At 45.0% G+C, this 144179-nt stretch overlaps 1 protein-coding gene across 2 annotated transcripts; it reads left to right on the forward strand.

Annotated features, from left to right (window-relative positions):
• The first annotated feature begins 39600 nt into the window (after positions 1 to 39600).
• On the forward strand, positions 39601 to 100708 carry LOC141271826 (gastrula zinc finger protein XlCGF66.1-like). Of its 2 annotated transcripts, XM_073681997.1 has the most exons (8): positions 39601 to 39682; positions 85513 to 85663; positions 85793 to 85969; positions 86052 to 86175; positions 86259 to 86356; positions 87497 to 87587; positions 97635 to 97720; positions 97817 to 100708. In XM_073681997.1, exons 2-8 carry the CDS (start codon positions 85592 to 85594, stop codon positions 98462 to 98464), a joined length of 1296 nt encoding a protein of 431 aa, XP_073538098.1. In that variant the 5' UTR covers positions 39601 to 39682; positions 85513 to 85591; the 3' UTR covers positions 98465 to 100708. The 2 variants fall into 2 exon arrangements, with proteins under 2 accessions (XP_073538098.1, XP_073538097.1); XM_073681996.1 differs by having other exon boundaries at positions 97635 to 100706.
• Positions 100709 to 144179: the final 43471 nt, after the last annotated feature.

Genomic DNA, 144179 nt, shown 5'->3' on the forward strand with positions numbered 1-144179 from the left:
TTTAGAAATGCTTTGGAACTCTCCCATTGTTCTCGGAACGTTATTGTTTTTTATATCAGTCTGTAGAACTCTCCCATTGTTCTCGGAATTCTACTGAACTTTTAAAATGCTTTGGAACTCATCCATTGTTCTCGCAATTCTGCTGAAATTTAAAAATGCTTTGGAACTCTCCCATTGTTCACGGAATGTTATTGTTTTTTTAAATCTGTCTGTAGAACTCTCCCATTGTTCTTGGAATTCTGTTGAAGTTTAAAAATGCTTTGGAACTCTTCCATTGTTCTCGCAATTCTGCTGAAATTTAAAAATGCTTTGGAACTCTTCCATTGTTCTCGGAATGTTTTTGTTTTTTTAAATCAGTCTGTAGAACTCTCCTATTGTTCTCGTAATTCTGCTGAAGATTAAAAATGGTTTGGAACTCTCCCATTGTTCTCGGAATGTTTTTGTTTTTTTAAATCAGTCTGTAGAACTCTCCTATTGTTCTCGGAATTCTACTGAAGTTTAAAAATGCTTTGGAACTCTTCCATTGTTCTCAGAATTCTGCTGAAGTTTAAAAATGCTTTGGAATTCTCCCATTGCTCTCGAAATGTTATTGTTTTTTAAAATCAGTCTGTAGAACTCTCCCATTGTTCTTGGAATTCTACTGAAATTTAAAAATGCTTTGGAACTCTTCCATTGTTCTCGGAATTCTGCTGAAGTTTAAAAATGCTTTGGAACTCTCCCATTGTTCTTGGAATGTTATTGTTTTTTCAAATCAGTCTGTAGAACTCTCACATTGTTCCTGGAATTCTACTGAAGTTTAAAAATGCTTTGGAACTCTTCCATTGTTCTCGCAATTCTGCTGAAGTTTAAAAATGCTTTGGAACTCTTCCATTGTTCTCGTAATTGTGCTGAAGTTTAAAAATGCTTTGGAACTCTCCCATTGTTCTCGGAATGTTATTGTTTTTTTAAATCAGTCTGAAGAACTCTCTCATTGTTATCGGAATTCTACTGAACTTTATAAATGCTTTGGAACTCATTCATTGTTCTCAGAATTCTGCTGAATTTTAAAAATGCTTTGGAACTCTCCCATTGCTCTCGGAATGTTATTGTTTTTTAAATCAGTCTGTAGAACTCTCGCATTGTTCTTGGAATTCTACTGAAGTTTAAAAATGCTTTGGAACTCTTCCATTTTTGTCAGTGTTACAGGGCGGTATTCCGTGTATTAATTATTAGTGTCAGGCTTGACTATCAATAATCAATATCCGGCTAATACCTTGCCTGTTACTATTCCGATTCCTTTACTATACACTATACTAAATGGCGACTAACTGAGACAAAAACCGTGTTATCAATAAAATATATTTATTACACAAGTCTACAGTTAATTCTACTATTTAATACCACACTGACACTGAATATAACAATAATAATACGGATATACAATTAACCCCACAATAACCTAGTTACACTTCCCGCCCACTTACCTAAAAACATACATACCTTAATTACAGCCCACCCGCCTATCACTATACTATCCCTATGGAGGAAAAGAGGTTACAAGCAGTGATACTTAGCCACTTGAAGATGCCTTGGCTGCAGATGTGCTGCTGAATAAGGAGAGGCAGAAAAGGGGACTCAAAGGGTTAAGGCTGGGGCTGAGAGGTAGGGAGATGAAGGGGAGTAGAAGCAGAGCAGCAGAGTGTAATGCTGTGAGAGGTCAGTTGCAAGCTGCTGCACACAGGCTCAGATGCTGCTGGCTGGTCTGCCAAGGAGAGGGCAGAGGGACAGTGGCTGGGAGGACACAGAGGGGCAGACAGGACACGTGGGGCAGGAGAGGGGACACAGAGGGGAGCAAGCACAGAGGGCAGGAGTCAGCTAAAGAAGAAGAGAGCGAGCACTGCTGCTGCCGGGTATTTAAATCCAGCGGGGCGCGCTCCCGTTAGGCCACACCCCCCGCTCCCGTTTGGCCACACCCCCACCTGCCTCCTGAAGGTGTGCATGCAGGGTGCAAGAGCCTAGCAAATCTCTGGGCACACGCATCCCTGCAGGTATCTGACCGCGACCTGTCGGCAGGGCACTTTGAAGTGCAGAGCATCCACACTGATATGATTATATCAGTGCTGCTGCTCAGACCCCTGCAGGCAGTTTCTGCTCCAGGACAAAGGATCTCATTCATCCTTTTTGTCCTAGCAGTGTGGTGACTATCTACTGACATGGTAATTGACCATGTCAGCACATAGCCACAGACAATAAGATGGACAGATGTCCACCTCTTTTGATATGCCCAGACTTTCTTGTCCTGGGCATATTATATCAGGGGCATATGCATGGGGACATTATTATAAGGGGGACGTTCATATGAGGGAAACATGGGGCGACGTGAGGGCATTATATGTAAGTATAACCTGGGACACTTCCTTTTACAATCCCCCTGTTGTCGAGAACACGACAATGAAATTTGAGGGAAGTGTTGTACTGGGATTTATTTGCCTACTCAAACTCAAAATAACTGGTAACAGTTCAGGATGGAATAGTCTAATTCTGCACTTAGGTATTTAGACATCACCCACGTGGCCATCAGTTCTTCCCTGCCGTTCACCGTAATCTAACGTCTCCATCCATAGAAAACACCTGGCTTCTTTCTTGGTCTTTAATCAAAGTTTTTTTGTCATCAAAGTCTTTTTTTTTTTTTTTTCGTCTCAGTCTTTCCTTGGTTCTGGCAATCTTCAGGTAATCGCCTATCCCAGAGCCATCATTTTACTGGTCAGACTCTGGACTGGCTTTCACCCTCTCAGTCCATAGGTCAGCCAACATCATCTCGTGTGCACCCCTCACCTTGCCAGACTTTCCGTTACTCTCCGACAGCTTGTTTCCGCTGGGTTTTGAGTATGTCTGGCGTGATGAGACTGCTGGGTGTCACAGTCTGTAGTTGGGCCTCACAGCATTCTGTCAGCGGAGGCACGACTCCCTTCAGGGACGACTTTGCCTTTGCTCAGGGACGACTTTGCCTTTGCTCCGGAACGACTTTGCCTTTGCTCTTCCCCTGTAGTGTTGATTAAAGAAGATCGTCGAGGCGGTTCCTCCATGAACAGATACGCAGATCTTTACTAGGCAGGACAGAATTTCTCGAGTAGGGAGTGATGTCACAATACCTAAGTAGACTGCGGGAAGAAACACCGTCTGATTCTAACAGACATTCAATCCATCCCTTACGAACTTCACAATAGCAAGGGTTGAAGTGGCAAATACCTTAAAGTGAGGGGACCTGTCCCTAGAGAACCTTACTCTTTTTCCCCATTCACACAAAACAGATCTGTACCCCTCCCACACCTGTATCATTAAAAAAAACATAGAAACAAACAAAAAAAAAAAAAAAAAAACAATATGTATGAAACCATATATATACAAAATTACAAAGATTCAGGACTTTTAGAGTTAGGTCCTGAACCTTCTTCGGCGGTTATATTCGTGCAGCTCTGTCTGGTTCTCCTGTATCTGGTCGGCCAGTCTCTTTACTCTCCGATAAACTAAGCCCAATCCCAGGTACATAATGATAACCAGAATCAGAAGGACAATCACTGGATGAATAAGGAGGTTGAAAAAGGAGGTGGCCTTTGGGCTGTAGCCAAACACACTTTCCCACCAGGACACCTCAGAGTCTTTGTTTAAATCATTGGTAATCCCCGTAATCTTGGTTCTGTCATGCTCAAGCTGGATAGTGGCTCGGTCCTCAGTCTCTTGAAGATTTTTGAGTATCTCGTCTTCTTTACCAAAATCCAACAACAGACGCTTGAGCTCGCCGCCAAAACCAAGAGGAACCTTCTTTAATCTCACAGGGGTGTCAGGGCGGATGTCGAGTCTCTTCTCCGGTGTTATTGGAGTTCTTCCCTGCTGTTCTGCGACATCCAGACCTAGTACAGGACTAAGGGTGCAATATACTCCTGGGAGGAGATTTCCTCTTTCGGTGCAATTAGTTGAATATATGATGTGGGTCATATTTTTCCCTTGGTACCAACACCAATACCCCTGACCCATGTATTTCAGTCGGAAGGAGGGTATTGGATTGGCCTTCATCTCACAGGACCCCTCGGCGTCCCAACACTGGTGTCTAAACACCCGCTCCTGACTACCTTGGCAGAGGATGACATCCTCTTTCCTCCAACATCCCTCTGTATCAAACAGATAAGGATGGCCTCCCTCATAAGTTAGGATATCTGAGGGGAGCTGTGGATGAAGTACCGTCCTATTGTTAATTACAATTCCCAGATTAATGGCACTGTACCCCTGTCTGAGATTACCGGATACAGGGGCTAATGAAGATGCAGTGCAGGTGAGGTTTTGACACCCATGCCATTGCACCACCCACCAATTAGTGTGGTTAGCTGCAAAGGGAGAGATCAGGGAGCTTACCCGTTGCCGGAGGTTAAATGGGTAGTGGCCCCTGAATAAAGAAGACACAATATGTTTCAGGTTGTCTGACAGTTCACTCTGGACTTGCGTACATGCTAGGGCAAACTGAACTCTGTCTTGCACTTCCACGAGACCTGTGACTAACCTTCTAAACTTCTCTCGTAGAGCAGAAGATAGAGAGGTAGTGGCATCAATGTGCGAATGCTGTAATCCTTCTAATACATGGTTTACATCAAGCTGAGTTCTGAAACCTTCCCCAGCATGTCGCGCAATGTCCCCAAGTTTACTTCTCAGGACTTCCATATCCATAGTGTTCAGGGCACCCATTCCCAATGCACCTCCGCCCAATCCCATGGCAATTAAATCCCTCCTCCCTCTGTATTTCCTGTGTCGAGGATCATCTTTTCTCACCTCTTGCCCTGCCTCTACCCATCCTTTCATCATGTCAATTTGGTTCCTCACAAACTCCTCACATCTGTAATCCCAATGGTCTACTCTGAAGTCATCTACGGAAATTCGCCAGGTGTATAGGACAAATTTTGTATCCGTGATGATCTTCCATGGGGATGACAGTTGAGGAGCTATGGGATCTGCCAATTGATGGGTAGAAACGTTGCAGGAGTCCAGGTGCGGTTTGACCGGTTGGAGACCTTCAGCTTCGTATGGGACTCTTACCACTGTCACACATACTTGACCTCTACCCCTGAACGGATACCACTGGTCACTATCTCCAGCCTGCAATGCTAGGTTCCCGATAGGTTTGGATTTAGACAGATAGACCCACTGTGTAAAAGACCAGCACCCTTCATCTACCGCCTCACAAAAAGGCCACTTAAACGGACCATCTATATTTATGTCAAAGTTAATGTCTCTGCCCCTGGGGTCTTTCCAATTGGAAGACACGTATCTTCTCCGGTATTCCTCAGTCATAGGGGTTCCATCCATCCATACATCCACCATTGGGATATCTACCCCATTGCATACTAAATCCCACTTCCAAGGATTAGTATCCAACGTCACCATCTGTGTATCTGGTTCCCAGTGGGCATAGGTAACAAAATAGTATCCTGTCACCTCCGGTACACATTTGTCTCTCATGATCGTGATCATGAAAGACCGTATGGATGGGGAACCCTCTACCTGAGTATACCTCAGATCCTGGGCATCGGTCCGTACCTTTAAAACTGTGGCTCGGTACAAGCCCTCCAGTTTCACAGGACCACTCTGATCATTCCAAATGGCCTGATCAGAGTTGCTGCAGTTTAACTTCAACATCAATACGCTGGTCTTTAGATAGTCCGTGGAAACATGTCCTTGGACATACTTGGATTCCCTGGTGATAATCACCTGGGAATCCCTCAACATACAATATGCCTTAAGAGTGCCTTTTACTGGTATGGGTCTATCAAAATACGTCCTCACCCTCAAACCGCCTTGACTATCCTCCCTAGTGAAGGTAGCCTGGAGAATATACCATCCACTATACTCTGCTCCAGTGACATCTTCAGGACTCAGAACGCCTGTTCTCGTACACAACACCGTGGTGGTGGTGTTGGCTTCCGCTTGCTTGTATGGGTGCAAGTGGGGGTCCCTAGATACCCATCTTAAAGACTTGATGGGTGTTGGGTCTGAGTCCTGAAAATGTTGGAATTCCTTGAGACAGAGGGCATGCAAGTCATGTTGTATGGCAGACACATTCTCCACGGGGGTGTAATGCTGTGTGACACTTTGAGCAAAACCTTCTCTCTGGAACCCATACAAATACCATTGTCCAGGTGTGAAGGTAAAATTACTGTATGGTTCTAGGATTCTACCTTCTAAGCACTCTACCATTATGAGACCTGGCCCTCCAAGTGACATACCATTATTAGATTCCCGATCCTTCCCCGAAGAGGCTGAGCCTGCCACAATCATGCTTACCACTAGCATCACAACCTGGAGAGGTACCCTGCTCAGGTGATCCCTATTCCTGTGGTTATTCGATTTCGAGGTGGACCGCCATCCAATGATCTGTTGATTGGATATGGTGTTATATGTATGGTTTTGATTGATAAAAACTTTAGAGATCCACCTTCGACCTACCACCCTCCCCCCCTGACCCAATTCTATTTGTTAAACTATTATTGAGTTGGGGAGGCCCGGGTGGCCTTTGCTTGGTCGATGTGGATCCAAAAACTTTCCTGTCGTCTACGGGAACTCTTTTTAGATGTCAGCGGCCTCTGTACTTTCAGCATTGTGTCACCCATTACCTCAAGGATCTGGTAAGGTCCTTCCCAATTGGCATCCCATGGACCAGATCGGCGGAAGATTTTCACCATTACCTTTTCCCCTACAGAGGGCATAGGCGTTTCCCCCTGTAGGTACGGTCTATGCAACCGTAAAGCTGCATGAGGCAGTAACTCCTTCAGGTTCTCTTGAACCTGTTGGAGAAACGTGTCTCTAGCAATGGCATTCTTCATTGGTTCCGATATTTGGGGCTCATTTGGTAGACACAGAGGCATTTTGCGTCCAGTCATCAGCTCGAAGGGAGTGATACCGGTACTAGTTGCCTCTGTCGCTCGGATACCCATCAGCACTGCCGGAAGGGACGTTACCCATGAGGAACCCTTTTCCAACAGTGCTTTAGAAAGCCGTGTTTTGAGGGTACGGTTCATTCGTTCCACAATGCCCGCTGACTGAGGGTGGTAAGGGACATGAAACCTCTGCTTTATGTCCAGCAGTCCGCAAAGAGCTTTCATGACCCTACCCGTGAAATGTGTCCCTCTGTCTGATTCTATCACTCTGGGGATACCCCATCGTGACAGAACCTGTTCCCAGAGAACACGGGCAGTAGTGGTAGCCGAATCATTGACCGTGGGGATGGCTTCTATCCATTTGGAGAAGACATCCACCACCACCAGTGCGTAACGGCAGTTACGACTTCCTGTTGGTAAGGGTCCGATGTAATCGATCTGGATTGCGGACCATGGACCCTCTGCTGGCGGAACTCGCTGTAGCACTGGCTTCAGGGCTGGTGCCCTTGGGTTAACCTGAGCACATACTAGGCATTGTTGAGTGACTTCCTCTACCGTTTTAGACATTGTACACCAGTATAGTTTGTCCCTTAGGAGGGACAGTAGCTTGTCCCGGCCAAGGTGTCCAAACAATTGATGGTTTAGTCTCGTCAGCTCTGCCTGCAGATGCTGCGGTACTACTGGTAGAGGAAGTCGTGTACCAGTATTAAAACACAGGATCCCCTGACATATTGTCCAGGGATGCTGTGGAGCTGTGATGTGAGTCATCAGAAGAGGATCTTTTGCCTGTTCCTCCTCAAATGACACAGGGCCGCCTTTGAGTTTTGTTTGTCGCACTGCAATCTGGAATGCAGGAATCTGTCCAGTACCTGGTTCCCGAAGGACCCCAGACACTGCAGCAAACTTGGCCAATTCGTCAGCCTTGTTGTTCCCTAAAGTCAAAGGCTGTTCTCCTCTCTGATGTGCTGGGACTTTAATGATTGCAGCCTCTGCCGGATGAGCCATGCCCCATTCCCACAACTCTTTCAGGACTGTTACATGAGCCAGAGGTTTATTCTGGCTGTCCACAAATCCTCTTCTCTTCCATTTGTGCAGGTGCAGGGTGAGGGATTCTACATATGAACTGTCGCTATATATAGTTCGATTCCCTGGAGGTTGAAGGTGGAGAGCCTCCTTGACAGCCTCCAGTTCAGCTCGTTGTGCTGACATGTAACCTGGCAACCTGACGAGATTCTGGGTGCCTGTGGTGTCATCCAGCACCGCAAATCCTGTCACATAGGTGCCATCCAGGCAGAATCTAGAGCCATCAACAAAAATTACCCTGTCTTCCGGATGGCTGTCGATCCTGAACATTTGTGGTAAGGCGATCTGTGGTGAATGCCCACAGTCATGTTCTGTTCCTGTCATGTTTAACAACTGGGACAGAACATACTTCGCCTTGTGGTCCACTTTCAGATTCCGGCCACTAAGGTCCATGATCCACCTTCCGAACCTCTGTTGGGAGACTCCGGGGAGTGTTTCGCGGAGCAAAAGGACCAAAGGGGAATGCGGAGTCTGTAAAGTGAGGGGCCTGAAGCCTACAATATGCTCTGTGGTTTTGACAGCATAATGTATGGCAGCCAGTTGTTTGGCACATTCGTCGAACCCTCGTTCAACAGGCGAGAGGAGCCGGGAAAAGTATCCCAGCGGTCTACTGTCGTGTCCTATCTGCTGTAGAAGGACAACGGAGATCGACTCAGTCCCAGCATGTGCCTGGATGGCCATTTCCCCATCCGAATTGGGGGTGGCCAATACAGGCGCAGAGGAGAGGTCTCTTTTCAGAGTTGAAAAGGACTCTTCCTGTGGTTCCGACCAATCCTTAATTGAGGGTATTTCCCCTCTGAGGAGTTCATAGAGGGGTTTTGCTTTGGCAGCAAAATCCTCTATGAACTCCCTCATGAAGTTGGCCACTCCCAGGAACTTTCGCAAGTCCTGCAGAGAGCTGGGTCGAGGTAACTTAACCATTGCTTCCACTCGGGCCGCCACAATTCCTTTGGCTCCAAATGAAATCTGGACTCCAAGGAAAATTACCTCTGCCCTGGCCAAATTTGCCTTATGAGGACTCAGCTTGAGTCCGGATTTGGCTAGGAGTCCCAACAGCTCCCTTAACAGAACCAAGTGTTCTTTCATGGTTTCTGTGTGCAAGAGCAAGTCATCTACATATTGCAGGAGACATTCTGGCCGAGAAAACACGCTCAGTACGGCCGCCAATGCCTGACGAAAATACGTAGGACTGCTGTGGAACCCCTGGGGAAGTACACCAAACATGTACTGTTTGTTCCCCACTGTAAAGGCAAATTTGTACCTACAGCTCTCAGTGAGTTCGATTGAAAAGAACCAGTTGGCGACATCAATGGTTGAAAATACACGGCTTTTGCCACTTATCCGCGCCATGATGTCGGGAGTCTGTGCAACAACAGGGGCAGACATCGGGGTGTATTTGTTAAGGACACGTAGGTCTATAGTGAGACGCCACGCATTGGAGTCCTTCTTCTTCACCGGCCATAGAGGGTTGTTGCACTTTGAATTCCCCTCTATGACCACACCCCTTGTCTCCAATTCCAAGACCGTGTTGAGTATCGACTGGGTTGCTTCTGGTGGGAAGCGGTATTGGCGTTGAGGGGGTGGGTCTGGCCCTTGTATGTCCACCTGAACACCAATCAATCTGCCACAGTCGTTTTTACTCTGGGCCCACAGATCAGGATGTTCGTACACAATGGGCTCGAGGTCTATGTTGTGCGAGACCTCTGGCCATTTGTGTTCGAGTGCATCTGTTGAACTTTCCATTGCTGGCAAGGGTGGTCCCAGACTCTGGCGCTGTATGACACACACCTTGGATTGTCTGGGTCCCCTCCACACAATGCAGTTTGCCAAATCCAAGATCCACCCATTTTGGGTCATTATATCCGTTCCGATAATGTTGTCAGAACCGGGGTAATACCACATTGGGATCCTGAGAGTTATGGATTTGGCAATCTGGACAATAACTTCATCGATTCTGTGGGCCCTCACCCCCCCTTGTTGGTGATCAAATCCGATCACCACACACTGAGGGCTGTTGGGAAGTAAATCATGTTTGACATTAGTGATGGAGATTTCCGCACCAGTGTCAAGCATGATTTGAGTGTCCTGGTCTTTGATTCTGGCCTTTATGTGGGGTCTCCCAGAAGCATCCAGTATGACGTTACATACTGGCGCCAGATCTTTAGGGATCCCTGCTTGTCAATCGATGTCGACAAGATTCCCAGTAGGTGCCTGTGATGTGCATACTGCCACTTGTGGGTTCTCAACCACAGTTGTCTTTGTGGAATCATGAGATTCCACATCCACTGTACCCTGAGCTGGGGCATTTACAATGGCCACATATTTCGGTGCCTGCCTTTGTAAATGTCCCTCATATCCGTCCATCTGTTCCCCCCCTGCTCTAGCATAATTAGGTTTCATCTTGAAACCATTGTTATTACCAGATTTTTCAGGGTCGTTACGGCTCTTTATCCACTGGGGACAATTTCTCCTCATATGTCCGTATTGCAAGCATTGAAAGCATCGAATGCTCCCTGTCCTCTCCAATGGTGGAGCTGTAGGGCGAACAGTTGACCTATTTTTAGCATGGTGTACACGTTGATCTTGCGATCTAACGTGTACGGGCACATGCTCCCTTACTTTAACAGACTTCTTATTGAGCAGTAGATCTTGTCTACACTGCTCAATAACTATGGCCGCATCAGTAAGTGATGGTTCCCTCACTGCACTCAGGCGAATTGCAGTGTCAAGGTATGGGAATTTTTCCACAAACATGCGGATCATGCCTTGTGGAATTCCTATACCATGATCCTTTGTAACCTTCCTGTACATGGCTTCAAACCGACTACACAGAGACAAAGGTTCGTCGTGTATAGTGGGCTTGAACTTTGTCAGGATTTCCGGAGTAACGTCCCAGTGGCCCGTTGCCAGTCTCATGAGTAGGGAAAGACGTTCTTCCTCGTCATGAAACAGTCCATTATTGGGTTGCGTTCTCCCCGTTGCCTCATATCTCTGCACAAGGTGTGTAGGCAACCACAACTTAAACAACTCCATGCGATATTCAGGGGCCACAGAATATTTATTGCAATGACCCTCGAATATATCGCATGACGTAAACGGATCCACATTTGGATCGTATTTCGGGATCTCCTTGCAGATCCGCAACAGGAAATTTATCCTTTCCATACTATGCTTAGGATAAAATTCCTCCGGCCTTTCCAGATGACTTGGCCGATTAGAAGTGGTGTGATCCATTTTCCACCCACTTCTATATCCCCAACCGTCGTCCTGACCCTGGAAGCAGCCGCTACGTCTCTGCTCCAATGGTGTTTGAGTGAACTGTAGCGACCGTTCCACCTGTCCCCTTGTCTCTGAAGCTCTGGATCTATGATCCATAGGAGACGTGGACTCTGCTGCCACCGTCTCCTCCTGTGCCGTTCCCGAAACACAAACCTGTTTCGTGGGCAAGGGTAACACGCTATTCATACCAGGCCGTGACAGACTAGAGATGACCTGCTGCAAATCTGTAATGGTTTGCGTCTTTGCAGCCAGATCCTCTCTAAGTGAACTAAGCAGCACATCCGTGGATGCAACTCTGTTCTTAAACTGATTTATCTCAGTGTACAGTCGGAGGAGCTCTGTGTCCATGTCAGAATAGTAGGTCTCTTTCTCAGAGAGTCTAGATTCCAACACACAGATTTCCCTGCCCCTCTCGGCTGTACACTGGTCACTTTCTTGTAACTGTGTTTCAAGTGTGTGTACCTGTTTTATGTGCTCTACACAACAATGGCAGTGGAAGTTATCCGACGTGGAAACTTCCTGTGCCTTTCTTGTGTCAGCAAGCACGTCCACGTGTTCTGGACTGCAAATGCTGTCCTCAAAGGCAAACACTAATTTGGCCAGCATTTGGAGGCGTTTCTTTGTTTTGTGGAACACACTTTTGCTAATACACAGTTTGTCATGTGCATATGCCTGGTCCAGCAAAGCTGACCAGAGCATCTCTGTGGACTTGTATGTGTTGGGAGGTATGGGATTAAATGTGCTATTTCTTGCGAGGTGTTTGAGTGTGGAGAAGTTCATACTCACTCGTTCGGAGGCCATCTTGTTCTTTGTCGTATTTTCCTCAGTCCTTCTCGTGCTGCTTGGAAAAAGTTCCTTTTCTCCGGATCACCTTTTCTCTTGATTAGCTGGACTCCTTAGATGAACCCGAACGTTGATGGTTCTCCCACGATGTGACGTGATGGACTTCCAGTAACCGTGTGCGTTGTAGGAAGCGTGTAAAGGAATCACAAAAACGTTAAAAATCAGATAAAGGTTCTTCTGTTGTGGATTTTGTCTCGTGTATCACTCAGATTGAATAGCTGTCACTCGTCTGAACTACCAGGGCACCGAACGCACAGAATAGCACAACACTTCACTGTGTATCAATGCTATCTCTGTCCACGTCCCTCCGACCTGATCAGCTCACAAACAGCGACCACAGATATTCACAGTGCGAAACACGAAAATGAAATCACAACAGTTGGGCCTGGCTCGCCAAAATGTTACAGGGCGGTATTCCGTGTATTAATTATTAGTGTCAGGCTTGACTATCAATAATCAATATCCGGCTAATACCTTGCCTGTTACTATTCCGATTCCTTTACTATACACTATACTAAATGGCGACTAACTGAGACAAAAACCGTGTTATCAATAAAATATATTTATTACACAAGTCTACAGTTAATTCTACTATTTAATACCACACTGACACTGAATATAACAATAATAATACGGATATACAATTAACCCCACAATAACCTAGTTACACTTCCCGCCCACTTACCTAAAAACATACATACCTTAATTACAGCCCACCCGCCTATCACTATACTATCCCTATGGAGGAAAAGAGGTTACAAGCAGTGATACTTAGCCACTTGAAGATGCCTTGGCTGCAGATGTGCTGCTGAATAAGGAGAGGCAGAAAAGGGGACTCAAAGGGTTAAGGCTGGGGCTGAGAGGTAGGGAGATGAAGGGGAGTAGAAGCAGAGCAGCAGAGTGTAATGCTGTGAGAGGTCAGTTGCAAGCTGCTGCACACAGGCACAGATGCTGCTGGCTGGTCTGCCAAGGAGAGGGCAGAGGGACAGTGGCTGGGAGGACACAGAGGGGCAGACAGGACACGTGGGGCAGGAGAGGGGACACAGAGGGGAGCAAGCACAGAGGGCAGGAGTCAGCTAAAGAAGAAGAGAGCGAGCACTGCTGCTGCCGGGTATTTAAATCCAGCGGGGCGCGCTCCCGTTAGGCCACACACCCCGCTCCCGTTTGGCCACACCCCCACCTGCCTCCTGAAGGTGTGCATGCAGGGTGCAAGAGCCTAGCAAATCTCTGGGCACACGCATCCCTGCAGGTATCTGCGCGCGACCTGTCGGCAGGGCACTTTGAAGTGCAGAGCATCCACACTGATATGATTATATCAGTGCTGCTGCTCAGACCCCTGCAGGCAGTGTCTGCTCCAGGACAAAGGATCTCATTCATCCTTTTTGTCCTAGCAGTGTGGTGACTATCTACTGACATGGTAATTGACCATGTCAGCACATAGCCACAGACAATAAGATGGACAGATGTCCACCTCTTTTGATATGCCCAGACTTTCTTGTCCTGGGCATATTATATCAGGGGCATATGCATGGGGACATTATTATAAGGGGGACGTTCATATGAGGGAAACATGGGGCGACGTGAGGGCATTATATGTAAGTATAACCTGGGACACTTCCTTTTACAGTCAGGATTCTGCTGAAGTTTAAAAATGCTTTGTTGCTCTCCCATTGTTCTCGGAATGTTATTGTTTTTTTAAATCAGTCTGTAGAACTCTCCCATTGTTCTTGGAATTCTGCTGAAGTTTAAAAATGCTTTGGAACTCTTCCATTGTTCTCGGAATTCTGCTGAAGTTTAAAAATGCTTTGAAACTCTCCCATTGTTCTCGGAACGTTATTGTTTTTTATATCAGTCTGTAGAACTCTCCCATTGTTCTCGGAATTCTACTGAACTTTTAAAATGCTTTGGAACTCATCCATTGTTCTCGCAATTCTGCTGAAATTTAAAAATGCTTTGGAACTCTCCCATTGTTCACGGAATGTTATTGTTTTTTTAAATCTGTCTGTAGAACTCTCCCATTGTTCTTGGAATTCTGTTGAAGTTTAAAAATGCTTTGGAACTCTTCCATAGTTCTCGCAATTCTGCTGAAATTTAAAAATGCTTTGGAACTCTTCCATTGTTCTCGGAATGTTTATGTTTTTTTAAATCAGTCTGTAGAACTCTCCTATTGTTCTCGTAATTCTGCTGAAGATTAAAAATGGTTTGGAACTCTCCCATTGTTCTCGGAATGTTTTTGCTTTTTTAAATCAGTCTGTAGAACTCTCCTATTGTTCTCGGAATTCTACTGAAGTTTAAAAATGCTTTGGAACTCTTCCATTGTTCTCAGAATTCTGCTGAAGTTTAAAAATGCTTTGGAATTCTCCCATTGCTCTCGAAATGTTATTGTTTTTTAAAATCAGTCTGTAGAACTCTCCCATTGTTCGTGGAATTCTACTGAAATTTAAAAATGCTTTGGAACTCTTCCATTGTTCTCGGAATTCTGCTGAAGTTTAAAAATGCTTTGGAAACCTTCCATTGTTCTTGGAATGTTATTGTTTTTTTAAATCAGTCTGTGAAACTCTCACATTGTTCCTGGAATTCTACTGAAGTTTAAAAATGCTTTGGAACTCTTCCATTGTTCTCGCAATTCTGCTGAAGTTTAAAAATGCTTTGGAACTCTTCCATTGTTCTCGTAATTGTGCTGAAGTTTAAAAATGCTTTGGATCTCTCCCATTGTTCTCGGAATGTTATTGTTTTTTTAAATCAGTCTGAAGAACTCCCTCATTGTTATCGGAATTCTACTGAACTTTATAAATGCTTTGGAACTCTTCCATTGTTCTCAGAATTCTGCTGAATTTTAAAAATGCTTTGGAACTCTCCCATTGCTCTCGGAATGTTATTGTTTTTTAAATCAGTCTGTAGAACTCTCCCATTGTTCTTGGAATTCTACTGAAGTTTAAAAATGCTTTGGAACACTTCCATTTTTGTCAGGATTCTGCTGAAGTTTAAAAATGCTTTGTTGCTCTCCCATTGTTCTCGGAATGTTATTGTTTTTTAAATCAGTCTGTAGAACTCTCCCATTGTTCTCGGAATTCTACTGAAGTTTAAAAATGCTTTGGAACTCATCCATTGTTCTCGCAATTCTGCTGAAGTTTAAAAATGCTTTGGAACTCTCCCATTGTTCTCGGAATGTTATTGTTTTTTTAAATCTGTCTGTAGAACTCTCCCATTGTTCTTGGAATTCTGCTGAAGTTTAAAAATGCTTTGGAACTCTTCCATAGTTCTCGCAATTCTGCTGAAATTTAAAAATGCTTTGGAACTCTTCCATTGTTCTCGGAATGTTATTGTTTTTTTAAATCAGTCTGTAGAACTCTCCCATTGTTCTCGTAATTCTGCTGAAGATTAAAAATGGTTTGGAACTCTCCCATTGCTCTCGGAATGTTACTGTTTTTTTAATTCAGTCTGTAGAACTCTCCCCTTGTTCTTGGAATGCTACTGAAATTTAAAAATGCTTTGGAACTCTTCCATTGTTCTCAGAATTCTGCTGAAGTTTCAAAATGCTTTGGAACTCTCCCACTGTTCTTGGAATGTTATTGTTTTTTTTAAATTAGTCTGTAGAACTCTCCCATTGTTCTTGGAATTCTACTGAAGTTTAAAAATGCTTTGGAACTCTTCCATTGTTCTCCTAATTCTGCTGAAGTTTAAAAATGATTTGGAACTCTCCCATTGTTCTCGGAATGTTATTGTTTTTTTAAATCAGGCTGTAGAACTTTCTCATTGTTTTCAGAATTCTACTGAAGTTTAAAAATGCTTTGGAACTCTTCCATTTTTCGAGGAATTCTGCTGAAGTTTAAAAATGATTTGGAACATTCACCTTTTTCTCGGAATGTTATTGCTTTTTCAATCAGTCTGTAGAACTCTCCCATTGTTCTTGGAATTCTACTGAAGTTTGAAAATGCTTTGGAACTCTTCCATTGTTCTCGGAATTCTGATGAAGTTTAAAAATGCTTTGGAACTCTCCCATTGTTCTCGGAATGTTATTGTTTTTTTAAATCAGTCTGTAGAACTCTCCCATTGTTCTCGGAATTCTACTGAAGTTTAAAAATGCTTTGGAACTCTTCCATTGCTCTCGCAATTCTGCTGAAGTTTAAAAATGCTTTGGAACTTTTCCATTGTTCTCGGAATTCTGCTGAAGTTTAAAAGTGCTTTGGAACTCAAACATTGTTCTCGGAATGTTATTGTTTTATTAAATCAGTCTGCAGAACTCTCCCATTGTTCTCGGAATTCTACTTAAGTTTAAAAATGTTTTGAAACTCTCCAATTGTTCTTGGAATGTTACTGTTTTTTTAAATCAATCTGTAGAACTCTTCCATTGTTCCCGGAATTCTGCTGAAGTTTAAAAATGCTTTGGAACTCTAGCATTGTTATTGGAATTCTGCTGATGTTAAAAAATGCTTTGGAACTCTCCCTTTTTTCTCGGAATATTATTGTTTTTTTAAATCAGTCTGTAGAACTCTCCCATTGTTTTCGGAATTCTATTGAAGTTTAAAAATGCTTTGGAACTCTTCCATTGTTCTCGACATTCTGCTGAAGTTTAAAATTGCTTTGGAACTCTCCCATTGTTCTCAGAATTCTGCTAAGTATTAAAGTAGCCTGTGGAACTCTCCCATTGTTCTCGGAATTCTTCTGAAGTTTAAAAATGCTTTGGAACTCTTCCATTGTTCTCGGAATTCTTCTGAAGTATAAAGATGCTTTGGAACACTCTTCCATTGTTCTCTGAATTCTGTTGAAGTTTAAAAATGTTTTGGAACTCTTCCATTGTTCTCTGAGTTCTGCTGAAGTTTAAAAATGCTTTGGAACAATCCCATTGTTCTCAGAATGTTATTGTTTTTTTTAAATCTGTCTTTAGAACTCTCCCATTGTTATCGAAATTCTACTGTAGTTTAAAAATGCTTTGGAACTCATCCATTGTTCTCGGAATTCTGCTGAAGTTTAAAAATAGTCTATAGAACTCTCCCATTGTTCTCAGAATTCTGGTGAAGTTTAAAAATGTTTGGAACTCTTCCAATGTTCTCGGAATTCTGCTGAAGTTTAAAAATGCTTTGGAACACTTCCATTGTTCTAGGAATTCTAATGAAGTTAAAAAAAATGCTTTTAAACTCTCCCATTTTTCTCGGAATGTTATTGTTTTTTTAAATCAGTCTTTAGAACTCTCCCATTGTTCTCGGAATTCTGCTGAAGTTTAAAAATGTTTGGAACTCTTCCATTGTTCTCGAAATTCTGCTGAAGTTTAAAATTGCTTTGGAACTCTCCCATTGTTCTCAGAATTCTGCTAAGTATAAAAGTAGCCTGTGGAACACTCCCATTGTTCTCGGAATTCTGCTGAAGTTTAAAAATGTTTTGGAACTCTTCCATTGTTCTCGGAATTCTGCTGAAGTTTAAAAATGCTTTGGAACTCTTCCATTGTTCTCGGAATTCTTATGAAGTTTAAAGAAGCTTTGGAGCACTTTTCCATTTTTCTCTGAATTCTGCTGAAGTTTAAAAATGTTTTGGAACTCTTTCATTGTTCTCGGAATTCTGCTGAAGTTTAAAATTGCTTTGGAACTCTCCCATTGTTCTCGGAATGTTATTGTTTTTTTAAATCAGTCTTTAGAACTCTCCCATTGTTATCGGAATTCTACTGTAGTTTAAAAATGCTTTGGAACTCTTCCATTGTTCTCGGAATTCTGCTGAAGTTTAAAAATAGTCTATAGAACTGTCCCATTGTTCTTGGAATTCTGCTGAAGTTGAAAAATGTTTTGGAACTCTCCCATTGTTCTCGGAATTCTGCTGAAGTTTAAAAATGCTTTGGAACTCTTCCATTGTTCTCAGAATTCTGCTGAAGTTTAAAAATGTTTGGAACTTTACCAATGTTCTCAGAATTCTGCTGAAGTTTAAAAATGCTTTGGAACACTTCCATTGTTCTTGGAATTCTAATGAAGTTAAAAAATGCTTTGAAACTCTTCCATTTTTCTCGGAATGTTATAGTTTTTTTAAATTAGCCTGTAGCACTCTCCCATTTTTCTCGGAATTCTGCTGAAGTTTAAAATTGCTTTGGAACTCTCCCATTATTCTCGGAATGTTATTGTTTTTTTAAATTAGTCTGTAGAACTCTCCCATTCTTCTCAGAATTCTACTGAAGTTTAAAAAACTTTGGCACTCGTCCATTGTACTCGGAATTCTGCTGAAGTTTAAAAATGCTTTGGATCTCTCCCATTTTTCTCGGAATGTTATTGTTTTTTAAAATCAGTCTGTAGAACTCACCCATTGGTTTCGGAATTCTACTTAAGTTTAAAAATGCTTTGGAACTCTTCCATTGCTCTTGGAATTCTGCTGAAGTTTAAAAATGTTTTGGAACTCTTCCATTGTTCTCGGAATTCTGCTGAAGTTTAAAAATGCTTTGGAACCCTTCCATTGTTCTCGGAATTCTGCTGAAGTTTAAAAATGCATTGGAACTCTTCCATTGTTCTCGGAAATCAGCAGAAGTTTAAAAATGTTTGGAACTCTTCCTTTGTTCTTGGAATTCTGTTGAAGTTTAAAAATGCTTTAGAACACTCCCATTGTTCTCGGAATGTTATTGTTTTATTAAATCAGTCTTTAGAACTCTCCCATTGTTATCGGAATTCTACTGTAGTTTAAAAATGCTTTGGAACTCTTCCATTGTTCTCGGAATTCTGCTGAAGTTTAAAAATAGTCTAAAGAACTCTCCCATTGTTCTCGGAATTCTGCTGAAGTTTAAAAATGTTTTGGATCTCTTCCATTGTTCTCGGAATTCTGCTGAAGTTTAAAAATGTTTTGGAACTCTTCCATTGTTCTAGGAATTCTAATGAAGTTAAAAAATGCTTTGAAACTCTCCCATTTTTCTCGGAATGTTATTGTTTTTTAAACCAGTCTGTAGCACTCTCCCATTGTTCTCAGAATTCTGCTGAAGTTTAAAAATGCTTTGGAACTCTCCCATTGTTCTCGGTACATTATTGTTTTTTTAAATCAGTCTGTAGAACTCTCCCATTGTTATCGAAATTCTACTGAAGTTTAAAAATGCTTTGGAACTCTTCAATTGTTCTCAGAATTCTACTGAAGTTTAAAAAAGCTTTGGAACTCTTCTTCCATTGTACTCGGAATTCTGCTGAAGTTTAAAAATGCTTTGGAACTCTCCCATTGTTCTCGGAATGTTATTGTTTTTTAAAATCAGTCTGTAGAACTCACCCATTGTTATCGGAATTCTACTGAAGTTTAAAAATGCTTTGGAACTCTTCCATTGTTCTCGGAATTCTGCTGAAGTTTAAAAATAGTCTATAGAACTCTGCCATTGTTCTCGGAATTCTGATGAAGTTTAAAAGTGTTTGGAACTCTTCCATTGTTCTCAGAATTCTGCTGAAGTTTAAAAATGCTTTGGAACTCTTCCATGGTTCTCGGAATTCTGCTGAAGTTTAAAAAATGCTTTGGAAGTCTCCCATTGTTCTTGGAATGTTATTGTTTTTTTACATCAGTCTGTAGAACTCTCCCATTGTTCTCGGAGTTCTACTGAAGTTTAAAAATGCTTTGGATCTCTTCCATTGTTCTCGGAATTCTTCTGAAGTTTAAAAATGCTTTGGAACTCTTCCATTGTTCTCGGAATTCTGCTGAAGTTTATAAATGCTTTGGAACCCTTCCATTGTTCTCGGAATTCTGCTGAAGTTTAAAAATGCTTTGGAACTCTCCCATTGTTCTTGGAATGTTATTGTTTTTTAAATCAATCTGTAGAACTCTCCCATTGTTCTTGGAATTCTACTGAAGTTTAAAAATGCTTTGGATCTCTCCCATTGTTCTCGGAATTCTGCTGAACTTTAAAAATGCTTTGGAACTCTCCCATTGTTCTCGGAATGTTATTGTTTTTTTAAATCAGTCTGTAGAACTCTCCCATTGTTCTCAGAATTCTACTGAAGTTTAAAAAAGGTTTGGAACACTTCCATTGCACTCGGAATTCTGCTGAAGTTTAAAAATGCTTTGGAACTCTCCCATTGTTCTCGGAATGTTATTGTTTTTTAAAATCAGTCTGTAGAACTCTCCCTTTGTTGTCGGAATTCTGCTGAAGTTTAAAAATGCTTTGGAACTCTTCCATTGTTCTCGGAATTCTGCTGAAGTTTAAAAATAGTCTTTAGAACTCTCCCATTGTTCTCGGAATTCTGGTGAAGTTTAAAAATGTTTTGAAACTCTTCCATTGTTCTCGGAATTCTGCTGAAGTTTAAAAATGTTTTGGAACCCTTCCATTGTTCTCGCAATTCTGCTGAAGTTTAAAAATGTTTTGGAACTCTTCCATTGTTCTCGGAATTCTGCTGAAGTTTAAAAATGCTTTCGAACTCTCCCATTATTCTCGGAATGTTATTGTTTTTTTAAATCAGTCTGTAGAACTCTCTCATTGTTCTCGGAATTCTACTGAAGTTTAAAAATGTTTTGGAACTCTTTCATTGTTCTCAGAATTCCACTGAAGTTTAAAAATGCCTTGGAACTCTCCCATTGTTCTCGGAATGTTATTGTTTTTTTAAATCAGTCTGTAGAACTCTCCCATTGTTCTCAGAATTCTCCTGAAGTTTAAAAATGCTTTGGAACTCTTCCATTGTTTTCGGAATTCTGCTGAAGTTTAAAAATGTTTTGGAACTCTTCCATTGTTCTCGGAATTCTGCTGAAGTTTAAAAATTATTTTTTAACTCTTCCATTGTTCTCGGAATTCTGTTGAAGTTTATAAATGCTTTGCAACTCTTCCATTGTTCTCGGAATTCTGATGAAGTTTAAAAATGCTTTGGAAATCTTCCATTGTTCTCGGAATTCTGCTGAAGTTTAAAAATGCTTTGTAACTCTCCCATTGTTCTCGGAATGTTATTGTTTTTTTAAATCAGTCTTTAGAACTCTCCCATTGTTATCGGAATATTACTGTAGTTTAAAAATGCTTTGGAACTCTTCCATTGTTCTCGGAATTCTGCTGAAGTATAAAAAATAGTCTAAAGAACTCTCCCATTGTTTTCGGAATTCTGCTGAAGTTTAAAAATGTTTTGGAACTCTCCCATTGTTCTCGGAATTCTGCTGAAGTTTAAAAATGTTTGGAACTCTTCCATTATTCTCGGAATTCTGCTGAAGTTTAAAAATGTTTGGAACTCTTCCAATGTTCTCAAAATTCTGATGAAGTTTAAAAATGCTTTGTAACACTTCCATTGTTCTAGGAATTCTAATGAAGTTAAAAAATGCTTTGAAACTCTCCCATTTATCTCAGAATGTTATTGTTTTTTTAAATCAGTCTGTAGCACTCTCCCTTTGTTCTCGGAATTCTGCTGAAGTTTAAAAATGCTTTGGAACTCTCCCATTGTTCTCGGAATGTTATTGCTTTTTTAAATCAGTCTTTAGAACTCTCCCATTGTTCTCAGAATTCTACTGAAGTTTAAAAAAGCTTTGGAACTCTTCCATTGTACTCGGAATTCTGCTGAATTTTAAAAATGCTTTGGAACTCTCCCATTGTTCTCGGAATGTTATTGTTTTTTAAAATCAGTCTGTGGAACTCACCCATTGTTATCAGAATTCTACTGAAGTTTAAAAATGCTTTGGAACTCTTCCATTGTTCTCGGAATTCTGCCGACGTTTAAAAATAGTCTATAGAACTCTCCCATAGTTTTCGGAATTCTGCTGTAGTTTAAAAATGTTTGGAACTCTTCCATTGTTCTCAGAATTCTGCTGAAGTTTAAAAATGCTTTGGAAGTCTCCCATTGTTCTCGGAATGTTATTGTTTTTTTAAATCAGTCTGTAGAACTCTCCCATTGTTCTCGGAGTTCTACTGAAGTTTAAAAAAGCTTTGGAACACTTCCATTTTTCTCGGAATTCTGCTGAAGTTTCAAAATAGTCTTTAGAACTCTCCCATTGTTCTCGGAATTCTGGTGAAGTTTAAATATGTTTTGGAACTCTCCCATTGTTCTTGGAATTCTGCTGAAGTTTAAAAATGTTTTGGAACTCTTCCATTGTTCTTGCAATTCTGCTGAAGTTTAAAAATGCTTTGGAACTCTTCCATTGTTCTCGGAATTCTGCTGAAGTTTTAAAATGCTTTGGAACTCTCCCATTGTTCTCGGAATGTTATTGTTTTTTTAAATGAGTCTGTAGAACTCTCTCATTGTTCTCAGAATTCTCCTGAAGTTTAAAAATGCTTTGGAACTCTTCCATTGTTTTCGGAATTCTGCTGAAGTTTAAAAATGTTTTGGAACTCTTCCATTGTTTTCGGAATTCTGCTGAAGTTTAAAAATGCTTTGGAACTCTTCCATTGTTTTCGGAATTCTGCTGAAATTTAAAAATGCTTTGGAACTCTCCCATTGTTCTCAGAATTCTACTGAAGTTTAAAAATGCTTTGGATCTCTCCCATTGTTCTCGGAATTCTGCTGAAGTTTAAAAATGCTTTGGAACTCTCCCATTGTTCTCGAAATGTTATTGTTTTTTTAAATCAGTCTGTAGAACTCTCCTATTGTTCTCAGAATTCTACTGAAGTTTAAAAAAGCTTTGGAACACTTCCATTGTTCTCGGAATTCTGCTGAAGTTTAAAAATAGTCTTTAGAACTCTCCCATTGTTCTCGGAATTCTGGTGAAGTTTAAAAATGTTTTGGAACTCTTCCATTGTTCTCGGAATTCTGCTGAAATTTAAAAATGTTTTGGAACTCTTCCATTCTTCTCGCAATTCTGCTGAAGTTTAAAAATGCTTTGGAACTCTTCCATTGTTATCGGAATTCTGCTGAAGTTTAAAAATGCTTTGGAACTCTCCCATTGTTCTCGGAATGTTATTGTTTTTTTAAATAAGTCTGTAGAACTCTCCCATTGTTCTCAGAATTCTCCTGAAGTTTAAAAATGCTTTGGAACTCTTCCATTTTTTTCGGAATTCTGCTGAAGTTTAAAAATGTTTTGGAACTCTTCCATTTTTCTCGGAATTCTGCTGAAGTTTAAAAATGCTTTGGAACTCTTCCATTGTTCTCGTAATTCTTTTGAAGTTTATAAATGCTTTGGAACTCTTCCATTGTTCTCGGAATTCTGTTGAAGCTTAAAAATGCTTTGGAACTCTTCCATTGTTCTCGGAATTCTGTTGAAGTTTAAAAATGCTTTGGAACTCTCCCTTTGTTCTCGGAATGTTATTGTTTCTTAAATCAGTCTATAGAACTCTCCCATTGTTCTCGGAATTCTACTGAAGTTTAAAAATGTTTTGGAACTCCGCTGAAGTTTAAAAATGCTTTGGAACTTTCCCATTGTTCTCGGATATAATTGTTTTTTTAAATCAGTCTTTAGAACTCTTCCATTGTTCTCGGAATTCTACTGAAGTTTAAAAATGCTTTGGAACTCTTCCATTGTTCTCGGAATTCTGCTGAAGTTTAAAAATGCTTTGGAACTCTTCCATTGTTCTCGGAATTCTGCTGAAGTTTAAAAATGCTTATTATTAATTCCTTGCTACTTAGCTGAACTCTTAGTCCAGATCTCTGCCAATCGTAGCATTTCCTCTGTGGTGGTGTTTGCCTGGTTTTCTGTGCTCTGTTCATTGATCTATTGTTCTAAATGAGTTGGTTTTTAAAAAAGAAAGATCAATATCGGAAAACTTATAATCCATCTAATGTCCATAAAAAATAAAGGACATTCAAAAATGTAATGCCGCCATGTAACTATGACTAACGGCAAATGATACGCCAGAGGCGCGTCCATTTTTTCACCATGGTTTTACTTGTTTTAATGGATTTCTGAATAAAGGATTTTTTATTTATTTTTTCCCAGACTCTGATAGTTTCGACTGCATCTCACCTGCCAGATACAAAAATATTTAGATTTGAGGGACAGTTTCCATCCAAAACACATAAAAATCTCTATTGTTTACAGCCAAGCCATCAGATACAATCGGATATGTTCCAACCAGATGGATAGAGACAAACACCTTGATGTCCTCAGAAAGACCTTTTTGAAACAGGGCTACCATCCAAGAACAATTGAAAATCAGATTACAAGAGCCACCAGAATATCAAGGAATCATCTCCTACATTACAAAACCAAACAAGAAAACAACCGGGTGCCTCTAGTAGTCACCTACAATCCAAATCTGGAGGCGCTAAGAAGAGCTGCACGGAAACTACAACCCTTACTACAAAAAGATGCCCGATTACAAACCATATTTCCAGACCCCCCACTTCTGTGTTTCAGGCAGTCCCCAAATCTAAGAAGCATCATTGTCAGAAGCTCCCTGTCATCTCCACCAGCTACAGGAACCTTTCCTTGCAACCAGAAAAAATGTAAAACCTGTCCGTTTATAATGACCACAGACAAGATAAAGATTCCCAATTCACATCAGGACTATAAGATCCCAGGTATGTTCAGCTGTATCACATCTAATGTAGTGTACTTAATTATATGTACCAAATGTCCAGCTGGGGGTGTTTATGTAGGGAAGACAGGGCAAAAACTTAGAACAAGGATGAATCATCATTGCCACACAATAAAAGAAAAAAGAATAGATCTGCCTGTAGCCAAGCATTTTTGTTCCCCTGATCACAGCATAAAAGATATGAAATTACTGGTATTAAAAGGTAACTTCAAATCTCACAGAGAAAGAAGAATCTCAGAATATAAACTGATGATGATGACCTTTAACACTTTCAGAGCAGGAATGAATGTGTCGCATGGATTTATGTCATTCTACATCAACTAAGGAATGTGCCCCTCAGAATTGTGAGGCCATCACAACATTGGACCTGGTCAAAGTTAAATAAAACCTTCACAGTCCTTATCTATTAACTGCTAAAATATTTATAGCCAGAACTGTTTATCTCTTCCATAATAACTCTGCTTTTCATCACCTGTCTTACCTATTGCATTTTTTTTTCTTGTGTGTCTTATTGTGTATAAATATGTGACTCTTCAGATTTTGTGGTATGCTATGCCTGATGAAGAGACCTGAGTAGTCTCGAAAGCTTGAAATTTGTTACCATCTTTTCAGTTAGCCATTAAAATGTATCAACCACTGAGGACTCTCAAACCTAAATATATTTTTAAATATTTTTCTATCTACTGGCTAACACGGTACAAGAATATATATTTTCCCTACAGCCAGATACAGTACAGCAACCACCGGTACAATACTTTCAATACAATACTTTGTTATCTTTATGCAAACGTGGTGAGCTCAATATTTTCTATGTATTAATGCCGCCATACAGTAGACGTCCGGTAACTGGTAATAAGTGTCTCATGAGTGTGGTCTATTTGTCAACAATGGAGTCACTGAACAAGCTCTTCAAATCGAGGAACATTTCACTGGTGACAAACACACGGCTCGTACATAGTCTCATCTTTTCTGTAATAACATATGTATGCGAAACCTGGGTGATAAAGAAACAAGACAGAAGAAGAATTAACACTTTCTAAATGTGGTGCTGGAGAAAGGTGTTATCAATACCATAGGTGACAAGAGAAGCAGACAAATCAATTTTGGAACAAATCAAGCCAGACATGTCACTCAAACAAGGATCACCAACCTACGATTTGTCTACTTTAGAGACCTTATACAAAGAGAGCAGTTACTGGAGAAAAACATCATGGTTGGAAGGAAAAAAGGAACAAGGCAAAGAGGAAGACCAGCAACCCGATGGCCTGATACAATCAAGATAATGGCAGAGAAGACCCTGGCGGACCTATCAAGGCTTGCACAAAATCAATCTTCCTACAGAGCATTCATCCATCAAGTTGTCAAGGCTCGAGATAGAGCTGTAGGCTATTTAAATAATGAGAAGTTTCCGTGTAGCATCTTCACTCTGAAAATCACTGTAAAGGATCCGCACAGTTCACACTTTGCATTCATTGTGGCAGCTGATCATGTGACCCCTGACTCCTTTCTTCCATGTGACTGATCACTTGACTGTGACCTCATCACAGGTCCCATGCATTTAACACGCACTAACTGGAAGCGCGTCACAAGACCCGCCCATTGGCACATCTGTCATGTGATCTCAGGCGCTGATGGGTTGTCATGACAGCGGGATATCTGCAGAAGACCCCCATGCCTGTCTTTGTAGATCTCCTAGATCTCCTTGCATAGAGTCCTGCTATGTGTAGCACAGGCAATCAGACTATCGCAGCTTCATGTTTCCTAAAGAAACTATTGAAGCAAGTAAAAAGTAAAAAAAAACACACACACAAAGTTCAAATCACCCATCTTTCTCCCCATTCAAAGTAAAATAATAAAAAATACACATTTGGTATTGTTGCATTCAGAAATGTCTAATCTATCAAAGTATAAAGTAAATTAATCTGATCGATAACCGGCGTAACAAGAAAAAAGATCGAAAAGTCAGAATTACAATTTTTTAGCCACTGGCGTTCAAAACATCATATCTAGTGTTGAGCCACCCCCGTAGTGTTCGAGTTCGGTTCGGTTCGTCGAACACCCGTGTGTTCGCCGAACTGTTCGTCGAACTGTTCGTCGAACACCTTCGAACACCATTAAAACCAATGGCAGGCAAACAAAAACACATAGAAACACATAGAAAACACCTTCAAAGGTGTCTAAAAGCTGACAAACTGCTCAGAAGACATAACTAACACATGGAAAAGTGACAAGTACATATAGTCATGCGAAAATAAAAGAGGTGGAGGAGTAAAAGGAGGGGGAGACACAGATATAGGCATGTCATGCCCTTCTAAAATCCAAAAAGTGAGAAGCCGACACGGCCAGTCCGCTCCTGCCCGTGCCACCTCCGTGTCGCCGGGTTTGTGCCAGAGCCGCGGTGAACCCTGACGGCCAGCCCCCCTCTCCCAATACTGGTGCCTGTCCGCTGGTGGGTCGAGCGAGCCCCCCTGTGGTGGAGGCAGCTCTAAGCTTTTTAATTTAAATTGTCTCTCTAATTTGAATGAATACACTTTAAATCCATTTACAAGGATCTATTGGAGGGCAAGTCTCATGCCAGCAGCCGCGGTAATTCCAGCTCCAGTAGCGTCCACTAAAGCTGCTGCAGTTAAAAAGCTTTTATAAGGATCGAGCTCGGCTGTCCACCGCAAGGCATCCTACTGCCAGTCCCAGCCCCTATGCCTTGGGGTGCCTCCTGATGCTCTTCACTAAGTATCCCATGGTCCCGAAGCATTTCCTTTGAAAAAATTAAGTGTCTAAACTACAGGTGGTGCAGCTTGCTTAACAGCCGGGATAATCCGCTCACTAGCAGACACTGCTACTAGGCACAAAGTATTTCCTGGGCTAGATGCAGTTAAAAATTTGTAATTAGATACACTCGTTGGATGCTCTTAAAGCATTCCATAGAGTCTCCTGGCACGCCATATATGATTCTCTTAAAAAGCTTGGGGTAGGGGTCTAGGGGACCCTTTTATAGCCAAAATCACGGCCCTGTATCGCAATACGTCACCTAGGCTGAAGATAAATGGAACTGTAGCACCCTGAGGGCTCGGTTGCTACAGACGTATTGCACCTCACCCAGAGGTGTGATATCTCACTCTCAGGTAAGGATGGAGTGTGGATCAGGACCCGACACCTGCATGCATTACACCACATTGCCGTGGGGCAGGGCGACCAATATGCCCCTGAGATGGGCACGACAGTCCCTGTCCCTGGCTGGAGTGGGGGGAGGGAACACTGAGGAAGGGGAACCCTGTAGTGCAGGAGCAGGGAGGAAGCAGTTCCTGGGTGCATTGAGAAGGGAGTATAAAAGGTGGGCACCATCTTAGTTCAGTGCAGAGAAGTCTGAGCAGAAGTGGCAGGGAGCAGGGGCTCTGCATGAGCTCTGCTCCGGAGGCGGGCCTAGTAACAGAGGCCCAGGCCTGGAAGAGGGAGAAGGAAGGAAGAGGAGCGGAGAAGGCTCCAGGAACGAGGAATGAAGGGATCCCAGGGGTGCGGACGGGCGAGTCGCCACCGCACGCCCGAATCCACCTGCGTGGAGGGGTCAGGCCAAAGGGTGAGACCGGTCCCCGAACTAGTGGAGGCAGGAAACGACCCTCAGCTAGAAACCGGAGGCTCTGACATTTTATGTGGCGCAGCCCCTCGCTACACCCGCTAGGAAGGCACCACATAGGGTCAGGGAAACTGGCGCCAAGTTTACCAAGAGGAGGCCCGAGGCAGCCGGACAGAAGTGTTGGTAAGAAAGGCCAGACAAAGGACACACAAAGGGGGTCCTGTGAAGTGCTCCAAAGTTATCTGGGAGTTGTCTGAGCCCCTCACCTGGTGAGCACAGTACGACGTGGGCAGCCGTTACCTGCAGACGTGGTCTGGATAATAAGAACTGTGAGTAAAGGCCCTGAACTGCATCACTGACTCCGTGTCGTTACTGCTGCTGCCCTGCACCATCACCCCCATCCTCCGCATACACTGCCCTGAGGCTATACTCCTCCCGTGGGGAGTTATGCTACGCTCTGCTGCACCCACAACACCAGCCTCAGTGGTCTGCCCTGTAGCGGCGGTTCACTCTGACCGCAATCCACGGGTGGCGTAGTCGGACATTTAAACATGAAAACCACATAAATAGTTCCGCCACTGGTTTGACCACCCTGAGCCACGGAACTGGGTCGCCGATTCGAAGACTACAACCACCAGCATCCACCAAAAAGGGTCCGGCTCCGGGTGTCCCAAGGCCCAGGGGGTGCGTCAGAACATTTTCATCACCTTTCACAATCACCAATGGGACAAGGCAGTGATGTCCTCTGTCCCCTCTCTTATACATCCTAGTGACGGAGCACCTGCTCTCATCAATTCGCCATAACCCCAATATTAGGTGGATTGAGGTGGGAGGCACCGAGTACAAGTGCTCTCTATTTGCTGATGATGTCCTAGTATATATCACTCAATCACATATATCCATCCATGCTGTTATGGCTGAAATAGATCACTTTGTTACATGGTAAAATTTTAAAATCAATGCAGCGTAGTCTGAGGCCCTCGATGTCTCCCTCCCCAAATCCATATAGGATTCCATCCAGTCCAACTTTCCCTTTGCCTGGCCCTCACAGGGTATCAAATACTTAGGAATTCCTATTCATAGAGACCTCTCCCATCTATGTTATCTTAATTTTGGGCCCTTTATTGAACAACTTCATACAGACCACGGTTGGCAAGTTATAACTGTAAGATTCACTACGTGAACCACTGGTGTTTTGTGGAAAAGCACATGTACACTGCGTTCCAAATTATTATACAAAAAGTGTTTAGGAGTGATAAGGGAAGAATTTGTTTGTTTGTCAGTTAAACTCATTGATGGTGACGTGTGTCAGGGCTCTTTATATCACTGTAAGCAATTGCAGACACCTGTGCTAATTAGTTTGGCAGGTGTGTCCAATAAAAGGCAAGACTACTTAAGAAGGCTCTCTCACATTATTAAGCAGCCTACATTTTCTGCCAAAATGGGAAAGAAAAAGGATGTGTCGGCTGCTGAGAAGCAACAAATTGTGGAGTGTTTAGGTCAAGGCATGACTACAATCAACATTGTGCGATGATCAGGATGAAGTGTCTTGGCAATCAAGAAGTATGTAGCTGATTCACAGTACACACGTGTGCGTGCTGATAAGGGCAAATTGAGGACTCTTTCCTACAGGCAATTACGTCAGGTTGAAAGAGCAGCGGCAAAAAAGCCTTGTCATAGCAGCAGACAAGTTTTTGAAGCTGCTTGTGCCTCCAACGTCCCCCGAACAACAAGATGCAGGCTCCTTCAGAGGTTTGCAGCTGTGCATGCGCCATCCTGTCGACCTCCTCTATCCACTTCACACAAGCAGAAACGGCTCCAGTGGGCCAAACATTACATGAAGACTGATTTCAAAACTGTTTTGTTCACGGATGAGTGCCGTGCAGCGCTCGATGGTCCAGATGGATGGAGTGGAGGATGGCTGGTTGATGGACACCCCACGCAAACACGGCTACAGCGCCAACAAGGAGGAGGTGGAGTAATGTTTTGGGCTGGAATCATGGGGAGAGAGATTGTCGGCCCCTTTAGGATCCCTGAAGGCGCTAAAGATGAACTCCATAATGTATGTGGATTTTCTCAAACAGCACTTCCTGCCATGGTTCAAGAAGAAGAACCGTGTATTTCACAGCAAGATCATTTTTCTGCATGATAATGCACCATCTCATGCTGCACATAAAACATCTGCATCTCTGGCTGATATGGGCATAAAAGGGGACAAACTTATGGTGTGACCCCCATGCTCCCCTGACCTCTACCCCATTCAGAACCTTTGGAGCATAATTAAAAGGAGTGTCTATGATGGCGGGAGGCAGTTCACATCTAAGCAACAGCTCTGGGAGGGTATTCTGTCCTCATGCAAAACAATTGAAGCAGAAACCATCCAAAACCTGACAAATTCAATGGACGAGAGAGTTCAGAAGCTCCTTTCGAACAAGGGGTCCTATGTGAAAATGTAACATCACCTAGAATAAAGTTTTGAGTTGAAAACTGTTTGATTTCAGTTTCTAACAACCTGCTAATGCTTATAATTTCAAAAATGACCATTTTTTTGGTCTTTATTAAAATGAAAAGGTTGATCGAAAAGTTTGGGGGATCTAAGAGTGTGGCAACCCAGTAGTCATGATTACTTCGAATTCTGACAATATGAGGGTCATGCTGCAGGTAGTGCACCAAGAAGGCACTTATGTGCCTTGCGCATCTCGGAGCCCCAAAATTATTTTCCGGGCTAGATGCAGCTAAAAATTATTTTTAATTTTAAATCTGGTGAAGCTTTAGTATAGATGGCCTAATAGGATCAGTGCTGCACACTGCTACAAAGCCCAAATTATTTTCCAGTCAAGATACAGATAAACATGATTAGTAATTTGAAAGCTTAAAACGGTTGGTAGGGTGATTTTAACCAATCATCAAGCTTTTACTCTCCCCAGGATGACACAGGGGTAGAAAAGTCGTTTCGGATCCATGATTTGTTCATCTTTATGAACGTGAGTCTGTCTACATTATCAGTGGAGAGCCGCGTGCGCTTATCTGTCAGCACACCACCAGCAGCGCTGAACACACGTTCAGACAGAACGCTGGCTGCGGGGCATGACAAGATCTCCAAGGCGTAAGTGGCTAGCTCCGGCCATTTATCCAGATTGGAAGCCCAAAAAGAGCAAGGGTCCAGTGACACAGTCGTGGCTTCAATGTTTACTTGGAGATACTCCTGTACCATCGTCTCTAGGCGTTGACTATGTGTCAGACTTCTTGTCTCATATGGCCTTGCAAAGGATGGGCTAAAAAAGTGGTGAAATGATTCCGCAAAATTGATGTTACCAGCAGATACTGTGGTTCTGTTACGGTTTGAGTGCTGAACACTTGACGGTCCCACGGTTGGCAAGTTGGAACTGTGAGATTCACTACGTGCACCACTGGTATTTTGTGGAAAAGCACATGTAAGATTCTGCAACAGTCTCTGCTGATACTCCTGCATGCGTGCATCCCTTTCTATGGCAGGAATAATTTCTGCAAATTTACTTTTGTACCGGGGATCTAACAGTGTGGCAACCCAGTAGTCAGGATTATTTCTAATTCTCACAATTCGAGGGTCATGTTGCAGGTAGTGCAGCAAGAAGGCACTCATGTGTGTTGCGCATCCAGGAGCACCAAGTCCCTGTTGTGTTGGTGGCGAGGTAACAATCATGCTTCCTTCCTCTGTCCTCTCCCCCCAACCTCGCACAACAGAAATGTGATCAAGGTCTCCCTCATCTGATGAGTCTTCCATCAGTTCGTCCTCCACTTCTTCCTGGGCTCCTGCACCTTCCTCACTAGTTTGGCTGCTACCATGCGCCCTGGTAAAACCATCTCCCCCACCCTCACATGCCTGCCGCCTTGGTGCTGCCGACCGTCTGGACCTTGCAGATGTTAGCCCTTCCGCATACAACTCCTCCTCCTCTACTTCCTCCACCTCCTCTTGTGCCACCACCTGACTCCGAATTCTGTTTAACATGTGCTCCAGCATGTAAATCACCGGAATAGTCATGCTGATAATGGCATCGTCAGCACTAAACATCTTCGTCGCCATTTCAAAACTGTGCAGAAGGGTGCATAGGTCCCTGATCTGAGACCACTCCTCCAGCGTGATTTGCCCCACCTCTGAATCTCGTTGGCCCAGGCTATACGTCAGAACGTATTGCACCAGGGCTTGTCGGTGCTGCCACAGTCGCTGCAACATGTGCAGAGTTGAATTCCACCGGGTAGGCACATCGCATTTTAGCCGGTGAAGTGGCAGGCCCAACGACTTCTGTAGAGATGTAAGTCGCTGAGCTGCGGGATGCCTACGGCGGAAGTGAGCACACAGCGACCATGCCCTCTGCAGAAGGCCATCTAGTCTGGGATAGTGGGCTAAAAATTGCTGGACAACCAGGTTCAACACGTGAGCCATACAAGGCACGTGTGTGACATTGCCCCGGCGAAGGGCCGCACCCAGGTTTGCAGCATTGTCGCACACGGCCTTCCCTGGTTTCAGGTCCAGTGGAGACAACCATTCATGAAATTGGTTCTCCAGAGCTGACCACAACTCCTCAGCTGTGTGACTCACATTTCCCAGACATTTCAATGTAAAAACCGCCTGATGACGTTGAGCCCTACTGCCAGCATAGTAAGGAGGTGTGCAGGATCCCTTCTGCGCAGTTAGAAAGCTTGTGGCATGACCAGACAGGCTTTGGGTGCAGGTGGAAGACCGAGAGGAGGTTGAGGAGGCAGAAGCAGTGGAGGAACTTTGACATAAAGAGGATTGACGCACAACTCGTGGGGACGGCAAGACTTGGACAGCAGCCCCTTGTCCTGCTGTCACCATAGTTACCCAGTGCCCAGTCAGCGACATGTAACGCCCCTGTCCATGCCTACTCGTCCAAGTGTCTGTGGTGAAATACACCCTGTCACACACAGAGTTTCTCAAAGAAGCGGTGATGTTGTGTGCGACATGCTGGTGGAGCGCAGGCACACCTTTCTTTGAGAAGTAGTGCCGACTGGGCATCTGGTACTGGGGCACTGCGACGGACATAAGGTCTCGAAAATCCTCTGTGTCCACCAGGCGGAAAGGCAGCATTTCTGTAGCCAAGAGCTTGCAGATGGTGAAATTCAACCTCTTAGCTTTCTCATGGCTAGGAGGAAATGGTCTTTTACTTGTCCACATCTGAGGGACCGAGGGCTGGCTATTGTGCTTAGACGGGGTTGATAAGGGTGTCCCCGGCAAACTGCCGGTCTGTGAGGAAGATGCAGGCGGACATGTTAGGTTGCCTTGATCCAAAGGTGGTGCTATCGATGTCGGACAGCGCTCAACACCAGCTGGTGTTACCACCTCCAAAGAAAATGATGACCTGCCAATCACGCTGGCTGTTGCGGGTAAAGAGGTGGCAGGTCTGCGCCCCAAAACAGGTGTGACTACTGTCCCCCCAGTCACAGAGGATGAAGAGGCCGCGGATGCACAAGATATGGCAGACGGTGATTGGCCCGGCCGGCTAGGCCGCATTGTAGCACACTGAGCTTCCCACTGCAACTTATGCTTCATGTCCATGTGCCGGTTCATGCATGAAGTACTCAAACTATGTATTTTTTGGCCTCTACTTAGCTTTTGCTGACAAATGTTACAGATAACACGAGTTGGGTCATCTTTATCGATCTGAAAAAATGCCCAGGCTATGCAAGGCTTAGCACCCATGCGACCTGAAGAGCCACCACGACTTGTGGTGAGAGGCAGAGTTGTGTTTGAGGATGCAGTTGTTGACGTGCTTCCAGTACTACGTCTCTGTCCAGGAAGGCGCAACCTGACCTCGTCGTCACTAGCATCTTCCTCCACCTCCTCTGCTGACCTCATCTCTTGGCTGACTGTGGGTTGACAGTAAGTGGGATCTCCGACCTCATCATCATCACCCTGTGCGTTATCACACCCGTCGTCCTCAGAGCCAACCTGTTCCTGCCCTGACAAAAAACTAAAGTTGTCGCTCCAATCAGGTATTTGAGTCTTATCATCGTCTTCCTCATTGTCTCCACCAACAGGAGTTACAGTTTGGGAATGAGGGTCTACATTATGGTCAGAACCTTCTGCGTCTGGTCCTGGATCCGACTCATAAAGATTCTGGGCATCAGTGCAGATCATTTCCTCGTCTGGATTCACAGAAGCGCTGGAGTCGACCTCTGATTCCCAGGCTATAGTATGAGTAAACAGCTCTGCAGACTCAACCATCTGTTCTACCTCATACTCAGACGGGCAGCTGGAGATTTGGGAGCTATGAGGAAGCAAGTGCGATTTGGGTGACACCTTTGAGGACTGGAGTATTTGTGATGTTGAAGTTGATGTGGAGGAGAGCCCACTTAAAGGAGCACTTGATATCCGTTGAAGCACCTGCTGTTTTTGTGCCTCATCTGGAATTTGTAGCGATTGGCGTGGCCGTAAGAAAGGGATCTTATCACATTGTCCTCTAAAAGAAGTAGACATTTCAGTTTGGCTGGAAGATGGTCTTTCTTCTGCAGATGTTACTGTTGCTTTAACACCTACCCCACGGACACAACCTTTTTTCCCCTTCCCAACACGCCTATTCCCCTTTCCACCAGCAGCAGGCCTTTTTCCACTCATTTTGGTGGTTAACTAATTCACAACTCTGGAGTTGTTTGCACAAAAAAACAATGGATGGTAACCGAGCAGAGCTGAGAGGCCAAACTGTGGTATTAGGCCAAAACTATTGGCTGGGTTAGATGCAGAAAAAAATTATTTTGAATTTGTAACCTGATGGAGGTCAGTATAGATGGACTAATACAAATAGTCCCACACACTGCTAGAAGCCCAAATATTTTTTCAGAGGTACTGTAGATGCAGATAAAAATTATTTTTAATTTGCAACCTGATGGAGGTCAGTATAGATGGACTAATAGACCAAGTCCCACACACTGCTAGAAGCCCAAATATTTTTTCAGAGCTAGATGCAGAAAAAAATTATTTTTAATTTGCAACCTGATGGAGGTCAGTATAGATGGACTAATAGACCAAGTCCCACACACCGCTAGAAGCCCAACTATTTTTTCAGAGCTAGATGCAGAAAAAAATTATATTCAATTTGCAACCTGCTGGAGGTCAGTATAGAAGGACTAATAGAACAAGTCCCACACACTGCTAGAAGCCCAAATATTTTTTCAGAGCTAAATGAAGAAAAAAATTATTTTTAATTTGCAACCTGATGGAGGTCAGTATAGATGGACTAATAGACCAAGTCCCACACACTGCTAGAAGCCCAAATAATTTTTCAGAGCTAGATGCAGAAAAAAATTATTTTTAATTTGCAACCTGATGGAGGTCAGTATAGATGGACTAATAGACCAAGTCCCACACACCGCTAGAAGCCCAAATATTTTTTCAGAGCTAGATGCAGAAAAAAATTATTTTTAATTTGCAACCTGATGGAGGTCAGTATAGATGGACTAATAGACCAAGTCCCACACGCTGCTAGAAGCCCAAATATTTTTTCAGAGCTAGATGCAGAAAAAAATTATTTTTAATTTGCAACCTGATGGAGGTCAGTATAGATGGACTAATAGACCAAGTCCCACACACCGCTAGAAGCCCAAATATTTTTTCAGAGCTAGATGCAGAAAAAAATTATTTTTAATTTGCAACCTGATGGAGGTCAGTATAGATGGACTAATAGACCAAGTCCCACACACTGCTAGAAGCCCAAATATTTTTTCAGAGCTAGATGCAGAAAAAAAATATTTTTAATTTGCAACCTGATGGAGGTCAGTATAGATGGACTAATAGACCAAGTCCCACACACCGCTAGAAGCCCAACTATTTTTTCAGAGCTAGATGCAGAAAAAAATTATATTCAATTTGCAACCTGCTGGAGGTCAGTATAGAAGGACTAATAGAACAAGTCCCACACACTGCTAGAAGCCCAAATATTTTTTCAGAGCTAAATGAAGAAAAAAATTATTTTTAATTTGCAACCTGATGGAGGTCAGTATAGAAGGACTAATAGACCAAGTCCCACACACTGCTAGAAGCCCAAATATTTTTTCAGAGCTAGATGCAGAAAAAAAATATTTTTAATTTGCAACCTGATGGAGGTCAGTATAGATGGACTAATAGACCAAGTCCCACACACTGCTAGAAGCCCAAATATTTTTTCAGAGCTAGATGCAGAAAAAAATTATTTTTAATTTGCAACCTGATGGAGGTCAGTATAGATGGACTAATAGACCAAGTCCCACACACCGCTAGAAGCCCAACTATTTTTTCAGAGCTAGATGCAGAAAAAAATTATATTCAGTTTGCAACCTGATGGAGGTCAGTATAGAAGGACTAATAGAACAAGTCCCACACACTGCTAGAAGCCCAAATATTTTTTCAGAGCTAAATGAAGAAAAAAATTATTTTTAATTTGCAACCTGATGGAGGTCAGTATAGATGGACTAATAGACCAAGTCCCACACACTGCTAGAAGCCCAAATATTTTTTCAGAGCTAGATGCAGAAAAAAATTATATTCAGTTTGCAACCTGATGGAGGTCAGTATAGATGGACAAATAGAATGATGCTATGCCCAAAAGATTTTACTTCACTAGGTGCAGTAAAAAAATTGGTATTCTATACACAGGTGTTATATCTTGCAACACAGATAGGCTACTCCACTGACTAACACACTCTGCAATAGGCCAAAAAGGATTAGCTTTGCTAGATTCAGCCAAATGCTGTGAAAAAAACTTGCACAGCACTGGCACAGACCTGCCTGGCAACAACTGATAGGAACTCATGTAACCTAGTCCTGAAAAGGACTCCAATTACAATTAGTCTTTACTCCCACAACCTATCTATTTAAGAGCACAGACCTCCCTGATAAAAGTCGTAGGAAATGCTGTAACCTAGTCCTTAAAAGGACTGCAATCACAACTATTCCCTACTCCCAAGCTATCTGTATATTTGTGCGAAAATTGGCTTGAAATTAACAAGGTATAGCGCACACAGCAACAGCGGTGCCGTCTAACACGCAGCTGCAGCAGTGAGAAAATGGTGGCGACGGGGAAAATGGCTTGGTCTTATAGGGCAAGGACATGTGACATACACTGCCAATGACACATGCCCTTGCTTGTGTGAAAAAAAGCACTTCGCTCCGTGTGTGCGCTGCTGATAGGCTGACAGATTGCACCTCCCCACTGCAAATGCGGGAAAGAGAAAAAAAAATGGAGATCTTCATTGTTCCTGCAGAGATCCATCCCCTGCCCCTCCCCCCACCCCGCTGTACACTCAAACTGCGTATTAACATTAATTTTCATCATTACTGAGAAAAAATCCAGTTATGATTTTGGTGCACGAACAGTTATCGAACATAACCTCGAACAGCCGAATTTTTCTCAAATTGTTCGTGTTCGCCGAACGGCTCGAACACCGCCCAAAACAGCTCGAATTTGAGATTGGCGAACAGTTCGAGTAGAACAACGCTCATCTCTAATCATATCTACTTCAAAATGCTATCAATAAAAAAAAGTCAGCTCAGGGCACAAAAAATAAGCCTTCACCCAGCCCCAGATCCCCAAAAATGTAGACGCTACGGGTCTTGGAAGTTTCTTTCAAAAATTTGTTTTTTTTCTCACCACTTAAATAAAAAAGAACCTATACATGTTTGGTATCTGCATACTCGTACTGATCTAGAAAATCAACTCGTACTGATCTAGAAAATCATAATTGCAGGTCAGTTTAAGCATTTAGTGAATATGGTAAATAAAAATTAAAAAAACAGTACACCGTACACATATGGTTGAATCAATGGTGTCATTCAAAAGTACAACTTGTCTCGCAAGAAAGAAGTCCTCATACAGCTATATTGATGGAAAAATAAAAAAGTTAAAACTCTGGAGAGAAGGGGAGCAAAAAACAAAAGTGCAAAGATGTAAAGTTGCAAGGTGGTGAAGGGGTTAAGCAACATTTTGGTGGAAAAAAACATAATTTTTCATTTCCATGAAAATTTTTATGAAGTAATTGTGGGTTCAAAATGCTCCCCACAAACCTAGATGAATTACTAGAGGAATGTTGTTTCTGAAATGGGGTCACTTTGGTGGTTTTCTCCTATGCTGTAACTTGTAAATTATTCTAGCCAAATTTGCACTCCAAAAATGAAATGCTGATACATCTCTTTTGAACCATACTGTATGCACAAACAATAATTTCTGGTCACATATTGGGCATTGCCTCCTTCTGGAGAAATTATGGGCTCCATTATCTCCTGCTATTCTTGTGAAAATGTAACAATTTGGGACTAGAACAACATATTGATATGAAAAAACGTTATTTTTTATTTTCATATCCCAATGTTCTAAACTAATTTACTCCAAATTCTTGACCTGCCTGTGCCATTCGTAGATACGCTGCTCAGCTCCGTACACCTCGTTAACACACGGTTCCGCTCGATACACCTCGTACACACACGTGGCTCTGCTCCGTACACCTTGTACACACGTGGCTCTGCTCCGTACACCTCGTACACACGCGGCTCCACTCCGTACACCTCGTACACACGTATCTCCGCTCCGTACACCTCGTACACACGCGGCTCTGCTACATCCACACTGTAAGGCTTGCGTGCCCACTATGCATTTTTCAAGCATTTTGCCGTGGAGTTTCCGCAGTGAAAACACTTAAAAAACGCTTGGTAATGCGTGCCCCATGGTCCCCAATGATAATCCGCATGTGCTGCGCACATGCTGCGGATTATCATTGCGGAAAAATCTGCAAGATGTCCATTATTTTTGGGGAAACAAGGCGTAATTGCCGCCATTGACTTGCATTGAATCGCTTAATATCCGCATCACTACATGTGCACATGCGGATATTAAGCGATTCAATGTGCGGATGGTACCCGGGTCTGGAGAAGAGGAGACTCTCCTCCAGACCTGGGTACCATAGTACCTGTAACAAAAAAAAGGAATTAAAATAAAAAATAAACATTATACTCACCTTCTGATGGCCCCTGGTCTCCTATACGATGCGTCCTGGCTCCCCGGCAACTCGCGATGGTGTAAAAGGACCTTCCATGACGTCATTTAGTCATCTGACAGGTCACGCAACCGCTGACGTCGCGAGCCACTGGGGAGCCAGGACGCACTGGAGAGAAGACCGCGGGCCATCAGAAGGTGAGTATAATGTTTTTATTTTTTACTATTTTTATTCTTTTTTTAACTATTACTTGGTCACACTATATAAATCCATGCCGGTTGCATGGATTTATATAGTGTGACCAAGTTGTCAAGCACTTTCCAAGTGATGCTACAATAGCTTGTCAACCTGCGGAAATGCATGCAAAAACGCTTCTACCTGGCCGGAAAAACGCATGTAAAATCCGCATGCGTTTTTCCTGCCAGGGAGATGCAGAATGAATCCGGAGCGTTTCTGCATTGTGGGCACATAGCCTAAATCCCTCCTGACCCCACACATAAACTTCCCCTCATCCAGCACCATGACAACCAGCACAGCAGAGTCCTGCATCCACTGAGGCCCCTGATCATGTGACCCCTGACTCCTCCCCTCCTGTGACCTCATCACAGGTCCTGTGCGCACAGAACAGCCATATATGTCGTGGCGGCTCTGCAGGTGGAGGTATGTGGAGATTCCCCATTACTGGGCGCAGGGGGCATTAACCCCCTCAGTGCTGAGACTGTTTTGGCATTTTCCTGTTGTCATTTTCTATGAATCCTGACATTTTGTTCCTCTTCCTCTGATAGCTACGACCCAACTATAAAAGACTGGAAACATGGAGACCTGTATTCCTCCCATAGTACAGGGCCCCTTTTCTTGGTCCCCACACAGTATAATGTTCCCCCCAGTATCGCCACCCCCCCACAAACATTATGATTAGTAATGAGTGAAAGATATAATGCTATAGAATGCAATATATCAGGCCTGAAAGGTGGTGGTCTCATCTCATATCAGTCAAACCTTGTGACAGGTTCGCTTTAACCCTTTCACCCCCAAGCCTTGTTTTCACCTCATGACCAGGCCAAATTTTTACAATTCTGACAAGTGTCAATTTATGAGGTAATTACTCTGGAACGCTTCAACGGATCCCACTGATTGAGAATCTTTTTTCGTGACATATTGTACTTCATGGTAATGGTAAAATTTAGTTGATATGACTTGCATTTATTTGTGCAAAAAATCGGAAATTTGGCAAAAATTTTGAAAATTTTGCAACTTTCAAACTTTGAATTTGTATGACCTTAAACCAGAGAGATACATCACACAAAATAGTTAACAAATAACATTTCCCACATGTCTACTTGACATCAGCACAATTTTGGAACCAACATTTTTTTTTGTTGGGAAGTTATAAGTAGTTAACCCATTTCTGGCATTGTCAGTAATAGAACGTCCCTGTGCCCTGGGCCTATTGGACCAGGTACGTTCTATAACACACAATGTGATCGCGCACGCACGCAAGCTGTGCGGGGCGATCGCCACCGGGTGTCAGCTGATTCTCACAGCTGACACCCGGTGCTATGTGCCAGGAGTGGTTCAGTATCGCTCCCAGCACAGTAACCCCCGAAATGGTACGATCGAAGTTGATCGCAGCATTTCGGGAGCAAGGGGAGGTAAGCGCGCCCCTCTTAACTTGAATCGGGACCCCGTGCTGTCTGAGCTGGGTCCCAGCAGTTGCCATGGTGACCCGATTTCCAGGTCACCAGGCATCAGGAAGTTACTTTGATCATGCGCAGTACAGGATCAAAGTAACTTCTGCCTGTGTGTCCAGCGCTGATACGCAGCATAGCATAGAGATGCTGCTGCATCTCTATGCTGTGCAAGTGATTAACCAGCAAAGAATGAAAGTCCCATAGTGGGACAAAGTGTAAAAGTAAAATAAGTGTTTGAAAGTGAAAAAAAAATGCAAATAATATTAAAAAGAAAAAAGGAATCCAAAAAAATTAAAATATACTGTACCCATAAATGAATATTATTATGAAAAAAAGCAGTAAAAGTACACATTTTGTATCGCCGCATCCGGAACAACCTGACCTATAAAATTGTCGAAACAAAAAATGATGCTTTATCATCATACCACCAAACAAAAAATGGAATAAAACACGATCAAAAAAATGAATGTAAATAAAAATGCTACCGCTGAAAACATCATCTTGTTACTCAAAAAACAAGCCACTATACAGCTCCATCAGCCAAAAAATAAAAAAGTTATAGCTCTCAGAATAAAGCGATGCAAAAAACTTATATTTTCTATGCCAATACCAATAAAAACATCAACGTGTCCCGCAAAAAACAAGCCCTTACATGACTGTCTAGTCTTTGCAAAAAAAAAAGTTTTTTTTTAGTGTGTGACAGCTGTCAATCATAAAAACCCGATATAAATCTGGTATCGCTGTAATCGCACCGATCAGAAGAATAAAGTCGTCTAATCACTTATACAGCACAAGAAACAGTGCTAGGGTTAGGGTTGTGGAATGGCTAAAGTTGTGCAAGGGTTGGGGTTGTGCTAGGGTTGTGCTGGGGTTGGAATTTTTTCAAAAGTAAAAACAAAAACCATGTCTAACAACCATGAAACATGCAGGGCGGGGACTCGAGCATGTCACTCAAGCACGCGTGATACTTGGTACATACCTGAGTACCCGATGCAAACTCGAGTAGCGAACACTTGCACTCAAGACTAATAGCAACTTATTCAATATGATGACCTAATGTTATCAAATTCTGTGTCGTACCTCTGGGTTCAAAATGTTCACTATACACCTTGATAAAATCATTGAGGGGTCCAGTTATCAGGGCCTCTCCAAACGTAACATGGCGTCCGCTCTCGATTACAGCCAATTTTGCGTTTGAAAAGTCACACAGTGCTCCTTCCCTTCTGAACCCTGCTGTGCGCCCAAACAGTGTTTTTTCCCCATATATGGGGTATCGGCGTACTCAGGAGCAATTGCATGGTGAAAATGCAAAATTGGGGGCTGAAAAACATTTTTGTGGGAAAAATGTGAAAATTTTATTTCTACAGCTCAATGTTCTAAACTTCTGTGAAGCACCTGGGGGTTCAATGTGCTCGCTAGACATCTAGATAAGTTCCCTGAGGGGTCTAGTTTCCAAAATGGTGTCACTTATGGGGGGTTTCCACTGTTTAGGCACATCAGGGGCTCCCCAAATGTGATATGGCGTCTGCTAATTATTCACACAAATTTTAGATTCAAAAAGTCAAATGGTGCCCCTTCCTAACTCTGCTGTGCGCCCAAACAGTGGTTTTCCCCGACATATGGGGTATTGGCGTGTTCAGGAGAAATTGCACAACAAATTTTGGGGTCCATTTTTTCCTGTTACCGTTACAAAAATAAAAAAAAATTGTCACTCTCCAAAAGGAGAAATGTTACCCCTTAGATGTCACGGGTGTGTCAGTAGTGACAGACAGTCGCCTTGCAGTGGGTTGCAGGAGATCTCTACGTCTGGCATTACAGACATCTTCTTAGAGGCTGTCTCTAGGACCAAGTGGCTACCTTCCTCTGGCTAATTAACACCCTGGCCTGGGTGTATAAAAATACCTGCTGTGTTCCAGAGGGAGGTGCCGGCGATATTCATTACTCCTTGTGAAGGCTTTAGCAAGAGCAGTACGTGTGTGCATTTGTCTGGAATCATCTAAAGCTAAGCAATTTCCCCCTGTTTGTCTATCCTTGCAGTCTTTAGTGTTCAATGGGGATCAACTAGTGCTCATCTTCTCCCTTTCCTAGCCTTAGCCATATGCAGGGAAAGACGGGGTGAGGCACGCGTGCGGCGATTGGTGAAGAGCCAATATAGGGTTGTTAGGGGAGACAGGGTGACACTAGACCTGCCTAGGAGGTCTCCACTCCCCCCTTTGCCTACAGTCTGGGCTCCCTTTCCCTCTTCCCTTTGTGTTGCACATCTTGTGTGACATTATCGCCAGCAGAGCATATTTTGAGAAGGCGGGGAAAAAAAAAACACACAAAAAAAATGACACTTTGTTTTTTTTTTCTTTGTGTGTTTTTGGGCGTGGACTCTTTTTTTTCTTTCTTTTCTTCCTTTATCCCTTGGTATAAGTTCAGTTGCAGAGCTCGCAGAGCAGTTTTGCTATCTGTCTCTGGAGGTGAATAACCTCCGCTGTGAGGTTCAGTAGCAGCATCACCGGTTACAGGTCGTGGGGGTCTCTGCAGGTAGGCCTGTCCAGCCTGAACCCAAGGTTGCTCTCCCGGACAGGTTTTCAGGAGGTAGGAACAAGTTTTTTGCATTTAAGGAGCCATGCAAGCTGTATTTTAAACTTCGCCCTTACTCCTCCGGAAATGAGGAGCAAAGGGTTGGTATTGTGATCTCTCTATTGCAGGAAGATCCTCAATCGTGGGCGTTTTCCTTACCGCAGGACTCAGTTTGTTTCCAGTCTGTGGAGGGGTTTTTCGGGGCTCTGGCCCTCATCTAGGATGACCCTGACTGAGTCGCCTTGGTTGAGTCTAGGCTACGTCGCCTTCAGCAGGGGAATCGGTCAGTGGAGATGTACAGTTTGGAATTCCGTAGATGGGCAACGGATTCCAAATGGAATGACTCAGTCCTTAGAAGTCAATTTTGTGAGGGGCTTACTGAAAGTCTGAAAGATGCCTTGGCAGTATATGAAACCCCTCAGTCCTTGGAGGCTGCCATGTCACTGGCAATACGTGTTGATAGACACCTTCGGGATAGACGGGTGAGACCACCTTCTCTGGGGCCTTCTTGTTGGGGTTGTGTACCTCTGCTAAGGGAGCAGGCTGGGGTTGAGCCAGTACTGGGGGAGGAACACATGCAGTTAGGGGGTGTCTCTACATCATACATCTCCCCGGAGATTCACAGGAAAAAAGGCATATGTTTTTTTGTGGGAAAAAGGAGACTTTATTAACTCTTGGTAGTCTGGAGTTGGATAAGCAAGGGGTTAATTTGTTACCAACCTGAAGTTCCCATTTTGTCCTGTCAGCAGAGGTGGTGCTAGAAAGCAAAACCGATCAAATGTCTTTGTTTGTTGACAGTGGAGCCGGAGTCAGCATGGTTGATGCTGAGTTTGTGAAGACTCATGGTCTTGCTTGCTGTGCTTTAGCTGAACCTATTTCCATCTTTGTCATTGACTCGGCACCACTTGCACAGAAAGCATTTACTCAGGTTGTACATAATGTATAACTGAGGGTGGGGTCAGTTCATTGTGAAATAATCCCTTGCTATGTCCTGGACAATCTTCCCACACCTATTGTTTTGTGTATTCCTTGGCTTGTTCAACATAATCTGTTGGTGGATTGGCAAACCGGGGAGATTATTGAATGGGGAGAACTGTTTAAATATTTTCCTTGTTACTTTCTCAACGGAAATATTACTCGCTTTTCTGTCTAGTTTTGAGGACATTTTTTCTGAGAGGGAGTGTCAGAATTTGCCTTCTCACCGTGCTTATGACGTTCTTATTAACCTGACTCCCGGAGCTAAACTACCAAAGTCAAGACTGTATAATCTTTCTGGCCCAGAGAGACAAGCCATGAAGGATTTCATTGCGGAAAATCTGGAGAAGGGACATATCAGACCCTCAACTTCGCCCGTGGCGGCAGGGTTCTTCTATGTGAAGAAAAAAGATGGCGGTCTACGTCCCTGTTTAGATTTCCGGGAATTAAATCAAATTACCATCTGTGATCCTTACCCCCTTCCTCTGATTCCTAATTTGTTCAGCCAGGTTGTAGGAGTTAAGGTATTCTCCGAGTTGGATTTAAGAGGAGCCTACAATCTGGTTAGAATCAGAGAAGGGAAAGAATGGAAAACAGCATTCTATACCCCGGAAGGACATTTTGAGAGTCTGGTTATGCCTTTGGTTTGACCAACACACCTGCGGTGTACCAGCATTTCATAAGTGATACATTCCATCATTTGGTGGGGATGTTTGTGGTGGTCTAGCTGGACGATATTTTTATTTGCTCACCTGATTTTAAGACACGTCGAGGGCATGTTAAGCAAGTGCTCCAGATATTAAGGGATAACAAACTTTATGCCAAACTGGAAAAATGGGTTTTTGCCATTCAGGAGGTGCAGTTTTGGGGTACTTGTTGTCATCTTCGGGTTTTCAGATAGATCCGGAGAAGATCCATTCAGTCCTTGATTGGGGAAGTCCCGAGAACCTGAAGGCTCTACAAAGTTTTCTGGTCTTTACTCATTTTTACCGGAAATGTATCCAAAATGACTCTGTAATTGTGATACCCCTTACTGACATGACTAAGGCTGTGTGCCCACGATGCGTTTTTAATGCGTTTCTGCAGCCTTTTTGCAGCTGCGGAAATGCATTAAAAACGCATGGTAGAAGGGCAGCAATGTTCCCCAATGATAATCCGCATGTGCTGTGCACATGCTGCGGAAATTTCCGCTGCGGATTATCATTGCGGAAAAAAACGCAGCACTACCAATTATTTTGCGGAAGTGCATCTTCGCCGCCATTGACTTGCATTAGACCGCATGGATTACGCATCACTGTATATGTAGATGCGTAATCCAAGCATTCTAATGTGCGGATGGTACCCGGGTGTAGATGAGAGGAGAGTCTCATCCACACCCAGGTACCATTAAAAAATCAGTAAAAAAAAGAATAAAATAAAAAATAAATGTATATTTACCTTCTGGCGGCCCGGGCAGCGCTCCTCCTTGATTCCCGGCACTTTGCAGTGGATTGAAGGACCTGCGCTGATGTCAGAGTCATGTGACGGGTCACGCGACGCTGACGTCGGCAGGTCTTTCAATTCACTGCTGCCGGCAGCCGGGACCGAGCGAAACAAGGCAGCGCGGGCCATCGGAGGATAAGTATATATATATATATATATACATATTTTTTTACCACTCTCTCGGGTCACACTATATAAATCCATGCAATTTGCATGGATTTATATAGTGTGACCTAGTTGTCACAAGCACTTTCCAAGTGATGCTAATCGCTTGGAAAGCGCTTGTCAATCCACATGCGGAAATGTCAGTGAATAACGCTCCATTTCCGCATGTCCCTGGAAGGAAAATGCATGTACAATCCGCATGCGTTTTTTTCTGCCAGGGAAAAAATCCTGAGCATTTCTGCATCGTGGGCACATAGCCTAAGAAGGCGTCTGTAACATACCTGGCAGTGTCCTTGCATAGTGGTCCATCTCCCACTGTGCAAGAGCGCGCACTTGATCTCCAGTCCAGTCTGCTAGCCTGGGTTCCCTCCATGCTGTCTGCTTACCTCTGTTTCTGCTGCTTAAGGACGGCGCCCGATCACTTCCTGTTTCTTGTACCTGCTGCGGGCACACCCCTTGTGCGTCCTCAGCCTACTGCTGTCTGTCACCTGGTATTTAACCCAGCTGCTCCAATGAATCCCTGCCTGAGCATTGAGTTTCATTCAGTGTGCTCTTTCACTCTGAATGTGCCAGGTCCCCTTCTGTGTTTGCTTGCCTGCCCTTCCTGGAGGCTGTATTTCCAGGCCTGTCTGAGCACGCTCCTTGCCTGTTCGTTCCACCTTCTAGGGGCCACATACCTAGACCCACTCCTGTATCTTGTCTGTCCTGTCTGAACACGCTCCTAGCCTGTTCCTCCCGCCTTCTAGGGGCTGCATACCTAGACCCGCTCCTGTATCTTGCTACTGTGTCTGTTCTTGTCTGTATACTCTTCTAGCTTGTTTCCTGTGTTTCTCTATGTCCGTACCTTTCCTTTATCTGCAGAGTCTGAACTCGTACCTAACTCCTGCTCGTTGTCACTGTACTTCCGTTTGTGAGTTTGCGGTCCACTCGCTACTTCACTGCAAGTACCCTGTGGGTATCTGGTTCTGCCTTTCCCTTCCTGCCTGTTCCGTGTGTACAGAGCCCTGTCCCCCTTGCTCTGCCTTGCTCACCGCTCCGGCGGCTCTAGCCTGCTCTGCCTTGCTCACCGCTCCGGCGGTTCTAGCCTGCTCTGCCTTGCTCACCGCTCCGGCGGTTCTAGCCTGCTCTGCCTTTGCTCACCGCTCCGGCGGTTCTGGTCTGCTCTGACCCTTAGCTCACTGCTCCAGCAGTCTTGCTCCGCTCTGACCCTTTGCTCACTGCTCTGGCAGTCTTGCTCCGCTCTGACCCTTTTGCTCACTGCTCCGGCAGTCTTGCTCCGCTCTGACCCTTTGCTCACTGCTCCGGCAGTCTTGCTCTGCTCTGACCCTTTGCTCACTGCTCCGGCAGTCTTGCTCCGCTCTGACCCTTTACTCACTGCTCCGGCAGTCTTGCTCCGCTCTGACCCTTTGCTCACTGCTCCGGCAGTCTTGCTCCGCTCTGACCCTTTGCTCACTGCTCCGGCAGTCTTGCTCCGCTCTGACCCTTTGCTCACTGCTCTGGCAGTCTTGCTCCGCTCTGACCTTTTGCTCACTGCTCCGGCAGTCTTGCTCCGCTCTGACCCTTTGCTCACTGCTCCGGCAGTCTTGCTCTGCTATGACCCTTTGCTCACTGCTCCGGCAGTCTTGCTCTGCTCTGACCCTTTGCTCACTGCTTCGGCAGTCTCGCTCAGCTCTGACCCTTTGCTCACCGCTCCAGGCGGCCTCGTCCTGCTCTACTCTCGCTCACCGCTCCAGGCGGCCTCGTCCTGCTCTACTCTCGCTCACCGCTCCAGGCGGCCTCGTCCTGCTCTACTCTCACTCACCGCTCTAGGCGGTCTCGTCTTGCCCTGCTCTCGCTCACCACTCTGGGCGGCCTTACTCTGCTGTGTTTGTCTGCCACATCTGTGGTTCTGTTCCTGAGTCCCAGTGTGTACTGGGTCCTATCCCGCCTGTGTTCCTACCTGCTAGTGCCTCCCTGTCTGCACTCTAGCCATGCTTGCCTGCACCCCCCTGCCTGCATACCCGCCTGCCTGCATACCAGTCGTGCCTGCCTATACCCACCAGTCTGTGTGCCAGCCTAACCTGTCTGTTCCTGTATTCCCCTGTGTGGGTCAACAGCCGTGTCCGGGGTCTGTCCTGGAGTAGCACCTGGTCCCTCTGCTCGGTTCCTCCTTGGTGCACTGGCGTCGTATGCCGTCGTGCGACCCTGGTCGGATCGGGTGAATACCTAGTTACGCCCCTCCAGGCATTCACTCTCCGGCACGGTCCAGTGGAATCACACGCACACGCCGCTCAGCCAGGGCGTGTGCATTACAGCATCTGATTTTTCCAAATGGTCAGATGCTTCCCTCCAGGCTTTTTCTTCCTTAAAGAATCATTTTACCACTGCACCTATACTCAGTCAACCCAATGTTTCCCAACCCTTTATTGTGATGGTTGATGCGTTGGATATCGGGGTTGGGGCTGTGTTGTCTCAGGGTCCGTCCCCTGGTAAATGGCGTCTATGCACCTTATTTTCTAAAAAATTGTCTTCGGCTGAGAGAAATTATAACGTGGGTAATAGGGAACTTTTGGCGATCAAATTGGCGTTCGAAGAATGGCGACGTTGGTTTGAGGGGGCTCTCCATCCTATTCGTGTTATTACTGACTAGTGATGAGCGAGCACTAAAATGCTCGGGTGCTCGATGCTAGGGTCGAGCACATTGGAATACTCGGGTGTCCGACCCGAGCAACGAACCCAGTGTAAGTCTATGGGAAACTCGAGCATTTTTCAGGCGGCTCCCCCCGGCGGTCTGCAGAGGGCCTAAAAATTGTCCAAATCGATGAGAACAGTGCTCAAATGACATGGGGACAGCATGGAGAAGACCCCTGGAAGCATTTATGATCCAAAATGGATTTTCCTGGGAAATATGTTAAGGAACATCCTTTCAAGGGTAATGACTTGTATATAAAGCTAAATAAATAACCAAAAACAAAAATTCTCTTCCACACCTTGGGCTATGTTCACACTTAGCGTTTTTGATGCGGTTTTTCACTTTTGCATTGCTTTCAACCGTGACAAATGCATTTACCAGGAGATGTCACTTTAACATTTTACAACCTTATCTGGCCATGTGGTGTGTGAGATATCATCACACACATCTTGTTTCATTTATGAAGGCGGGACTCTGAAAGTCACAAAGCCTATTTTTATAGGGCCATCAGGCAACCTTTACTATTCTTAAAGGGCCAACAGTCGGCCCTCACTATTCTTAGAGAGCCATCAGCTGGCTCTGTTTTATTGTTCCCATTACTAAAGAGTGGGTCTCCTATACTGTTATTGCGTATGAAGTGAGTGGCAGGGCTGCCCAATATTTGGATATACCCCAATACCACTTTGAAAATTTGGATGCACCCAATACCCCTTTGAAGAGACTTAGAGGAGGGCCTCCTGAAAACAATGTTCCCATTATTAGGAAGTGGGTCTCCCATTGTGTTTGCCTATGCAGTGAATGCAAGGGCTGCCAAAAATTAGGAGGCACTCCAATGCCCGTTGGAAAAGACATGAAGGAGGGCCTCATAACAAAATGTTCCCATTATTAGGAAGTGGGTCTCCCATTGTGTTTGATTATGCAGTTAATGCAAGGGTTGCCAAAAATTTGTAGGCACGCCAATCTACCTTGGAAGAGACGAAGAGGGCCTCATGAAAAAATGTTCCTATTATTAGGAAGTGGGTCTCCCATAGTGTTGACCTATGCAGTGAATGCAAGGGTTGCCAAAAATTTGGAGGCACTTCAATGCCCCTTGGAAGAGACATAGAGGACCTCATAAAAAATGTTCCCATTAGAAGGGAGCTGGCCTCCTATACTTGTAATGCCCATGCACTAAATGTATGGGCTGACAGACATTTACCCCTGGGGGTATATATGAACATACTGTATAAAAAAAAAAAATTATGGGCATCATAAATACACTTTAAAAAAATTATGTGGGTGTTGCATCACAGACTAGGGTCACCCAGGTGATATGGTGGTGGAGGATGAGGAGAAGGAGGAGGAGGACAAGAGCAAATGGCCAAAATCAGGAAGCGTATACCCATATCTGGGTGTGAAAAGGTGCATGGGAATACAACTCCCAAGAAAAGACACTGGATTTGAGTTTATATTACACTGTGTTGATAAGTCTGGCCCAATCCAGCCCTTGTTCATTTTTATAAGAGTCAGCCTGACAGCATTTTCAGTTGACTGGCAGATGCAATATCAGTTATAATTCCACCAGGGGCACTAAAAACCCGCTCTGATAAAACGCTGGCGGCAGGGCAGGCCAGGACCTCCATGGCATAGAGAGCCAGTTCATTCCATGTATCCAGCTTGGATACCCAATAAGTATAAGGCACAGAGGAATCACGAAGGACGTTGGTACGGTCGGCAAGGTACTCCCTAAGCATCTTCCTAAACTTTGCATTCCTTGTGAGAGTGCCCCGCGCCTCAGGGCTTGTGCGATGGGAGGGGCTGAGAAAATTCTCCCAGAACTGTGACAGTGTTCCCCTGCCTCTGCTGGATTGAAGTTGTCTTTCTCGTCTGTACTCCTTGGTTGTCTAACGAAGTGTGCCCTCTGCCGCCAGCGTTTTCAGATGGGAATTTTTTTACCAGCACCACCACCTACTCTCTGATATTATACACTTGTACGTACACCTTTATATTCATACCCATATAGATGTATATGTAGGAAATACTAAGGAAAGACCCCAGTGTGACTATAGGATCATTGATTAATCCTTTATAGTTGAAAAGGAGTTCAGCATTAGCACTTTTATCCACATATGGAATGATTAATTAATGGTCATTTGTATATAGGGGCATAAAAGTTGTATTTAAAAACTGCATTTGCAATTTGTAGCATATTTGCATTGGAAAATTTAGCATTTTGCACTTTGAAGCCTACTTGCACCTTTTGATATGGAGATAGGTGTAATATAATATTAGAATAGCAACTGATGGAATATAAATAAATATATATATTAAAATTATAATTGATCAGCTTGGGGCTGGTGGTGTATGTAATTTGAAAGTACCTGAATTTTATTTTTAATGTAGTTTAAATTATTTCCAAATAAAAAATAATCATTTTAAAATTATGTTAATTATTGTGTATCTTCCTACTCTTGAAACTGGTGCGACAGCACGCGGGTTTCTCATTGTAGTTATATGTTGATTGGGAAGCAATAATTTTAGACCATAATGGAGTGCAGGATGGTACATATGTCTGACACCCATGTCCACTCCTGAGGTCTTACGTGTGGAGTCTGAACTGAATAGCGACGGCCTTGTTAATGCTGGTACTCAACAACTGCCCTCTTCTGCTCACAAATCCTTCCCAACATCTGCAGTGTAGAGTTCCAATGCGTGGGGACATCACACACCAGTCTGTGAGCCGGAAGCTGCAAACGCTGCTGAAACACGGCAAGGGTGGCGGAAGCTGTAGGTGACTTTATAAAATGGGCACACAGGCGGTGTGCTTTAACAAGCAGTTCCGGCAGCTCCGGGTAGGATTTGAGAAACCGCTGAACCACGAGGTTAAGCACATGGGCCAGGCATGGTACGTGTGTGAGCTCGCCTTGCCTCAGAGCCACCACCAGGTTCCGGCCATTGTCACACACGACCATGCCTGGCTGTAGGTTCAGCGGTGTGAGCCACAGCTCTGCCTGCTCTTTCAGAGCTGTCCACAACTCTGCTGCATTGTGTGGTTTGTCACCTAAGCATATTAGCTTCAGCACAGCCTGTTGCCGCTTGGCCGAGGCAGTGCTGCAGTGCTTCCAGCTTGTGACTGATGTGGTCATTTTGGAGATGGAGGCTGAAGAGGAGGAGGAGGCTGAGGAGGATGAGTTGCAGGAGCTGTAGACCGTGGGGGCAACCCTGATTGACCTAGGTCCCGCAATCCTTGTCGTCGGGAGGACATGTTCCGTCCCAAGGTCTGACTGGGTCCCGGCTTCCACTATGTTAACCCAGTGTGCCGTCAGCGAGATGTACCGTCCCTGCCCACAAGCACTTGTTCACGTGTCCGTGGTTAGGTGGACTTTCCCGGTAACTGCGTTGTTGAGGGCACGGCTAATGTTTTGGGACACTTGCTTGTGTAATGCGGGACGGCACACCAGGAGAAATAGTGGCGGCTGAGAACCGAGTACCGAGGGATGGCCGCTGCCATCAGGTTGCGGAATGCTTTCGTCTCCAAGAGCCTAAAAGGCAACATTTCAAGTGCAAGCAGTCATGAAATGTGAGAATTTAGTAGTGTGGCCAGTGGGGCATTGGCTGCGTATTTGCGCTTGCGTTCCAAGGACTGGGGTATGGACAACTGAACGTTGCGCTGGGACAAGGACGTGGACATGCTTCCTGATGTTGCTACTTGAGAGTGTGCAACGGTAGGTGCAGGGCAGGAGGCATCTTCGCATGCACCATGAACAGGGGATTGGCTTGCATGCACATCAGCGGAAGAAGCAATGGTGTCACCCACAGACACTGTTTCTGGACCCTGGGGTTCGGCCCACAAAGTCGGGTGGGTTGCTGCCATGTGCCTGATCATGCTGGTGGTGGTCAGGCTGGTTGTTTTGCCAACCACTGCTCATTCTCTCCTGGCAGGTGGTGCAATTGGCCTTTTTGGGGTTATCGGCAGAGTCTTTAAAAAAACTACCAGACTCGGGAAGACCTAACAGTTGTACTGGCAACTTCCTTTGTGTTGGTGCTACGGGGAACGGTTGCCTGCCTTCTGTCTGCGGCCACCACACTGCTTCTTCCTGCCTGTTGGGGTGCTCTGTGTAGCATCGGCGTCTCTGCCCCCTGCCAGGCAGAGACACCGTTCCACTCACCTCCTCGCTCCCCGCTCTGCGCTCTCCAGCGCTCCTCTTCCTGCTGCCGGCACGCGCTGTTCCCCGGGCACTGTGCTTAGGGCGCGCGCGCTCCATCCATCTTAAAGGGGCCGCATGTGCCGTCCTAAGGAGTCCCCGGCCAATAGCCGAGGGTCCTCCCATATATGAGGCACCTCCTCCAAAATGGACGTGCCCGAGCAAAAGTTGTTGCACAGTGTTTCTGACCTCTGCTTCAGTCCTTAGGTCCCGCTGCTAGCCTGACTACCAGTCTTGCCCGCCAGCCTGTTACCTGCCTGTTACCTGCCGTGCCTGCCAGCCCGCTCACCTGGGAGCACTTGCCTGTTGCCTGCCTGTTACCTGCCGTGCCTGCCAGCCCGCTCACCTGGGAGCACTTGCCTGTTGCCTGCCTGTTACCTGCCGTGCCTGCCAGCCAGCTCACCTGGGAGCACTTGCCTGTGACCTGCCTGTTACCTGCTTGTTACCTGCTGTGCCTACCCGGAGGCTCCTGCCGTCACTTGCCGTGATCACCTGCCAGCCCACCTAGAGACTCCGGCCGTCACTTGCCGTGACCATCTGCCAGCCCACCTAGAGACTCCTACTGTCACTTGCCGTGTCTACCTGATAGCCTACCTGGTGGCTTCTGCTCGCCAGCCTGCCTGCTGTGCCTACCTGATATTCCGGTCAGTCCCTGCCATCTGTACCATGGGAGTCACCTGCTCCCTTAGAAGGTCGTCCCCAGAGTAGCACATGGTCCCTCGGCTCGGTCCCTCCCTGGTCACGGAGTCGTTAGCCACCTTACGACCAGGGTAGGTCCGAGTTGATACTTAGTTACGCCCCTCTGGGTCCCTCCTTGCACCGTAGCACAGAGGTTCCACCTCCCGGACCCGTAACACTCTGCCTCCCTCCCCCTGTATCCTGATGTCCTCCTGCCAGGTTGGGTCAGTTACTATATCATCCATCAACTCGTCTTCCACTTCCACACCCTGGTCCTCCTCCTGACTTTCTGGCAATTGTGTCTCATCATCGTCCACCTCTTGTTACACTTTCCCACCGTTACCTTCGTGTGACTGTGGCTGCTAAAATATTTGGGCATCGCTACATGCAATCTCCTCTTGCTCCGCTTCAAGTGGACCGGGCGAGAGGCCCGAATCTATAAATGGAAAAGTGAATAGCTCTTCAGAGTGTCCAAGTGTGGGATCAGTTGTCTCTGGGCTCTCGGCATGGTGGGAGGAAGGAGGATCAGGGTGAGCATTATGCGGTCCAGACTCACGGCTACTGAGACTTGGCCATGTGTAAGACAGGGTGGTGGTGGTGGTGGCTAAGTGACTGGAAGCATTATCTGCTATCCAACCATCAACCTTTTGACACTGCTCTGGGTTCAATAGTGGTGTGCTGCGGTCCCCTAGGAATTGGGACTAGAGATGAGCGTTGTTCGACTCGAACTGTTCGCCAATCTCAAATTCGAGCTGTTTTGGGCGGTGTTCGAGCCGTTCGGCGAACACGAACGATTTGAGAATAATTCGGCTGTTCGAGGTTATGTTCGATAACTGTTCGTGCACCAAAATCATAACTGGATTTTTTCTCAGAAATGATGAAAATTAATGTTAATACGCAGTTTGAGTGTACAGCGGGGCGGGGGGAGGGGCAGGGGATGGATCTCTGCAGGAATAATGAAGATCTCCATTTTTTTTTCTCTTTCCCGCATTTACAGTGGGGAGGTGCAATCTGTCAGCCTATCAGCAGCGCACACACGGAGCGAAGTGCTTTTTTTCACACAAGCAAGGGCATGTGTCATTGGCAGTGTATGTCACATGTCCTTGCCCTATAAGACCAAGCCATTTTCCCCGTCACCACCATTTTCTCACTGCTGCAGCTGCGTGTTGGACGGCACCGCTGTTGCTGTGTGCGCTATACCTTGTTAATTTCAAGCCAATTTTCGCACAAATCTACAGATAGCTTGGGAGTAGGGAATAGTTGTGATTGCAGTCCTTTTAAGGACTAGGTTACAGCATTTCCTACGACTTTTATCAGGCAGGTCTGTGCTCTTAAATAGATAGGTTGTGGGAGTAAAGACTAATTGTAATTGCAGTTCTTTTCAGGACTAGGTTACATCAGTTCCTATCAGTTTTTGCCAGGCAGGTCTGTGCCAGTGCTGTGCAAGTTTTTTTCACAGCATTTGGCTGAATCTAGCAAAGCTAATCCTTTTTGGCCTATTGCAGAGTGTGTTAGTCAGTGGAGTAGCCTATCTGTGTTGCAAGATATAACACCTGTGTATAGAATACCAATTTTTTTACTGCACCTAGTGAAGTAAAATCTTTTGGGCATAGCATCGTTCTATTAGTCCATCTATACTGACCTCCATCAGGTTGCAAATTGAATATAATTTTTTTCTGCATCTAGCTCTGAAAAAATATTTGGGCTTCTAGCAGTGTGTGGGACTTGTTCTATTAGTCCATCTCTACTGACCTCCATCAGGTTGCAAACTGAATATAATTTTTTTCTGCATCTAGCTCTGAGCCTTCTAGCAGTGTGTGGGACTTGTTCTATTAGTCCATCTATACTGACCTCCATCACGTTGCAAATTAAAAATATTTTTTTGTCTGCACCTAGCTCTGAAAAAATATTTGGCCTTCTAGCAGTGTGTGGGACTTTCTCTATTAGTCCATCTATACTGACCTCCATCAGGTTGCAAATTAAAAATAATGTTTATCTGCATCTACCTCTGAAAAAATATTTGGGCTTCTAGCTGTGTGTGGGACTTGTTCTATTAGTCCATCTATACAGACCTCCATCAGGTTGCAAACTGAATATAATTTTTTTCTGCATCTAGCTCTGAAAAAATATTTGGCCTTCTAGCAGTGTGTGGGACTTTCTCTATTAGTCCATCTATACTGACCTCCATCAGGCTGCAAATTAAAAATAATTTTTTGTCTGCATCTAGCTCTGAAAAAATATTTGGCCTTCTAGCAGTGTGTGGGACTTTCTCTATTAGTCCATCTATACTGACCTCCATCAGGTTGCAAATTAAAAATAATTTTTTGTCTGCATCTAGCTCTGAAAAAATATTTGGCCTTCTAGCAGTGTGTGGGACTTTCTCTATTAGTCCATCTATACTGACCTCCATCGAGTTGCAAACTGAATATATTTTTTTTCTGCATCTACCTCTGAAAAAATATTTGGGCTTCTAGCTGTATGTGGGACTTGTTCTATTAGTCCATCTATACTGACCTCCATCAGGTTGCAAACTGAATATAATTTTTTTCTGCATCTACCTCTGAAAAAATATTTGGGCTTCTAGCTGTGTGTGGGACTTGTTCTATTAGTCCATCTATACTGACCTCCATCAGGTTGCAAACTAAATATATTTTTTTTCTGCATCTACCTCTGAAAAAATATTTGGGCTTCTAGCTGTGTGTGGGACTTGTTCTATTAGTCCATCTATACCGACCTCCATCAGGTTGCAAACTGAATATAATTTTTTTCTGCATCTACCTCTGAAAAAATATTTGGGCTTCTAGCTGTGTGTGGGACTTGTTCTATTAGTCCATCTATACTGACCTCCATCAGGTTGCAAACTGAATACAATTTTTTTCTGCATCTACCTCTGAAAAAATATTTGGGCTTCTAGCTGTGTGTGGGACTTGTTCTATTAGTCCATCTATACTGACCTCCATCAGGTTGCAAATTGAATATAATATTTTTCTGCATCTAACCCAGCCAATAGTTTTGGCCTAATACCACAGTTTGGCCACTCAGCTCTGCTCGGTTCCCATCCATTGTTTTTTTGTGCAAACAACTCCAGAGTTGTGAATTAGTTAACCACCAAAATGAGTGGAAAAAAACCTGCTGCTGGTGGAAAGGGGAATAGGCGTGTTGGGAAGGGGAAAAAAGGTTGTGTCCGTGGGGTAGGTGTTAAAGCAACAGTAACATCTGCAGAAGAAAGACCATCTTCCAGCCAAACTAAAATGTCTACTTCTTTTAGCGGACAATGTGATAAGATCCCTTTCTTACGGACACGCCAATCGCTACAAATTCCAGATGAGGCACAAAAACAGCAGGTGCTTCAACGGATATCAAGTGTTCCTTTAAGTGGGCTCTCCTCCACATCAACTTCAACATCACAAATACTCCAGTCCTCAAAGGTGTCACCCCAATCGCACTTGCTTCCTCACAGCTCCCAAATCTCCAGCTGCCTGTCTGAGTATGAGGTAGAACAGATGGTTGAGTCTGCAGAGCTGTTTACTCATACTATAGCCTGGGAATCAGAGGTCGACTCCAGCGCTTCTGTGAATCCAGACGAGGAAATGATCTGCACTGATGCCCAGAATCTTTATGAGTCAGATCCAGGACCAGACGCAGAAGGTTCTGACCATAATGTAGACCCTCATTCCCAAACTGTAACTCCTGTTGGTGGAGACAATGAGGAAGACGATGATGAGACTCAAATACCTGATTGGAGCGACAACTTTAGTTTTTTGTCAGGGCAGGAACAGGTTGGCTCTGAGGACGACGGGTGTGATAAAGCACAGGGTGATGATGATGAGGTTGGAGATCCCACTTACTGTCAACCCACAGTCAGCCAAGAGATGAGGTCAGCAGAGGAGGTGGAGGAGGATGCTAGTGACGACGAAGTCAGGCTGCACCTTCCTGGACAGAGACGTAGTACTGGAAGCACGTCAACAACTGCATCCTCAAACACAACTCTGCCTCTCACCACAAGTCGTGGTGGCTCTTCAGGTCGCATGGGTGCTAAGCCTTGCATAGCCTGGGCATTTTTTCAGATCGATAAAGATGACCCAACTCGTGTTATCTGTAACATTTGTCAGCAAAAGCTAAGTAGAGGCCAAAAAATACATAATTTGAGTACTTCATGCATGAACCGGCACATGGACATGAAGCATAAGTTGCAGTGGGAAGCTCACTGTGCTACAATGCGGCCTAGCCGGCCGGGCCAACCACCGTCTGTCATATCTTGTGCATCCGCGGTCTCTTCATCCTCTGTGACTGGGGGGACAGCAGTCACACCTGTTTTGGGGCGCAGACCTGCCACCTCTTTACCCGCAACAGCCAGCGTGATTGGCAGGTCATCATTTTCTTTGGAGGTGGTAACACCAGCTGGTGTTGAGCGCTGTCCGACATTGATAGCACCACCTTTGGATCAAGGCAACCTAACATGTCCGCCTGCATCTTCCTCACAGACCGGCAGTTTGCCGGGGACACCCTTATCAACCCCGTCTAAGCACAATAGCCAGCCCTCGGTCCCTCAGATGTGGACAAGTAAAAGACCATTTCCTCCTAGCCATGAGAAAGCTAAGAGGTTGAAGTTCACCATCTGCAAGCTCTTGGCTACAGAAATGCTGCCTTTCCGCCTGGTGGACACAGAGGATTTTCGAGACCTTATGTCCGTCGCAGTGCCCCAGTACCAGATGCCCAGTCGGCACTACTTCTCAAAGAAAGGTGTGCCTGCGCTCCACCAGCATGTCGCACACAACATCACCGCTTCTTTGAGAAACTCTGTGTGCGACAGGGTGCATTTCACCACAGACACTTGGACGAGTAGGCATGGACAGGGGCGTTACATGTCGCTGACTGGGCACTGGGTAACTATGGTGACAGCAGGACAAGGGGCTGCTATCCAAGTCTTGCCGTCCCCACGAGTTGTGCGTCAATCCTCTTTATCTCAAAGTTCCTCCACTGCTTCTGCCTCCTCAACCTCCTCTCGGTCCTCCACCTGCACCCAAAGCCTGTCTGGTCATGCCACAAGCTTTCTAACTGCGCAGAAGGGATCCTGCACACTTCCTTACTATGCTGGCAGTAGGGCTCAACGTCATCAGGCGGTTTTTACTTTGAAAAGTCTGGGAAATGTGACTCACACAGCTGAGGAGTTGTGGTCAGCTCTGGAGAACCAATTTCATGAATGGTTGTCTTCACTGGACCTGAAACCAGGGAAGGCCGTGTGCGACAATGCTGCAAACCTGGGTGCGGCCCTTCGCCGGGGCAATGTCACACACGTGCCTTGTATGGCTCACGTGTTGAACCTGGTTGTCCAGCAATTTTTAGCCCACTATCCCGGACTAGATGGCCTTCTGCAGAGGGCACGGTCGCTGTGTGCTCACTTTCGCCGTTCGCATCCCGCAGCTCAGCGACTTACATCTCTACAGAAGTCGTTGGGCCTGCCACTTCACCGGCTAAAATGTGATGTGCCTACCCGGTGGAATTCAACTCTGCGCATGTTGCAGCGACTGTGGCAGCACCGACAAGCCCTGGTGCAATACGTTCTGACGTATAGCCTGGGCCAACGAGATCCAGAGGTGGGGCAAATCACGCTGGAGGAGTGGTCTCAGATCAGGGACCTATGCACCCTTCTGCACAGTTTTGAAATGGCGACGAAGATGTTTAGTGCTGACGATGCCATTATCAGCATGACTATTCTGGTGATTTACATGCTGGAGCACATGTTAAACAGAATTCAGAGTCAGGTGGTGGCACAAGAGGAGGTGAAGTAGAGGAGGAGGAGTTGTATGCAGAAGGGCTAACATGTGCAAGGTCCAGACGGTCGACAGCACCAAGGCGGCAGGCATGTGAGGGTGGGGGAGATGGTTTTACCAGGGCGCATGGTAGCAGCCAAACTAGTGAGGAAGGTGCAGGAGCCCAGGAAGAAGTGGAGGACGAACTGATGGAAGACTCATCAGATGAGGGAGACCTTGATCACATTTCTGTTGTGCGAGGTTGGGGGGAGAGGACAGAGGAAGGAAGCATGATTGTTACCTCACCACCAACACAACAGGGACTTAGTGCTCCTGGATGCGCAACACACATGAGTACCTTCTTGCTGCACTACCTGCAACATGACCCTCGAATTGTGAGAATTAGAAATAATCCTGACTACTGGGTTGCCACACTGTTAGATCCCCGGTACAAAAGTAAATTTGCAGAAATTATTCCTGCCATAGAAAGGTATGCACGCATTCAGGAGTATCAGCAGAGACTGTTGCAGAATCTTACATGTGCTTTTCCACAAAACACCAGTGGTGCACGTAGTGAATCTCACAGTTCCAACTTGCCAACCGTGGGACCGTCGAGTGTTCAGCACTCAAACCGTAACAGAACCACAGTATCTGCTGGTAACATCAATTTTGCGGAATCATTTCACCAATTTTTTAGCCCATCCTTTGCAAGGCCACAGGAGACAAGAAGTCTGACACATAGTCAACGCCTAGAGACGATGGTACAGGAGTATCTCCAAGTAAACATTGAAGCCATGACTGTGTCACTGGACCCTTGCTCTTTTTGGGCTTCCAATCTGGATAAATGGCCGGAGCTAGCCACTTACGCCTTGGAGATCTTGTCATGCCCCGCAGCCAGCGTTCTGTCTGAACGTGTGTTCAGCGCTGCTGGTGGTGTGCTGACAGATAAGAGCACGCGGCTCTCCACTGATAATGTAGACAGACTCACATTCATAAAGATGAACAAATCATGGATCCGAAATGACTTTTCTACCCCTGTGTCATCCTGGGGAGAGTAAAAGCTTGATAATTGGTTAAAATCACTTCACCAACCGTTTTAAGCTTTCAAATTACTAATCATGTTTATCTGTATCTTGGCTGGAAAATAATTTGGGCTTTGTAGCAGTGTGCAGCACTGATTCTATTAGGCCATCTATAATAAGCTCCACCAGATTTAAAATTACTAATCATGTTTATCTGTATCTTGGCTGGAAAATAATTTGGACTTTGTAGGAGTGTGCAGTACTGATTCTATTAGGCCATCTATACTAAGCTCCACCAGATTTAAAATTACTAATCATGTTTATCTGTACCTTGGCTGGAAAATAATTTGGGCTTTGTAGCAGTGTGCAGCACTGATTCTATTAGGCCATTTATACTAAGCTCCACCAGATTTAAAATTAATAATAATTTTTAGCTGCATCTAGCCCGGAAAATAATTTTGGGGCTCCGAGATGCGCAAGACACATAAGTGCCTTCTTGCTGCACTACCTGCAACATGACCCTCATATTGTCAGAATTCGAAGTAATCCTGACTACTGGGTTGCCACACTCTTAGATCCCCCAAACTTTTCGATCAACCTTTCATTTTAATAAAGACCAAAAAAATGGTCATTTTTGAAGTTATAAGCACTAGCAGGTTATTAGAAACTGAAATCAAACAGTTTTCAACTCAAAACTTTATTCTAAGTGATGTTACATTTTCACATAGGACCCCTTGTTCGAAAGGAGCTTCTGAACTCTCTCGACCATTGAATTTGTCAGGTTTTGGATGGTTTCTGCTTCAATTGTTTTGCATGAGGACAGAATACCCTCCCAGAGCTGTTGCTTAGATGTGAACTGCCTCCTGCCATCATAGACACTCCTTTTGATGATGCTCCAGAGGTTCTGAATGGGGTAGAGGTCAGGGGAGCATAGGGGTCACACCATAAGTTTGTCCCCTTTTATGCCCATATCAGCCAGAGATGCAGATGTTTTATGTGCAGCATGAGATGGTGCATTATCATGCATAAAAATGATCTTGCTGTGGAATACACGGTTCTTCTTCTTGAACCATGGCAGGAAGTGCTGTTTGAGAAACTCCACATACATTATGGAGTTCTTCTTTACCCCTTCAGGGATCCTAAAGGGGCCGACAATCTCTCTCCCCATGATTCCAGCCCAAAACATTACTCCACCTCCTCCTTGTTGGCGCTGTAGCCGTGTTTGCGTGGGGTGTCCATCAACCAGCCATCCTCCACTCCATCCATCTGGACCATCGAGCGTTGCACGGCACTCATCCGTGAACAAAACAGTTTTGAAATCAGTCTTCATGTAATGTTTGGCCCACTGGAGCCGCTTCTGCTTGTGTGAAGTGGATAGAGGAGGTCGACAGGATGGCGTATGCACAGCTGCAAACCTCTGAAGAACCCTGCATCTTGTTGTTCGGGGGACGTTGGAGGCACCAGCAGCTTCAAAAACTTGTCTGTTGCTATGACAAGGCTTTTTTGCCGCTGCTCTTTTAACCTGACGTAATTGCCTGTAGGAAAGAGTCCTCAATTTGCCCTTATCAGCACGCACACGTGTGTACTGTGAATCAGCTACATACTTCTTGATTGCCAAGACACTTCATCCTGATCATCGTACAATGTTGATTGTAGTCATGCCTTGACCTAAACACTCCACAATTTGTTGCTTCTCAGCAGCCGACACATCCTTTTTCTTTCCCATTTTGGCAGAAAATGTAGGCTGCTTAATAATGTGGGACAGCCTTCTTAAGTAGTCTTGCCTTTCATTGGACACACCTGCCAAACTAATTAGCACAGGTGTCTGCAATTGCTTACAGTGATATAAAGAGCCCTGACACACATCACCATCAATGAGTTTAACTGACAAACAAACAAATTCTTCCCTTATCACTCCTAAACACTTCTTGCATAATAATTTGGAACACAGTGTACATGTGCTTTTCCACAAAACACCAGTGGTTCACGTAGTGAATCTTACAGTTCTAACTTGCCAACCATGGTCTGTATGGAGTTGTTCAATAAAGGCCCCAAAATTAAGATAACATAGATGGGAGTGGTCTCTATGAATAGGAATTCCTAAGTATTTGATACCCTGTGAGGGCCAGGCAAAGGGAAAGTTGGACTGGATGGAATCCTGTATGGATTTGGGGAGGGAGACATCGAGGGCCTCAGACTTCACTGCATTGATTTTAAAATTTGACCATGTAACAAAGTGATCTATTTCAGCCATAACAGCATGGATGGATATATGTGATTGAGTGATATATACTAGGACATCATCAGCAAATAGAGAGCACTTGTACTCGGTGCCTCCCACCTCAATCCACCTAATATTGGGGTTATGGCGAATTGATGAGAGCAGGTGCTCCTTCACTAGGATGTATAAGAGAGGGGACAGAGGACATCCCTGCCTTGTCCCATTGGTGATTGTGAAAGGTGATGAAAATGTTCTGATGCACCCCCTGGGCCTTGGGACACCCGGAGCCGGACCCTTTTTGGTGGATGCTGGTGGTTGTAGTCTCCGTGGCGGCGACCCGGTTCCGTGGCTCAGGGCGGTCAAACCAGTGGCGGAACTATTTATGTGGTTTTGATGTTTAAATGTCCGACTACGCCACCCGTGGATTGCGGTCAGAGTGAACCGCTGGGGCTGGTGTTGTGGGTGCAGCAGAGCGTAGTATAACTCCCCACAGGAGGAGTATAGCCTCAGGGCAGTGTATGCGGAGGATGGGGGTGATGGTGCAGGGCAGCAGCAGTAACGACACGGAGTCAGTGATGCAGTCCAGGGCCTTTACTCACAGTTCTTAATATCCAGACCACTTCTGCAGGTAACGGCTGCCCACGTCTTACTCTGCTCACCAGGTGAGGGGCTCAGACAACTCCCAGATAACTTTGGAGCGCTTCACAGGACCCCCTTTGTGTGTCCTTTGTCTGGCCTTTCTTACCAACCCTTCTGTCCGGCTGCCTCGCGCCTCCTCTTGGTAAACTTGGCGCCAGTTTCCCTGACCCTATGTGGTGCCTTCCTAGCGGGTGTAGCGAGGGGCTGCGCCACATAAAATGTCACAGCCTCCGGTTTCTAGCTGAGGGTCGTTTCCTGCCTCCACTAGTTTCGGGGACCGGTCTCCCCCTTTGGCCTGACCCCTCCACGCAGGTGGATTCGGGCGTGCGGTGGCGACTCGCCCGTCCGCACCCCTGGGATCCCTTTGTTCCTCGTTCCTGGAGCCTTCTCCGCTCCTCTTCCTTCCTTCTCCCTCTTCCAGGCCTGGGCCTCTGTTACTAGCCCCGCCTCCGGAGCAGAGCTCATGCAGAGCCCCTGCTCCCTGTCACTTCTGCTCAGACTTCTCTGCACTGAACTAAGATGGTGCCCACCTTTTATACTCCCTTCTCAATGCACCCAGGAACTGCTTCCTCCCTGCTCCTGCACTACAGGGTTCCCCTTCCTCAGTGTTCCCTCCCCCCACTCCAGCCAGGGACAGGGACTGTCATGCCCATCTCAGGGGCATATTGGTCGCCCTGCCCCACGGCAATGTGGTGTAATGCATGCAGGTGTCGGGTCCTGATCAACTCTCCATCCTTACCTGAGAGTGAGATATCACACCTCTGGGTGAGGTGCAATACCTCTGTAGCAACCGAGCCCTCAGGGTGCTACAGTTCCATTTATCTTCAGCCTAGGTGACGTATTGCGATACAGGGCCGTGATTTTGGCTATAAAAGGGTCCCCTAGACCCCTACCCCAAGCTTTTTAGGAGAATCATATATGGCGTGCCAGGAGACTCTATGGAATGCTTTCTCAGCATCCAACGAGAGTATCTAATTACAAATTTTTAACTGCATCTAGCCCAGGAAATACTTTGTGCCTAGTAGCAGTGTCTGCTAGTCAGCGGATTATCCCGGCTGTTAAGCAAGCTACACCACCTGTAGTTTGGACACTTCATTTTTTCAAAGGAAATGCTTCGGGACCAAGGGATACTCAGTGAAGAGCATCAGGAGGCACCCCAAGGCATAGGGGCTGGGACTGGCAGTAGGATGCCTTGCGGTGGACAGCCGAGTTCGATCCTTATAAAAGCTTTTTAACTGCAGCAGCTTTAGTGGACGCTACTGGAGCTGGAATTACTCGGCTGCTGGCATGAGACTTGCCCTCCAATAGATCCTTGTAAATGGATTTAAAGTGTATTCATTCAAATTAGAGAGACAATTTAAATTAAAAAGCTTAGAGCTGCCTCCACCACAGGGGGGCTCGCTCGACTCACCAGCAGACAGGCACCAGTATTGGGAGAGGGGGGCTGGCCGTCAGGGTTCACCTTGGCTCTGGCACAAACCCGGCGACACGGAGGTGGCACGGGCAGGAGCGGACTGGCCGTGTCGGCTTCTCACTTTTTGGATTTTAGAAGGGCATGACATGCCTATATCTGTATCTCCCCCTCCTTTTACTCCACCACCTCTTTTCTTTTCGCATGACTATATGTACTTGTCACTTTTCCATGTGTTAGTTGTGTCTTCTGAGCAGTTTGTCAGCTTTTGGACACCTTTGAAGGTGTTTTCTATGTGTTTCTATGTGTTTTTGTTTGCCTGCCATTGGTTTTAACGGTGTTCGAAGGTGTTCGACGAACAGCTCGGCGAACACATGGGTGTTCGACGAACCGAACCGAACTCGAACACTACGGGGGTGGCTCAACACTAATTGGGACAGGAAGGTCGGGCGAGAAGATGTGGGTGTTTGTTGTGGCACAATTTCAGCTTGCCCACGGCCTCTGCATGTACCATCACCATCACGTCCAGTTCCCCGTCCCTTGCCACGTGCCTTTCCCATTTTAAATGGAGGACAATATCTTCCACGCTCACTAGAAATGACTGAATTTGGAGCAAACTTATATGAGTTGCTTGTGACGGAGAAACAGTTTTAAATACCTGGCCCGTAGGTAACTATTTTGAACAGCAAACTGGTGTCAATTGCTTCACTGACACACTGAAACAAAATTTTAATGCAGGCCAGAAATGGCAGTATTTTCTGAAAACATATATGTGATCCGTGTGACGGAGAAAACACGGTTTGAAATAGCTGGATTTTTAGCGCTGTAATATGGAAAGGACCTGGCTGTATTCTGCAGTGCCAAGAAGCAAATGGCGCAGAATAATGGTGTTCTCTGTATTGCTTTTTAAGCAAATAATGAGGATTAAGATCCCAAAAAAATTATTCCTGGCCCCTGAGACCTGGGCCTTTGTCTAGGAATATCTAACAGCAGCAGAAGGCAGAATTGGAAAGGAGCCTCTTGTGCTATATGCACTGCAGTCTGCTATATACACTGCCTGCCTATATACACTGCCAGCCTGATATCTCTGCAGATGAATTAGTGATCAGAAGGACTGTTTGTTAAGATGGATATGTGCAATGTATGGTTTTTCTCCCTACACTATCTAATACACAAGCAAATCTCTCCCTAGCTCAGCAGCACCTCTCCCTACTCTGCCTGATTCCGGAGTGACTGTGACGAGCACGGCGGTGCCAGGTCTGATACAGACCTGATGACGCTGTACGGCCAGCCAATCACTGTAATGCCACAACCACCATGGCTGCGGCATTACATTGAGTGGCAGGCAATCCCTGCATGTTCATTGGCGCTCTAAATTGTTTGGCGCAAAACATGCAGGGAGGGGACCCGAGCATCCGCCTGAGCATCTAGCAAGTACTCGGCGAGCTCCGAGCATCTCAAGTACTTGAGATGCTTGGGCGAGTACGGAGTACTTGCGAGTATGCTTGCTCATTACTATTACAGACCATAAGAACCTGTCATATCTCCAGTCAGCTAAACATCTTAACCCTAGCCAAGCCAGATGGTCCCTGTTTTTTTACTAGGTTCAGATTTGTTGTCACTTTTCATCTAGGTGTCAAAAAATGTCAAGGCTTATGCTTTGTCCCGGAGTTTCCCTGGTGGTGGTGACCATGAGAGCCCTGCCCCGATATTAGAGAAATGGGTAGTCATTAGAGATGAGCGTTGTCCTACTCGAACTGTTCGCCAATCTCAAATTCGAGCTGTTTTGGGCGGTGTTCGAGCCGGTCGGCGAACACGAACAATTTGAGAAAAATTCGGCTGTTCGAGGTTATGTTCGATAACTGTTCGTGCACCAAAATCATAACTGGATTTTTTCTCAGTAATGATGAAAATTAATGTTAATACGCAGTTTGAGTGTACAGCGGGGCGGGGGGAGGGGCAGGGGATGGATCTCTGCAGGAACAATGAAGATCTCCATTTTTTTTTCTCTTTCCCGCATTTGCAGTGGGGAGGTGCAATCTGTCAGCCTATCAGCAGCGCACACACGGAGCGAAGTGCTTTTTTTCACACAAGCAAGGGCATGTGTGATTGGCAGTGTATGTCACATGTCCTTGCCCTATAAGACCAAGCCATTTTCCCCGTCGCCACCATTTTCTCACTGCTGCAGCTGCGTGTTAGACGGCACCGCTGTTGCTGTGTGCGCTATACCTTGTTAATTTCAAGCCAATTTTCGCACAAATATACAGATAGCTTGGGAGTAGGGAATAGTTGTGATTGCAGTCCTTTTAAGGACTAGGTTACAGCATTTCCTACGACTTTTATCAAGCAGGTCTGTGCTCTTAAATAGATAGATTGTGGGAGTAAAGACTAATTGTAATTGGAGTCCTTTTCAGGACTAGGTTACATCAGTTCCTATCAGTTTTTGCCAGGCAGGTCTGTGCCAGTGCTGTGCAAGTTTTTTTCACAGCATTTGGCTGAATCTAGCAAAGCTAATCCTTTTTGGCCTATTGCAGAGTGTGTTAGTCAGTGGAGTAGCCTATCTGTGTTGCAAGATATACCACCTGTGTATAGAATACCAATTTTTTTACTGCACCTAGTGAAGTAAAATCTTTTGGGCATAGCATCATTCTATTAGTCCATCTATACTGACCTCCATCAGGTTGCAAACTGAATATAATTTTTTTCTGCATCTAGCTCTGAAAAAATATTTGGGCTTCTAGCAGTGTGTGGGACTTGTTCTATTAGTCCATCTATACTGACCTCCATCAGGTTGCAAATTAAAAATAATTTTTTTCTGCATCTAGCTCTGAAAAAATATTTGGGCTTCTAGCAGTGTGTAGGACTTGGTCTATTAGTCCATCTATACTGACCTCCATCAGGTTGCAAATTAAAAATAATTTTTTTCTTCATTTAGCTCTGAAAAAATATTTGGGCTTCTAGCAGTGTGTGGGACTTGTTCTATTAGTCCTTCTATACTGACCTCCAGCAGGTTGCAAATTGAATATAATTTTTTTCTGCATCTAGCTCTGAAAAAATATTTGGGCTTCTAGCGGTGTGTGGGACTTGGTCTATTAGTCCATCTATACTGACCTCCATCAGGTTGCAAATTAAAAATAATTTTTTTCTGCATCTAGCTCTGAAAAAATATTTGGGCTTCTAGCGGTGTGTGGGACTTGGTCTATTAGTCCATCTATACTGACCTCCATCAGGTTGCAAATTAAAAATAATTTTTTTCTGCATCTAGCTCTGAAAAAATATTTGGGCTTCTAGCAGTGTGTGGGACTTGGTCTATTAGTCCATCTATACTGACCTCCATCAGGTTGCAAATTGAATAAAAAAATTTTCTGCATCTAGCTCTGAAAAAATATTTGGGCTTCTAGCGGTGTGTGGGACTTGGTCTATTAGTCCATCTATACTGACCTCCATCAGGTTGCAAATTAAAAATAATTTTTTTCTGCATCTAACCCAGCCAATAGTTTTGGCCTAATACCACAGTTTGGCCACTCAGCTCTGCTCGGTTACCATCCATTGTTTTTTTGTGCAAACAACTCCAGAGTTGTGAATTAGTTAACCACCAAAATGAGTGGAAAAAGGCCTGCTGCTGGTGGAAAGGGGAATAGGCGTGTTGGGAAGGGGAAAAAAGGTTGTGTCCGTGGGGTAGGTGCAGAAGAAAGACCATCTTCCAGCCAAACTAAAATGTCTACTTCTTTTAGCGGACAATGTGATAAGATCCCTTTCTTACGGCCACGCCAATCGCTACAAATTCCAGATGAGGCACAAAAACAGCAGGTGCTTCAACGGATATCAAGTGCTCCTTTAAGTGGGCTCTCCTCCACATCAACTTCAACATCACAAATACTCCAGTCCTCAAAGGTGTCACCCAAATCGCACTTGCTTCCTCACAGCTCCCAAATCTCCAGCTGCCCGTCTGAGTATGAGGTAGAACAGATGGTTGAGTCTGCAGAGCTGTTTACTCATACTATAGCCTGGGAATCAGAGGTCGACTCCAGCGCTTCTGTGAATCCAGACGAGGAAATGATCTGCACTGATGCCCAGAATCTTTATGAGTCGGATCCAGGACCAGACGCAGAAGGTTCTGACCATAATGTAGACCCTCATTCCCAAACTGTAACTCCTGTTGGTGGAGACAATGAGGAAGACGATGATAAGACTCAAATACCTGATTGGAGCGACAACTTTAGTTTTTTGTCAGGGCAGGAACAGGTTGGCTCTGAGGACGACGGGTGTGATAACGCACAGGGTGATGATGATGAGGTCGGAGATCCCACTTACTGTCAACCCACAGTCAGCCAAGAGATGAGGTCAGCAGAGGAGGTGGAGGAAGATGCTAGTGACGACGAGGTCAGGTTGCGCCTTCCTGGACAGAGACGTAGTACTGGAAGCACGTCAACAACTGCATCCTCAAACACAACTCTGCCTCTCACCACAAGTCGTGGTGGCTCTTCAGGTCGCATGGGTGCTAAGCCTTGCATAGCCTGGGCATTTTTTCAGATCGATAAAGATGACCCAACTCGTGTTATCTGTAACATTTGTCAGCAAAAGCTAAGTAGAGGCCAAAAAATACATAGTTTGAGTACTTCATGCATGAACCGGCACATGGACATGAAGCATAAGTTGCAGTGGGAAGCTCAGTGTGCTACAATGCGGTCTAGCCGGCCGGGCCAACCACCGTCTGCCATATCTTGTGCATCCGCGGCCTCTTCATCCTCTGTGACTGGGGGGACAGCAGTCACACCTGTTTTGGGGCGCAGACCTGCCACCTCTTTACCCGCAACAGCCAGCGTGATTGGCAGGTCATCATTTTCTTTGGAGGTGGTAACACCAGCTGGTCTTGAGCGCTGTCCGACATCGATAGCACCACCTTTGGATCAAGGCAACCTAACATGTCCGCCTGCATCTTCCTCACAGACCGGCAGTTTGCCGGGGACACCCTTATCAACCCCGTCTAAGCACAATAGCCAGCCCTCGGTCCCTCAGATGTGGACAAGTAAAAGACCATTTCCTCCTAGCCATGAGAAAGCTAAGAGGTTGAATTTCACCATCTGCAAGCTCTTGGCTACAGAAATGCTGCCTTTCCGCCTGGTGGACACAGAGGATTTTCGAGACCTTATGTCCGTCGCAGTGCCCCAGTACCAGATGCCCAGTCGGCACTACTTCTCAAAGAAAGGTGTGCCTGCGCTCCACCAGCATGTCGCACACAACATCACCGCTTCTTTGAGAAACTCTGTGTGTGACAGGGTGCATTTCACCACAGACACTTGGACGAGTAGGCATGGACAGGGGCGTTACATGTCGCTGACTGGGCACTGGGTAACTATGGTGACAGCAGGACAAGGGGCTGCTATCCAAGTCTTGCCGTCCCCACGAGTTGTGCGTCAATCCTCTTTATGTCATTTTTCCTCCACTGCTTCTGCCTCCTCAACCTCCTCTCGGTCTTCCACCTGCACCCAAAGCCTGTCTGGTCATGCCACAAGCTTTCTAACTGCGCAGAAGGGATCCTGCACACCTCCTTACTATGCTGGCAGTAGGGCTCAACGTCATCAGGCGGTTTTTACATTGAAATGTCTGGGAAATGTGAGTCACACAGCTGAGGAGTTGTGGTCAGCTCTGGAGAACCAATTTCATGAATGGTTGTCTCCACTGGACCTGAAACCAGGGAAGGCCGTGTGCGACAATGCTGCAAACCTGGGTGCGGCCCTTCGCCGGGGCAATGTCACACACGTGCCTTGTATGGCTCACGTGTTGAACCTGGTTGTCCAGCAATTTTTAGCCCACTATCCCAGACTAGATGGCCTTCTGCAGAGGGCACGGTCGCTGTGTGCTCACTTCCGCCGTTCGCATCCCGCAGCTCAGCGACTTACATCTCTACAGAAGTCGTTGGGCCTGCCACTTCACCGGCTAAAATGCGATGTGCCTACCCGGTGGAATTCAACTCTGCACATGTTGCAGCGACTGTGGCAGCACCGACAAGCCCTGGTGCAATACGTTCTGACGTGTAGCCTGGGCCAACGAGATTCAGAGGTGGGGCAAATCACGCTGGAGGAGTGGTCTCAGATCAGGGACCTATGCACCCTTCTGCACAGTTTTGAAATGGCGACGAAGATGTTTAGTGCTGACGATGCCATTATCAGCATGACTATTCCGGTGATTTACATGCTGGAGCACATGTTAAACAGAATTCGGAGTCAGGTGGTGGCACAAGAGGAGGTGGAGGAAGTAGAGGAGGAGGAGTTGTATGCGGAAGGGCTAACATCTGCAAGGTCCAGACGGTCGGCAGCACCAAGGCGGCAGGCATGTGAGGGTGGGGGAGATGGTTTTACCAGGGCGCATGGTAGCAGCCAAACTAGTGAGGAAGGTGCAGGAGCCCAGGAAGAAGTGGAGGACGAACTGATGGAAGACTCATCAGATGAGGGAGACCTTGATCACATTTATGTTGTGCGAGGTTGGGGGGAGAGGACAGAGGAAGGAAGCATGATTGTTACCTCGCCACCAACACAACAGGGACTTGGTGCTCCTGGATGCGCAACACACATGAGTGCCTTCTTGCTGCACTACCTGCAACATGACCCTCGAATTGTGAGAATTAGAAATAATCCTGACTACTGGGTTGCCACACTGTTAGATCCCCGGTACAAAAGTAAATTTGCAGAAATTATTCCTGCCATAGAAAGGGATGCACGCATGCAGGAGTATCAGCAGAGACTGTTGCAGAATCTTACATGTGCTTTTCCACAAAATACCAGTGGTGCACGTAGTGAATCTCACAGTTCCAACTTGCCAACCGTGGGACCGTCAAGTGTTCAGCACTCAAACCGTAACAGAACCACAGTATCTGCTGGTAACATCAATTTTGCGGAATCATTTCACCACTTTTTTAGCCCATCCTTTGCAAGGCCACAGGAGACAAGAAGTCTGACACATAGTCAACCCCTAGAGACGATGGTACAGGAGTATCTCCAAGTAAACATTGAAGCCACGACTGTGTCACTGGACCCTTGCTCTTTTTGGGCTTCCAATCTGGATAAATGTCCGGAGCTAGCCACTTACGCCTTGGAGATCTTGTCATGCCCCGCAGCCAGCGTTCTGTCTGAACGTGTGTTCAGCGCTGCTGGTGGTGTGCTGACAGATAAGCGCACGCGGCTCTCCACTGATAATGTAGACAGACTCACGTTCATAAAGATGAACAAATCATGGATCCGAAACGACTTTTCTACCCCTGTGTCATCCTGGGGAGAGTAAAAGCTTGATGATTGGTTAAAATCACCCTACCAACTGTTTTAAGCTTTCAAATTACTAATCATGTTTATCTGTATCTTGACTGGAAAATAATTTGGGCTTTGTAGCAGTGTGCAGCACTGATCCTATTAGGCCATCTATAATAAGCTTCACCAGATTTAAAATTAAAAATAATTTTTAGCTGCATCTAGCCCGGAAAATAATTTTGGGGCTCCGAGATGCGCAAGACACATAAGTGCCTTCTTGCTGCACTACCTGCAGCATGACCCTCATATTGTCAGAATTCAAAGTAATCATGACTACTGGGTTGCCACACTCTTAGATCCCCCAAACTTTTCGATCAACCTTTTCATTTTAATAAAGACCAAAAAAATGGTCATTTTTGAAATTATAAGCATTAGCAGGTTGTTAGAAACTGAAATCAAACAGTTTTCAACTCAAAACTTTATTCTAGGTGATGTTACATTTTCACATAGGACCCCTTGTTCGAAAGGAGCTTCTGAACTCTCTCGTCCATTGAATTTGTCAGGTTTTGGATGGTTTCTGCTTCAATTGTTTTGCATGAGGACAGAATACCCTCCCAGAGCTGTTGCTTAGATGTGAACTGCCTCCCGCCATCATAGACACTCCTTTTAATGATGCTCCAAAGGTTCTGAATGGGGTAGAGGTCAGGGGAGCATGGGGGTCACACCATAAGTTTGTCCCCTTTTATGCCCATATCAGCCAGAGATGCAGATGTTTTATGTGCAGCATGAGATGGTGCATTATCATGCAGAAAAATGATCTTGCTGTGAAATACACGGTTCTTCTTCTTGAACCATGGCAGGAAGTGCTGTTTGAGAAAATCCACATACATTATGGAGTTCATCTTTAGCGCCTTCAGGGATCCTAAAGGGGCCGACAATCTCTCTCCCCATGATTCCAGCCCAAAACATTACTCCACCTCCTCCTTGTTGGCGCTGTAGCCGTGTTTGCGTGGGGTGTCCATCAACCAGCCATCCTCCACTCCATTCATCTGGACCATCGAGCGCTGCACGGCACTCATCCGTGAACAAAACAGTTTTGAAATCAGTCTTCATGTAATGTTTGGCCCACTGGAGCCGTTTCTGCTTGTGTGAAGTGGATAGAGGAGGTCGACAGGATGGCGTATGCACAGCTGCAAACCTCTGAAGGACCCTGCATCTTGTTGTTCGGGGGACGTTGGAGGCACAAGCAGCTTCAAAAACTTGTCTGCTGCTATGACAAGGCTTTTTTGCCGCTGCTCTTTCAACCTGACGTAATTGCCTGTAGGAAAGAGTCCTCAATTTGCCCTTATCAGCACGCACACGTGTGTACTGTGAATCAGCTACATACTTCTTGATTGCCAAGACACTTCATCCTGATCATCGCACAATGTTGATTGTAGTCATGCCTTGACCTAAACACTCCACAATTTGTTGCTTCTCAGCAGCCGACACATCCTTTTTCTTTCCCATTTTGGCAGAAAATGTAGGCTGCTTAATAATGTGAGACAGCCTTCTTAAGTAGTCTTGCCTTTCATTGGACACACCTGCCAAACTAATTAGCACAGGTGTCTGCAATTGCTTACAGTGATATAAAGAGCCCTGACACACATCACCATCAATGAGTTTAACTGACAAACAAACAAATTCTTCCCTTATCACTCCTAAACACTTTTTGCATAATAATTTGGAACGCGGTGTACATGTGCTTTTCCACAAAACACCAGTGGTTCACGTAGTGAATCTTACAGTTCTAACTTGCCAACCGTGGTCTGCATGGAATTGTTCAATAAAGGGCCCAAAATTAAGATAACATAGATGGGAGAGGTCTCTATGAATAGGAATTCCTAAGTATTTGATACCCTGTGAGGGCCAGGCAAAGGGAAAGTTGGACTGGATGGAATCCTATATGGATTTAGGGAGGGAGACATCGAGGGCCTCAGACTTCGCTGCATTGATTTTAAAATTTTACCATGTAACAAAGTGATCTATTTCAGCCATAACAGCAGGGATGGATATATGTGATTGAGTGATATATACTAGGACATCATCAGCAAATAGAGAGCACTTGTACTCGGTGCCTCCCACCTCAATCCACCTAATATTGGGGTTATGGCGAATTGATGAGAGCAGGTGCTCCGTCACTAGGATGTATAAGAGAGGGGACAGAGGACATCCCTGCCTTGTCCCATTGGTGATTGTGAAAGGTGATGAAAATGTTCTGACGCACCCCCTGGGCCTTGGGACACCCGGAGCCGGACCCTTTTTGGTGGATGCTGGTGGTTGTAGTCTTCGTGGCGGCGATCCGGTTCCGTGGCTCAGGGCGGTCAAACCAGTGGCGGAACTATTTATGTGGTTTTGATGTTTAAATGTCCGACTACGCCACCCGTGGATTGCGGTCAGAGTGAACCGCCGCTACAGGGCAGACCGCTAAGGCTGGTGTTGTGGGTGCAGCAGAGTATAGCCTCAGGGCAGTGTATGCGGAGGATGGGGGTGATGGTGCAGGGCAGCAGCAGTAACGACACGGAGTCAGTGATGCAGTTCAGGGCCTTTACTCACAGTTCTTATTATCCAGACCACGTCTGCAGGTAACGGCTGCCCACGTCGTACTGTGCTCACCAGGTGAGGGGCTCAGACAACTCCCAGATAACTTTGGAGCGCTTCACAGGACCCCCTTTGTGTGTCCTTTGTCTGGCCTTTCTTACCAACACTTCTGTCCGGCTGCCTCGGGCCTCCTCTTGGTAAACTTGGCGCCAGTTTCCCTGACCCTATGTGGTGCCTTCCTAGCGGGTGGAGCAAGGGGATGCGCCACATAAAATGTCAGAGCCTCCGGTTTCTAGCTGAGGGTCGTTTCCTGCCTCCACTAGTTCGGGGACCGGTCTCCCCCTTTGGCCTGACCCCTCCACGCAGGTGGATTCGGGCGTACGGTGGCGACTCGCCCGTCCGCACCCCTGGGATCCCTTCATTCCTCGTTCCTGGAGCCTTCTCCGCTCCTCTTCCTTCCTTCTCCCTCTTGCAGGCCTGGGCCTCTGTTACTAGGCCCGCCTCCGGAGCAGAGCTCATGCAGAGCCCCTGCTCCCTGCCACTTCTGCTCAGACTTCTCTGCACTGAACTAAGATGGTGCCCACCTTTTATACTCCCTTCTCAATGCACCCAGGAACTGCTTCCTCCCTGCTCCTGCACTGCAGGGTTCCCCTTCCTCAGTGTTCCCTCCCCCCACTCCAGCCAGGGACAGGGACTGTCGTGCCCATCTCAGGGGCATATTGGTCGCCCTGCCCCACGGCAATGTGGTGTAATGCATGCAGGTGTCGGGTCCTGATCCACACTCCATCCTTATCTGAGAGTGAGATATCACACCTCTGGGTGAGGTGCAATACGTCTGTAGCAACCGAGCCCTCGGTGCTACAGTTCCATTTATCTTCAGCCTAGGTGACGTATTGTGATACAGGGCCGTGATTTTGGCTATAAAAGGGTCCCCTAGACCCCTACCCCAAGCTTTTTAAGAGAATCATATATGGCGTGCCAGGAGACTCTATGGAATGCTTTCTCAGCATCCAACGAGAGTATCTACTTACAAATTTTTAACTGCATCTAGCCCAGGAAATACTTTGTGCCTAGTAGCAGTGTCTGCTAGTCAGCGGATTATCCCGGCTGTTAAGCAAGCTACACCACCTGTAGTTTGGACACTTAATTTTTTCAAAGGAAATGCTTCGGGACCACGGGATACTTAGTGAAGAGCATCAGGAGGCACCCCAAGGCATAGGGGCTGGGACTGGCACTAGGATGCCTTGCGGTGGACAGCCGAGCTCGATCCTTATAAAAGCTTTTTAACTGCAGCAGCTTTAGTGGACGCTACTGGAGCTGGAATTACGCGGCTGCTGGCATGAGACTTGCCCTCCAATAGATCCTTGTAAATGGATTTAAAGTGTATTCATTCAAATTAGAGGGACAATTTAAATTAAAAAGCTTAGAGCTGCCTCCACCACAGGGGGGCTCTCTCGACCCACCAGCGGACAGGCACCAGTATTGGGAGAGGGGGGCTGGCCGTCAGGGTTCACCGCGGCTCTGGCACAAACCCGGCGACACGGAGGTGGCACGGGCAGGAGCGGACTGGCCGTCTCGGCTTCTCACTTTTTGGATTTTAGAAGGGCATGACATGCCTATATCTGTGTCTCCCCCTCCTTTTACTCCTCCACCTCTTTTCTTTTCGCATGACTATATGTACTTGTCACTTTTCCATGTGTTAGTTGTGTCTTCTGAGCAGTTTGTCAGCTTTTGGACACCTTTGAAGGTGTTTTCTATGTGTTTCTATGTGTTTTTGTTTGCCTGCCATTGGTTTTAACGGTGTTCGAAGGTGTTCGACGAACAGTTCGACGAACAGTTCGGCGAACACACGGGTGTTCGACGAACCGAACCGAACTCGAACACTACGGGGGTGGCTCAACACTAGTAGTCATGTCGGCACTGTATCCTGAACTGGAGGGTGAGGTGTTGGATGCTCAGGGGGATGCCCCTGCCTCCTTCCCTTCAGGAAGGTTATTTGTATGATCTGATCTGCTTTGCAAAGTAATTAACGATGCTTTCTGGGAATCCAGGTGGTAAGGCAACCGCGGACCTCCTCTCTTGTCGTTTTTGCTTGTAGTATTTTGTGCATTCTAAAGTATCGCATACCGGTCCGTCTGGTACTCTTCTTCCGCTACCTATCCCTTGTAGACCATGGAAACACTTGTCCATGGATTTTATTACTGACCTACCTGTTTCTGCAGGCAAAAAGGTGGTTTTGGTGGTAGTAGATAGGTTCAGTACAATGGTTCACTTTATTGCATTGCCAGTGCTTCCAAATGCCAAGACACTGGCTCAGGTGTTCATAAATGAGATTGTGAAGCTTCATGAAGTTCCCTCCGATGTGGTGTCAGATCGGGGTACCAAGTTTGTTTCCAAGTTCTGGAAGGCATTCTGTTCTCGACTAGGGGTGCAGCTGTCCTTTTCCTCTGCCTTCCACCCTCAGTCGAATGAACAGACCTAGCGTGTCAATCAGAATTTGGAGACCTACCTCAGGAGGATTGGGCATCCTACTTACCACTGGCAGAATTTGTCATTAATAATCATCGTGAAGAATCCACTGGCAGGTCACCGCTCTTCAGTGCATACGGTTATCACCCACAGTTTGGTACCTTTAGTGGGGGGAGGAGCTTCAGGAGTTCCTGAGGAGAAACGGTTTGCTTCGTCGTTCTCCTCGGTATGGCAGGGTGTTCTGAGTAATTTAAAGATCATGGGAGACAGGTATAAATGTATGGCTGACAGAAAAAGCTTGCCATGTCCTGACCTGAATGTGAATGACTTTGTGTGGTTGCCTACCAGGAATATAAGATTGAAAGTTCCTTCTTGGAAGCTGGGACCTAGGTTTATTGGTCCCTATAAAATATCCGCCGTCATTAACCCAGCAGCGTTTCATCTTGAACTTCCTCAGACCCTTAAGGTCCACAACATGTTCCATAGGTCCTTACTCAAGAAGTACGTGGAACCTCTTGAGCCCTCACCTCTACCACCGCCCCCAGTAATGGTTGATGGTAATCTGGAGTTCCTGATTTCGAGGATTGTAGATTCTAGTCTCCAATGTCTTTTTCTACGCAGAAGCATTCCTATGCCTTATAAACTGTCAGTGCGGCACTGCAAGCAAACTTGCTACATCATGCTCTGAGTATGATCTAGCAACTTTGCTAGCTCTGACATCCCGGATGTTGTCATGACGACATCGAGTCACCATATCAACGATCGGAGCCCCGCGATGATGTCACGGAGTCTCCGATCAAAGGGCAGAGGGGCTTTCTTCCCTTTGCCTGCACTCTAAATGCTGCAATCGCAGCATTTAGTGGGTTAGCATGCCGGGAGCAGTGCGGGCACCGCTCCTGGCACTGAGTCCCGGATGTCTGAATCAGCTGACACCTGGCGGCGATCGCTCTGACGTTTATATACTGCAAATGTCGGGTATGAGTTAAGGAAATAATTAGCCTCCATGATCTCTGCTTCATGAGGAATACTGATATATTGTGCCTCTTCATCTATGGGAAGCCAAATAGTATTGTCCTCTATGACATCATCAAATTTCACCAAGAAATCGTTTGAATCCCTGACATATGAAGGCATTGAAATGACAAAGGGGCGGAGTATCTTGTCTATTTAGATCCCTGTGCATTAATTAATGGAATTTACTCATGACACTATTGATTGTCCTCCGAGTGGAGCAAAACCAAAAGAAATGAACTGGAGTATAAGTTGGCAAATATGCAAAGCGTAGGAACATGTTCATACTGGCCATTAAACAGACAAAACCTAAGATAGAAACTAAATTAACATATTCCCCCACTATAAGTAAGTAAAACGCAAAAGTACATATAAATAACATAGGGTACTTAGTAAACTCTGTTTTTAAAAAAACAAAAAGGTCAAAAATGACCAAGCAGGATCCGGGGCACCTTATGTGCACAGAGTACAAGAAACTAAAGCATAGGAGGGTTTACTCTTTTATTTAAGCAAAAAGAGTGTTTACTAAGTATCCTATGTTATTTATATGCACTTTTGCTTTTTACTTACTTATAGTTGGGTATATTCATTGTGTTTCTATGTTATTTATATGCACTTTTGCTTTTTACTTACTTATAGTTGGGTATATTCATTGTGTTTCTATCTTAGGTTTTGTGGTCCTCTAAGTGGGTCTAACCCTTCATGAACTTTATGGAGAACATAAATAGTGGGAATTGTGACAATTAGGTGCCATGAATTCAAGTTAATTCTTTGAGATTAATTTTTTATCCAGAACCTCAACCAAAATTTTAGTAAGAATGTCACTGTTTAGACTTTGGGGGTAATACTAAAAGGGAATTTAGACTGAGGCAGGCGGCCAGCACAACGCATCACGAGGGCCAAAATGGTGCCGTGGCCTCTGAGGCGGTGGCCGAGACTCCAAGGCAGCAGGAGAAGCGCATGAAGGTAGCGGACCGGCTCTCCAAGTATGCACATGATGGAGGAGCTGAGGAGCCTGCACCTGGCCGGACTGTGCAGACATCAAAAAGCACGGTAACAGAGGGGGAAGTGGAGAGGGCAGCAAGAGAGATACAGGAGAAGCCACATGAAAGGAAAGTACAGGCTGCCAGAACAACAACCCCCCAGCAGGGAGGCTCAGTTTACCAGTGGTGCTGGCTCAGTGGCAGAGGATGGTGAGCCTACTTTAAAGGATGTGCTGCTGGCCATCTCACATAGTAAAGCAGATCTCACTGAACATATAGGGTCTGTGAAAGTGGACATATCTCATATACGCCATGACATGCAGAAAATGAGGGAGCGCCTCACTGCAGCAGAGGGCAGAGTGGGGGATTTGGAAGATACTGTGACTCCTATGATTAAAACACTTAAAGCAGCTACTGACTCTATTAACTATTTAATCAACAAAACGGATGATCTTGAGAATCGTCTGAGAAGAAAATAACGTGCGTATTGTGGACATGCCTGAGAAAACAGAGGGCAGAGAAGCGGTGGATTTCTTTGAGACATGGCTGCTGCAGTCCTTTGGAAAAGATAAGTTCTCTAAAATGTTCGCCATTGAGAGGGCACACAGGGTCCCCACCAGACCTCCACCTCCTGGGGCAATGCCACGTACAGTCTTAATTAAAATGCTGCATTTTCGTGATGGAGATAAAATCCTACAACTGGCGCGGTCGACTAATGATTTACGTATAAAGGGGGCGAGAGTATCCTTCTATTCGGACTTCTCTGTAGAGGTTCAAAGGAGACGCGCCCAATTTCAAGATGTCAAGCGCAGACTGAGAGCACTTCAAATACCTTGTGCAATGTTATATCCAGCAAGGCTGCAGGTCACAGCACTGGGTGAAACTCATTTCTTTGATTCTCCGAAGGAGGCTGCAAAGTGGCTGGATTTAAAAGAGAGACCGATCCGGGCGGGCTGACGCCATTTTTGAGAAGATCCTTGACGGAGTATAATAATTCGGGGATTTTGAAACCCAGTGGATAATGCTCCGCTGTTGCCTGATGAATCTCTGTTTATACATGTTATGATTGTTATGTTACAGTTATTGCATTCTATTTAAAACCTGGCTTTCACATATACCTCGGGCAAGCCAATATACTCATATGGTTGTTAAGGTGCTGGTTTCACCTACAATGTATAAACAGAGAAAAGACGCTCTGCCGTTTGAATGTTCTGGGAACGTTGCGTGGGGGAAAAATGGGGGAGTCTGTGATGCAACTTATGTCACGGCGCATCGTGTGCTTAAGGCATGTTAGGTTGCATGAGGCTAAATATCAGGCTCTTCATGTTACGGATGTGGGAATTCATTTGATAAAGGGGGGGTGTTAAATGAGGGAGTGATGGGGGGGTAAAAGAACAAAATCTACTTTGATTAATACAGACTGTGTATTAGTACAATGTTATAATGTTGACGGTCAGACGCACGAGTGGGCACAGAGGGGGGCATGTGACAGTTCATTTTCAATCGTTAAAATATGGTTAAGCAAGTTAATGTAGTATCCTGGAATATTAGAGGTATGGGAGATCACAACAAAAGATTTGCGGTGCTTAAATATCTTAAGGAATATCGGGATTCGATAATCTGTCTGGAGGAGACGCTTTGCAGTACGGAGGCTGCTGCAGCACAGAGCAAGCTTTGGAGGGGTCCAGCCTATCATTCTACACATAGTACTTATTCTAGGGGGGTTAGTATATTGATTCATCCGAATTTACCCTTTGAATGTGAAAGAAGTATTTGTGACAGGGAGGGAAGATATGTATGTCTAGTGTGCAGAATGGCTGGGCTTAGAATTTGCCTAATTGCTCTGTATGTTCCCCCACCTTTCTCTATACAAACTTTGCGCCAGCTATTCCCGTGGATAATGGAATTTGCTACCATACCTCTGTTAGTCATCAGTGATTTTAATATGTACCTTCACTTGATAAGCATAGGGGTAATGTGGGGGAGGGGCTGCACAAGAGACGTCGTTGGCAAGGGTCTTGCAGGAAATTAGCTTGGTAGATGTGTGGCGGGCTCGATTCCCAAATGTTAAGCAGTATTCGTGTTACTCGCCATCCTATTCCTCTCTGTCCAGAATTGACCTGGCTCTGGGAAATAGTCATCTAGTCCTTCTAGTTACTAAAGTAGAATACTGCACGAGATTGTTCTCTGATCATTCACCATTATTGGTTATTTTGGGGGTCGATCCTGGCACCATAAGCAGAAGGGCACTGTGTAGGTTTAACCCCTACTGGCTGGATGTATTTGGGGAAGAGATGGATTTAGCAGGTAAATTGGATCATTTCTTTAAAGACAACATAGGCTCTGCCCCTTTAAATACGGTATGGGAAGCCATGAAGACTTTTTTAAGGGGGATCCTGATTAAGGAAATTTCCATGATCAAATCCAAAAACAGGGCCCATCTTCAGGAGCTGCGGAGGGAAGTAAACATATTGGAACAGAGGTATGTTGGGTCCCCAAGCATAGAGAAGAGGGAACACTGGACACGGGCACAGGCTACACTAAATATTATATATATTGAAAGAAGCAGAGCAAAAACGGTTCTTTCTTGAACAGCAATTTTATGTGGAGAGAGAGAGTGCAGGGCACTGGCTGGCCACGATAACCAAGGCCCAGACTGGGGCTCCTATGATTGCAGCTATCAGGGATACTAAGGGTGTGGTAATTACTGATTCAAAGGCTATAATGGAAGATTTTTTTCAGTTTTACAGACAATTATACGCCTCCAAACTGACTAAGGCGCAAAGGGACATAGATCTATAGCTTCATGATATGCAAATACCATGTCTGACAGATGGCAAGAGAGAGCAACTAGATGCACCAATTACGCTGGAAGAGATGCAGGAAGCTTAAAAAGATTTTCAAAATAACAAAGCCCCTGGTACTGATGGGATTCCCATGGAAGTTTATAAGGAGGCTGGGGGGGTTTTGCTTCCTAGGTTACTGGAAGTGTTTAAGGGGGCGAGGGAGGGGGGGTTGCCGACTTCAATGAGGGAGGCTAGCATAGTTCTTTTGTCAATCCCGGGAAAGGATGCATTAAACCCTGAATTATATAGGCCAATATCCTTACTCTCGGTAGATGTAAAAATTTAAGCTAAGGTCTTGGTTACCAGACTGGTGGCGGTTATCACACATTTGGTTGCAGAAGACAAGACTGGGTTTGTACCGGCCAAGTCAACGGCAATTAACTTGAGTCGGCTTTTTCTTAATCTGCAAATGCAGTCACAAAATGCGGGTGGTAGGGCAGTGCTATCACTTGATGCCGCTAAGGCGTTTGATAGTGTTGAATGGGAGTATTTATGGGCTGTTTTGAGAAGGATGGGGTTTGGTACTGGATTTTGGGCCTGGCTGCGGCTTCTGTATAACAATCCGGTAGCTCGGATTCGAATTAATGGCAATCTTTCTGGTCGAATTGAAATGGTCAGAGGCACGCGTCAGGGCTGCCCGTTGTCTCCCTTACTGTTTGCCCTGGCTATGGAGCCGTTGGCTTTTAAGCTTCGCTCCAGCAGCGAAATACAGGGGTTAAGCTACAAAACACGTGAGGAGCGGGCGGCCCTATACACCAACCACCTCCTGCTGTTTTTGGGCGACACGGAGCAATCTCTGACGACGGCTATGAATTTAATAAGGGAGTTTTGAGATCATTCTGGCCTACGGATTAATTGGGATAAATCAGTTCTTATGCCGGTGGATAGTTTGTCTCTGAATACTAGGGCAGGGAATACTTGCTTGAAGATTGTGCGAGAATTTAAATATCTCGGAGTTAGAGTGACCACATCTATCGGAGATTACATTCCTTTAAACTTACTTGAACTGCTTACCAGATTTCAACAAAAGGCCAATACTTGGAGCAAACTCCCCCTATCAGTAGTACGTCGAACTAACTACTTAAAATGGTGTTAATGCCCCAATTATTATATATCCTTCATAATTCACCGGTCTGGATCCCCATGAGAATATTTGATAAATTTCAAGCACTATTTCGGGAATTGATCTGGAAAAAAGGGGTGGCCAGAATCAGCTTGGATACACTTCAAAGGCCCAAAGATCAGGGGGGACTAGCCGCACCTAATCCATGGATATATTTTCTAGCCTCTCAGACTCAACAACTCTGGTTAATCCAGGGGAACCTAGATAAACTGATATGTCTATTCACACACAATTTGCCAATTACCTCCTTTCTAGAAACGGGAATCTCGGGTGGGATGCTAGGAGGCATCTTCCGACCCTAGCACTTATGGGGAAAACATGGCAGAAAATCAAACTGTTGTTGGGAATAGAAGGGTTTACTCCATTGTGGCATAATGCGAGCCTTACAGAGATCCATAAATTGAACGGATTCGGAATATGGGAAAAATTTGGAATAACTAATGTGGCGCAAATATTAGAGGGGGAAATATTTAAATCGTTCCAACAGCTGAAAGAAGAATACTGTATTCCACAAACTAGTTTCTACTTTTATCTCCAAATGAGGCATGCATGGTTTGTACAGCCGCGACATATGCAGAGTAAAATTCAACATCATCTACGGTTTAACACATTATTATGCAATAGAGGTGGGAAGGGATTGATTTCCAGAATCTACGGGATACTTATGCAGCAATTTCAGTGGAACAGACCTTTAAATGTTAAGGAGAGGTGGGAAAGTGACATTGGTACTATAACCTCGGAAGAATGGGAAGATGTGGTGGGGAGCGTTCCGATACTATCTACATGTGAGGCACATAGACTCTCACAGTTGTACTTATTGCATAGGGTATATAGAACTCCCAAATTTCTACAGCGCATTGGGGCAAGGAATGACAGTGTGTGTCCAAAATGTGGAGAGGAAGGAGCAGATCTTATGCATATGATGTGGACATGTAGGAGGGTCGCTGTATTCTGGAATGAGTGTGTGCAGTACATTAATATTGTGTTTGAGTGTAATCTACCCTTATATCCTAAAGTGTGTGTATTGGGCCATGTAGAAATAATAGGATGTGAAGGGGATGAAATAATAGCCGTTAAGAGAAATCTATACCAGGTCAGAAAGCTTATAGCCGCACATTGGCTGGATCCCTCCCCTCTCAGGTTCCAGGAATTCTTGGATAGAATGCATCTTTTATTAAGATTAGAAGAGGGAGTGTACAAAAAGCGGAAAGCTATACGTAAATTTGATAAAATTTGGGGTAAATGGAGCATGCTTCATGGTTACCATATTATGTCCATTTTAAATATCAATTGAGTTTGAAATGTTGTGGTCTCCCAGGTTCTACTTAAATAATCACTGACTATCAGATATTATGCTCTGTATCCATGGATCAACTTATCAATGCTTTAACAGTTAGATAAGCTATATGATAATATGCGGTCTGTAAAAAAATGTGTCTTTGCCATATGGTTTTTGGGGGTGTAATGAGCGGGGGGAGGGGGATGGGTGGGTTTTGAAGGGCATTGCCAGTTGGGTGATACCTCAATGTTGTTTATGTGTAATGTTAAAAAAGTCTTTTAATAAAAAGTATCTGATTTAAAAAAAAAGGGAATTTAGAAGACGCATCAGTGAACACGTCAGAGACATCGGATATAAAAGGGGTACCCCATTACTAGACAAATTAGAGCGTACCATCAGGGTGACAACAAAAGCTATCTCCTTTTGTATTTTAGAGGTTGTCAGACAAAATGTCAGAAAAGGAGATTGGAATAAACTAATCCTCCGAAAGAATGTCAATGGATTATCCATTTGGACTCTCTCGCACCCACGGGATTGAATGAACAGATGACCTTGGTGGTTTTATTTAGGATCAGTATATGGGAATTTCTACTGTAAGCCGGTTACACTACTTCTGGCTCCATACAAGAGAGCCAAGTTTTACATTGCTAGACACCTCTTATCATGGTGTACACCACAGGTGATATCTACTGTTCTGTGAACCCCAGTTATTATTCCACACACTCATGCGTCCAATATTGCACTGACTGATATATGTATCTACATTATACTAATCTGCCTATTTTGAGCTTTTCCAGAGAGATTGCAACTATATATATTGATTCTGATTATATATATTTTAGCTCTTAATAAGATATTTAAATATCTGCAGTAACTTATATGAATCTTTTGCATTATATGTTTTCCCTTATATGTGTTAATATCGCACCTGCTGTGACAGTGATTGGTTCCCGTTGTGGCATTTTTTTAAAACTGTAGTAATATCTTATCCTTTGCTACACCGCGCAGGCGCCTCCTTCAGGTAACTGACTGTTGCCGAGCGTACGCCCCGCTGTCACAGCATCAATGGACTCGTACTGTGCATGTACCAATATGGGGCGCTGTTTTAGACATCCTGACTTTATCTGTGGCCCAGGGCACATGCGCGAATCGCACAAGTAAGTAAATAGTAACACAAAAGTGATTCCATACTACTCCTGTGCCACCACTGCTTGAGTCCTCCACCAGTCTCTGTATTTCCTGGTCAGTCCCAACAAACTTGAGATACCTATGGCCAATTAGTTGCCAAAGCAATGACCATCATAGCTAGTGACTGGGAGCATGGGGAGATGACTTGGTCATCAATTCAACTTATGTTCCACTCCGTACGTGATAAGAGAATAGAACATCTACAAATTATATCTCCTCATAAGTTTCCCATTATTATCTCCAGTAATTGTATTATTACATGGGATTCTTTATGATGCTACATTGGTCTCATCTTCTTCACATTCAGGTCCCTACAATATCTGATCTTCCCAGTGGAAATCTTCTATATTTAGACAATTTTTCTGATTTACCCATCAAGGCTGGATATGGGCAAGAAAAAAAAGGCAGAGAGGATATTACACCTCACCCTAGAGATCCTCTTCCGGCTTACTGGAGAGGTGAGAGATTCTGATGACGTCACATTACATCATTCTTATCTATGGGAATAACAGATGTACAGAACTGGAGAGGTGAGGACTCTGGAAATGTCCGAAGTGAGTTTTATTAATGTGTCTCTCCATAACCAGGATTACATAGTAGTGAAGACCCCTAGTGAGCGCTGTCAGGCCCCTGTGTCTAAGGGATGGGGAAGACCCCTGAGCCCAATCACGAGGCCTCCACCTCACCCCCTGATGCATGAGGACATCAATGACCAGAAGATCCTAGAACTTACCTACAAGATGATTGAGCTGCTGACTGGAGAGGTAACACTGCTGGGAATGCTGGGACATTATACAGTAACTCTATGAAGGGATTGGGGGATGACTGTATCATTGTATGTGTCAGGTTCCTATAAGGTGTCAGGATGTCGCCGTCTATTTCTCTATGGAGGAGTGGAAGTATTTAGAAGGACACAAAGATCTGTACAAGGATGTCATGATGGAGGTTCCCCAGCCCCTCACATCACCAGGTAATAAACCGCACTAAATACACACGGCCTATAATTATCTGTATGTAAAGAATGAATTCAGTTTCTGTATTTGTTTTCTCTAGATCTATCCAGTAAGAGGGCAACACCAGAGAGATGTCCCGGTCCTTGTCTCCCACAGGACTGTAAGCAAGAACATCCCAATGTTCCTCAGGATCATCAGGTAGATGGAGAGAAGGTGTCATGAGATCTCCCCTATGATGTGTAGATGGCTGTGAAGGTCTTGTGCTCAGTCTTCTTTTATCCACCAGTATTATATGTTTTGTACTTGTGTAATGAGAACGGTGGAGATGGCAGGATTAGCGCTGATCATAGATGTGACTTCTCCATCTGTCTAACAACAAGAGAAAAAAAGACACTACATAAATATGTGCACACCTGATATCATATAATATACGGTAAGTTTATTGAACAGCTAGACACAACATTAAAAACATTTAAAGCCAACCAATGGTACATAAAGCATCCAAAAGCAACAATAAACCCATTTAGTATACAGCTATCCCTAAGGAGTAATATCCTCAGACAATAGATGTGGCCTTAACATATAAAGACCTAAAAAATGGCCCCTCTTTCTTACAGCACCTCTTGTATAGATGCCAGCAGGTATACTCTGATTCCTTCCACTTTTGCTATTGATACCTATCAGTGCTTTCGCTGTCATTCCATCTTTATCCATTGACTTCTTGATACTTCTTAGTTCTTTATATACTTCATCTCTGAGCCACTTACATTCTGCAGTATCTGGTGATTATACTTATTTGTACAAATGCTTTTTGATTATTGGTCATTTCAATGGATTGCTCTATCCATCACCTGATATTTTCTGCATTTATAGTATGCATTAGCTGGATCTTCATGGATATTATTTGTCATATTTATCATTTAACTCTGTCTGCACATGAAATTTATAGGATGTACTAGCTGGATGTTATATGCATCAATTGAAGGACTGTCATAATGTCTATATTGGGCTAAATTATCTTGCTCTCTATATCAAGAGGATATACACACCATTTTTTAGGTCTCTATATGTCCAGGCCACATCTGTTGTTTGGGGATATTACTCCTCATAACATTGGTTCTTAGTGGTCGCTGTATACTAAATGGTTTATTGTTGCTTTCGGATGCTTTATGTACCATTGGTTGGTGTGCACATCTTTACGTAGTGTCTTTTTTTTTTTCTCTTGTTCTTATGCATACTTACTCTTTGCATGATGTAGCACCCTGTTTTATCTTCTTTGATTAGTGGTGCACCCTTCCTTCTCCATCTGTCTGTGACTTTTACACTATTTTGTTTCAGGGTGAAGATCTGACCCATATTAATACTACAGAGACATATGTGAGGGGTGATGAGCGGTGTAAAGAGGAGATTCCTACATATGACTACCCAGGTGAGTAGTAACCACTAAATGTAGAAAAGTTACAGATTCTTCTCAATCACTGGCTGACACTGCTTTATCCTCAATGTAGTCCGGACATATCACAATGATGTGATCACCATTCTGTCCTTAGACCCCTGCATGTTCCTCCACTCAAATTTTTTCCAATTACTTTGGGCATTGAAACCCCTTCTTCTATAGAGCTTACAACCTGGAGGATCCACCTACCTCCTGGAATCAGAAGATGCTGACCCTTTCCTGCCCAGATCTGTAAATTACAAAGTCAAATGGCAGCGTACCAGAATGTGCTGCCAAGTTAGAAAATCATTCCAAGAAAGATTATGATGGTCTCTAAGAGAAAGCGGAGGGTAATGATGCTGTTACCTTCCTAGAATCCTGATATCTTACTGGATGAATCTTCCTTTTCTTCTGTGCTGCTGAATTTGCTCATATGGTCCCTACACGACCAGGTCGAGTCTTTGTGGCCAAACTTCACTTTTATGATTGACAACATTAAATTTGAAGAGAGGACCAAGCTGCATCTCTAAGCTGTGCGCGTCTGATGGCTGTAATATACATTTATTCACGCCTGCAGGACATCTTTTGGCATGGCTCAAGCCCTGGTTTCATAGCATTACTCCATGTCATTATTTCCATTATGTTTTCAATACTAAGGAATTCAGATTCCTGCACAATCTCTCCTGTAATGTGGAGCACTAATACCTTCTCTGCTCTTCTGGCCAGAACTCCAAGTTGCTCCAATGGTCCACCGTAAATGAGTGCAACTCTGGTCTAGTGTTGTAGTTCTCCCCCTGAGCATGCATTCTTATTGGAAATGTAACATGTTTCTTTATTCTTTGTCTCCTTTTTTTTCATGTTCATTTTGTATATGTTTGATTGCATGCTTCACTTATATTAGCCTCCGCTCCTTGGTAGTATTTGACCCTTTCACAACCTTTGACGTACCCCTACGCTATAGGAGGGGTTCGCAACCTCTGATCTATGGGTAAACATTTTTATTTTCGATATTTTCATAAATAAATGCAAATCATATTGACCAAAATTTACATACAAAGTAAAATGAACTAGAACACATCATGAAAAAAGTCTCAGAATCACTGGGAGATGTTGAAGCATTCCCGACTTACAACCTCATAAAACTCATAAAGTGACACTGGTCAGAATTGAAAAAAACAGTCATGGTCAGGAAGGTGAAAACAGGCTGGGGGAGGGGAGGGGGTGAATGGGTTAAACAAAGGTTTCCATTGCCTATGCCAAATGCCCGAGATCTAAATTTAAGACCCCTCAGCTCTGCGCTCTTATAAAAAGTTCTCTTTAAATGTATAATATTTCTTCAAAAAACTCATCTGACAGAAAATATTGGCCCCTATAATCGAGCAGGTCGGACGCTTGGATGGGCTGAATTTGAGTAACGAGTATAATGGAAGTTAATGGGAAATTCGAGCATTTTTCTGGCAGACCCTAACAGAAGGGCTGGGATGAGGGCAGGAAAATTGCTGAAATGGATGGAAACAGCATGAGGAAGATGCCTGGATGCATCTCTGACTCCCAGGTCGCTGCTGGGAACAATGTTGTCGGAGTATTACTCCACTATTACGGACTGACAATAAAACCGAAGATAAAATGGATTTTACAGGAAAAAATGTAAGGAAACATTCTTTCCTGTATAATGACTTGTATATAAGGCAAAATTAAAAAGACAAAAAAAAAATGCCTCTTCCACCCCTTAGGCTATTTTCACATGTATCATTTTTACACTTTCTCATTGCTTTCAATGATGAAAAACCCGCTGAAAGAATTTACATGCTGCTTCTTTCACAACACACAGCAGTTTTCCATTTCAGTCAGGAACACAAAGGAATCGTGTGCATGAGATTTATCAGATTTTTTCCCATACGTAAAGAGCGGGACTCCTATACTGGTAAAGCCTATGTACTAATTACTGCTGCTGCAACCTAAAAACAATAGTGCTTTTCAGGGTTACATATTTTCTTTTCCCTATTTAGAGGGACTCCCATACACCCTGTATTAAGCATAATGGAGGGCCTCATACACATTCTGTTAAAATTGTTAGGTAGTGGGACTCCTATACTCATAAAGCCTATACGCTAAGTGCAAGGGCTTCCAAAAATTAGGAGGGACTCAGCTTGATAAAAACAAAGGATAAATTGAGTTATGGGCAAATCCTGATGATCCTAAGTAAAGTGCGTCGTGCTTCTTAGTATTGTAGTGGTAGGTTCCACATGGAGATAATATCCTATGGGACGAAAGGAGGATAATAAATAAGAGTAATCTTTAGAATTAAGCACTTACACGTTACAAACTTTGAAAAAAATAAAAATATATTGTACCCATAAGTAAATATTTTTATAGGGGGAAAAAAAAAGTACACATTTGGCCTGGTCATGAAGGTGAAAACAGGCTTTGGGTGAAGGGGTAAAGATTACATCAACTGTAACACCCAGGATGCTATTTATGTTATTAATTGTTGATTATGTCACAAGATGTGCGTGGGTTGTACATCACACAAATTACCTGTATTAGCTGATACAGTCACTATCACCAATACTAACCGTGCGGTTTCACATTTCATACTTCAGGTTTTTGGTAGAGAGAGTTAAATGGTCTAGAAGGCGAGATGATCATAGGAGACGCTTATTCACCAGAGAGGCCTTTTGGATATACAGGTACTTCTTAATTTATTTCAGTTCTTCAATACAAAAAGTGAAACTCATATATTATATAGAGTCATCATCAACAGAGTGATCTATTTCAAGTGTTTATTTCTGTTAATGTGGATGACTATGGATTACAGCCAATGAAAACACAAAAGTCATTATCTCAGAATCTTAGAATAATTAACAAAAAACACCTGCAAAAGCTTCCTATGCTTTTAAAAAGGTCCCTTAGTCTGTTTCAGTAGGCTCCACAATCATAAGTCATTTATTCAAGAGCCACCACACACAGACATATCCAGGACATGGGCTACAAGTGTCGCATTCCTTGTGTCAAGCCACTCATGACCAATAGATAACGCTAGAAGCGTCTTACCTGGGCCAAGGAGAAAAAGACCTGGACTGTTGCTCAGTCACCCAAGGTGTTATTTTCAGATCAAAGTAAAAGTTGCATTTCCTTGGGAAATCAAGGTCCCAGAGTCTGGAGGAAGAGTGGAGAGGCACACAATCCAAGCTGCTTGAGGTCTAGTGTGAAGTTTCCACAATCAGTGATGGTTTGGGGAGCCATGTCATCTGCTGGTGTAGGTCCACTGTGTTTTACCAAGACCAAAGTCAGCACAGTGATCTGCCAGGAAATTTTAGAGCACTTCATGCTTCCCTCTGCCGACAAGCTTTTTGGAGATGGATATTTCATTCTCCAGCAGGACTTGGCACCTGTCCACACTCTCAAAAGTACCAATACCTGGTTTAAAAACTACAGTATCACGGTGCTTGATTGGCCAGCAAACTCGCCTGACCTTAACCCCATAGAGAATCTATGGGGTATTGTCAAGAGGAAGATGAGGCACCAGATCCAACAATGCAGACGAGCTGAAGGCTGCTATCAAAGCAACCTGGGCTTCCATAACACCGCAGCAGTGCCACAGGCTGATCGACTCCTTGCCACGCCGTATTGATGCAGTAATTGATGCAAAAGGAACCCCTACCAAGTATTGAGTGCATTTAATGAATATACATTTCAGTAGGCCAACATTTTGGATTTTAAAAACATTTTTCAAGCTGGTGTTTATAAAGTATTCTAATTTACTGAGATAGTGACTTTTGTGTTTTCATTGGCTGTAATCCATAATCATAAACATTAACAGAAATAAACACTTGAACTAGATCACTCTGTTTGTAATGACTCTATACACAGTATATACTCGAGTATAAGCTGATCCAAATATAAGCCGAGGTACCTAATTTTACTGCAAAAAACTGGGAAAACGTATTGACTCGATTTAAAAGCCTAGGGTGGGAAATGCAGCAGCTACTGGTAAATTTCACCATCCTGGTACGCATTGCTCCCTCATCCCCAAATCCTGGTATACATGGCACCCTCATCCCCCTATCCTGGAGGTATGGCACCCTCATCTCCAATCCTGGTATGTATGGCACCCTCATCTCCAATCTTGGTATGTATGGCCGCCTCATCCCCAGTCTTGGTATGTATGGCACCCTCATCCCCAATCCTGGAGGTATGGCACTCTCAGCTCCAATCCTGGTATGTATGGCACCCTCAGCTCCAATCCTGGTATGTATGGCACCCTCATCTCCAATCCTGGTATCCTGGTATGAATGGCCTAATCATCCCCAATCCTGGTATGTATGGCACCTCTCATCCCCAATCCTGGTATGCGTGGCCCCATCGCTGTACACATAAAAAAATTAAACACTTATTTTCACCTTCCTTCATCACTTCTGCTCCAGCGCTGCATCCTGTTCTGCTGCAGCATTTCATGTCAGCATCTGAGCAGCGCATGGCGTCACTGACCTGCTCCCTCAGACGCTGATGTGAGCTGCCAGCATATTCACTCCTCTCCATGCCGGAACTATGTGGAACTATGTGGAGAAGAGTGAATATGCATTCTCTTTGGTAGCAGGCACTGTCAGCAGGAGCTGCGGCTCAGCGCATGGGAGTGGAGTAGAGTGAATATTCATTCCCCTTTAGCAGCGGGCACACGTGATAGCTGCAGCAGACAGCTACTGCGTGTGCCCCGCTCCTCTGCCGTCGCAACCCCCCACACACCGCTAACCACCACTGGTATTTCTATGTAGTATAAGCCGAGGGGGGCTTTTTCAGCACAAAAAACTCGGCGTATGCTTGAGTATATCCGGTAATATATGACTTTCACTTTTTTGTATTGAAGAGCTGAAATAAATTAAATATTTGAGGATATTCTAATTTTGTGAGAAGCACCTGTATAACTTTGATACTCGCATCCCAGATGGTCTCAACATGCATAAGGAAATTATGCTACACTATTAATTCAAGACAGGCTGTTATACAGTGGCATGTAAAAGTTTGGGCACACATGATCAAAATGACCTTAATTGTGAACAGGTAAGCAAGCTGAAGATGAAATGATCTGAAAAAGGGGCTAAAGTTAAAGATGACACATTTCCTTTGTAAGTCCCGTGGACCAATGGGGGTTAAAATAGAACTCTTTGGCCACAATGAGCGGGGCACAGGAGGCAGCAGCTGCCTGCTGCAGCCTATGCTGTGCCCACTGCTAAAGAAAATGAATATTCCCTGCTCCCCACGCCCATGGGCGAGGGGAGCAGGGAATATTCATTTTCCTTAATGGCGCTCACATTGTACCCGCAACGCAGCTCCTGCTGCGCTCTGCAGTCAGTGTGCCTGCTATTAAACCTCATGAATATTCGCTACAACCCACTCCCATGGGTTGTAGTGAATATTCATAGTCTTTAATAGCAGGCACACTGACCGCCGAGCGCTGCAGGAGCCGCGTTGCGGGTACAGTGTGTGCGATATTGAAGAAAGTGAATGGTCACTGCTCCCCACGCACACAGTCCCGGCGTGGGGAGCAGTGACTATTCTGGCACAGCACTTCACTGTGTTAGGGATCCATGCACGCCCTGCCATGCGCGGCTCACACAGTGAGAGTGTCAGCAGCAGAGCAGGACACAGCGCTGGAGTAGAGAGAGACCAGGTGAGCATAATTGTTTATTTTTTTGTGGGCAGCGTGATGGGGGATCAAGGGGTGCCATGCATAGCAGGATGGGGGATCAAGGGGTGCCATGCATAGCAGGATGGGGGATCAAGGGGTGCCATGCATACCAGGATGGGGGATCAAGGGGTGTCATGAATACCAGGATGGAGGATCAAGGGGTGCCATGCATTCCAGGATGGGGAATCAAGGGGTGCCATACATTTCAGGATCAAGGGGTGCGGAGCATATCAGAATCAAGGGGTGCCATGCATATCAGGATGGAGGATCAAGGGGTGCCATGCATGCCAGGATGGGGGATCTAGGGGTGCCACGCATGCCAGGATGGGGAATCAAGGGGTGTCACGCATGCCAGGATGGGGGATTGGGATGCCATGCATACCAGGATGGGGATGAGGGCCACGTATACCAGGAAGGAGGGGCCATACATACCAGGATGAAGAATGTTAGCAGAATCAGAGGACATTACCCCAATACAAATGTCAGCAGCAGACCCCCTCACCCATAGCAGTGCATCATGACCACATTTTTTGCTTACATTTTTTTTTAGATTTTCCTCCTTTAAAACCTAGATGCATCTTATAGTCCGAAAAATACGGTGTGTGTATGTATGTGTGTATATACTGTGTGTATATGTGTGTGTATATATATTTATATATATATATATGTATATACACACATATATATATACAGTTTGGACACACCGTCTCATTTAAAGATTTTTCTGTATATTCATGACTATGAAAATTGTACATTCACACTGAAGGCATCAAAACTATGAGTTAACACATGTGGAATTATATACTTAACAAAAAAGTGTGAAACAACTGAAAATATGTCTTCTATTCTAGGTTCTTCAAAGTAGCCACCTTTTGCTTTGATGACTGCTTCAAGAGGTAGTCACCGGAAATGGTTTTCACTTCACAGGTGTGCCCTGTCAGGTTTAATAAGTGGGATTTCTTGCCTTATAAATGGGGTTGGGACCATCAGTTGTGTTGTGCAGAAGTCAGGTGGATACACAGCTGATAGTCCTACTGAATAGACTGTTAGAATTTGTATTATGGAAAGAAAAAATCAGATAAGTAAAGAAAAACGAGTGGCCATCATTACTTTAAGAAATGAAGGTCAGTCAGTCTGAAAAATTGGGCAAACTTTGAAAGTGTCCCCAAGTGCAGTTGCAAAAACCATCAAGCGCTACAAAGAAACTGTCTCACATGAGGACCGCCCCAGGAAAGGAAGACCAAGAGTCACCTCTGCTTCTGAGGATAAGTTTATCCGAGTCACCAGCCTCAGAAATCACAGGTTAACAGCAGCTCAGATTAGAGACCAGGTCAATGCCACACAGAGTTCTAGCAGCAGACACATCTCTACAACAACTGTTAAGAAGAGACTTTGTGCAGCAGGCCTTCATGGTAAAATAGCTGCTAGGAAACCACCGCTAAGGACAGGCAACAAGCAGAAGAGACTTGTTTGGGCTAAAGAACACAAGGAATGGACATTAGACCAGTGGAAATCTGTGCTTTGGTCTGATGAGTCCAAATTTGAGATCTTTGGTTCCAACCACCGTGTCTTTGTGCAACGCAGAAAAGGTGAACGGATGGACTCTACATGCCTGGTTCCCACTGTGAAGCATGGAGGAGGAGGTGTGATGGTGTGGGGGTGCTTTGCTGGTGACACTGTTGGGGATTTATTCAAAATTGAAGGCATACTGAACCAGCATGGCTACCACAGCATCTTGCAGTGGCATGCTATTCTCCAAGGAGCAATAGCATGCTATTCTCCAATGAGAGTGATGGGGTGCTACGCCAGATGACCTGGCCTCCACAGTCACCAGACCTGAACCCAATCGAGATGGTTTGGGGTGAGCTGGACTGCAGAGTGAAGGCAAAAGGGCCAACAAGTGCTAAACATCTCTGGGAACTCCTTCAAGATTGTTGGAAGACCATTTCCGGTGACTACCTCTTGAAGCTCATCAAGAGAATACCAAGAATGTGCAAAGCAGTCATCAAAGCAAAAGGTGGCTACTTTGAAGAATCTAGAATATAAGACATATTTTCAGTTGTTTATATATATATATATATATATATATATATATATATATATGTCATCTTTAATTTTAGACCTTTTAGAGATCATTTCATCTTCAACTTGCTTAACTGTTAACAATCACAGCAATTTTGACCAGGGGTGCCCAAACTTTTACATGCCACTGTATGTATATTTCCATTGTTTTCAGTAGCTTTTGTTTATTGTTTTTATACTGCATATAACTTTGAGTATGCATTTCACACTCATTATGCTGACGTGCCTGGGCTGCATGTGCTAAGTGTCACGTGATTATCTTGTCCATCTGTTTTTAAAATAGTCAGAGCTTATAGAGCTCTATTTTTCTGGAATCATTAGCTTTGCCAAAGGATGCTGGAGTGCGTCTGTAACGCATAGCTATAACATGCCTGTTCACATTTAACCATGTTTTGCTGTATCACCATCATGGAGTTGGCATTTTTAATATTTTTCAATAATTTTACTTTTAAACCAGAGCTGGATTCTCCAACTTTTCTGAGTTTTTCTACGTCTGTAAAAGATACATTTCCATGCTCCCACATCATATAACTGCAGCAGGTGAGCTGGCGTTTTCTTCTTTTGTTTTACCATTCACAGTAATGTTAATAGCCAACATTGCTACGGCATTACCATGAGTGGCAGTCCATACCCGCGTGTTTAGTGGCTGAAAAACCTCTGCAAAACATGCGGGGCAGGGACTCAAGTATGTTCTTGAGCACCACACAATACTCAGCAGAGTAACGAGTGTGCCCGAGCACCCTGGAGCTCGAATGAGTATTAAGCAGTGCCGAGCACGCTCGCTCATCACTAATAATTACTCCAGAGAGGTTTCACCTCTACTTAATGATTTTTTTACTGATGAAGACTGTTGAGTTTAATCATTTCAGTAGATGTGTTATTGTCTATAGTCACAGTTTCTGACTACAGTAGTTAGTGCCCAAAATACATTCATCCACTCCCCGCAGCCAGTTTTTTGTTCCTAACCAGTCCTCATTTTTCAAATATGACGTGTCATTTTATATGATGACAACTTTGGATGCTTCTTTTGATTCCATGGATTCTGAAATATTTTGTTCTGTGACACATTGTATTTTGTTTCTGGTAATTTTAGTTTGATATATATTTTGCGTTTATTTGGCAAATTTCAGGTGTTTTCAAACTTTAAATTTGTATGCTCCTTAATCACATAATACCACGCAAAATAGTTAATGAATAACATTTACCATATTTCTACTTCAGGTTGACAGAATTTTACCAACATCCCATTGTTTTTTTTCAATATCCTTTTTAGTTTTTTTTTCTGCTGATAGAAGGATTACAAGTTTAGCAACAAGTTTTTACATGTTCAATTCAATTTACAAAAGCTAGTCTTTGGGTAACAAATCACTTTTGAAATTACATTGAGTCGCCTAGATTTTAGATAGAACCAGGAGGGCAGAGAAAATACAAAATCAGAAGACACAAGTGTAGTCAGTAAACAGGTAAGGATCACAACAGATTCAAATACACAAGCCAGGAGTTGAGCACAGAGGACTGAACCAGTGGAGAACAAGGTTGTATCTTACAGCTTCTAGCAATATGCTTCAAGCTTTAGTAGGGTGTGGTGTTTTCCAATTTCCCAAAGGAGGGAAATGATTATTCCAGCTGAACTGCACATACAACCATACTGCCAGACTGGATGGTAGTGCTGGTACCGGACACCCTATTCTTAGTGGCGGGACAGAGCATGCGCCGCCCAGAGCTTCTGGTACCAATGTCTCCTCAATCACCAGCACCGCCTGCAGAATGATTGATTGTGGCATCTGGTGATAGAAGCAGACATCACAGGAGCAGATCCCAGAGGAGATGTGACACATCATTTGCAGATACCCCAATGTTGCAGAATGGCAGAAGACCAGAGCAGTAGAAAACCACATAAACTGACTCAATTTTGTAAATTATAACCACCAGTAAATTATAACCATCAGTGAATTAATTTATAGGACTAGTGACTATTTTGACACCTGAGTGGGTGCTTGATTTTTGTAGGATGAGTAAAAGTTTGTATTGGTAACCTTTTCGCCTACATAACAATTTTTGGTGGCTTTTTATTTCAATATTTTGGAGGTAGGATGAACTAACAGTTGAACACCACACTCCACTGGTTTATATTATGAGGTCTTCAACTAGACTGTTCAATTTTACTACTTAACTTCGCATTTCTATTGACATTTTGAGTAGAACTGTTCATAAATATAAAATTCAAGAATATTTTATTTAAAAATAATAACTGGTGTAATTCTTGGCAGATGACTGTACCAGAAGATCAGAAGGACAGTTGACATCTTCAGTTATTATATCAGATGACCTTGAGATCACACAAGATACAATTGAAGTGAGTGCCATTACTTCATATATACCATCATCCCTTTACAGCAAAGATCTATCATCTGATCCTATGAAACAGGTCTTAACTTCTGATTCATTACAGACTGCTAAGAAAATTAAAAGTCATGAAGGAGGCATTGAAAAACAAACTGCTCTTAAAGCAAAGAAGCCAATTACACATTCAGAATGTGGAAATAGTTTTCCCCTAAAAACATCTTTTGTTGCACATGAAAACATTCACACAGAGAAGGGATTTACTTGCTCCAAGTGTGGGAGATATTTTAAGCGGAGAACAGATCTTGTTAGGCATGGGAGAATTCATACGGGTGAGAAGCCATATCCATGTTCAGAATGTGGGAAATGTTTTGGACATAAACAATATCTTGCTGCACATCAAAGAATTCACAAAGTGGAAAAGCCTTTTTCTTGTTCAGAATGTGGAAAATGTTTTGCACAGAAATCAAACCTTTGTAGACACCAGAGAAGTCACACAGGGGAGAAGCCATATTTATGTTCAGAATGTGGGAAATGTTTTGCACAGAAAGCAGATGTTCTTATTCACCAGAGAACTCACACCGGGGAGAAGCCATTTTCATGTTCAGAATGTGGAAAATGTTTTGTACAGAAATCATCGCTTGTTAGTCACCAGAGAACTCACACAGGGGAGAAGCCTTTTTCATGTTCAGAATGTGGGAAATGTTGGGCACATAAATCAAGTCTTGTCAAGCACCAGATAATTCATACAGGGTAGAAACAATGTTCATATTAAGAATGTGGGAAATGTTTTGAACAGTAATGCTATTTTCTTAAACAGCTAAAATTCCACACGGGGAGAAGCCATTATCTTACCTGGAATATGAAAAATGAATTACTAGAAAACATATTTTGTTAAACATCAAAAATATTGCACACAGGTAGAAACTATATATTTTATTGACAAATTGTACAAAAAACATATAACAGACAGTTGTATAATTAAACAAGAAAGGGAAATTACTTTAGACGCACTTTTAACACGAAAAACTCTTGCTATTAAGTGAGTGCCTCTTATAATGTGGAGGCAGCTTCCTATGATGGAGGAGAATGCTGAGACTGTGTCCTTCCCGATCACTGAGAGAACTGTTCTCTTCTCCTGCCCCACACTGATCTATGTTATCGGTGCACAGCAGGAGAGAAAGATACCGGGACCTGCACAAAGGCTGCACATCCTGAGTGATCAGCTGAAGAATTTTCCTCCTGACTAGCTCTAGGACCTTTCACATGACCTGGAAGGAACTTCAAAATGGGCTAATGTATATACAGTTTGTGTATTCAAATGTGTATATGTAGTAGAGCTGTGTGTATGTAAATGTGTGTATGTGGCAGATTTGTGTTTTCCCCATGTTTACATGGGGTTTCTCCTGGTACTCCAGTTTTCTCCCACCCTTCAAAGATATACTTATATGGAATTTAGATTGTGAGCCCCAATGGGGACAGCAATGATAATGTCTGTATAGCGCTCCAGAATTTTATGTCGCTATATAAGCAAAGCATAATATAAATAAATAAAGCTGTGTGAATGTAAATGAACAGTTGTAGCAGTGTCCAGCAGTGTTTTGTGCATATATGTGCGCTGCAGAGTACTCATTAATATCCGTGTTGTGATGCTATATGTAAATATATCACATGGTGCAGAGAAACACTAACAATAGATTTATTACTTCTCTTTTCCACCCCAGTGCATTACAATTAGTGATATTCACTCCTCCACTTTACATCAGGGAAGATTTAATTTGCAGAAAAAATGTTTTTCATATTTTCTATTGTCTACAACTGGGGTGCGTCTTATGGTAAAGTGCGTCTTTTATAGTCCGAAAAATGCAGAGATAGAATTAAAAATATCTACAGTTACTAATATCTTTCATGCAATAAGCGATTAAAAAGAAATTTTATGTGCATTGAATATTTCACATTTTTAAACATTTATAAATATGGACATACAGATGCATCTCACTAAATTAGAATATCATCAAAAAGTTAATTTATTTTAGTTGTTCAATACAAAAAGTGCTACTCATAGTCATTACAAACAGGGTGATCTATTGCAATTGTTTATTTCTGTTAATGTTGATGATAATGGCTTATAGCCAACAAAAACACAAAAGTCATTATCTCAATAAATTAAAATAATTAACAAAAAACATCTGCAAAGGCTTCTTAAGCATTTAAAAAGGTCCCCAAGTCCGTTTAAGTAGGCTTCACAATCATGGGGAAGACTGCTGACTTGACAGATGTCCAGAAGGCAATCATTGACACACTCCACCAGGTCCCAGAGTTCCAGATCTCAGCGATCTGCCATTCATTACAGTTACTTTCAATGCACAACCTCCACCTCTCCTCAAAACTTAATTGAACACATTTTCTATGATTTTAAATGCTTCTGGTTTTGTATCCAAATTATAAAACTTAATAGCACAAACAAAATGGTGGGAAAATGGACCAGTATTTTTTTTCAATTAGGTTTGTTTTAATATATATATTTTTTTAAATGAAAATTAGAATGAAATGTCCCCAATCCCCTTTTCCATTCTCCTTATTTAAAAACTGGGGTAAATTATCTATACAAAGACCCCTGTACAGAAATATTAGGGCTACAGTATCATCACATATTTTATACAGAAGAATAGCGCTATCTCCATAGTTCTTTCTACAAGGACATATAGATCAGACAAGGTCCTCATATTCAGGCAGTTTCTATTATTCTCAAACGCTCTTTATATGAACAAGATCAGTCTCGTTATACCGAGTAGAGAAGCTCCAGGGACAAAGGCCTTGTTTTGTACTAACACGCTGGAGGCCAGGCCCGGAGTATCCAGCCACGGGGCCTGATTCTCTAGTTTTTGGCTCTAGCATTTCTTGTAGAATAAATCCCTTTCTCATGCAGTCCTGTAGTAATGACTTTTGTTAATCACGTTTTGTAGGAGGGTTCGTCTGAATTGATCTAAATGTTATCAGTTTATGTGCAAGAAACAATAAATGTCCTACCGCAGTTTTACCATGTGTGTCCAGTGTCAGATCTTCTACATTCACTAATGAAAAACTTTGGTGTCTCCGACCAAACCTGCTGATTATGATTATACTATTGTAATATCTTTACTCCAAAAAAAGTATTTATAATCCCGCAGCATGTGTATAAGATCAGCAGCTTACGCTAAGCACTTCGGACCTTCAACTATGAGAGACAAGATGAGAAAACAAATCCTGAAAATCAAATTGTCTGATTTGGAAAGAAATTTTTTTCAAATTTTTGTGTAAAATAAGTATTTGGTCAATTACAAAAGTTTATCTCAATACTTTGTTATATATCCTTTGTTGGCAATGACAGAGGTCAAATGTTTTCTGTAAGTTTTCACAAGGTTGGCACACATTGTTTCTGGTATGTTGGCCCATTCCTCTAGAGCAGTGATGTTTTGGGGCTGTCGCTGGGCAACACGGACTTTCAACTCCCTCCAAAGGTTTTCTATAGGGTTTAGATCTGGAGATTGGCTAGGCCACTCCAGGACCATGAAATGCTTCTTACGAAGCCACTCCTTCGTTGCCCTGGAGGTGTGCTTGGGATCATTGTCATGCTGAAAGACCCAGCCATGTTTCATCTTCAATGCCCTTGCTGATGGAAGGAGGTTTGCACTCAAAATCTCACGATACATGACCCCATTCATTCTTTCATGTACACAGATCAGTCATCCTGGTCATCCTGGTCCCTTGGCAGAGAAACATCCCCAAAGCATGATGTTGCCACCCCTATGCTTCACAGTAGGTACGGTGTTCTTTGGATGCAACTCAGCATTCTTTCTCCTCCAAACACGACGAGTTGTGTTTCTACCAAACAGTTCTACTTTGGTTTCATATGACCATATGACATTCTCACAATACTCTTCTGGATCATCTGAATGCTCTCTAGCAAACTTCTGATGGACATGTAATGGCTTAAGCAGGGGGACATGTCTGGTACTGCAGAATGTGTCCCTGGTGGCATAGTGTGTTACTGATGGTAGCCTGTGTAATGTTGGTCCCAACTCTCTGCAGGTCATTCACTAGGTCCCCCTGTGTGGTTCTGGGATTTTTGCTCACCGTTCTTGAGATAATTTTGACCCCACGGAGTGAGATTTTGTGTGGAGGCCCAGATCGATGGAGGTTATCAGTAGTCTTGTATGTCTTGTATTTTCTAATTATTGCTCCCACAGTTGATTTCTTCACACCAAGCTGCTTGTCTATTGCAGATTCAGTCTTCCCAGCCTGGTGCAGGGCTACAATTTTGTTTCCGGTGTCCTTCGACAGCTCTTTGGTCTTCACCATAGTGGAGTTTGGAGTGTGATAACAAGTTTAAAGAGGTGCCAGTACTACAGGTAATGAGTGGAGGACAGAGGAGCCTCTTGAAGAAGAAGTTACAGGTCTGTGAGAGCCAGAAATCTTGCTTGTTTGTAATTGACCAAATACTTATTTTCCACCAAAATTTGAAAAAAAATTCTTTCCAAATCAGACAATGTGATTTTCAGGATTTGTTTTCTCATTTTGTCTCTCATAGTTGAGGTCTACCTATGATGTCAATTACAGGCCTCTCTCATCTTTTTAAGTGGGAGAACTTGCAAAATTGGTGGCTGACTAAATACTTTCTCACCACTGTGTATATCTCCAGAATCTGATCCCCAGAAGCTTTCAAGTCGCAAAATAATGGATCTAGTAGTATATATAGTAGCAATACTAGGTTTAGTGATGCAGATACAGCTGACCTCGGGAAATAGCACCGACCTCCTAGGTCAGTTTCCTAAGTCTGGAAATGTGGATCTGGGACATCGAGCAGATTGGCTATATGAGTGGCTGTTATTCTTTGGCTCTTTCGGTGTACATCAGATAAAATGGAATAGGCCCTCTCATTCTCATTGCCATGCACGGATTGTACAGTGTTTTGTCTGTGAGAAATAGCTGCTGAATCAGTTAGAAAACACCAGTTTGCAGTAAGGTTTAGGAGACAGGAAACTAGAGAACATGGTCAGGGACAAGCAAAGTCTTTACCATCAACCACAATAGAGAAGCAACTGTGCACACAATGGAAATCACAAATACCTAATGCTGAGCTCCTAGAACCTTATATAGCCGACCGCAAAGACTATAAAGGGGATCCTGTCATGTAAAATAATGCTATTAACCTGCAGATATGGGGTTAATCTGCAATTTAATAGCGTGCGGCGCCCGTCCTGAGAGCCCCACTGCTGGGTGGAACTTTATTTCCCCCGGCAGCTTTGCACTTTCAGACATAGGGGAGGCGCCGGTGTGGATTCAGTCACTGCTTTGTGTATAGAGAGTAGAGGCTGTAACCGTGCCACTGGCATTGACTGACAGCTGACTCATCATTAGAGCTGGCTTTCAGTGAGTACCAAGGGCATAGTTATAGCCACCGCTCACTACACACAGCAGTGACTGAAACTGCACCAGCGCCTCCCCTATGACAGAAAAAGCAAAGCTTCCAGGGGGTAAGAAAGTTCAATTCCTCCCAGCAGTGGGCCTCTCAGGATGGGCACCGCATCATGTCAGAACGGTTTGAACCTGCAGATTAACCCCGTATCTGCAGGTTACTAGCATTATTTTACATGACCGATTCCCTTTAACATCTCCACTGATAATCCGTTAGCCCCATTTGCTATTTATCCTCTTTCTCTAACCTCCTCTCTTGTCCGTTAACACATACTAACTCTCCAACTTGTGAAGACTGTACGAGCGAATTACACTCTCTTCTATGCCTTTCAAACTCTAAATAAATAAGATTTGTTTTACAAGCGCTCAGGAAATCAATACAGCACAGCCTTGTATCATGTACTCAGGACTTCTGCTGTATTCTGCACATGTAGGCACTTATAGGTTCACAGACAGAGGAAAAGTTCCCTACAACCTATGAGCCAATAAGAACTTTTAGGGAAATAAATAGAAATGTGAAACCTCCCATCAGTGTTAGGTCTCGTTCACAACTTCAATATTTTGTCAGTAGTTTACATCAGTATTCGTAAGGCAAAACCAGGAGTGTGTGAAAAATGCAGAAGTGGTGACATGTTTCTATTATACTTTTCCTCTGATTGTTCCACTCCTAATTTTGGCTGACAAATTCTGATGTAATATTCTGAACTAATACTGGAAATGTGAATGTGGCCTTATTTGATCACCATGACACAGAAGTTATTGGACAAGATGGATAACACAAACACAAAATGGAGTCTGTTCTCTCAAAAACCGTAATGTGATTGACCTTATGTTCTCCTGGCTCTGCTCAGATAATTTTAGTAACTCTCCTCTCATGCTCTCTGACCACAACTTTCTTCTTTACTTTGTCAAAATTTGGCAACTAACACTGGACCCTCGTAAACATACATAATCTACGTGTAGTGATGTGCAAGCAAGCATGCTCGCCGCTACTCGATTGAGCTTTGGGGTGATCGGCTATGCTCGTACCTGGATTGAGTATCATGGGTGCTCAAGCGCCATACTTCACTCCCTGCCCCGCATGTTTTGCACCTGTTAGACAGCCAATAAACATGCAGGGATTGCCTGCCATGCATGGTAATGTCGTAGCCATGTTAGCTACTGGCATTACTGTGATTGGCCGGCTGCATCACGTTGTACAGTGGGTATGGAAAGTATTCAGACCCCTTTAAATTTTCTTATCACCCATGACAGCACCTACAACGAGAGCGGGGATCCGCCCTTCCAGGACATGAAACCTACAGAATAAAAGGGTGGCGCCTCTCCACCACCTCAGTTGGTTTCCTGTCCTTGAGGGGGAACCTTGTTAAAATGGCAGCAGAAGAAAGAAGATTATTACCAGACCTGGGCCGGTTGGTTTCCAAGCACCATGGTGGGTCCAAGGGGGCCTGTTCCGTTGGACGGGCGCGAGCAGCAGCCGCACCATTACCTTATGGTGGCCTGGCAGCCGTGCATCCTGGTTGCGCAGGCGCAGAACGCTATCCAGGAAATCGCGCCCTAAGACGCACGCCGGTGTAAAAAGAAGTAGCTGAGACCCATGTCTTCCAACATGTTTCCAGCTACTATTTTGTACCAGCCTGCAGCCCTGATGACGAGCGTACCGGAGGGTCCTTGATGGGAGAACCTTAGACAGGCTTACCTGTTGAAGATCCGGATATGACTGAGCAGTGCCCCTGCCTGGTGTCGGCAGTTCTAGCACCGTGCATCAGTGGAAAAGCTGCTGTGGAACTGCGCCCCTGTCTGGGGTTGGCAGCTCCAGCTCTGCACGTCAGTGAGAGAGCAGCTGTGGAACTGCGCCCCTGTCTGGGGTAGGCAGCTCCAGCTCCGTGCAACAGTGGAGAAGCTGCTGTGGAACTGCGCCCCTGTCTGGGGTCCGCAGATCCAGCTCCGTGCATCAGTGGAGAAGCTGCTGTGGAACTGCACCCCTGTCTGGGGTCAGCAGATCCAGCTCTGCATGTCAGTGAGAGAGCAGCTGTGGAACTGCGCCCCTGTCTGGGGTCAGCAGCTCCAGCTTTGATTGGTGCACTATTGGAGGCGCCCCTGCCTGGGATTGACCATCCCAGTGTTGCTCAGGCATGGCCGGATGGAGAGGAACAGGCCTGTGACTTGGTCCAGCCTCCGAATGCGTACAGCTGGTGGTGAGTGATCTTCGTGAATGTTTACCTTGTTTATGGGGCCATTTCCTTGTTATGGTTACTAGGAAAGGCTGAAGGATGTTAGCACAAAACTCAAAAATGGGTGTGTGTGCGCTCTGTAAGCTTCAGGACGGAAGCTGGACCTTAGACCTCTAGGCTAAAGTTAGCCACATGTCTGGGCCGCACAGAGCCTCATGATTGGCCTTCAGAATTTACCACAAAAATGAGCCTCAATCTGCTCAGTAAATGTTACAGTAACACTCAGAGGTTTTTACTGTTGTCCTCCAGTCTGTTTACTCCATCCATAGGACGGCACATGGTGTTAATACTGCACATGGTCTCTGTGGAGGTCTGCTGTCCAGCTGCGCCTCATCAGTTGGCTCCTTCGGGTGGGGCTAGTCTTACAGTTGAGATTTACCACGCAAAGGAAAGGTTTATCCTTCATTCAGATGGATTACTCTATTAAATAAAAATCTGAGCGCAGTGCCTTATAAAACCTCTTTGTGCGTCACAAAGAGCACATCATAGCACTATATATCACGTCATAGTGCCTCACAGCGCCTCTGGGCACATCATAGCGCTTCATAGCACATCTTAGCGCCTCATAACGACTCATGGCACATCTTAGTGCCTCATAGCATAGCGCTTCATAGCACATCATAGTGCGTCATGACACATCATAGCATAGTGCCTCACAGCCTAGCGCTTTATAGCACATCATAATGCCTCACAGTGCCTCATGGCACATCATAGTGCGTCATAGCATAGCGCTTCATAGTGCCTCATAGTGCCTCCTGGCACATAGTAGCATAGTGCTTCATAGCATAGCGCTTCATAGCACATCATAGTGCCTCATAGCAAATCATAGCATAGTGTGTTATAGCATAGCGCTTTATAGCACATCATAGTGCCTCACAGCGGTTCATGGCACATCATAGTGCTTCATAGCACATCATAGTGTCTCACCTCATGGCACATCATAGCATAGTGCCTCATGGCACATCATAGTGCGTCATAGCATAGTGCTTCATAGCACATCTTAGTACCTCATAGCATAGTGCCTCATGGCAAATCATAGCATAGTGCCTCACGGCACATCATACCATAGTGCCTCATGGCACATCATAGCATAGTGCCTCACGGCACATCATAGCATAGTGCCTCACGGCACATCATAGCATAGTGCCTCATGGCTAGTGTTGAGCCACCCCCGTAGTGTTCGAGTTCGGTTCGGTTCGTCGAACACCCGTGTGTTCGCCGAACTGTTCGTCGAACTGTTCGTCGAACACCTTCCAACACCATTAAAACCAATGGCAGGCAAACAAAAACACATAGAAACACATAGAAAATAGGTGTCCAAAAGCTGACAAACTGCTCAGAAGACACAACTAACACATGGAAAAGTGACAAGTACATATAGTCATGCGAAAAGAAAAGAGGTGGAGGAGTAAAAGGAGGGGGAGACACAGATATAGGCATGTCATGCCCTTCTAAAATCCAAAAAGTGCGAAGCCGACACGTTCAGTCCGCTCCTGCCCGTGCCACCTCCGGGTCGCCGGGTTTGTGCCAGAGCCGCGGTGAACCCTGATGGCCAGCCCCCCTCTCCCAAAACTGGTGCCTGTCCGCTGGTGGGTCGAGCGAGCCCCCTTGTGGTGGAGGCAGCTCTAAGCTTTTTAATTTAAATTGTCTCTCTAATTTGAATGAATACACTTTAAATCCATTTACAAGGATCTATTGGAGGGCAAGTCTCATGCCAGCAGCCGCGTAATTCCAGCTCCAGTAGCGTCCACTAAAGCTGCTGCAGTTAAAAAGCTTTTATAAGGATCGAGCTCGGCTGTCCACCGCAAGGCATCCTACTGCCAGTCCCAGCCCCTATGCCTTGGGGTGCCTCCTGATGCTCTTCACTGAGTATCCCGTGGTCCCGAAGCATTTCCTTTGAAAAAATTAAGTGTCCAAACTACAGGTGGTATAGCTTGCTTAACAGCCGGGATAATCCGCTGACTAGCAGACACTGCTACTAGGCACAAAGTATTTCCTGGGCTAGATGCAGTTAAAAATTTGTAATTAGATACTCTCGTTGGATGCTGAGAAAGCATTCCATAGAGTCTCCTGGCACGCCATATATGATTCTCTTAAAAAGCTTGGGGTAGGGGTCTAGGGGACCCTTTTATAGCCAAAATCACGGCCCTGTATCACAATACGTCACCTATGCTGAAGATAAATGGAACTGTAGCACCCTGAGGGCTCGGTTGCTACAGAGGTATTGCACCTCACCCAGAGGTGTGATATCTCACTCTCAGGTAAGGATGGAGTGTGGATCAGGACCCGACACCTGCATGCATTACACCACATTGCCGTGGGGCAGGGCGACCAATATGCCTCTGAGATGGGCACGACAGTCCCTGTCCCTGGCTGGAGTGGGGGGAGGGAACACTGAGGAAGGGGAACCCTGTAGTGCAGGAGCAGGGAGGAAGCAGTTCCTGGGTGCATTGAGAAGGGTGTATAAAAGGTGGGCACCAGGGGTGCGGACGGGCGAGTCGCCACCGCACTCCCGAATCCACCTGCGTGGAGGGGTCAGGCCAAAGGGGGAGACCGGTCCTCGAAACTAGCGGAGACAAGAAACGACCCTCAGCTAGAAACCGGAGGCTGTGACATTTTATGTGGCACAGATCCTCGCTACACCCGCTAGGAAGGCACCACATAGGGTCAGGGAAACTGGCGCCAAGTTTACCAAGAGGAGGCCCGAGGCAGCCGGACAGAAGGGTTGGTAAGAAAGGCCAGACAAAGGACACACAAAGGGGGTCCTGTGAAGCGCTCCAAAGTTATCTGGGAGTTGTCTGAGCCCCTCACCTGGTGAGCACAGTACGACGTGGGCAGCCATTACCTGCAGACGTGGTCTGGATAATAAGAACTGTGAGTAAAGGCCCTGGACTGCATCACTGACTCCGTGTCGTTACTGCTGCTGCCCTGCACCATCACCCCCATCCTCCGCATACACTGCCCTGAGGCTATACTCCTCCCGTGGGGAGTTATGCTACGCTCTGCTGCACCCACAACACCAGCCTCAGCGGTCTGCCCTGCAGCGGCGGTTCACTCTGACCGCAATCCACGGGTGGCATAGTCGGACATTTAAACATCAAAACCACATAAATAGTTCCGCCACTGGTTTGACCACCATGAGCCACGGAACCGGGTCGCCGCCACGAAGACTACAACCACCAGCATCCACCAAAAAGGGTCCGGTTCCGGGTGTCCCAAGGCCCAGGGGGTGCATCAGAACATTTTCATCACCTTTCACAATCACCAATGGGACAAGGCAGGGATGTCCTCTGTCCCCTCTCTTATACATCCTAGTGACGGAGCACCTGCTCTCATCAATTCGCCATAACCCCAATATTAGGTGGATTGAGGTGGGAGGCACCGAGTACAAGTGCTCTCTATTTGCTGATGATGTCCTAGTATATATCACGCAATCACATATATCCATCCATGCTGTTATGGCTGAAATAGATCACTTTGTTACATGGTCAAATTTTAAAATCAATGCAGCGAAGTCTAAGGCCCTCGATGTCTCCCTCCCCAAATCCATATAGGATTCCATCCAGTCCAACTTTCCCTTTGCCTGGCCCTCACAGGGTATCAAATACTTAGGAATTCCTATTCATAGAGACCTCTCCCATCTATGTTATCTTAATTTTGGGCCCTTTATTGAACAACTCCATACAGACCACGGTTGGCAAGTTAGAACTGTAAGATTCACTACGTGAACCACTGGTGTTTTGTGGAAAAGCACATGTACACTGAGTTCCAAATAATTATGCAAAAAGTGTTTAGGAGTGATAAGGGAAGAATTTGTTTGTTTGTCAGTTAAACTCATTGATGGTGATGTGTGTCAGGGCTCTTTATATCACTGTAAGCAATTGCAGACACCTGTGCTAATTAGTTTGGCAGGTGTGTCCAATGAAAGGCAAGACTACTTAAGAAGGCTGTCTCACATTATTAAGCAGCCTACATTTTCTGCCAAAATGGGAAAGAAAAAGGATGTGTCGGCTGCTGAGAAGCAACAAATTGTGGAGTGTTTAGGTCAAGGCATGACTACAATCAACATTGTGCGATGATCAGGATGAAGTGTCTTGGCAATCAAGAAGTATGTAGCTGATTCACAGTACACACGTGTGCGTGCTGATAAGGGCAAATTGAGGACTCTTTCCTACAGGCAATTACGTCAGGTTAAAAGAGCAGCGGCAAAAAAGCCTTGTCATAGCAGCAGACAAGTTTTTGAAGCTGCTGGTGCCTCCAACGTCCCCCGAACAACAAGATGCAGGGTCCTTCAGAGGTTTGCAGCTGTGCATACGCCATCCTGTCGACCTCCTCTATCCACTTCACACAAGCAGAAACGGCTCCAGTGGGCCAAACATTACATGAAGACTGATTTCAAAACTGTTTTGTTCACGGATGAGTGCCGTGCAACGCTTGATGGTCCAGATGGATGGAGTGGAGGATGGCTGGTTGATGGACACCCCACGCAAACACGGCTACAGCGCCAACAAGGAGGAGGTGGAGTAATGTTTTGGGCTGGAATCATGGGGAGAGAGATTGTCGGCCCCTTTAGGATCCCTGAAGGCGCTAAAGATGAACTCCATAATGTATGTGGATTTTCTCAAACAGCACTTCCTGCCATGGTTCAAGAAGAAGAATCGTGTATTTCACAGCAAGATCATTTTTTTGCATGATAATGCACCATCTCATGCTGCACATAAAACATCTGCATCTCTGGCTGATATGGGCATAAAAGGGGACAAACTTATGGTGTGACCCCCCATGCTCCCCTGACCTCTACCCCATTCAGAACCTCTGGAGCATCATCAAAAGGAGTGTCTATGATGGCGGGAGGCAGTTCACATCTAAGCAACAGCTCTGGGAGGGTATTCTGTCCTCATGCAAAACAATTGAAGCAGAAACCATCCAAAACCTGTCAAATTCAATGGACGAGAGAGTTCAGAAGCTCCTTTCGAACAAGGGGTCCTATGTGAAAATGTAACATCACCTAGAATAAAGTTTTGAGTTGAAAACTGTTTGATTTCAGTTTCTAATAACCTGCTAATGCTTATAATTTCAAAAATGACCATTTTTTTGGTCTTTATTAAAATGAAAAGGTTGATCGAAAAGTTTGGGGGATCTAAGAGTGTGGCAACCCAGTAGTCATGATTACTTCGAATTCTGACAATATGAGGGTCATGTTGCAGGTAGTGCAGCAAGAAGGCACTTATGTGTCTTGCGCATCTCGGAGCCCCAAAATTATTTTCCGGGCTAGATGCAGCTAAAAATTATTATTAATTTTAAATCTGGTGGAGCTTAGTATATATGGCCTAATAGGATCAGTGCTGCACACTGCTACAAAGCCCAAATTATTTTCCAGTCAAGATACAGATAAACATGATTAGTAATTTTAAATCTGGTGGAGCTTATTATAGATGGCCTAATAGAATCAGTGCTGCACATTGCTACAAAGCCCAAATTATTTTCATGCCAAGATACAGATAAACATGATTAGTAATTTGAAAGCTTAAAACGGTTGGTAGGGTGATTTTAACCAATCATCAAGCTTTTACTCTCCCCAGGATGACACAGGGGTAGAAAAGTCGTTTCGGATCCATGATTTGTTCATCTTTATGAACGTGAGTCTGTCTACATTATCAGCGGAGAGCCGCGTGCGCTTATCTGTCAGCACACCACCAGCAGCGCTGAACACACGTTCAGACAGAACGCTGGCTGCGGGGCATGACAAGATCTCCAAGGCGTAAGTGGCTAGCTCCGGCCATTTATCCAGATTGGAAGCCCAAAAAGAGCAAGGGTCCAGTGACACAGTCATGGCTTCAATGTTTACTTGGAGATACTCCTGTACCATCGTCTCTAGGCGTTGACTATGTGTCAGACTTCTTGTCTCCTGTGGCCTTGCAAAGGATGGGCTAAAAAAGTGGTGAAATGATTCCGCAAAATTTATGTTACCAGCAGATACTGTGGTTCTGTTACGGTTTGAGTGCTGAACACTTGACGGTCCCACGGTTGGCAAGTTGGAACTGTGAGATTCACTACGTGCACCACTGGTGTTTTGTGGAAAAGCACATGTAAGATTCTGCAACAGTCTCTGCTGATACTCCTGCATGCGTGCATCCCTTTCTATGGCAGGAATAATTTCTGCAAATTTACTTTTGTACCGGGGATCTAACAGTGTGGCAACCCAGTAGTCAGGATTATTTCTAATTCTCACAATTCGAGGGTCATGTTGCAGGTAGTGCAGCAAGAAGGCACTCATGTGTGTTGCGCATCCAGGAGCACCAAGTCCCTCTTGTGTTGGTGGCGAGGTAACAATCATGCTTCCTTCCTCTGTCCTCTCCCCCCAACCTCGCACAACAGAAATGTGATCAAGGTCTCCCTCATCTGATTAGTCTTCCATCAGTTCGTCCTCCACTTCTTCCTGGGCTCCTGCACCTTCCTCACTAGTTTGGCTGCTACCATGCGCCCTGGTAAAACCATCTCCCCCACCCTCACATGCCTGCCGCCTTGGTGCTGCCGACCGTCTGGACCTTGCAGATGTTAGCCCTTCCGCATACAACTCCTCCTCCTCTACTTCCTCCACCTCCTCTTGTGCCACCACCTGACTCCGAATTCTGTTTAACATGTGCTCCAGCATGTAAATCACCGGAATAGTCATGCTGATAATGGCATCGTCAGCACTAAACATCTTCGTCGCCATTTCAAAACTGTGCAGAAGGGTGCATAGGTCCCTGATCTGAGACCACTCCTCCAGCGTGATTTGCCCCACCTCTGGATCTCGTTGGCCCAGGCTATACGTCAGAACTAGAGATGAGCGTTGTTCTACTCGAACTGTTCGCCAATCTCAAATTCGAGCTGTTTTGGGCGGTGTTCGAGCCGTTCGGCGAACACGAACGATTTGAGAAAAATTCGGCTGTTCGAGGTTATGTTCGATAACTGTTCGTGCAACAAAATCATAACTGGATTTTTTCTCAGTAATGATGAAAATTAATGTTAATACGCAGTTTGGGTGTACAGTGGGGTGGGGGGAGGGGCAGGGGATGGATCTCTGCAGGAATAATGAAGATCTCCATTTTTTTTCTCTTTCCCGCATTTACAGTGGGGAGGTGCAATCTGTCAGCCTATCAGCAGCGCACACATGGAGCGAAGTGCTTTTTTCACACAAGCAAGGGCATGTGTCATTGGCAGTGTATGTCACATGTCCTTGCCCTATAAGACCAAGCCATTTTCCCCGTCGCCACCATTTTCTCACTGCTGCAGCTGCGTGTTAGACGGCACCGCTGTTGCTGTGTGCGCTATACCTTGTTAATTTCAAGCCAATTTTCGCACAAATCTACAGATAGCTTGGGAGTAGGGAATAGTTGTGATTGTAGTCCTTTTAAGGACTAGGTTACAGCATTTCCTACGACTTTTATCAGGCAGGTCTGTGCTCTTAAATAGATAGATTGTGGGAGTAAAGACTAATTGTAATTGCAGTCCTTTTCAGGACTAGGTTACATCAGTTCCTATCAGTTTTTGCCAGGCAGGTCTGTGCCAGTGCTGTGCAAGTTTTTTTCACAGCATTTGGCTGAATCTAGCAAAGCTAATCCTTTTTGGCCTATTGAAGAGTGTGTTAGTCAGTGGAGTAGCCTATCTGTGTTGCAAGATATACCACCTGTGTATAGAATACCAATTTTTTTACTGCACCTAGTGAAGTAAAATCTTTTGGGCATAGAATCATTCTATTAGTCCATCTATACTGACCTCCATCAGGTTGCAAATTGAATATAATTTTTTTCTGCATCTAGCTCTAAAAAAATATTTGGGCTTCTAGCAGTGTGTGGGACTTGTTCTATTAGTCCATCTATACTGACCTCCATCAGGTTGCAAATTAAAAATAATTTTTATCTGCATCTACCTCTGAAAAAATATTTGGGCTTCTAGCTGTGTGTGGGACTTGTTCTATTAGTCCATCTATACTGACCTCCATCAGGTTGCAAACTGAATATAATTTTTTTCTGCATCTAGCTCTGAAAAAATATTTGGCCTTCTAGCAGTGTGTGGGACTTTCTCTATTAGTCCATCTATACTGACCTCCATCAGGTTGCAAATTAAAAATATTTTTTATCTGCATCTACCTCTGAAAAAATATTTGGCCTTCTAGCTGTGTGTGGGACTTGTTCTATTAGTCCATCTATACTGACCTCCATCAGGTTGCAAACTGAATATAATTTTTTGTCTGTATCTACCTCTGAAAAAATATTTGGGCTTCTAGCTGTGTGTGGGACTTTCTCTATTAGTCTATCTATACTGACCTCCATCAGGTTGCAAATTAAAAATAATTTTTTGTCTGCATCTAGCTCTGAAAAAATATTTGGCCTTCTAGCAGTGTGTGGGACTTTCTCTATTAGTCCATCTATACTGACCTCCATCAGGTTGCAAACTGAATATATTTTTTTCTGCATCTACCTCTGAAAAAAATATTGGGCTTCTAGCTGTGTGTGGGACTTGTTCTATTAATCCATCTATACAGACCTCCATCAGGTTGCAAACTGAATATAATTTTTTTCTGCATCTACCTCTGAAAAAATATTTGGGCTTCTAGCTGTGTGTGGGACTTGTTCTATTAGTCCATCTATACTGACCTCCATCAGGTTGCAAACTGAAAATAATTTTTTGTCAGCATCTAGCTCTGAAAAAATATTTGGCCTTCTAGCAGTGTGTGGGACTTTCTCTATTAGTCCATCTATACTGACCTCCATCAGGTTGCAAATTAAAAATAATTTTTATCTGCATCTAGCTCTGAAAAAATATTTGGGCTTCTAGCTGTGTGTGGGACTTTCTCTATTAGTCCATCTATACTGACCTCCATCAGGTTGCAAACTGAATATATTTTTTTTCTGCATCTACCTCTGAAAAAATATTGGGCTTCTAGCTGTGTGTGGGACTTGTTCTATTAATCCATCTATACAGACCTCCATCAGGTTGCAAACTGAATATAATTTTTTTCTGCATCTACCTCTGAAAAAATATTTGGGCTTCTAGCTGTGTGTGGGACTTGTTCTATTAGTCCATCTATACTGACCTCCATCAGGTTGCAAACTGAAAATAATTTTTTGTCTGCATCTAGCTCTGAAAAAATATTTGGCCTTCTAGCAGTGTGTGGGACTTTCTCTATTAGTCCATCTATACTGACCTCCATCAGGTTGCAAATTAAAAATAATTTTTATCTGCATCTACCTCTGAAAAAATATTTGGGCTTCTAGCTGTGTGTGGGACTTGTTCTATTAGTCCATCTATACTGACCTCCATCAGGTTGCAAACTGAATATAATTTTTTTCTGCATCTAGCTCTGAAAAATTATTTGGCCTTCTAGCAGTGTGTGGGACTTTCTCTATTAGTCCATCTATACTGACCTCCATCAGGTTGCAAATTAAAAATAATTTTTATCTGCATCCAGCTCTGAAAAAATATTTGGCCTTCTAGCAGTGTGTGGGACTTTCTCTATTAGTCCATCTATACTGACCTCCATCAGGTTTCAAATTAAAAATAATTTTTATCTGCATCCAGCTCTGAAAAAATATTTGGACTTCTAGCAGTGTGTGGGACTTTCTCTATTAGTCCATCTATACTGACCTCCATCAGGTTGCAAATTCAAAATAATATTTTGTCTGCATCTAGCTCTGAAAAAATATTTGGCCTTCTAGCAGTGTGTGGGACTTTCTCTATTACTCCATCTATACTGACCTCCATCAGGTTGCAAATTAAAAATAATTTTTATCTGCATCTAGCTCTGAAAAAATATTTGGCCTTCTAGCTGTGTGTGGGACTTGGTCTATTAGTCCATCTATACTGACCTCCATCAGGTTGCAAATGAAAAATAATTTTTATCTGCATCTAGCTCTGAAAAAATATTTGGCCTTCTAGCAGTGTGTGGGACTCATTGTATTAGTCCATCTATACCAAGCTCCACCAGCTTTTAAATTAATAATAAGTTTTAGCTGCATCTAGCCCTGAAAATAATTTTTCTTCCCAATAGTGGTAGCAATAGAAATATGGGGCGCGTGCCTGACTTACAAAAATATACGCTTCATAACAAAAAACACCAGCCTAGCGCACTGCATTAATAAGATGGCATCATCGTCTCCCCCAGTGCTAGGCCTACTACCCAGGCTAGCATTCCTGTGCCTAAAACACAATGTATGGGTCCGCGCTAGCCACTATGCTGAGGGGTCTAAAGCTGCTGCTAACACTTTATAACAATTCAATTGGCAGATTTTCACAGAGCTCTTCCACAACGCCCACCAATCGGGCAACAGTTGCCCACCTTCCCTATGGGATCTAGTGGCGAAAAGTTGATGCCATTAATCAGAGCGTCAGTTGCCCCGTCGACGTGGCAAGCATACGGTAAGGCATGGGAAGAGTGGACACGACTAGTAGCAGGCAGACGGGTTGACCAATGTGAACAAGCCAGATCACAAGTCACCATAGAATTTCTCCACCAGCTAATTATGAGGGGCATATCAGGGGCGTCAGCGCAGCGGTGTCTGACCAGAGTAGCATTTCACTTCCAACTACTGAATTGGGGAGATGTGACAAAGGTTCATCATCAGACAATCCATAAAAGGGTGGAAAAGGGGTCAGCCAAGTCAGGAGTGTAGACGTCCCGTCCCGTGTCACTAAAACTGATTTCTCACATCATATCCCTAACACCATTAACATGACACTCACAATTTGAAGCAACACTACTGTCTACTGCATTTGTGATCGCCTTCTTCGGGGCGCTATGCATAAGCGAATTAGTCCCTCAATCCAAAATTACCACCAGTGGAGGCTTATTACACCAGGATGTAGTCATAGCCAATAATGCAATACGTCTACGCATACACAAATCGAAAATGGTTCCAGCGGGCAGGGGCACTTGGGTACTTCTACAACCCACAAACGGTACACTGAGTTGGGTAACAATAGTAAAAACATATCTAACCATCAGATCACAAAGTAATTTCTTCCTATCACACATTGATGGAATGCCATTATCAAGATACCAGTTCCAAGCTATATTTAATAAATGCATAACATCGGCAGGGAACCACCCCAAAGATTACGGGACACACTCATTCTGCATAGGCGCGGCCACGGAAGCAGCAAGAGCAGGACTGTCAGAAACGGAAGTTCAGAGGATAGGGAGATGGCGATCCACGTGTTTGGCAAGATACATAAGACCGGACTTGTTATCCTAACGTGGTTTGTTTCTTTTACAGGTGACGCTAAGCCAACAGTGTGGGTGATAGGCCACTCGTATATGTATTGGTCAGAAAAAAGGGCGAAAGTCTGCCAGGCGGGAGGAAATTAGAGTTTCATAACACATATTTCAACTAGAGAGGTATTAGAATCATAGAATCATAGAATCATAGAATGGTAGAGTTGGAAGGGACCTCCTGGGTCATCTGGTCCAACCCCCTGCTCAAAGCAGGATTCACTAGATCATCTCAGACAGATGTCTGTCCAGCCTCTGTTTGAAGACGTCCATTGAAGGGGAACTCACCACCTCTCGTGGCAGCCTGTTCCACTCATTAATCACCCTAACTGTCAAAAAGTTTTTTCTAATATCTAATCTGTGTCTCCTCCCATTTAGTTTCATCCCATTGCTTCTAGTCTTTCCTTGTGCAAATGAGAATAAAGATGATCCTTCTACAATGTGACAGCCCTTGACATATTTGTAGACAGCTATTAAGTCTCCTCTCAGTCTTCTTTTTTGCAAGCTAAACATTCCCAAATCCTGCAACTGTTCCTCATAGGACATGGTTTGCAGACCAGTCACCATTCTGGTCGCTCTTCTCTGAACTTGCTCCTGTTTGTCTATGTCTTTTTTAAAATGTGGTGCCCAAAATTGTACACAGTATTCCAGATGAGGTCTGACCAAAGAGGAGTAAAGACCGATAATGACTTCACGTGATCTAGACTGTATGCTTCTGTTAATACATCCCAGAATTGTATTTGCCTTTTTTGCTGCTGCATCACACTGTTGACTCATGTTCAGTCTATGATCTATTAGTATACCTAAGTCTTTTTCACATGTACTGTTGCTTAGCTCTATTCCTCCCATTCTGTATATGCTTTTTACATTTTTATTGCCCAGATGTAGTACTTTGCATTTTTCCCTGTTAAAAACCATTCTGTTGGTTGCTGCCCACTGCTCCAGTTTATTTAGGTCTTTTTGAATCCTCTCTCTCTCTTCTCTAGTATTAGCTATCCCTCCTAGCTTTGTGTCATCAGCAAATTTAATCAGTTTACCCTCAATTTCTTCATCTAAATCATTGATAAAGATGTTGAACAATACAGGTCCCAGGACGGAGCCCTGTGGTACCCCACTTGAGACATTCATCCAGCTGGATGTGAAGCCATTTACAACCACCCTTTGAGTCCGATCACTAAGCCAGTTATGAATCCACCTAACAGTTGCCTGGTCCATTGCATACTTGGTCATTTTTTCAATAAGGATGGTGTGAGATACTTTGTCAAATGCTTTGCTGAAGTCAAGATATACTATATCTACAGCATTTCCCTGATCCACCCAGTCAGTGATTCTGTCATAGAAGGAAATTAAGTTAGTCTGACATGACTTGTTAGTTACAAACCCATGCTGACTCTGGTTAATCACTTCATTCTTATCCATGTACTTACATACATGTTGTTTAATAATTTGTTCAAAGATCTTTCCTGGTATAGAAGTCAGACTCACCGGCCTATAGTTCCCTGGGTCCACCTTCTTCCCCTTTTTGAAGATAGGAACAACATTTGCTCTTCTCCAGTCTTCTGGGACTTCTCCTGTTAGAGGCCTACTATGGCCACAGGTACTAATGGAGGTAATCAAGGTAGGGAGAGAGGCAAGATGTCCGGTCATCTTAGTTATACAGGCCGGGGGAAACAACCTAGGTCATCATAACAGAGCATAACTAATGGCAATAATGAAACTAGACACTGAGCGCTTCAGAGAATTTTTCACAAAACTAGCGATAATATGGTCAGAGATTGTGCCGATAGCGGTATGGCAAGGTGCGCGAGACATCACGGCCATCGAACGGACAACGCGGGTAATAAATATTCGGATGGCAAAATTTAGAAGAGACAGAGGCGGTGTAGTGGTACGACACCGACAACTGGAAGGAGATAAAGCAGGCATCATACGGCCCGACGTTGTTCACTTAATGAATATTGAACTGGACATATTCCTGTCAGGACTCCAGGACGGAGTGGAACAAGCGTTAAGAGTGATGGGTGGGGGTCAGAGTCCTGCATACGAGTACGCAGGATCCTCCGTGGCCTGGAAATATAAAGGACATGTTGGAGAGTTACACTTGTTGGCCAACTTGCCGGAGTGGAGACCCAGGGCATGCTGCAACAAGCTGAATTATTTTAGAAATAAAATGCCTTTCTAATGGAATGAGTATAAAGAGTTAATAAAGCTGTGACCGATCCTCACCCATCCAGTTGTAAGAGTTACATTATTGTATTGTCAAGGAAAGGGGGGCGGTAGGGGGGCTAAGCGTCTGGGTTTGGTTGGGGGTCCCCACAGTCTGCCTAGGCTAGATGCATTTAAAAATTCTTATTAGATACACAGGCGGTGCAGCTTGCTTCGCAGTTGGGCTACTACGCCCAAAGTATTGCCTAGGCTAGATGCAGTTAAAAATTCTACGCTGACTAGCAGACACTGAAGATTTGGAGCAGACCTCTGAGCTCTTCAGACTCAACCATCTGTGTTACCCCAAGCCATAGTGTATCTAGTTTCTTACAGTTAAAAAGGGGAGGGAGCGACCCAACCCACCTGGAATTGACGATGCCAACGTCACGTAAGACACAGCAAGGGGACTCCAAAAAGAGTCTCCATTTTTTCCCAAAATTGTGGCACAGACACCACTTAACCCTAGAACGCATACCTGGGGCCTCGCAGGCCCGCCCTGTTAATTGTTTTCTATTTTCTGCAAGATTACTTTAGTTAGAATTTTGAAACTCTAGGTATTCTTCATGTATATAGTTGTTTGTCATTTGAGTTTGAGTTATTCCATGTTATTTGCACACGAGCCTAAAAGGCCCCAGGTATATGAAAGTGTAGATTTTTATGGTCATGCGTTCTAGGGTTAAGTGGCATCAATTGCCCCACAGTTGCTTAAAACGGTTGGTGAGGTGATTTTACCAAATCCTCAAGGTTTTAGTCTCCCAAGGATAACACAGGGGTAGAAAAGTCCTTGCGAATCCATGATTTGTTCATCTTTATGAACGTGAGTCTGTCTACATTCTCAGTGGACAGACGCGTGCGCTTATCTGTCAGCACACCACCAGCAGCGCTGAACACACGTTCAGAGAGAACACTGGCTGCAGGGCATGACAAGATCTCCAAGGCATGAGTGGCGAGCTCCGGCCATTTTTCCAGATTGGAATACCAAAATGAGCAAGGGTCCAGTGACACAGTCATGGCTTCGATGTTCACTTGGAGATACTCCTGCACCATCCTCTCTAGGCGTTGACTATGTGTCAGACTTCTTGTCTCCTGTGGCCTTGCAAAGGATGGTCTAAAAAAGTGGTGAAACGATTCCACAAAATTGCTGTTACCAGCAGATACTGTGTTACTGTTACGGTTTGAGTGATGAAGACTCGACAGTCCCACGGTTGGCAAGTTAGAACTGTGAGATTCACTACGTGCACCACTGGTGTTTTGTGGAAAAGCACATGTAAGATTCTGCAACAGCGTCTGCAGATACTCCTGCATGCGTCAATCCCTTTTTATGGCAGGAATTATTTCGGCAAATTTACTTTTGTACCGGGGATCTAAGAGTGTGGCAACCCAGTAGTCGGGATTACTTCGAATTCTGACAATCTGAGGGTCATGTTGCAGGTAGTGCAGCAAGAAGGCACTCATGAGTCTTGCGCATCCAGGAGGACCAAGTCCTTGCTGTGTTGGTAGCGAGGTAAGAATCATGCTTCCTTCCTCTGCCCTCTCCCCTCAACCTCGCACAACAGAAATGTGATCAAGGTCTCCCTCATCTGATGAGTCTTCCATGCCCATCGCCAGTTCGTCCTCCACTTCTTCCTCGGCTCCTGCACCTTCCTCAACAGTTTGGCTGCTACCATGCGCCCTGGTTAATCCCTCTCTCCCACCCTCCCATGCCTGCCGCCTTGGTGCTGCCAACCGTCTGGACCTTGGAGATGTTATCCCTTCCGCATACGACTCCTCCTCTACTTCCTCCACCTCCTCTTGTCCCACCACCTGACTCTGAATTCTGTTTAGTGTGTGCTCCAGCATGTAAATCACCGGAATAGTCATGCTGATAATGGCATCGTCGTCAGCACTAAACATCTTCGTCGCCATTTCAAAACTGTGCAGAAGGGTGTGTGGCGCCCCTGAGGGTTCAGTCGCCACAGAGTTACTGCATCTCACCCAGAGGTGTGGTATCTCACCCTCAGGTAAGGAAGCCATATGGCTCAGGACCCTAACACCTGCATCCAACACATACCCGCAGTGGGGGTAGGGCAAGATTGCTCCTAAGGGAGAGCACAGTCCCAGGTACCTAGCTGGTGGAAGGGTCCTATGTAGTGGGTGCTTAGGGGAGCAGCTTAGCGGAGCACATGACAGGGAGAGTATAAATAGGAAGCTATCTTAGAAAGAGCAAGCCAGTCAGAGGAGGAAAAGTGACAGGAGCAGAGGCTCGGCATGAGCTCTGCTCCAGAGGCGGGCCTAGCCTGGGAGGCCCAGGACTGAAGGAGAGAAGAGAGGAGTGGGAGCAGGAAGGCTCCAGGAACCGAAGGGACCCTAGGGCTATGGGCCGTGCAGAAGGCCACCCGTACTCCTGCTGCTACCAGGAGGTAGAGGGGTCAGACCAGATAAGGGGAACTGGTTCCTCAACTAGCGGAGAAACAGCAAGGCTCAACTAGAAACCGGAGGCTGCAGCATTTCATGTACTGCAGGTAAAAGTCCACACCAGTCTCACTAAGAAGGTAGCCACATAGGACCCAGGGGACGGAACACAAGTCGCCCGCCAAGGCCCGAGGATACCGGATAGAAGTGTCACTGGGTGTGAGGTGCAGGTAGAAGGCCAGAGAAAGGACACACAGAAGGGGGTCCTGCTAAGTACTCCGGAGCTATCTGGGGGTGGACTGAGCCCCTCACTGAGTATGCACAGCACGACGGGTGAGATTGCTCTGGTACCTGTAATCTGGACTGCAACAACTGTGAGTAAAGATCTTGGGACTGCATCACACGGACTCTGCGTTCATTACTGACTCCCTGCACTACAACCACCATCATCCACCCACACTGCCCTCAAGCTACACTCTTCCTGTGGTGAGTAATAATACCATTGCTGCAAAACCACCAGCTTCAGAGGACTGTTCCGCAGCGGCGGCCCCTTTTGCCCCACTCCAGAGGTGGCGTAGTCGGACATTATAAAACCCATATATACAAATTACCCTTGGATTGACCGCCCTGGATCACGGACCGGGTCACCGCCACAGTGACTACAACCCCCAGCGTCTACCGGCCCGGCTCAGGGTACCCCACGGCCCAGGGGGCGCGTCAACTTCATAGGTCCCTGATCTGAGACCACTCCTGCAGCGTGATTTGCCCCACCTCTGGATCTCGTTGGCCCAGGCTATACGTCAGAACGTATTGCACCAGGGCTTGTCGGTGCTGCCACAGTCGCTGCAACATGGTCAGAGTTGAATTCCACCGTGTCGGCACATCGCATTTCAGCCGGTGAACTGGCAGGCTCAACGACTTCTGTAGAGATGTAAGTCATTGAGCTGCGGGATGCGAACGGCGGAAGTGAGCACACAGCGACCGTGCCCCCTGCAGAAGGCCATCTAGTCTGGGATAGTGGGCTAACAATTTATGGACAACCAGGTTCAACACGTGAGCCATACAAGGCATGTGTGTGACATTGCCCCGGCGATGCAGCATTGTCGCACACAGCCTTCCCTGGTTGCAGGTCCAGTGGAGACAACCATTCATGAAACTGGGTCTCCAGAGCTGACCACAACTCCTCAGCTGTGTGACTCACATTTCCCAGACATTTCAAAGTAAACACTGATGCCTTGAGCCCTGCTGCCAGCATAGTAAGGAGGGGCGCAGTTAGAAAGCAGGTGGCATTACCAGACAGGCTTTGGGTGCAGGTGGAGGACCGAGAGGAGGTTGAGGAGGCAGAAGCAGTGGAGGAACTTCGAGATAAAGAGGATTGACGCACAACTCGTGGGGACGGTAAGACTTGGACAGCAGCCCCTTGTCCTGCTGTCACCATAGTTACCCAGTGCCCAGTCAGCGACATGTAACGCCCCTGTCCATGCCTACTCGTCCAAGTGTCTGTGGTGAAATGCACCCTGTCACACACAGAGTTTCTCAAAGAAGCGGTGATGTTGTGTGCGACATGCTGGTGGAGCGCAGGCACACCTTTCTTTGAGAAGTAGTGCCGACTGAGCATCTGGTACTGGGGCACTGAGACGGACATAAGGTCTCGAAAATCCACTGTGTCCTCCAGGCGGAAAGGCAGCATTTCTGTAGCCAAGAGCTTGCAGATGGTGAAATTCAACCTCTTAGCTTTCTCATGGCTAGGAGGAAATGGTCTTTTACTTTTCCACATCTGAGGGACCGAGGGCTGGCTGTTGTGCTTAGACGGGGTTGAGTAGGATGTCCCCGGCAAACTGCCGGTCTGTGAGGAAGATGCAGGCGGACATGTTAGATTGCCTTGATCCAAAGCTGGTGCTCTCGATGTCAGAGAGCGCTCAACACCAGCAGGTGTTTCCACTTCCCAATGAACTGATGACCTGCCAATCACACTGGCTGTTGCAGGTAAAGAGGTGGCAGGTCTGCGTCCTAAAACATGTGTGACTGCTGTCCCCCCAGTCACAGAGGATGAAGAGGCCGCGGATGCACAAGATGGGGCAGACGGTGGTTGGCCCAGCCTGCTAGGCCGCATTGTAGCACAGTGAGCTTCCCACTGCAACTTATGCTTCATATCCATGTGCCGGTTCATGCATGAAGTACTCAAACTATGGATTTTTTGGCCTCTACTTATGTTTTGGTTACAAATATTACAGATAACACGAGTTGGGTCATCCTTATCATTCTGAATAAATGCCCAGGCTATGCAAGGCTTAGAGCCCATGCGAAATGAAGAGCCACTACGACTTGTGGTCAGAGGCAGAGTTGTGGTTGAGGATGCAGTTGTTGACGTGCTTCCAGTACTCCATCTGTGTCCAGGAAGGCGCAACCTAACCTCGTCGTCAATAGCATCTGTGACGCCCCGCTGTGCTTGGTATCACATATCCTAGAAGAGTGTATTGATGGAATCCTCCACAAGAGGCCCCCATAAACATTCACACATCTCCACCTTCCACCTCAGACCAGCAGAGGGAGCCCGTTAGGGATATAAATAGGGAAGGTGGAGCTAGGCAGTTCAGTTCCTCTGAAGAGTTCCTGCAGTAGAGAAGCCTAAGAGAGTTCAGTCTGCAGTGGAGCTCAGTCTAGTCTAGAGAACTCAGTTAATAGTTCAGCAGTGGAGCACAAGACTCCTGCTAACTAGATTCAGTAAGGCATAACCGGAATCCCTGGAGAACTACAAGTCCCAGGATGGCTAAGGTGCTGATACGTAACAGAGCCAGGAGACGCTTAGGCCCCGCATAATGGGAGCGTGAACTTCAAGAGAAGGCCCTACCACAAGGTCAGCCAGCGCAGGACAGAGACAAAGTTAGGCCTAGCTCCAGGCAGGTCAGAAACTTACTACGCAGAGGCAAGAAACAGGAGGCCCTACACCCGCTCATTGGGGAGGATCCTGATATTCACCCTTCACCCTACAGTGCTCCGGGATGTGCCTGAATTTCCTCCAGTAAAAGGTACTAAAGTGACTACCGTGTCCGTTCCCGTTCTTGCTCTGACCCAGCTGGGTCTCGCGTGTCCTGCATTCCCCCTGCATACGCTGCCCTGAGACCTAGCTCCACCTGTGGGGAGCTATACAATCGAGCAGCCTTATCACGGGTCTCAGTGGACTGCTGCAGCGCTGGTGCTTCTCATCAGATACCACAGGTGGCATCACAAACTCTTATAAAATTAACAATTATCCACTCTTTTAAAGAGTGACCCCAGGGTACGGGCCAGGGAGCCGACCACCGCGACATCCCCAAGGCCAGACAAAGGCCCGGGTACCGAGTCATCCCCATCCCCTGGGCTAGTCACATCCTCCTCCACCTCCTCCGTTGACCTCATCGACTGGCTGACTGTGGGTTGACAGTAAGTGGGATCTCCAACCTCGTCATCATCACCCTGTGTGTTATCACACCCGTCGTCCTCAAAGCCAACCTCTTCCTGCCCTGACCGAAAAGTCAAGTTGTCGCTCCAATCAGGTATTTGAGCCTCATCATCGTCTTCATCATTGTCTCCACCAACAGGAGTGACAGTTTGGGAACGAGGGTCTACATTATGCTCAGAACCTTCTTCATCTGGTCCTGGATCCGACTTATAAAGATTCTGGGCATCAGTGCAGATCATTTCCTCGTCTGGATTAACAGAGGCTCTGGAGCAGACTTACGTTTCCCAGGCTATAGTATGAGTAAACAGTTCTGCAGACTCAACCATCTGTGTTACCCCATACTCAGACGGGCAGCTGGAGACTTGGGAGCTGTGAGGAAGCAAGTGCGATTGGGGTGACACCTCTGAGGACTGGAATATTTGTGATGTTGAAATTGAGGTGGAGGAGAGCCCACTTGAAGGAGGACTTGATATCCGCTGAAGCACCTGCTGTTTTTGTGCCTCATCTGGAATTTGTAGCGATGGGCGTGTCCGTAAGAATGGGATCGTATCACATTGTCCACGAAAAGAAGTCGACATCTTAGCTTGGCTGGAAGATGGTCTTTCTTCTGCAGATGTTACCCCCCCCCCACTGCGGGGGGGCTCGACCCACCAGCGGACAGGCACCAGTATTGGGAGAGGGGGGCTGGCCGTCAGGGTCCACCGCGGCTCTGGCACAAACCCGGCGACACGGAGGTGGCACGGGCAGGAACGAACTGGCAGTGTCGGCTTCTCACTTTTTGGATTTTAGAAGGGCATGACATGCCTATATCTGTGTCTCCCCCTCTTTTTACTCCTCCACCTCTTTTCTTTTCGCATGACTATATGTACTTGTCACTTTTCCATGTGTTAGTTATGTCTTCTGAGCAGTTTGTCAGCTTTTGGACACCTTTGAAGGTGTTTTCTATGTGTTTCTATGTGTTTTTGTTTGCCTGCCATTGGTTTTAACGGTGTTCGAAGGTGTTCGACGAACAGTTCGACGAACAGTTCGGCGAACACACGGGTGTTCGACGAACCGAACCGAACTCGAACACTACGGGGGTGGCTCAACACTAGTCAGAACGTATTGCACCAGGGCTTGTCGGTGCAGCCACAGTCGCTGCAACATGTGCAGAGTTGAATTCCACCGGGTAGGCACATCGCATTTAAGCCGGTGAAGTGGCAGGCCCAACGACTTCTGTAGAGATGTAAGTCGCTGAGCTGCGGGATGCGAACGGCGGAAGTGAGCACACAGCGACCGTGCCCTCTGCAAAAGGCCATCTAGTCTGGGATAGTGGGCTAAAAATTGCTGGACAACCAGGTTCAACACGTGAGCCATACAAGGCACGTGTGTGACATTGCCCCGGCGAAGGGCCGCACCCAGGTTTGCAGCATTGTCGCACACGGCCTTTCCTGGTTTCAGGTCCAGTGGAGACAACCATTCATGAAATTGGTTCTCCAGAGCTGACCACAACTCCTCAGCTGTGTGACTCACATTTCCCAGACATTTCAAAGTAAAAACCGCCTGATGACGTTGAGCCCTACTGCCAGCATAGTAAGGAGGTGTGCAGGATCCCTTCTGCGCAGTTAGAAAGCTTGTGGCATGACCAGACAGGCTTTGGGTGCAGGTGGAAGACCGAGAGGAGGTTGAGGAGGCGGAAGCAGTGGAGGAACTTTGACATAAAGAGGATTGACGCACAACTCGTGGGGACGGCAAGACTTGGACAGCAGCCCCTTGTCCTGCTGTCACCATAGTTACCCAGTGCCCAGTCAGCGACATGTAACGCCCCTGTCCATGCCTACTCGTCCAAGTGTCTGTGGTGAAATGCACCCTGTCACACACAGAGTTTCTCAAAGAAGCGGTGATGTTGTGTGCGACATGCTGGTGGAGCGCAGGCACACCTTTCTTTGAGAAGTAGTGTCGACTGGGCATCTGGTACTGGGGCACTGCGAAGGACATAAGGTCTCGAAAATCCTCTGTGTCCACCAGGCGGAAAGGCAGCATTTCTGTAGCCAAGAGCTTGCAGATGGTGAAATTCAACCTCTTAGCTTTCTCATGGCTAGGAGGAAATGGTCTTTTACTTGTCCACATCTGAGGGACCGAGGGCTGGCTATTGTGCTTAGACGGGGTTGATAAGGGTGTCCCCGGCAAACTGCCGGTCTGTGAGGAAGATGCAGGCGGACATGTTAGGTTGCCTTGATCCAAAGGTGGTGCTATCGATGTCGGACAGCGCTCAACACCAGCTGGTGTTACCACCTCCAAAGAAAATGATGACCTGCCAATCACGCTGGCTGTTGCGGGTAAAGAGGTGGCAGGTCTGCGCCCCAAAACAGGTGTGACTGCTGTCCCCCCAGTCACAGAGGATGAAGAGGCCGCAGACGGTGGTTGGCCCGGCCGGCTAGGCCGCATTGTAGCACACTGAGCTTCCCACTGCAACTTATGCTTCATGTCCATGTGCCGGTTCATGCATGAAGTGCTCAAACTATGTATTTTTGGCCTCTACTTAGCTTTTGCTGACAAATGTTACAGATAACACGAGTTGGGTCATCTTTATCGCTCTGAAAAAATGCCCAGGCTATGCAAGGCTTAGCACCCATGCGACCTGAAGAGCCACCACGACTTGTGGTGAGAGGCAGAGTTGTGCTTGAGGATGCAGTTGTTGACGTGCTTCCAGTACTACGTCTCTGTCCAGAAAGGCGCAACCTGACCTCGTCGTCACTAGCATCTTCCTCCACCTCCTCTGCTGACCTCATCTCTTGGCTGACTGTGGGTTGACAGTAAGTGGGATCTCCAACCTCATCATCATCACCCTGTGCGTTATCTCACCCGTCGTCCTCAGAGCCAACCTGTTCCTGCCCTGACAAAAAACTAAAGTTGTCGCTCCAATCAGGTATTTGAGTCTCATCATCGTCTTCCTCATTGTCTCCGCCAACAGGAGTTACAGTTTGGGAACGAGGGTCTACATTATGGTCAGAACCTTCTGCGTCTGGTCCTGGATCCGACTCATAAAGATTCTGGGCATCAGTGCAGATCATTTCCTCGTCTGGATTCACAGAAGCGCTGGAGTCGACCTCTGATTCCCAGGCTATAGTATGAGTAAACAGCTCTGCAGACTCAACCATCTGTTCTACCTCATATTCAGATGGGCAGCTGGAGATTTAGGAGCTGTGAGGAAGCAAGTGCGATTGGGGTGACACCTTTGAGGACTGGAGTATTTGTGATGTTGAAGTTGATGTGGAGGAGAGCCCACTTAAAGGAGCACTTGATATCCGTTGAAGCACCTGCTGTTTTTGTGCCTCATCTGGAATTTGTAGCGATTGGCGTGGCCGTAAGAAAGGGATCTTATCACATTGTCCGCTAAGAGAAGTAGACATTTTAGTTTGGCTGGAAGATGGTCATTCTTCTGCAGATGTTACTGTTGCTTTAACACCTACCCCAAGGACACAACCTTTTTTCCCCTTCCCAACACGCCTATTCCCCTTTCCACCAGCAGCAGGCCTTTTTCCACTCATTTTGGTGGTTAACTAATTCACAACTCTGGAGTTGTTTGCACAAAAAAACAATGGATGGGAACCGAGCAGAGCTGAGTGGCCAAACTGTGGTATTAGGCCAAAACTATTGGCTGGGTTAGATGCAGAAAAAAATTATATTCAATTTGCAACCTGATGGAGGTCAGTATAGATGGACTAATAGAACAAGTCCCACACACAGCTAGAAGCCCAAATATTTTTTCAGAGGTAGATGCAGAAAAAAATTGTATTCAGTTTGCAACATGATGGAGGTCAGTATAGATGGACTAATAGAACAAGTCCTACACACAGCTAGAAGCCCAAATATTTTTTCAGAGGTAGATGCAGAAAAAATATATATTCAGTTTGCAACCTGATGGAGGTCAGTATAGATGGACTAATAGAGAAAGTCCCACACACTGCTAGAAGGCCAAATATTTTTTCAGAGCTAGATGCAGACAAAAAATTATTTTTAATTTGCAACCTGATGGAGGTCAGTATAGATGGACTAATAGAGAAAGTCCCACACACTGCTAGAAGGCCAAATATTTTTTCAGAGCTAGATGCAGATATAAATTATTTATAATTTGCAACCTGATGGAGGTCAGTATAGATGGACTAATAGAGAAAGTCCCACACACTGCTAGAAGGCCAAATATTTTTTCAGAGCTAGATGCAGAAAAAATTATATTCAGTTTGCAACCTGATGGAGGTCAGTATAGATGGACTAATAGAACAAGTCCCACACACAGCTAGAAGGCCAAATATTTTTTCAGAGGTAGATGCAGATAAAAATTATTTTTAATTTGCAGCCTGATGGAGGTCAGTATAGATGGACTAATAGAGAAAGTCCCACACACTGCTTGAAGGCCAAATATTTTTTCAGAGCTAGATGCAGACAAAAAATTATTTTGAATTTGCAACCTGATGGAGGTCAGTATAGATGGACTAATAGAGAAAGTCCCACACACTGCTAGAAGGCCAAATATTTTTTCAGAGCTAGATGCAGACAAAAAATTATTTTTAATTTGCAAACTGATGGAGGTCAGTATAGATGGACTAATAGAGAAAGTCCCACACACTGCTAGAAGGCCAAATATTTTTTCAGAGCTAGATGCAGATATAAATTATTTTTAATTTGCAACCTGATGGAGGTCAGTATAGATGGACTAATAGAGAAAGTCCCACACACTGCTAGAAGGCCAAATATTTTTTCAGAGCTAGATGCAGAAAAAAATTATATTCAGTTTGCAACCTGATGGAGGTCAGTATAGATGGACTAATAGAACAAGTCCCACACACAGCTAGAAGGCCAAATATTTTTTCAGAGGTAGATGCAGATAAAAATTATTTTTAATTTGCAGCCTGATGGAGGTCAGTATAGATGGACTAATAGAGAAAGTCCCACACACTGCTAGAAGGCCAAATATTTTTTCAGAGCTAGATGCAGACAAAAAATTATTTTGAATTTGCAACCTGGTGGAGGTCAATATAGATGGACTAATAGAGAAAGTCCCACACACTGCTAGAAGGCCAAATATTTTTTCAGAGCTAGATGCAGATAAAAATTATTTTTAATTTGCAACCTGATGGAGGTCAGTATAGATGGACTAATAGAGAAAGTCCCACACACTGCTAGAAGGCCAAATATTTTTTCAGAGCTAGATGCAGAAAAAAATTATATTCAGTTTGCAACCTGATGGAGGTCAGTATACATGGACTAATAGAACAAGTCCCACACACAGCTAGAAGCCCAAATATTTTTTCAGAGGTAGATGCAGAAAAAAATTATATTCAGTTTGCAACCTGATGGAGGTCTGTATAGATGGATTAATAGAACAAGTCCCACACACAGCTAGAAGCCCAATATTTTTTCAGAGGTAGATGCAGAAAAAAAATATATTCAGTTTGCAACCTGATGGAGGTCAGTATAGATGGACTAATAGAGAAAGTCCCACACACTGCTAGAAGGCCAAATATTTTTTCAGAGCTAGATGCAGACAAAAAATTATTTTGAATTTGCAACCTGATGGAGGTCAGTATAGATGGACTAATAGAGAAAGTCCCACACACTGCTAGAAGGCCAAATATTTTTTCAGAGCTAGATGCAGACAAAAAATTATTTTTAATTTGCAACCTGATGGAGGTCAGTATAGATGGACTAATAGAGAAAGTCCCACACACTGCTAGAAGGCCAAATATTTTTTCAGAGCTAGATGCAGATATAAATTATTTTTAATTTGCAACCTGATGGAGGTCAGTATAGATGGACTAATAGAGAAAGTCCCACACACTGCTAGAAGGCCAAATATTTTTTCAGAGCTAGATGCAGAAAAAAATTATATTCAGTTTGCAACCTGATGGAGGTCAGTATAGATGGACTAATAGAACAAGTCCCACACACAGCTAGAAGGCCAAATATTTTTTCAGAGGTAGATGCAGATAAAAATTATTTTTAATTTGCAGCCTGATGGAGGTCAGTATAGATGGACTAATAGAGAAAGTCCCACACACTGCTAGAAGGCCAAATATTTTTTCAGAGCTAGATGCAGACAAAAAATTATTTTGAATTTGCAACCTGGTGGAGGTCAATATAGATGGACTAATAGAGAAAGTCCCACACACTGCTAGAAGGCCAAATATTTTTTCAGAGCTAGATGCAGATAAAAATTATTTTTAATTTGCAACCTGATGGAGGTCAGTATAGATGGACTAATAGAGAAAGTCCCACACACTGCTAGAAGGCCAAATATTTTTTCAGAGCTAGATGCAGAAAAAAATTATATTCAGTTTGCAACCTGATGGAGGTCAGTATACATGGACTAATAGAACAAGTCCCACACACAGCTAGAAGCCCAAATATTTTTTCAGAGGTAGATGCAGAAAAAAATTATATTCAGTTTGCAACCTGATGGAGGTCTGTATAGATGGATTAATAGAACAAGTCCCACACACAGCTAGAAGCCCAATATTTTTTCAGAGGTAGATGCAGAAAAAAAATATATTCAGTTTGCAACCTGATGGAGGTCAGTATAGATGGACTAATAGAGAAAGTCCCACACACTGCTAGAAGGCCAAATATTTTTTCAGAGCTAGATGCAGACAAAAAATTATTTTTAATTTGCAACCTGATGAAGGTCAGTATAGATGGACTAATAGAGAAAGTCCCACACACTGCTAGAAGGCCAAATATTTTTTCAATGCTAGATGCAGATATAAATTATTTTTAATTTGCAACCTGATGGAGGTCAGTATAGATGGACTAATAGAGAAAGTCGCACACACTGCTAGAAGGCCAAATATTTTTTCAGAGCTAGATGCAGAAAAAAATTATATTCAGTTTGCAACCTGATGGAGGTCAGTATAGATGGACTAATAGAACAAGTCCCACACACAGCTAGAAGCCCAATATTTTTTCAGAGGTAGATGCAGAAAAAATATATATTCAGTTTGCAACCTGATGGAGGTCAGTATAGATGGACTAATAGAGAAAGTCCCACACACTGCTAGAAGGCCAAATATTTTTTCAGAGCTAGATGCAGACAAAAAATTATTTTTAATTTGCAACCTGATGGAGGTCAGTATAGATGGACTAATAGAGAAAGACCCACACACTGCTAGAAGGCCAAATATTTTTTCAATGCTAGATGCAGTGTAACGGGTCTGGGAGGCGGAACCTCTGAGCTACTATACAAGGGGGCGGTCCTTGTAAGGGAGCGGGTGGCGACCAGGGAAGACGGGCAGGAAGTCACAGCAGGTGACCGGGACAGTCTCTGAGTGAACGGGCTGGAGGTCACGGCAAGTGACCGGGGCAGTCTCTGGATGAACGGGCATATGGTCACGGCAAGTGACCGGGGCAGTCTCTGAATGAACGGGCAGATGGTCACGGCAAGTGACCGGGGCAGTCTCTGGATGAACGGGCAGATGGTCACGGCAAGTGACCGGGGCAGTCTCTGGATGAACGGGCAGATGGTCACGGCAAGTGACCGGGGCAGTCTCTGGGTAAAGGGTTGGTACGACCTGTGGCGGCTGATGATAGACGTGAGCTCCCAGGTGAGCAGGCGAGAGTCTTTGGATGAACGGGTGGTCACAGCATGTGACGGCAGAGCCTCCAGGAAGACCAACAGACAGGCGGCAGATGAGCGCTCCTAGGTGAGCGGGCAGAAGTCTCTGGACAGGCGGGTGGTCACAGCACGTGACGGCAGAGCCTCCAGGTAGGCTAGCAGACAGGCAGCAGATGAGCGCTCCCAGGTGAGCGGGCAGGAGTCACTGGACAGGCAGGTGGTCACAGCACGTGACGGCGGAGCCTCCAGGTAGGCAAGCAGGCAGGTAGCAGATGTGTGCTCCCAGGTGAGCAGGCAAGCTGGTCCATAGACAGACTGACAGGAGTTGGAAGGCAGACCGTCGGAGTCGGACCTCAGGCAAGCAGGCAGGTGGCTGAAGTGCGCTCCCAGGTGAGCGGACAGGCTGGTCCTTAGATAGACTGACAGGAGTAGTAAGGCAGACCGTCGGACCTCAGACTAGCAGGCAGGTAGCAGATAATCAGGCAGGAATAAGACAGCAAGCTGGCAGGAATCTGGCAGGTATCTGGCAGGTAACTGGCAACGGGACCTGAGGGCTGAAGCAGAGTAGTGAACAGTGCAACAACATTGCTCGGGCACCTCCATTTTGGAGGAGGTGCCTTATATATGGTGAAGTCCTCCGGCCATTGGCCGGGGACTCCTTAGGACGGCGCGCGCGGCCCCTTTAAGAGGGAGGGAGAGCGCGCGCGTGCGCCCTAAGCACAGTGGCCGGGAAGGAGCGCGCGCTGACAGCAGAGCGGGAGGAGGACACCGGGCACGGAGCAGAGAGGTGAGGGGAACAGCGTCCCTGCCTAGCAGAGGGCAGGGACGCCGGCGCTACATGCAGATATAAATTATTTTTAATTTGCAACCTGATAGAGGTCAGTATAGATGGAATAATAGAGAAAGTCCCACACACTGCTAGAAGGCCAAATATTTTTTCAGAGCTAGATGCAGAAAAAAATTATATTCAGTTTGCAACCTGATGGAGGTCAGTATAGATGGACTAATAGAACAAGTCCCACACACAGCTAGAAGCCCAAATATTTTTTCAGAGGTAGATGCAGAAAAAAATTATATTCAGTTTGCAACCTGATGGAGGTCTGTATAGATGGATTAATAGAACAAGTCCCACACACAGCTAGAAGCCCAATATTTTTTCAGAGGTAGATGCAGAAAAAAAATATATTCAGTTTGCAACCTGATGGAGGTCAGTATAGATGGACTAATAGAGAAAGTCCCACACACTGCTAGAAGGCCAAATATTTTTTCAGAGGTAGATGCAGACAAAAAAATATTTTTAATTTGCAACCTGATGGAGGTCAGTATAGATGGACTAATAGAGAAAGTCCCACACACTGCTAGAAGGCCAAATATTTTTTCAGAGCTAGATGCAGATATAAATTATTTTTAATTTGCAACCTGATGGAGGTCAGTATAGATGGACTAATAGAGAAAGTCCCACACACTACTAGAAGGCCAAATATTTTTTCAGAGCTAGATGCAGATAAAAATTATTTTTAATTTGCAACCTGATGGAGGTCAGTATAGATGGACTAATAGAGAAAGTCCCACACACTGCTAGAAGGCCAAATATTTTTTCAGAGCTAGATGCAGAAAAAAATTATTTTGAATTTGCAGCGTGATGGAGGTCAGTATAGATGGACTAATAGATCAAGTCCCACACACTGCTAGAAGGCCAAATATTTTTTCAGAGCTAGATGCAGAAAAAAATTATATTCAGTTTGCAACCTGATGGAGGTCAGTATAGATGGACTAATAGAACAAGTCCCACACACAGCTAGAAGCCCAAATATTTTTTCAGACGTAGATGCAGATAAAAATTATTTTTAATTTGCAACCTGATGGAGGTCAGTATAGATGGACTAATAGAGAAAGTCCCACACACTGCTAGAAGGCCAAATATTTTTTCAGAGCTAGATGCAGACAAAAAATTATTTTGAATTTGCAGCGTGATGGAGGTCAGTATAGATGGACTAATAGATCAAGTCCCACACACTGCTAGAAGGCCAAATATTTTTTCAGAGCTAGATGCAGAAAAAAATTATATTCAGTTTGCAACCTGATGGAGGTCAGTATAGATGGACTAATAGAACAAGTCCCACACACTGCAAGAAGCCCAAATATTTTTTCAGAGCTAGATGCAGAAAAAAATTGTATTCAATTTGCAACCTGATGGAGGTCAGTATAGATGGACTAATAGAATGATGCTATGCCCAAAAGATTTTACTTCACTAGGTGCAGTAAAAAAATTGGTATTCTATACACAGGTGGTATATCTTGCAACACAGATAGGCTACTTCACTGACTAACACACTCTGCAATAGGCCAAAAAGGATTAGCTTTGCTAGATTCAGCCAAATGCTGTGAAAAAAACTTGCACAGCACTGGCACAGACCTGCCTGGCAAAAACTGATAGGAACTGATGTAACCTAGTCCTGAAAAGGACTGCAATTACAATTAGTCTTTACTCCCACAATCTATCTATTTAAGAGCACAGACCTGCCTGATAAAAGTCGTAGGAAATGCTGTAACCTAGTCCTTAAAAGGACTGCAATCACAACTATTCCCTACTCCCAAGCTATCTGTAGATTTGTGCGAAAATTGGCTTGAAATTAACAAGGTATAGCGCACACAGCAACAGCGGTGCCGTCTAACACGCAGCTGCAGCAGTGAGAAAATGGTGGCGACGGGGAAAATGGCTTGGTCTTATAGGGCAAGGACATGTGACATACACTGCCAATGACACATGCCCTTGCTTGTGTGAAAAAAGCACTTCGCTCCGTGTGTGCGCTGCTGATAGGCTGACAGATTGCACCTCCACACTGTAAATGCGGGAAAGAGAAAAAAAAATGGAGATCTTCATTATTCCTGCAGAGATCCATCCCCTGCCCCTCCCCCCACCCCGCTGTACACTCAAACTGCGTATTAACATTAATTTTCATCATTACTGAGAAAAAATCCAGTTATGATTTTGGTGCACGAACAGTTATCGAACATAACCTCGAACAGCCGAATTTTTCTCAAATTGTTCGTGTTCGCCGAACGGCTCGAACACCGCCCAAAACAGCTCGAATTTGAGATTGGCGAACAGTTCGAGTCGAACAACACTCATCTCTACTCATGGCACATCATAGCATAGTGCCTCATGGCATAGCGCTTCATGTCACTTAATAGTGCCTCACAGCGCATCACAGGGCCTCATAGCGCATCACAGTGCCTCATAGTGCATCCCAGTGCCTCACAGCGCATCACAGGGCCTCATAGCGCATCACAGTGCCTCATAGTGCATCCCAGTGCCTCATAGCACATCACAGTGCCTCATAGCACAGCGCTTCATATCACATAATAGTGCCTCACAGCGCATCACAGTGCCTCATAGCACATCACAGTGCCTCATAGTATAGCACTTCATATCACATAATAGTGCCTCATAGCGCTTCACAGTGTCTCATAGCGCTTCACAGTGTCTCATAGCGCTTCACAGTGCCTCATAGCACATCATAGTGTCTCAAAGCACATCATAGTGCCGTATAGTGTCTCATAGTGCTTTATAGTGCCTCATGGCATAGTGCCTCATAGCACTTCATAGCGCCTTATGGCTCTTCATAGTGTTTCATAGCATAACATATCATAGTGACTCATGGCATATCATTGTGCCTTTTGGTGTATTCATAGTGCCGTATAGCGCCTGATATACCTCATAGTGCCTCATAGCGCTTCACACTGCCTTTTAGTACCTCATGGGGCCTCATAGTGTCTCTCGGTGCTTCAGGGTGCCCCTGTGCCTTGTACTACATTATAGGGTGTCTGTACCTTGTAGCGCCCCTGTGCATGGGCGTGGGGAGCAGTGAATATTCATTTTCTTTAGCAGCGGGCACAGTGTAGGCTGCAGCAGGCAGCTCCCACACTCCTCACCACCCACAGCTACAATATAATATAGTATATTTGGACTATAAGATGCACCCCCCGCTTTCCTCCAAAATTTTGGAGAAAAAAAGTGTGTCTTATAGTCCGAAAAATACGGTATACACCGCTGCTGCACCATTAAAACAAAGGTCCCTTTCAGTGCTACATACATCCTTCACCATATCAACAGGGTCATTGTGTGGACCTTGCTCATAATTTTTAGAGGGTCATCAGATGGCCATCCTTCATAATTTTAAGAGGGTCATCATGCAGAGTTAAAAAAAAAAGCACATGAATTGTAAGTGTGTTTACACAGGTGTTTTTAACCTGATTTTTATAAATAAATAATCTAAAAAAATGACATGAGGTCTCCCCTATTTTTGATAATCAGCCAAGGTAAAGCAGACAGCTACGGGCTTATATTATCAGGCTGGAAAGGTCACTGGTTATTGGGCAATTCCCAGCCTAAAAATACAAGCCAAATAGACATCAAGGGTTCGCACAGCTTAAAAAAAAAGAATTGTGCTCAGGAGGAAACAAAGTGCTAAAGTATTTCATCTCAACCTCCGGCACTAATCAGTGAAGAGACAACTGTGTATCTTTCAAAACTTAAATTTATTCCAAAAGAGTGACCATTTACTTGTTTGGAATAAATGTAATTTTTGAATGATTCACAGCTGTCTCTTCACTGATTAGTGCCGGAGGTTGAGATTAAATACTTTAAAAATACAAGCCTGCAGCCTCCCCAGAATTGGCGCATCACATTAGATTCGCCAATTCTGGAGCTTTGCCTGGCTCTTCCAGATTGCCCTCGTGTGGAAGCAATCGGGGTACTGGTCTGAAATATATTTATTTAAGATTTAAAGTACATAGAGCATGCAAATGTATTTTTTACTAGTAGTTTCATCTGCATGTTAGCCTATTGTTCTAGGTTTCGTATGGTGGGATTGAGATATCATGATCAGTGGTGTACCGCCAATGGTGGCAAGCCACGCGACTGCTATGGGGCTTGTGAGCCGGGGGGGCCCCATAGCAGTCCAGGGGCGGACATACCGCCGCTGGTGCAGCTGCGCCAGGGGGCCCGCCGGTGCAGCTTCTCTCTGTTCGCAGCGGGCAGGGAGCGATCCCTGCAGCTCTGCTGCTGACAGGAGAGAATGGCAGTGGAGCTGCAGAGATCCGTCCCCTGCTTCCTGCCCGCCGCTTTCTCCCTCACACAGGCACATGCTGCTTGATGACGTCATCATGCAGTGCGGGCTTGTGTGAGGGAGGAAGATGCAGACACCAAGGATGCTGCAGCCTGCAGGGGAACGGGCAGAGAGGTAAGTGATTTTTTTTTTTTTTTTTACTGAAATGCTGGGGAGGGGGATGGGGGAGAGCAATAATTGGGCTGGGAAGAGCAATGATGGGGCTGGGGAGAGCAATAATGGGGCTGATGGGGCTGGGGAGAGCAATAATGGGGCTGAGGACAGCAATGATGGGGATGGTGGGGCTGGGAAGAGCAATAATGGGGCTGATGGGGCTGGGGAGAGCAATGGTGGGGATGGTGGGGCTGGGGAGAGCAATGGTGGGGCTGGGGAGAGCAATGATGGGGATGGTGGGGCTGGGGAGAGCAATAATGGGGCTGGGGAAAGCAATGATGGGGCTGATGGGGTTGGGGAGAGCAATGGTGGGGCTGGGGAGAGCAATTATGGGGATTGGGAGACCAATGACGGGGATGGTGGGGATGGGGAGAGCAATGACGGGTTCCTGGGAGAGAGCAATGATGGGGGAACTGGGAGAGAGAAATTATGGAGGTGCTGGGAGAGAGCAATGACGCGGGTGCTGGAAGAGAGCAATGTTGGGGCTGATGGGGCTGGGGAGAGCAATGGTGGGGATTGGGAGACCAATGACGGGGATGGTGGGGATGGGGAGACCAATGACTGGTTGCTGGGAGAGAGCAATGATGGGGGTGCTGGGAGAGAGAAATGACAGGGGTGCTTGGAGAGCGCAATGACGGGGGTGCTGAGAGAAAGCAATGATGGAGGTGCTGGGACAGAGCAATGATGGGGGTGTTGGGAGAGAGCAATGACGGGAGGCGCTGGGACAGAGCAATGATGGGGGTGCTCAGAGAGAGCCATGACGGGGGTGCTGGGACAGAGCAATTATGGGGGTGTTGGGAGAGAGCAATGATGGGGGTGCTGGGACAGAGCAATGACGGGAGTGTTGGGAGAGAGCAATGATGGGGGTTCTTGTATATTTTGTGTGTGCACATAGACTTACAGTTAATTGGGAAGAGTCACCGAGAATAATTTATATTATTGGCAGGTGGAGATTATAGTTAATGGGGGGGGGGCACAGTGCTGATTATCACTTTATTTTGATTACTAAGTGGCTAATAGTATATTAATGGAGGTGTACATATCTGTATTCAGTGGCGCAGTGTGGGGGAGACACGTGTATATATACAGTATATGTGACCTTGTTATTTTGTAGGCTGGAGATCATCGTGACAAGACGAGTTGTGGCTGGGAGATGTGGACATGAAGGTCTGACCAGATGGAGAAGAAACAGCAGAAACCGTCTCTGATCAGATGAGACGTCAGCGGTAAGTGCATGGATGTAAATATGATTCTGTATCTGCACTGTGTGACTTGGAGTGATAATGTTGTCTGTAAAATCCCTTAGGCTGCATTCTCACATTTGTGTGAAATGCCTGTGAGCTGCCAGATTTTTTTATCGAATGGTCCACGGACCATGAAAATCACGGATCTGAGAATGAGATCTGTGAGGGTCAGAGAATGTCCTGTTCTGATCTGATTTTGAGGATTAGAATAGGACATGCTGAATACGTCTCTAAAAGCGGGCAGCACACCAACACTGCACACAGATGCAGGAATGTAGCCTTATTATGTATAGCACAGTCCCTTAGTACAGTGTACTCATTTATTAAGTATAGCATACTCACTTAGTATATAGTGTACTCACTTATTATGTATAGCACCGTCATTAGTTATATAGTTTCATCTTTTATTATGTATAACGCCCTCCTTTATGTACCATCCTCTCTAGCTCTAGGGCTCACAGTTGGGGGATCATACTGTGTTGAGGTCAACATACTTTGCCCTTGGAGTTGAGGTGGGGTAAATTAGGGTCATTATACTGCACATGTGGAGGAATTCACCATGGGGGTCTCATACTGTGTTTGGGGGGCACTTTTGTTGACATCACACTTTATGGGGAAATGAAAGAGGAATCTAGGACTTCAGCAGGAGGAAAATTACTATGTAAAGGCAGGAAAGTTGTGAGATCTGCTCTTCTGTGACCCTGACAATTATTTACATTTTTTGTTTGGGGGGGGGGGTGGTCCAATTAGATCTTCTGCTATGGGGCCCATTGATTCCTATGTACGCCCCTGATCATGGTTATATAATAACACAATAATTAATTCTAATGGATACACACCCATCTCAAATAACGGTTCAAGCTGTTACTATAGGATGACCTAGAACATTATAATTGATTTAAGTTCCAACACAGTGTAGTGTCCAGTATTCTCCATGTTTTAGTAGACCACCATGTAATAAATGTTTTTGTTTAATGTTTAATAAAGTTACTGTTTTATATCACAATTAGTGTTGAGCATTCCGATACTGAAATATCGGGTATCGGCCGATATTCGCGGTATCGGAATTCCGATACTTAATTCCGATACTTTTGCAATATCGTATACCGGAATCGGAAGTTCCCATAATGCAATGAGCCATTTTCATTTTATTCAGCCAATGAGGATCCTAAGAAGTGTGGGCACATCCTGTTAGGCATGTAGGCATCTTAACTAATGGCATGGCTGTGATTGGCTGCTGAAATGATGTCATGATGCACTATAAAAGCCGCCGCCGCCATTTTGAGCTCACTCTGCTGTGAATTGAGTTAGGGATAGGATGCTGTTGTTCTGAGGGACAGTTTTAGCTACCTATTTGGTCTATTCTGCTTTACCCAAGCTACTTTATAAATCGCTGTGCCTTGCAGTGCTAGTGCACAGTTCTCTGTGCTGTTCACCGCTTTCTGCAAGGTCTCTGTGTGTGAGTGCAGCTCACCCTGTAGTGTGTGCTTCAGCCACGTCTGGTTATAGTGCACTCAGTGTGTGTCACTGCCTCATACATTGTCCTTTTTTGCCAATTCATAATTTTTCCTGATATCTCCTATTAGTGTGGTGGTTCCATCCGTATTCAGCTAAATTGGTTCCAAACACACTATATAGGAGTAGATAGAGAAATTTTTTTGGTCTTGCAGCGCTAGTGCACAGTGCTCTGCATCTGTACTGTTCACCGCTGTCTGCAAGGTCTGGTGTGTGAGTGCAGCTCACCCTGTAGTGTGTGCTTCAACCACGTCTGGTTGTAGTGCACTCAGTGTGTGTCACTGCCTCATACATTGTCCTCTTTTGCCAATTCATAATTTTTCCTGATTTCTCCTATTAGTGTGGTGGTTCCATCCGTATTCAGCTAAATTGGTTCCAAACACACTATATAGGAGTAGTTAGAGGAGCCTTTCTGCAGCATTGGGCCCTGCAGCTCCAGCCAGATTAGTATTAGCCTATTTTTTGTAGCCTCATCTATTGCATTGTAGGTTACCTTCCTACATTGTAATAGCTACAAAAAGTTTGTGATACTATCGTTATTACATCTTTAGGCACATCCAGTGTCTTTTTGTGACAAAAAAAACCTAAATAAAGTTCACCAAACACTCCACTTTACAGTTGTGTAGGCCACATTAGCTCATATTAAAGTCTAGTCCACACTTTATAAAATTAGTGTTTCTTATACCTGTTAGCAGCTGTTCAGGAATAAGCACACTAAGCCCTTAGTACTTTTCTGCCTATCTTTATCAGTCTACCAAGATGAAGAAGGCAGGGAGTAAGGCATGTGGTCGTGGGCGTGGGCGTGGAGTTTCTGCAGGGAGAGGACGTGAGGATTCTGTGCCTGCAGGGAGAGGACGTGGGGATTCTGTGCCTGCTGCGGGCACCAGTGACTCAGCATCCCCCAGTTTTACCAGGGAACAGTCCTTTATGCGCAGCTTTGTAGGAGCTAGCCGTACCCCACTGCTGCGGGAGGACCAAATTGAAGCCGTTGTCGGATGGATGGCAGCTAACGCATCGACTTCAATTAGTTCCAGATCCTCTCAGGTCCTGAGCACTGAAGAGCACCCATCTGTCTCTTCACCACCTGCCAAATTGCCCAGGCAGTCAGAGAGCCCTGGACAGGAGCCATCTCTACTTCTGTTCTCTGAATCTCTTGGCTTGGAAAGAGGGGGCCAGCCAAGCAGAATTTGAGAATTTGAAGAAGAGATAGTATGCAGTGATGCGCAACCATTTTGTCTCTCTGAATCTGAAGAGGCGGGTGGGCCAGTGCCTATGGTCAGCAGCACACCTCAGTACGCATCTGATGATGAGACTCAGGTGCCACTTTCTGGTGCGTACTGTGCTGTCGAGACTACCCAGGAGAAACAGTTGTTTGAAGAGGGTGGTGTAGATGATGAGGTCCTTGACCCATCATGGCGTGACGGACAGGAAGGTGGTGGGAGCAGCTCTGAGGAAGAGATTCCCCGAACAGCCCAAAAAGGAGGGAGGGGGCAGACTTGGTTGCCTGTAGCCTCCACTTCGGCACCCATTAGGAACATGGCTCTTCCAAAATCCAAAGCGGGCGCTCCCAAGACTTGCAGTGCTTGGTCCTTTTTTGACACAGTTGCAGATGACATTTGCTTTGTCAAATGCAAGCTGTGTAATCAGAAGGTGAAAAGAGGGAAAAGTGTCAGCAACCTCAATACCACAAATATGTGGAAACATGTGCGGACCAAGCACGTGGTGGAGTTACAAAAACACACTGAAGACCTAGGCCAACCTACAGCGCCACCTACCACCTCTTCAGCTAGTGTTGTAGCCTCTTCCTCCAGCTCACACACAGCTGGTTTGGCTTCCTCACAGGATCACCATGGAAGAATCTCTGGCACTGTTGTACAGAGACACAGTGTAATTCCACCCACAGCACCACTTTCCCAGTCATCCTCACACTCCCAGGCCAGTCTACAGCCATCGTTAGCACAGGCATGGGAGAAAAAGCGCCCATACTCGGCAAACCACCCCCGAGCACAGGCTCTGAATGCTGGCATTGCTAAACTACTGGCCCTTGAAATGCTATCATTCAGGCTGGTGGAGACTGACACATTCCGTAACTTTATGGCATTGGCAGTCCCACAATACAACGTGCCCAGCCGCTTTTATTTCAGCAGGCAAGCCGTCCCTGCCCTGCAACATCATGTGGAGGGAAAAATTAAACATGCGCTACAAAACGCCGTCAGTAGCAAGGTCCACCTGACCACCGATGCGTGGACCAGTAAGCATGGACAGGGACGATACCTTTCCCTCACTGCCCATTGGGTAAATGTTGTGGAGCTGGGTACAGATCTTGAGAGTGGCGCTGTACGTGTTCTGCCAACTCCAAGGATTGCAGGAATCCAGTCTGTACACATTGACTCCTCCTCATACTCCAGTTCCTCTGAATCAGCGCTGCAGGAGCCATCACGATCTACCTCCACATCGACCCGTGAACGGTTACCTGTTATGGTGACCAATATGAGCACAGCCGTGGCCAAACGTTAACAGGCCATATTAAAATTAATTTCTTTGGGGAATCGAAGCCACACAGCGCAGGAGCTCTGGAATGCCATCAAGCAGCAGAGCGACGTGTGGTTTGTGCCAGCGAATCTCCAGCCAGGCATGGTAGTGTGTGACAATGGCCGAAATCTGGTGGCAGCTCTGGGCCTAGGCAACCTCACTCACATCCCATGTCTGGCACATGTGTTCAACTTGGTCGTGCAGAGTTTTTTGAGGGACTATCCGGATCTTGATGCACTGCTTCACAAGGTCCGCATAGAGTGCGCTCACTTGCGGCGTTCCAGCAATGCAAGATCACGCATTGCAGCTCTGCAGCGCCGATTAAGTCTTCCAGAACATCGCATCATATGTGACCTACCCACCAGGTGGAATTCAACGTTACATATGTTGGAGAGGTTGTGTGAGCAGCAGGCAGCAGTAATGGAGTACCAGCTGCAGCAGGCGCAAACAAGTTGCAGTGCGCACCGCTCACACTTCACCACCACTGAGTGGGCCTCTATGAAGGACATTTGCCACGTTTTGCGTGCCTTCGATTATTCCACGCGGATGGCGAGTGCAGATGATGCACTAGTCAGCATGACTATCCCCCTTATCTGCCTGCTTGAAAAAACACCGCAAGCACTAAGGGACGAGGTTTTGGAAGAGGTGGAGGATGAGGAGTCACAAATGCCATCTGCTTCTCTACAGTCTGCGCAACGTGGTTCCTCACAAAGGCCTAGGCAGGGGACACTTTGTGAGGAGGATGAGGAGGAGTCAATGGATGAGGAAGACATCTGTCCAGAGGAGGGAGGTACACAATGCTCTTGTAGTCAGTATCTAGAGCGAGGGTGGGGTGATGCAGAGCAGGCAGAGATCACGCCTCAAGCAGGGGACAGCGTTTCTTGGCCAGTTGGCAGTCTGCAGCACATGGTTGATTTCATGCTGCAGTGCCTGAGAAACGACCGCCGCATCGCCCACATTCTCAACACGGCTGATTATTGGGTGTCCACCCTCCTAGATCCTCGCTACCGGGACAACTTACAAAGCCTCATAACACCGTTGAACCAGGAGCGTAAAATGCGGGAGTACCAAGACGCATTGGTGCATTCCATCATGTTCTCCATTCCAATCGAGAGCAGTGCTGCTAGTGCTTTACAAAGCAGCTCAGTGCGTCGAGGCAGTGGAGGAAGCTCTGCACAAAGAGGGAGCAGAAGCAGCGCCTCAGCACAAGGCAAGACCAGTATGGCCGAAATGTGGCAAAGTTTTGTGTCCCCGCCGCCACATCACTCTCGTTCTTGGTCAAATAGCCCTTACACAGCCTGGTGGTGTGTTTGGGGTCA

The sequence above is a fragment of the Phyllobates terribilis genome, unplaced genomic scaffold (genome assembly GCF_046119375.1).
Source record: "Phyllobates terribilis strain yellow unplaced genomic scaffold, ASM4611937v1 Scaffold_5__5_contigs__length_657084704, whole genome shotgun sequence".
Taxonomy (NCBI): Eukaryota; Metazoa; Chordata; class Amphibia; order Anura; family Dendrobatidae; genus Phyllobates; species Phyllobates terribilis.

Bases quoted from the DNA above. Each gene is read 5' to 3' on its own strand.
- LOC141271826 (XM_073681996.1), top strand. From the start codon at position 85,592: ATGGGCAAGAAAAAAAAGGCAGAGAGGATATTACACCTCACCCTAGAG. The intron at 86,176-86,258 runs GTAATAAACCGC...TGTTTTCTCTAG, and splicing joins CCAGCCCCTCACATCACCAG to ATCTATCCAGTAAGAGGGCA. The intron at 87,588-97,634 runs GTGAGTAGTAAC...AATTCTTGGCAG, and splicing joins TCCTACATATGACTACCCAG to ATGACTGTACCAGAAGATCA.